This window comes from Gopherus evgoodei, chromosome 2, assembly GCF_007399415.2.
Source record: "Gopherus evgoodei ecotype Sinaloan lineage chromosome 2, rGopEvg1_v1.p, whole genome shotgun sequence".
Lineage (NCBI taxonomy): Eukaryota > Metazoa > Chordata > Testudines > Testudinidae > Gopherus > Gopherus evgoodei.
Genome location: NC_044323.1, coordinates 194,264,863 through 194,390,131, shown reverse-complemented (window position 1 = coordinate 194,390,131; position 125,269 = coordinate 194,264,863). Strand labels below are relative to the sequence as shown.

Here is a 125,269-nt window from a genome sequence, read left to right as displayed (position 1 = left end):
CATCCCCTTCACCTCCTTGGAGGGGTGTGGGGGGTGTTGGAGAGAAGAAGAGAAACAGCTGCTATGCAGTCCCTGTGCTCCATGCAGAACCGCACCCAACATCTAGTCCTAATGCAGAGAGTCCTTACTTCCCTTCACTATGGCAATAGGGCTCAGGACAATCTAATCTTATGCAGTTTACCCAATTGATCAGAATGGTTCCAAAAGAGCTTTTGAGACTATTGAGCTTCATGAGAGCTCTGATATTGTTTTTCTTAGAAATGTTTCACTTTTGTAAAAAATATTAATAAAGAAAACAATTGCATATGAAAAACAACATAAAAATCATTTAAATTTGTTCACATGTAGAAATTTTCAAGATGTTTAGACCTTAATGTGTCTTCTCTTGTTGCAGTAGGAAATTCCAGCTCCTGGAATCAAGGTATTAACTTCAAGAACAATTTTAATTTTATTACAGCTAGACAGAAGTCCAAATATATACATATATATATATACATACACACATACCATATTTTATTACAGATGTTAAAAAATGTGCAGAGTATGTAGAGTAAGTAAAATGCTGTTTTAGTACAGAGTTCACACTGGCCAGCAGCTTTTGGTCATTCCTGGTTGCCAAATTACGTAAGTGCTAATATATGAGGGATAATTTCCATTTTGTAGCCTAGATTCCCATGTCAGAATCCATAGGACATAATGCCATTTTCATTTAAGGGATCAGGCTGCCAAAGCTTAATTGGCTTTAATTGTGCTGCCCTAATTAATAACAGCAAATTCCACTATTTAAATAAATGAACTATTTTAAAAATACTTTAGAAGTCCTGTCTTGCACATTTACTATGCAACTAACATATTAAATCAGAGGGAGTTATGCCAATGTAGTAATTTAACTAAAACATGTTAGCTCCTTTCACTGAAAGATCTGATCCTCTAAGTATTGTGCATGTAAGTATGTTTATTTATCTGAATAGGCCCCTTGAGTTCACTGAGACTATGCATATGAGTCAAGTCAGTCATATGATTAAGTGCTTGCAGGACTGGGCTCTAACACAGTAACTTTCTGTTCAAATGCACTAGTCCAGAAAATCTATTTTTCCCTAATAATTGTGCATGTATATCATAGCATGAGTATTAGCAAGCATAGACCCTGATCAAGAAAAACACACACAATACGAGTGTAACTTTAAATAGTGAGTAGTTCCATTTAAGTCAACTGGCACTGCCCACATGCTACAAGTTACAGATGTGCTTAAGTATTTTGTTGAATCAGAATCATAAAGAACAGGTTAGCCAGTTGTGAAGCTGCTGTCTAAAAAGTTTTCTGTGCTTGCACAGTCCAAAAGGATGCAGATATCTGTTTAAGTTCTTATACGACACCAATTGCCATCGTATCAGAGCAGTAATTTTTTACTGCATCAGGACCCACATATTTATAGAATATTTTAAAGCTGCTGTATTTCCAATTTGAAGAAGTGAGGCAAATTTCCACTCAGGCAAAAAGAACTATTTTAATGTGCTATAGGTGTATCAGAAATCAGAAATATAGAATAGCGTTGCCTTCCTGCAGTGCAGTTTGTAGGTTCCCTGTCTCTCCTTGTAAGTTTGCCACCAGTCGTGTAAAGTCCTGTATGATCTGTACAAATTCAAACGCTTATCAGTTGGTGGTTCTCTATTGTTCTCAGTATTTAAAAAAAAACAACAGAAGACTTGTCCTCTTAATTATGATTCAGGATTTCAAGGCTTGAGTTCCCATGAGGGAAAATGCTTTGTAGGCTAGTAAAAGTATCAAGTTTTACATCAAATCTCGTATCTCCTTCAGATCATGTGTTATCTTATGGCCACACACACATGTTGCTTTGTCCTGCTGGTTTTCAGTTTTATATGACTAACTAGATATTCTGCCACTGAGGTTTGTTTTTTTTAATTTAAAAAAGGAGAGCAGTAGAATCAGAATTCTGCAAATTAAAAAAAAAAAGTACAGTAAATGCACTGCTGTAATGGAAAATCCATGGCTCCAAATCCATGGGCACCAATCCAAGCCAGCTTGAAATCAGCTCTATACATCTTTGTTGTTTCTCTATTTAGAGACATATAGGCTACAACTACACTTTGAGCTAGGGGTATACACATCTCTCACTGAGATAGCATGCTAAAGGTTGAAGTGTAGTTTCAGTAAAATGGATAACAGCAAACGGGAGCACAAGCTGGCTCCCCCGCGTACAAGCATGCTTGGAGCCAATGGGTATGTACTTGGGATGGCTCGTGCCACCACTCACTGCTGCCTGTGCTACCACAGCTACACTACTATTTTTAGTGCACTAGCTCTATGAGAGCTAGCACAAGTCTGTGTACGTGAGCTGGGAATCACACCCCAGCTCGACGTGTAGATTAGAAGGATATTAACCGTAAGTAGAGTAAAGAAATGTTCAGCTAATGAGAGTTTGAAAAATATTAAATCCAGTTTTTAAATTACGAAAGCATTGAAAGGTGTTGTAACAGAAAACTTTTTTTCTGCTTTGTAACTTAAACACATCTCATAGACTCATAGACTCTAGGACTGGAAGGGACCTCGAGAGGTCATCGAGTCCAGTCCCCTGCCCTCATGGCAGGACCAAATACTGTCTAGACCATCCCTAATAGGCATTTATCTAACCTACTCTTAAATATCTCCAGAGATGGAGATTCCACAACCTCCCTAGGCAATTTATTCCAGTGTTTAACTACCCTGATAGTTAGGAACTTTTTCCTAATGTCCAACCTAAATCTCCCTTGCTGCAGTTTAAGCTCATTTTCTAAACTCATTTTCTTTTTAAAAATTTGTCCACCCCCAAAAAATCTTCTTCTGTGGTGAGATCTTATGCACAATGTTTCAACTTCAGATGACTTTTTATAACAGCCTTATGAACTGTTAAAAAGAAGAATACAGGATGGTTATACTGTCAGGTAAGTAACTAGAGCAGTATAAATTCAGTGGGGACTGAGGTGGAGTGGGGTGGGTGATGCTCTTCTGGTGAACCTGGTGATTCCTTTATATATGAAGAATATATTTATCCATGCCTTCTTAGCTAGACTGCTATCCACTATGTTTACTACCATACCAATAATGAGGTGACAATAAAAATATGCATCATCAAGTTTTAAGACAATGTTAAAGAAAACTATCAGACATTCACAGTGTAATAGACCTGTTGGCCGCTTTTTAGCAACTTATCATTTTTATTTTCAAGTGTCTGAACAGTCAGTTTCTGTTCAGGTCTCAACAATACTCACTTTATAATGCAGTTTCACACAGTACCTCAGGGAAATCTGAGGCAAAGCCTAACTTGTTCAAATCAGCTGTAAATGCTTAATGCTGCATAAAGGAGCAGAATTCTTGGAAAAATAACACAGCCTCCTTTTTAATGTGTGTAGTATTAAAAAAATAGTTCACTGCAAAAAAGTGCATGTTATTGTTTCCCTTTGCATAAAAATTGAATAAATATGTAACAATTCACTATTCTATTGCATGCATTATTAATATTCATTATGTTAATTATAAATGGCCACATCAGCTAGAAGGCTCGGTAAAAGCTGGAAAGCCAGGTAATATCAATGAACATATTCATTATGGACTAGCTTGTGATCTGGACAGTATTTGAATGCTTGCTGAGATACTGTGCCATTTTACACTGATTATTGTTTGTATTAAAGAAGCATCTTGAGGTCACAACCTAGATTGGGACTACATTGTGTTAGGCACTCTACAAACACATAGGCTACGTCTACACTACAAATGAGGAGTGTGATTCCCTAGTCATGTGGATATACTTGTGCTAGCTCTCATTAAGTAATGTATCTGCAGCAGGAGAGGCATGGCTTAGCTATGCCTCTGCTAATTATACTCCCACTAGCAGGATGAGAGCTAGTGCAAGTATGTGCACATGAGCAGGGAAATCACACCCGTCCCTCAAAGTGTAGACATAACCATAGTGAGACAGTTCCTTCTCTGAATAGCTTGCAGACTAAATAGGCAAGTTAGACAGCACAGACCGGTGAAGTGATCATCCAAGAACACACAACTGGTCAGTATGAGAACTAGGAACAGAATCCAGGTCTCCTGATTCCCAGTCTAGTGCCCTCCACACTAAACCATGCTGCCTCTCTTGTTTACTATTACCCCACTACTGGAACAATCAGTAGCTTTTAATTCAGTATTATTTCTGTCATTCCTTGGTCCCACAATTTTATGGATGCTCTGCCCTGAACAGTTATGAACATGCATCAAAATGAAGTCCATACCCATCTGTTTTATAAACTTCAGTATGCTTAGAACTCCACTCTGAATGATGCACTTTGGGGAATATGCTATAGAAAGTAATTAATGTGGTTGGCTTTCATTTCAAGGGAGTCAAGTTTGGGTCAGGATCCATTTGCATAGAGTTTGGGAGCCTCATTCTGTTGCCTACATGAACACTGTGCCCATGAGCAATCACTATAGTGCAACAGAGTGTCTCCTAAAAAGAGGTAATAAGATTTATTGAGCATGTAAATTAAATTACTATTCTTTTTCCCAGCAAGATCATGGCTTTTCAGATTAATGTCTTAATTTATAACTGTAGTAGCGGGACTGATTATATCACCTTTATTTATATCCTTTATTTTGAAAAAAATAAATCTTTTTGACCCAGAACAATCACGCTGTGCATGTAACTAATCTGTGTGAATACATGTTCCTGTCACTTTTACCCTCGTGCTCCATTCCCATCACCTCCTTTTCTTTGTTATACCCACATGTAATGTGTTATCTTATTAAAATTAAACTGTAAACTAGTCAGGGCAGAAACACTTATGGTCCCATACTATAGTTCTTTGTTCAGGTAATTAGAATCAATGGGAGTTTTGCTTGTTTAAGGACTTATTGTAATGGGCTCTTTCATTGTGCTTCGGGTTTGTGATTTCACGTGGAGCTAAATTGTCATGCCCCTTAATTTCCCACTTATCAAAATGGCTACATTAACCTAAAATAAATGTCCCTAGAAAGCAGACACTGATGTTCCAAAAATACTCCCACAGCTTGTTTGAAAGGCGTGTGAATATTCCTAACATGCAATCAAAACAAAACCCAGATGACTTGAAAAGGCTGATGTAACATTCTTTACTTTAGTATGCCAAGACTGAATTGATATCTGCTGCAGGCAGTCTAAGAAACGTTTGATTTGGTACCAGCATATGCTGCAGAAAAGATGTAGCACATTACTCTTTTTGTACCCTTTTTGTTATGTGAAAAGGGCATAGCTGTATAATTGCACAAAAGTCTTTAATTATCTTAATTGAGTCATTTACAATAATTCAGTTACAACATAGTGCTATAGCTTTGCATAGTATTCTAAAAGAATGACAGTTAGATAACTGTTTTTAACTATTAGAAGAAATCCCAATGTCTAGATTTTTATCATTCAATTTTAAAAGTTCAGTTTTGGAATTCATGTCACATAAAAAAATACCAATTTCTAGTTTAGTAAAGAAACCCAGCTGCAAAGGTGATTTTGCTGTGTTTAATTATTTAGGGGGTTGTTGCTGCTGCATGCCCTGTGGCTTTCAATCTGTCTTTACATTTTTTCCTGTTTAATTAATCTCAAAGTTCGGTGCTGCTATAAAGTGTTCCTTTACACTGTTTTGTGTTAGTGTATATTTAAGGTGGCATTTTCAGGGTCCAGTTCTGCAGACACTCCATGGATGGAACTACCTCCATTTTGGTAAACCTAATGGGTGACTAATCTTAAAAACGGCAGAATGGGTTGTACTACAGAATTATTTCTGTGATCCCAGTACACTTCCAGTAAAGCCAATATCAGAACTTCCATTGACTTACAAGAGAATCCACAAAAGCCAAGGGAGAAGCCGCCTAAGGTATTCAGTGGGAGATGTTAATGACAGGAGTGTGTTCTAAGTATTGCCCTTCTAACAGAGATAGGCTTCTAAGTCCAGGCTGCAAAGAGGCGCCCATATATGCTTAGTGATCAATGAACAGGAACCCCTCCCCTTACATCAGATGAATTAGACATCCAAGTAATTTCTTGTGGAAATAAGTTAGGTACCTGCCTCACTCACAAAGTGGCCTGAGGAGGAGGAAGCAGTGTCAGTTTATAACTTTTAGTCCAGTGGTTAGAGTACTCACTTGGGAGACTCAGGTTCAATTCCTTCCTTTGCCAGAGAGGGAGAAAGAATTTGAACAGGCTTCTCCCACAAAAGACCTCTAAGCACTGAGCTCTGGGCTAAACTGAAGTGGGACTTTCTCATTCTCATTCAGATCTGAAACTCAAAAAAGAGTCTTAAAAAAAGTGGAAACTAGGTCAAATTACAAAGGATGAATATAAACAAATAACACAAGCATGTAGGGACAAAATAATAAAGGCCAAGGAATAAAACAAGATTAAACTAGCAAGAAACATAAAGGGTAACAAGAAAACATTCTATACATACATTAGAAGCAAGAGGAAGACCAAGGACACTACAGGGAAGGCCCATTACTCAATGAGGGGGGAAAACAATAACAGAAAATGTGGAAATGGCAGAAGTGTTACATAACATTTTTGTTTCAGTTTTCACCATAAGGGTTAGTAGCGAATGGATGAGTAACATAATGAATGCCAGTGAAGATGAGGTAGGATCAGAGGCTAAAATAGGGAAAGAACAAGTTAAAAATTACTTAGATAAGTTAGATGTCTTCAAGTCAAGTGCCTGATGAAATATATCTGAGAATACTTAAGGAGCTGACTGAGGAGGTATCTGAGCCATTACTGATTATCTTCAAAAAGTCAAGGAAGATGGGAGAGATTTCAGAGGACTGGAAAAGGGCAAATATAGTGCCCATCTATAAAAAGGGATATAAGGACAACCCGGGAAATTACAGATCAGTCAGCTTAACTTCATTACCCTGAAAGATAATGGATCAAATAATTAAGCAATCTATTTGCAGATGCCTAGAGAATAATGTGATAAGTAACAGTCAGCATGGATCTGTCAAGAACCCATAGCATTCCTTGGGGTAACAAGCCTTGTGGATAGGGAGGAAGCGGTAGTTGTGATATATCTTGAGTTTATTAAAGATTTTGATATTGTCTGGTGTGACCTTCTCATATACAAACTAGAGAAATACCATTTATATGGAGCTATTATAAGGTGGGTGTATAACTGGTTGTAAAACCATTCCCAGAGAGTAGTTATCAGTGGTTCACAGTCAAGCTGGAAGAGCCTATAGAGTGAGGTCCTGCAGGGATCAGTTATGTATCCAGTTCTGTTTAATTTCTTTATCAATGATTAGATAATGGCTTACAAAGTTTGCGGACAATACCAAGATGGGAGGGGTTGCAAGTGCTTTGGCGGATAGGATTAAAATTCAGAATGATAAGGACAAATGCAAAGTACTCCACTTAAGAAGGAATAATCAGTTGCACAAAATGGGATATGACTGGCTAGGAAGGAGTACTGTGGAAAGGGATCTGGGGGTCAGAGTGGATCACAAGCTAAATATGAGTCAACAGTGTAACACCATTGTAGAAAAAGCAAACATCATTCTGGGATGTATTAGGCTATGTCTACACTGGCACTTTCATTGTTAAAACTTTTGTCACTCAGGGGTGTGAAAAAACCACACCCCTGAATGACAAAAGTTTTAGCGATGAGAAGTGCTGGTGTGGACAGCACTTTGTCAGCAGGAGCCACACTCCCGTCAACGAAGCTACTGCCCTCATTGGGGGTGGTTTTATTTTGTCACCAGGAGAACTCTCCCAGCAATAAAAAGCGGCCACACAGCACACCTTACAATGGGGCAGCAGCAGTGGCAGAGTCGTACCATTGTAAGATGCATTGTATAGACATTGCCTTAGCAAGAGCATTGTAAACAAGACACGAGAAGTAATTTTTCATCTGGAATATTGTGTCCAGTTCTAGGTGCCACATTGCAGGAAAGAGGTGGACAAATTGGAGAAAGTCCAGAGAAGAGAAAAAAAAATTATTAACCGTTTAGAAAACATGACCTATGAGGGAAGATTGAAAAAATTGTTTAATCTGGAAAAGAAATGACTGAATGGGGACACAATAATAGTTTTCAAGTACATAAAAGGTTACAGTATTACAAAGAGGAGGGAGAAAAAATATTCTCCTTAATCTCTGAGGATAGGACAAGAAACAATGGGCTTAAATTGCAGCAAGGGAGATTTAGGTTAGACATTAGGAAAAACTTCCTAACTCTTAAGCACTGGAATAAACTGCCTAGGGAGTTTGTGGAATCTACATCATTGGAGATTTTTCAGAGCAGGTTAGACAAACACCTGTCAGGGATGGTCTAGATCAGGCTTGCACAACTTGTAAAGTGGCGAGGAACATATTACTCCAAAGAAAACAGCTGAGGGCCGAAACCCCTCGGTCCCACCGAAACGTCCCCTTCAGTGCTGCCAAAACACACACCCCAGCGCTGCCCAGCCCCCCTGAAACACACACCCCGCCCCAGCGCCGCTCAGCCCTGTGGAAACAACACCCCCCCAGCACTGCCCGCCCCATGGAAACAAACCCTTCTTCCCCTGTGCCCCCCACCAAAACAGCTGTGGGCCGAAAAGGAAGGTGTGTGTGTGTGGGGGGGGAGAAATGGCACACATAAGGTGACTAGATCACAGCAGTAAAATAGGACACGCCCCCTCCCCGCTCAGCCCCACCATCACACCCTTCTTCAACCCCCCAGGGGTCACTCTATTACTGCACACAGTAGTACCAAAAATTAAAATACTGAAATGGATTCCCCGCTCCAGCCACTGACTCACTGCTCACCTCCTCATCCCCCTCCCCCCACAGTATAAAGCCTCTGCGCCACTGCCCGCCCACCCGCTTGGCTCATCATACCCCCATGAAATAAAGGGAAGGAAAAAGGGGGACAGTTTGAAGGGATTTTCTGGGGCTATGAACTAAGGGAAGGGGAAAGGGGTGGGCAGTATGGATGTAGGGTGTAGGGTTGGATGTAGGGTGACCAGACAGCAAGTGTGAAAAATCGGGACAGGAGGTGGGGGGTAATAGGAGCCTATATAAGAAAGAGACCAAAAAATTGGGACTGTTCCTATAAAATCGGGACATCTTGTCACCCTAATTGGATGTGACTGTCCAACACACAAACACAGGGGCCCCAGGGAGCCTCGGGTGTGGGGGAAGTGTGATAGGGGCTGGGGAGGGGAAGGTCCCTGGGCTAGGGAAGGGGGCAGAAGTTGGGGCAGGGCAGGTGCAACACACACACACACACACACACACACACACACACACACACACACACACACGTCTCCCGGGGATTTCCTGCCCGCCCACCCACCCCCCTCCATCAGTGTGGAGCCTGCCCTGGAACCAACCAGTGCAGTAGCTGCCCTGCCGCCTACCAAAGGGGGGATTTGGGGAGTCTCGTCCACCCCTACACACTGAGCTGCAGCTCAGGCCCAGGAAGGGTGCTCCTCCCTTTGCTCAGCACTTACTGGCTCTGTCTCGTGCCCAGCACTTCCTGTCTCAGCAGGCCCCGGAAGTGACACACCCGCTGTATGCCAGGCGGGTGGAGCAGGAGACGGAGACACGTGCGGTTCTGGCCATTAGGGCGGTTGGAGCGCGGGGGGAACCCAGCAGCCCCACTCTGATGCTTGCCCGCAGGCTGCACAGTGAGCCCACGTGGGCAACATGTTGTGCCTGCCTGGTCAAGATAATACTTAGTCCTGCCATGAGTGCAGGGGACTGGACTTGATAATCTCTCAAGGTCGCTTCCTGTCCTACAATTCTATGGTTCTCTCCTGTTGAGGCTATTCCACTGTGGATAATGAAAGAGTGATTGAAGCAGGGTACTGGACCCTGGGTCTCCTACCTCCTACAGGGTGCTCTAACCCATGGACATTAGAGTCATTCTCATTCTCTCTCACTGATCCAATGACTGTTCCACCGTCATTAAATATTGAAGTCTTTGGGCCAGAGAGAGAGAATGACTCTGTTGCTTGGTGGAAGACCCAGTCAGTCTCCAGCCCCCAGTATTCTTTCATTAGTTCGTCACAGTGGAACAGTGTCAAGTGGAGAGACTGAGGGAACTCCACCTCAGAATATCCCACAGCTCAATGGTAAGAGCACTCTTCTAAGAGGTGTGGGAGAGCCCTTTTTAAATCCTCTCTCCTTCTTTCGTCCCGCACCCCCTGGCAGAGAGGGGAATTGAATCTGTGTCTGCCACATTTCAGGTGAATGTCCTAATCACTGGGCTAAAATTTATAAAGTGGGTGATACTATCACCACCTCCTTTTTCAGTGGTGACCAGATTTTGAATGGGATCTGAACCAGTAGGCATCCTCTGTGCATGCCAGCTAGATTGGACCTCACAGATAAAATAAGTGAGTGGTTTTCCCTCAGTTTGTGGATTGGATTGGATCCCACACAAGAGATAGGTGGCCAAATGCTTATCTTTCCCCAATTCATGGATCACTCTGGGGCTTAGGTGAGAGATAAGTGTCTGGATGGGTAGAGTGAGGCATCAGTTCATGGGCTCAGGGACAGAAATATAGGAGTCAAGAGAACTTTTATACACTGAAAATGTAGGCACCAAGTGAGTTTAGACACCTACACAGTTTGACAGGATTACAGTGGAGCCACAACTTGGATTTAGGTGCATAAATCAGGATTTGGGCACCTAAGCACCTTTGTGGATTGAGGTTTCTGTTCCTTTGCGTTGGCGGGGTAGGGGACAGGTAAAGGTAGCTTTCTCTGAAAAACAGTTAAGATGTTGTAAGATGTTGCTTTTTCATTAATTTTGGAAGGGATGGGGTGAATTTATTGCTGGTGAAAGGTCCTAGCATATTTGACTCATATAGGTTGAATGAAGCCCTATATTCCTGACGAGCAACTAATCTGCCTCAGTTTAAAGGAATTAGAAGGAAACACTGTCTCTGAGTCCATTAGACTTTCTGCTGAGCCTGCTCACAAAAGTAATATCTAATGGGTTTAGAGATATGAGCACTTGTCCATTAGGAATTGGACTGAGACAACCAAAGCACTAAGTCTACTAAAAACCTTCAGATTGTAATGAGTTTGTAGTCAGTACCAACATCATCAAGAGTTGAAACACTAACCTAGATATGAAAAGCTTGGTATCCTTTGTTTCTTTGAACCAATTAGCCCCTCTGATGATCTTCATCTTGAAGTTACAATGCAATTGTGACTTAATCTTTAGCAGGTAGATTTGAAATGATACCAAAATTCATATACAGCATCTTGAAATACCAGCATTGTTATTATTATTTTATTATTATGTCATTAGCCAAAGCAAAATAAAATAAATAAATTGATTTTTAATGTTGCCAAATCTTGTTAATGCCTCATAAACTAGAGGAACTTTCAAATATTTATGTGTAATGGAACCTATCACAGAGTGTTTTTTGCCTTTAACATTTTTTGCAAATAATAATAAACGAATCCTCATAAATATCCCTGTGAAGTGGGAAAATATTATTGTCCCTGGTTTAGATGCAAGGAGGCACAGAGAAGTTAGATGATTTAGCCATGGCCACAAATCAAGTCAATAAGAGATAAGGTCAGAATTCAGAGTGCCTGGATCCCAAGCAAAGTCTGATAGACTACTTTGCCCCTGGAAAATGTACACATTGTATGTTGTGTAGTGCATGCTGCTTTACTTCAATCTATAATATACTTTAATTTAATCCCATGCGAAATACATTTAAAATAGATTTTTTGAGACTTTCTGGAAATTCTCTGGGACCAGAAATTTCTCAACACACAATAATTCAGGGTATATCTTTCCTAGAATAAAGGGTGTTTGGGGTGTTTTAGAATGTACTATACTAGTTTCTGAAACTAGTATAGACAAAGCAAGTTGTAGTTTATTGTGTGCTAGTTGGTCAGATTGAAGCCTCAGTTCTCCCCAGAGTTGTCTGTCATAATAATCATGAGGTCACATGTGTCACAGCTATCATCCACATAGGTATCAAAAAGAACAGGAGTACTTGTGGCACCTTAGAGACTAACAAATTTATTTCAGCATGAGCTTTCGTGAGCTACAGCTCACTTCTTCGGATGCACAGAATGGAACACACAGACAGGAGATATTTATACATACAGAGAACATAAATAGGTGGAAGTATGCATACCAACAGGAAGAGTCTAATCAATTGGCAATAACTTATGAGACTCCACCATTAGGTTTAATAGAAGCTCTGATCATTCTGATGAGAAGTCAAGGGATCCTTTTTTGAAGTGAATAGAGTTATTCCAGATCTATACCTGTGTTAATGAAAGCAGGATTTGTCAATCTGTTTTCTTTCCAACCCTGGACTCACCTATCAAGTGGAGAAAGCACTTAGGCTATGGCTACACTTGCAGGTGTGCAGCGCTGGGAGTTACAGCTGTCTTCGTACAGCTGTGCAGGGACAGCGCTGCAGTGTGGCCACACTGACAGCTACCAGCGCTGCAGTGTGGCCACATTTGCAGCATTTCCAGCGCTGTTGGGAGTGGTGCATTGTGGGCAGCTATCCCACAGAGCACCTCGTCCCATTTTGGCACTGTGGGTTGTGGGAAGGGGACAGAAGGGTGCGGGTCATTCCGCTTCCTGTTGCAATGCCCCGTGGTGCATCGCTTCACATCCCAGCAGTCACAGTTTTTCCATCCACATTTGGCACCATTGTGAGTCTCTGTGCAGCACAATTTCTGTGGGATATGGAGCCCGAGCTGCTGAAGACTTTGCTGATGACTGTCGCCAGCACATCACGTTTGGCAGTTGAGCTATTCCTTCAGCTCCAAAGTGACAGTGAGGAGTCCGACGATGATATCGAGTCGCCTGACGCGTGACACTACATTGCTTGTGGCATTCACGGAAATGGTCAGCACCATGGAACACCGCTTTGGGGCTCGGAATACAAGCACTGAGTGGTGGGATCACATCGTCATGGAAGTCTGGGATGACAAGCAGTGGCTGCAGAACTTTCGGATGAGAAAAGCCACTTTCATGGGACTGTGTGAGGAGCTTGCCCCCACACTGCGGCGCAAGGACACGAGATTGAGAGCTGCCCTGTCAGTGGAGAAGCGGGTGGCTACTGCAATCTGGAAGCTGGCAACTCCAGACAGCTACCGATCGGTCTTGAACCAGTTTGGAATGGGAAAGTTGACCATTGGAATCGTATTGATGCAAGTTTGCAGGGCCATTAATTGCATCCTGCTAAGAAGAACCGTGACTCTGGGGAACGTGCAGGACATTCTGGATGGCTTTGCACAAATGGGTTTCCCTAACAGTGGAGGCACAATAGATGGGACACATATTCCTATTCTGGCACCACCCCACCTGGCATCCGAGTACATTAATCGGAAGGGGTATTTCTCTATGGTTCTCCAGGCGCTTGTGGATCACCGTGGGCATTTCATTGACATTAACACAGGCTGGCCTGGAAAGGTGCATGATGCACACATCTTTCGGAACAGTGGCCTGTTCAGGAAGATGCAGGCCGGGACTTTTTTCCCAGACCGGAAGATCACAGTAGGGGACGTCGAAATGCCCATTGTGATCCTTGGAGACCCTGCTTACCCGTTAATGCCTTGGCTCATGAAACCGTATACAGGGAAACTTGACAGGAGCAAGGACCGGTTCAACTACAGGCTGAGCCAGTGCCGAATGACTGTGAAGTGTGCTTTTGGCCGTTCAAAAGGACGCTGGAGATCTCTTTATGGGAAGCTAGACTTGGGGGAAAGCCGCATCCCTGGGGTTATATCCACGTGCTGTACCCTCCATAATATTTGTGAAGGGAAGGGTGAAACATTCAGTCAGGAATGGACCTCCGAGGTTCAACGCCTGGAGGCTGAATTGGCACAGCCAGAGAGCAGGGCTACTAGAGATGCCCAGCACAGGGCTACAAGGATTAGGGATGCCTTGAGGGAGGAATTTGAGGCTGAAAAACAACAGTAATGTTTGGTGCCTTGCACGAGAGTGAAGTGCAGTGGTTACAATAGTAGGAATCTGTTTTTCCTAAAATGATTTGCAGTGCATGCTTCTTTCCTGGGCTAAGGTATATTTCACTTTCTGCAATAATAAAGACTGTTTTCAAAGCCAAGAATTCATTTATTGAAAAGAAAATAACTTTCTTGACAGACACACAACATTTTGGGAACCTAAAAGGGCAGGGTGGGTAGGGTGGTGAACTGTACAGTCACAGGTTTGAATATGTCCTGTCTGGAGTGCTTTGCAATGACTGCTGCACTTCAGGATGAAAATACTGCATGGTGATGGGGGTTGAGTGCAGAGGGTAAGGGTCGTAGTTCTCAGGGCTGGTTGGTGAACGTACAGGTGTTGGGGGCAGCTGGTGGTGGTAAGAACCTGGATGCTGGGGAAGGGGGTTTGGAGCTGACATTGGGGCACAAGGGAAAGATCTTTGGGACGGGAGGGAGGCGGCACGGTAGTGTTCTGCCTGCATGGCTACGAGCGCCTGGATAGGGTCCGCTTGGCGTGCCAGGATGCTTATTAGCTGCTTTATGCTTTTCTTCTTAGGCACTGCATTTCTCTGGCGGAGGATGCTTTCCCTTTGTCTCCAGTCCTGCAGTTTTTTACTCTCTCTGGCAAAGTGATCCATAACTGCTTTAAGCATGTCTTCTTTGCTTTTTTGTGGCTTTTTCCTGAGGTTCTGTAGCATCCTCCTAGTGGATGATGTGGGCAGTCCAGTAGTTAAGGACACTGTTCGAAAGACAGAAATGGAAACAGTTAAAACAGGACACAGGCTGCATTGGTTATAATCTCACCCAGACAGTTATTCCCACACAGTGAAGGAGTTGACAGTCTTCACTTTAGCATACTTTTACACAGGCTGCATTGTTTATAATCTCAACCAGACAGTTATTCCCACAGAGTGAAGGAGTTTACAGTCTTCACTTTAGCATACTTTTCCTGTACCAAATAGAGAGCACCTAACCCACAGGAGGCAGGAAATGGTGAGTAATGATTGCTTCAGGGCTGTGCAGGGGTTTCTGTGCATTGGGGAGAGCAAACTGCTGCAGGGGGCACCTACACTGAACACTCTCCCCACATTTTTGACAGGAGTTAATCCTGGAAGATATCTCGCTGCTGCGGGTGACCTGGGAAGAGCGGGAGGGTCTTCTACAGCAATGCGGATTCCACCCTGGCCCCTATGCAGCTTGCCTGTGTGCAGCAATGGTCCCTCCCACCCCTCACGGCACAGTGGTGCGGACGCGTTAGCTTGACTGGGACAAGGACCACAGTGGCTCTCCCTATAAACTTGTGCAAGCGCATTGCCCACGCTCTGGCAGAAACTTTTGAAGAGATTACCAAGGCCAATTACCGTGACATGATAGACCACATCAATGGGCTATTCCACATCTAGGCATGCATGCATGCATCCCAAACTCCCCCCCCCCAAACATTTGCATCCTGAAACTAAAAGCTGCTTACCGGGAACCCGCTCCTCTGCTTGTCCTTCACCAACAAGTTCCAGCTGCTGCGACTGACTACCTTCCTCCTGGCTTAAGAAGAGCTCCTGGCTGCATGCCTCCTGGGACTCCGGGGTGTCTCCCCCCACCCCAGTACCTTCACTCTCAGTTTCCTCAACCCCCTCCTCTAACCTGCCCTCCCCCCCACTCTGCAGTGTCTATCGTGGTCATCGGATTGGCAGTGGGGCCACCCCCAATTATCGCGTCCAGCTCCTTGTAAAAATGGCAGGTCTTGGGGGCAGCACCTGAGCGGCGGTTTCCCTCACGGGCTTTGCAATAGGCACTCCGCAGCTCCTTTACTTTAACCCTGCACTGCACCGCATCCCGGTCATGGCCCATTTCCATCATGGCCTTTGATATCTGCCCATAGGTATTGTAATTCCTACGGCTGGAGTGCAGCTGTGACTGCACAGCTTCCTCACCAAAAACACTGATGAGGTCCAGCAACTTGCCATTGCTCCATGCTGGGGCTCGTTTGGCGCGTGGAGGCATGGTCACCTGGAAAGATTCACTGATTGATTGCACTCCACACCTAACTGAGCAAACAGGAAGGGAATTTTTAAAATTCCCAGGGCATTTAAAGGGTGGGTCACCTGAGCCCAGAGCAGTAGAGTGCGAACTGATGAGCAGAGTGGCTGAACAGGCATTCTGGGATACCTCCTAATACCCTGGAGGCCAATTACAGTGCTTTTGGTGGCCACACTTGCGGAGCAGCGCTGCATCACCAGTGCTGCAATCCTTATACCCCAAGCAGAGCAGGAGTACAGCCAGCACTGCAATCAGGGAGATGCAGAGCTGTATGTGCCTTGCAAGTGTGGACGGTGAGTAAGTTGCAGCGCTGGTGGTGGGTTTGCAGCGCTGTAACTCTCCAGTGTAGCCAAGCCCTTAGCAAACTTCCCTTTAATCAACTAGTTCTTCCAAAATGTATCCCCCCCCTACATATTTGCTCCCAAAGGTTGCATTTTAATTTTTTGATAAAACTGAATTGTAAATACAAAATTAAATTATGAGTGTTGTTAGAGCAAAAAAATCATGAAACTTATGTATTGCTCCAGATATTTCTGATATTAGTATTCATTCAGTATTACATTCTGAAAGCCAGCAAGCAAGCTATATTATGAATTGTTCTGAAAGACACTGCAGCAAACAGTATGAGCATAGAGAAAACTACACATTAATCATGATTCTATGATGGTAGTTTTGATAGCAAGCACAAATCCCATAAATATTCTAGATTAAAAATGCATATATGAATGATGTCTCTTTTTCAGTCTTCAATTATTAAAGTAATAAGAATTAAAACAAAGGTTTTTTTAGTTTTTCACTCACAAGAACATTATTTTTAAAATATTGCAAGCCTGCAGGCATTGCAAGACATTTTTATAATGTTTCTCTTGCAAAATAGGTACATGTTGCAATTTAAGAATTGTACTCTAACAATATTAATTATATTATTATTATTATTATTTATTTTATTCCAAATTCAGTTTGTTGGCTTAGTGAATTGCTATGCACTAAATTTAGAATGAGAGGCCAGTTTGTGCGTTGTTATCAGTACACAGCTGCTTGCCTTACATGACTAACCTCTGAAACAGTTTCCTGGCATGCCTGGAATAGAATATTTTATGTGAAAATAAATGGATTTGTGAAAATCTTTAATTATTTTACTTTTATGAAAGGATAAAATCTTCAAGGCTTTTTCTCTATGCCTTTTTGGAGCTTTCAAGTTAAAAGAATACAGAATAGATTCATCCATTTTTTTTTTTTTGCTAACTCAGAACAAAGTGTATTTTCTCTTTTCACCCCTAATTTTAAAGCCATCAAAATCTCAATCCCCACTGTGCATATCTGAAGTGTACAGCACCAAATAAAGATTAAGGGCCTGATCCAGAAAAATCTCCTATATGTATGTTTAGTCTTCTACATAGCTGTGTCAATCAACTTCAGTGGGACTATGAGTCTGTTCACAGCCTAGCTAAAGCTCTTTCAAGTATGTTTAGTCTCATATTTAGCTCCATTGCAACTGATACAACTAAGGGCCTGGCCCAAAGCCTTGTAATGTTATTGGAAAAACCATTGATTTTAATTAGCTTTGGAGCAGGCCCTGGTTGAAGGAGAAAGGCTCCAGGTAAGCAAAATACTTAGGCACAAAACACTTAGGCTTAACTTTAAGCACATGAGTGATTGCATCCATTTAGGCAAAGCACTTATATGCGTGCTGAATTTTGACTTCAGTAGGACTTAAGCACACACATAAGTGCTTTGCACAACAGCCGCAGAACTATGCAGCCTGGAAAAGCCTCTGGTCAAGAAGACAAGAGATGCAGGTCTCTGCCTAAGAGAGGTGACGGCTGAGGAGCCAGGAGCCGAAAAGTGGGTGTCCTTGCTAGACTATGAGTGTATACTAATGTAGTTGCCCTAAACTGTGACACAAGGAATATCTATTTTGAAAAGGAAAGGTGCTTATAGGTGGGTCTTCTACTGTTGGACAGATTTCAATTGACTGCTATTAGAAAAGAACTGAGGGAGGGGTGAGGGATAGCTCAATGGTTTGTGCATGGGCCTGCTGAACCCAGGGTTGTGAGTTCAATCCTTGAGGGAGCCACTTAGGATTCTGGGGCAAAATCAATATTTGGTCCTGCCTAGTAAAGGCAGGGGCTGGACTCAATGACTTTTCAGGGTCCCTTCCAGCTCTATGAGATAGGTATATCTCCATACATTTATTGTACAGGGCTTGCAAACTACACTACCATCACTTTGGAAGGGAGAAGAGTTGAATTTAGCACTTTTTTTTTTACAAATAATAAAAACAAAGTAAACTGTTGCTGTATATTATTAGATGTACCCGAGAGTCTTATTTTAACTCTTCAAAAAACTTTGTCCAAACAGCTCACCTAATGAAAGCCTAATGGCTGTTGTAACTTATGCCAGCTGCTAACTTGCCTAAATAGCTAAAGCTGCAGCCAGGGTTATCCTGGCCATACCCCTGTCCTCTGACCATGCCCCATTTTCCTACCCAGATCAGCCCAAGGAAGGGATTGTAGGGCAGGAGCATCTATGCCGACTCTGCACCATTGGAGGCTCCCTTCTGCACTGGCAGGGCTGGCTCCATGCACCAGCTTAGCAAGCAGGTGCTTGGGGCAGCCACTCCGAAGAGGGATGGCACATTCAGGTATTCGGCGGCAATTTGGCTGACGGTCCCTCACTCCCACTCAGAGCAAAGGACCTCCCACTGAATTGCCGCAGACCACAATTGTGGCTTTTTTTTTTTTGCCTGCTTGGGGCGGCAAAACCCCTGGAGCTAGCCCTGTGCACTGGGGTGTTCCTCCTGGTTCCATATACACCAGGTTAAGGCCAGATTGTCCCAACTACGTAGTGCTAGTTTCCCTCTCTGTGTAAATGGTTACTGTTCTGCTTCCCTTGCAGACATCTTAAAAAGAAGAAATTGAGCAAAGAGATACAAAAGAAAAACAGGCATATAATAGAGTCCTCAGATGGCCAGGGCACCCAGTTTCCAGCCCTGCTTCCCAGTGGGAAGGGCTTTCAGTCCAGTTTTTAACCCTTGTATGTGGCTTAGTTTCATCTCAGGGTTTTCAAAGTCCTTGCCATCCCATTACTGGAAGGGGTGTGGGTGCAAGTGAGACTTATGTCCTCTGTCAATAAGGGCAGTTGGTAGGGGAGCCCAGGCCTTCCCCCTGTACTGGGCTCCAAACCAAGGCCCTCTGAGAGCTAACACCTGGAATGCCCTGCTATTTGCATCCCTGGGTCACTTCCTACCATCCATCTCTGACCACGTCTCCAAGTCCGAAGATAGAAAATAAAAGACAGCTAAATCTTCAGCTCCCGCAGGGCTCAGCAGGCATCTTCAGCACTCTTGTTCAGGAGCCCTCAGTATGGGTCTATCTTCCTCCTCAGCCGCCCCTTCAGCTTTCTCGCCAGATGGAGCATGCTTTGCAGCTCTGGAGGGGTAGGGCAACCTGGGGCCAGTATTGTCCTTTAACCTCTTCAGGGTTTGTACATCACATCACAAGGCACAATAAGTAGCATAAAGCAAAACTAAAACAGGCACACAGTGGCAGAAGATAACAAAAAGAACTAAAGGGAGAGAGGAACAGTACCTAAAAAGGGAAGTTGATAGGTGGGTAGGATGGTCAGAGAACAGGGGCACTGGGCTTCACTGACGTTCAATTTTTGGCTCAGCCACAGACTTCCTGTGTGATCCTGGGGAAGACATTTAATCAACCCTGTGCCTCAGTACCCTATCTGTAACATGGAGATAACTTCCCTTCCTTACAGCATGTTGCAAAGTTAAAATCCATGAATAATGGTGAAGCACTCGCATACTACGGGGACAAGGGTCATACAAGTTCCTAGAGAGAGAAGAGGAAGCAAAAAAGTCAGCAAGAAAAGAGCAACAAAAAAGGATGTAGAGGGGAAATCTTCCTTATTGCTGGGATTTTGGAAAAGCTCATGACTTCATGGGAGGCAGAAGATGATTGAAGTGTTTGCCATGCAGCCCCATTTGGGTAGCAAGTTGGTGAGGGCCTTGAGACTGCCCAGTCCCCTACATACATCTGGGAGGATGCAGGGGGAGGCCCATGCAGAGTCCATTGTAAAATCATGACCTAAGCTCTTAAATTTGTTTTACTGGATTCTGAGTAATTTTGATTATTTACCAGTAGGGTATAGAAATAATGTTACACCGTACTAATTAGTCAATCCTTTTATTGGTGATGGAGTGGCAGGAAATTGCTTACAGCCCAGATTGCTGTAGTTTGTACTTTCACTAATGTATGAATTATCCAGAATAAACAATAATGAATTATGAATGATTCATAATCACTTATCCAAAGCTAGTTGATTTTAATGTGTTTTGATTTGTAAACAAAATGACTGTAATTTCCTGCACATTTTTGAAAAATATTGTATAAAGAACAGAGTAAAAAAAACACTTTTATTTATGTAATGGACTGAATGGTAGAACAAGAAACCTTGAACTGATTTTGACAGAGCTGTTCCCCATAGTGTTTTTAAAGAATCTCTTTTATTACTTTGATCTTTATTATTGGCAAGATGATATTTTGTTTATTACTACAATATTTTAATTACAATTATTATATAAATATTACTTGCTATCCCTACTAACATGAGTCATAATTATAGTACCATAAGGGTGATATTAAAATATAGTGTTAGTTTGTTACGTTGTTACAAATATACTTTCCAGCAATAAAGCACCCTCAACCATTACCTGTGGAATTCTGTGTCCAGCTACTTGCATTGGTATGTGTGGACTTGTAAACATGCATAAAACTCAAGATAATCTTAAATCTAATATTAAAGGAGCACTGAACTTTTTGAAGCAATTAATCCTCAGAATCGTTCTACAATTTCTGGTAGATTACTGTCTGTTTTCACTGGCTCTGTTCCATGCCTGTGAATAATTCAACCTAACAATTTAGTCAAGTTTCAAATTCTTCATGCAGTGTTCCAGGTATTCTCCAATGGTATCAGTGTGAGACTCCTTACTGTGACTCCACAGATGGGAGAGTGTATTTCCATCTCTTTCATCCAAAGCTGGCTCTTTTTCACCATTTATTCTCTTTGATCACATCCAAGATCACGGTGTCTATGAGAAACATTGAGGTGAATGGAGTGATCTAAGCACAATCCAACAGAGTTCACCACCACCTTCCTTTTGTAATGTTGTCTCCAATTTATAAACTCAGATCACAATGCTGTATTTGCTTCCTCGTGAAAGTAAGATGGCCAGTTGTTCTCCACTGTAATTTTTTCATTCTTTAGAGTACTGTGTAGTAGAGGGATCCTGGCCAAACAAGTCACCACTGCCTGTTCCATTCTGCAGACCACAGGAGAGCAACAGACCATAGTTTTAGAACCACTGTGTTGAGCAATAGCTTCTGCGCTAATGTGCTGTGCAGGGTATATGTTGTCACAACAACAAAGTAATGCAAACCAGGCACAGAGGAAGGATGGTTTGGTGGTTAAGGCCTGGAACTCAGGAGGAGAGCTGGGCAGATATTTGATTCTTTCGGGTCAGTCAGCAAATGGAAAAATCAGTAGAAATAGTCAATGCAGTTCAGAAATATTCTGAATTTGACAGCAAATTGGGAAAGTTCATTTCAGGCCAAACAAATGGGTCCCTTTATTACCAGGATTAGGGCACTTGCCTGGGAAACCCAGGTTTGACTCTTCACACTACAGCAAGGACTTGAACTTCCCTCTCCCCTCTCCTACATGAATGCCCTAACTATGAGGGCTTAGGCCATTCAGGTTCTACCTTTGTATAAATACTTATTTTATTTATCAATACACTATTTTAAATATTCATTGGGCCAAAGTGAAAGAGAGTGAGAACATCTCTACAGCTTAGGAGTTCTTAAACTGGGGGCTGTGACATTATTATTTGGGGGGGAGTGTTGTAAGCTGTCAGCCTCCATCCTCAAACAATGTTTCTCCTCCATCATTTATAATAGTGTTAAATCTATTAAAAAAGTGTTTTTTTAATTTATAAGGGTGAGGTGTCTCACTCAGAATCTTGCTGTGTGAAAGTTTGAGAACCACTGCTATAGCTTGGTGATTAAAGTACTCACCTGGGGGAGGAGGGTGAGACTTGAATCCACATCTCCTGCCTCTGAATCAGGCAAAGAGATTTGAATTCAACTTTTCTACCTCACTCCCTGAGGGATACCTTAGTCTCTAGGCTATAAAGTCATTATTTTGCTCTTTGGCACAGTGAATTGTTAAGTATTTCTACAAAGTAGTACAGCTTCACCAGGAGAGATTGAAAGTTCCTCACCTCAGAGTAGCTTATTGCCTGGTGGTCAGATCACCCATCTGAGTTCTAAGCCCCTGTTCTTGTGACCTTGAGCAAGTCACTTAGGGTCAGATATCAAAGATATTTAGACATCTCAAGGTGCAGGTAGGCACTTAGTGACCTGGAATCTCTCTGGGCCTCAGTTCCCCATCAGTGTGTATAAAAAAAAAAAGGAAGGGGGATAATAGACTCTCTTTCCTCACAAGAGTGGTATGATAGTAAATCCATTAATGTTTGTGAGATACTCGGATACTGTAGAGATGGGGTCTTTTAAGTTCCCAGGCAGATAACAAGGCAAGCATTTGGCAGCATGAAATATGAAAAAACTTCACATTTAAATCTCCTAAAAATAAATAGCCAACCAACATGTATTTTATAAAATGTTTGTTTGTTTCAGTCTTTAGAAATCAGCCACTAACCCTGGGATTCCTTATGGCCCCGTTTAACAGATGGCAAAATCAGTAACCTCACAGGGCTCTCTTGTAAAGCTGAGTAAATTTTGCTGACTCATTGTGACAAATGTGACTTCTTGGCTCACCAGGATATAAAAGAGGTGGTGTAAGCCTCTGGTCAGAATCTACGAGGGATGGAAATACAGAAATTCACCATGAAGAGCTAAGAATGGCAAGGTTTGGGGAGAAAGAGCTGAGGTTTGTGTTCTTTTGTTATTATTTAAGGAAGGCCAAAACCTAGTATGTAAGATATTAGATGGATTCTATATTCTGTCTGGAGAAAGGTAGAAATGCCATTTGCTCACATCCTGTTATTCAAAACCAACTTGCCTCTTTACAAGACATCCACAAAAGAATTAACACAGATCAGTGATCCCGTATTCTTTCCATTTCTAACTGCCTTGAGCAGTAGTACGTGTTGTGCCAGAACAAAAATGTGTATACAGGGCCAGAACCTGAGTTGGTGTAAATCAGTGTAACTCCATTGAACTCACTGGAATTATGCCACATCACATCAGGTGACAATCTGCCCCACAATTCCTCTCTAGGTATCCATCTTAGAGTCAATATGTGCAGTGGAACAGGGTTGTTTAAAAAGACTTCCCCGTCTGAAGCCTCCACTAAAATTATTCCCTGAAATTAGAGCTAGATGAAAATTTTCTGTCAGCTTTTTTCTATTTTCAGTTAGCTTGATATTTTCTGTTTGGAAAATTTCTGCAAAAAAAAAGGTGGAAAGTAATGAAGACTCTTCACTTTTTTCAGTTTTTTGCTGAAAATGTACCAGCTCTACCTAAACCCTTTTGTGAGAGGCTGCTATAGGAACACTGTCTTTAAAGCAGTGATTGTCAGCCACCCGATATGGACCGCATAAGGGTGATCAGTTTGTGCATCTGCTTTGACTAAGCATGAAGTCATTGTGCCAGGATTAGGCAATATGCCACACTTCCACCTTCAAACACTTCAGGCCAAATCCTCAGATGGTGTAAATAGCTGCAACGCCATTAAATTCAGTGGGACTATGTCCATTTACATCAGCTGAGGTTCTGGTGAGTGAAACATGACTACTGTACATTTGTGTGTGTGTGTGGGAGAATGAGATGTTTACATGACATAAAACTGACAAGTAAACTATATTCAACAACAGAAGTGGAGCAGAATGAAGCTTACTTTTTTCCTGCTGCTGTTAAATGTATTTCTAATAGCTAACAATACAAATCTACCTCACCCTTTCTATCCTGTAGAAGTACTGCTCAATCTTAACACAGATTACACTTTATAACGTGTTAAAAATCTCCAAGGGATGCCATTCCAGGAAAATTTTTAAGGCAAGTGTCAGATATTTACAGGTTATGGCAAAATTAGACCAAGACTTCAAATATTAATCCCAGATGTTTAAAGTCAACATGCCGTAGTCAATGGTTACAAAATAATTCATAGCCAATTTCCTGTGAAGCTTGAGACGCACTTAGTGAATGGATCACATGAAGAAGTTTGACAGAATTCTTTGCTGTGGCAATAACATATGCTAGTCCAAGATAATAAAGCCTGGAATGTATTATAGATTCAGGGAATAATGCCTGTGATTTCCAGCTGCTTACTCAGTAGCTGACAATATCTATAATTCTTAGCAACAAGCCTTTTATTTTTCTGTGAATTCACTGTTTCAGAGGGACTCCTCTTTAGCAGATGTTGTCAAATTATTTCAAAGTGCTGCAAAGAACATTCCATCCCATCTTCTAATCAATAAAATCCGCATTCCACAAATGCAGAAGGGCAGCTATAGGGAGGGATAATGGTTATCCTTATTGATTACTTGTAATAAACTACAACCTAAGTTTCCTGCAAGCCTTAAGAGTACACCCAGGTAAAATGGAACTAGATAGTAATCCAGAAGCATGTCTGATTATATTCAGCTAGATGGCCACTGCAGCTCAGTGAGAGTAGTCCTGGACTGTCCAACTCCACTCCTAACGGGAGAGTCACAAGCAACATATAGAGCCCTGGGAGAGGACAATGCCACAGACCATGAGCCTGGCCATTCTTGATTAGCTAGGAATAGATTCATAGACCATAAGACCAGAAGAAACCATTATGATCACATAAACTGACCTCCTACATAACACTGGCTATAGATTTAATTCAGTGAGTCCTGCATCTAACTCAGCAATGTAGTGCCATAGTGTAGACGCTTCTTACATTGACAGAAGGGGTTTTTCCATTGATATTGTTAATCCAGCTCTCCGAGAGGTGGTAGACCTCTTCCACTGACTTAGCTGTGCCTACATTGGGGGTTAGGTCAACCTATGTCTCTCAGAGCGCAACATATTTCACAGCCCTGAGTGATATAGCTTGGTCAAATCTAATTTTTAGTTGTAGACCAGGCCTTAGAGTTAATAGCGCTGCTGTTTTTAAAGATGCATGTAGGTCAGCTTCATGAGGGGTTCAGGGATGGATGAGCTGACACCAACTGTCTGCACTGGCTGAGATGTACTTAGAAGCAGAGTTGCTGGAGGAGAAGCAGATGGAAGAAGAACTAGATGCAAAGCCACTATAGTAACCACTACAGCAGTAGCAGCAGCAGCAGGTGGGAAACAACCAAAGGCACTGGAGAAAAGTAAAGGTAGGAGCAAAGGAAAGAGGAGACCATTACCCAGGACACGGGGGGAGCCACTCGTTCCCTCAGATTGTGCTTCTGCTGTGGAAAAGTAGGGCAGACATTTTTTCTGGACTGACATTTGGGAATTAATGCTGACTATAAACAAGTCTGTGAGCTTAATGAGGCTGCAAGGAACATATCAGTCATGGAGAAGGGGTAACCAGACTACTGAATTCAGGACTATGGAAATGGTGCAATACCTAGAAGCACTCGTACGAGGCTGAGCTTTATTTCTTGACCCAACTCATGTGATGTGGGTCAGGTGTACAAAGAGTTAATTGCTCTTGGCACATGTCAGAAATATCTATTGACTCCAGTGGCGATTTCACTTATAAAACGTAAAATCAAATATGAATAAAGCATATTAACTCAAAATAACTACCCTCCTTCCTTTTACTATTCTGCTACTTAGGAGACCGTGCTGATCTCTGAATTAACCTTCAATTTCATTTTAGATCTATCTGGGGAATATGGTTACGTGGAATTATAAACTGATAGGACGCACTGTGTGCTGTAGTGAGCTCTTTCTAGTTTATGGTTTACTGATGAATTTTAAGAAGCGGACATTGCATTTTCAGTGCAATTTATGCTGGAACTAGGCTATCTATAAACTGCAGATGCCTCATTAAATTCCATGGCTGATTACAAGAAGCAGCCATGTGCAGAAATGTTCATCAGGGGCTTGATGATTTGCATTAAGAACCAGTAATCTGGTTACCCCTTCTCCATTGCATTAATGATTTGCATTAAGAACGAGGAATATTTGTGGCACCTTAGAGACTAACAAATTTATTTGGGCATAAGCTTTCGTGGGCTAAAACCCACTTCATTGGATACATGCAGTGGAAAATACATTGTCGTGCTTGGTTCTTTCTAGTAACAACACTGGTTATTTAGCACTGGCTCTGTACCATTGTGAGCAGGACACAATAACAGCAGCAAGATTCCAGTCTTCAGCTAACCATCCAGAAGTCAATGGCATCCAGCCAGTTATTGATTTATATATTGACATTTACCCCTTTTTATAACTGTGAAAGCATGTTTGCGGCACAACTGTTGGCTTCTTTCAGCAGTACATTAAAATGACTATGAATATGATGAAAAAAATTGTGCAGCATAATATTTTAATGACCATTTTGTGGCTTTCTGTTTCCCTATTGGTAGCTGGAAAGGGTTCCTTTATTTTATACAATTATGTTAGAGAGAGAGAGAGACTGAGAAACTTTGTCAGTATTCCCAGTTCTGGTTAAATGGCTTGGCTGGAAGGCAAGATGGATATGTGCCCATTTCTTCTCAGCACAGACGTGTTTAAAAACAACAACTTGGCATAGCTGCTGTAAAAGAATTTCTGTATCAGCTATATTTAGTTCTTCTTTTGGGGAAAAGCAAATGTATTCAAGTGTATTCAAGCCTCTAATAATGGTGATAAACTATTAGAACAATACCATCTCTTGTACAATGGATGGACAGAGAAATGACAGGGTGAAGGTCTCTTAGAAGGGATCTCAATATCATTTTATAATTTACAGATCTTATTCTCATATGTACAAAAGTCCTGAAAAAGTCAGTACCTATGGATTTGGCATTATTCTTCCTCTTTAATGTAAAATGATGCTTTACCCTAATCTTTCCTCGGTAACTTAATTTAAAATTTGATAAAACTGAACACAAACAACTCTTCCTTTATCTTTTTCAGAGAAACTCCAGGATTATGTAGCTATTACTCAATGCAGTCTATTTGTCTCCCCATTAAAAGCAAATAGTATTCAATTCACCTATATGATCTTGTTTTGAACAGACAATATTATGACAATAGTTTCTTCTCAGCAAAGGCTGTCAACAACCCCCAGGCTACAGGAAAATGGAGAAATTAAGGCAGCAAGAATTTTGACTTTACTGCATTTGTTTCTTTTTATTATCCTTCCTGATAGGAATGTAGTGCCTCTCAAAGATGCCAGACCTGCAAAATGAAGTGATCTTTTATTCTCATACAAGGAACAAAATGGAGAGTGGCAGCATGAGCTTTACAGCATGAGCTTACACACACACACACGCGCGTGCGCGAGCACCCCACCCTGACAATGTGTCTCCACTTGGAAGGACCATCTTTAGTAATGAAAAGCTAATTCCATCTCCACATCCTTCTAGTTGCTACCTTTTTTAATTAGACTGAGAAAGGTGCCACTTTGAGACAGTTTTGGTGGTGATTTTTGCAATGCAGACATCTTTCCCACAGGAACTGGGCTAAAATCACCATAGCCCATAAAGCAGCAGTTCTCCACTAGGAGTCTGCAGTCCCCGGCGGGCCTGAAAGAAGGTTTCATGAATCTGTCAAAATAAACCAGGCTTCAGTCCTGGACAGTGGTACCACCTCCACTCCATGACTCACCTCAGCGGGCCACCCAGCCTTTGTGTCAGCACCAGCAATAAGTTTCATGATGAGTAAGGAAAAAAATATAATATTCAGTTTTTTATTTTTGTACCTATATTATCCTTTTATATTTTATATTATATGTGTGTGTTTAACTATATAACTAGCAATTTAATGCAATTTTTAATCTACTGGAGAGGTAGAAAAACAATTGTTGTGGCATAGGTGGGCTCAGGAGCGGCGCCAGAGTTTCTGGCGGCCTAGGCAGAATTCGGGGGCAGCATTTTGTGCGCTCCCCGGATCCTGGCGCCCTAGGCGACCACCTAGGGTCACCTAATGGAAGCACCAGCCCTGGGTGGGGTGTGAAGTTTTTATAGCATATGGGAAGGAGGCTCAGAAAGAAAAATGTTGAGAACCCCTGCCATAGAGTCTACAGAGAAATTCTTAGATAGCTTTTGTTCACTACTGAATTTGAATCAATGAACCACTACTGATTTTGAACCTTTCTTAGAGCAGTATAAAACTACACAGCTCACTGCCAATCTCCTGAGCTATCTAGCCCTGCTGCCGCAATTTCTTCTTAGTTCAGAAGATTTTTTTAAATAAACCCCATTTTATTTCATTGCTTTCAATTACATTTCCCTTAATGGCCTAAATTTTCAAGACTGAATAATGCTCTTGGATGCCCAACCTAAGATACATTAAAGAGGCAGAAATTGCTGAGCACCTGCCCTCTGGAAACCAGGCCTTTTTAAGGTGCTTTGGGTTGGACACCCATATGATTAGTCACTTTTAAAACATTAGACCAACAAGTCTTGACCAGCATCTATGGTCAGGTCTTGGTCTTAATCTGCCTCTACATGCCTGTACAGAGGCATAAAGAGGAGAAAGCTATTCACACCCACCTATCCCAAGGTGATCTTACCACATCTCTGCTTCAGGTGCAGGAAAAGAAAAGTAGCTGCACACCCAGTACTTCCTCCCTTGTCCTTGAATTGGATGAAGAGGGGAAGGGGAATGAGGGTAGCTCTCAAGCAACCAGGTCATGGGTAGTCACACTCAGTGGCTGGAGCACCAATCAGCACCAAAGGTCAGGACCAGGTTACCTGGAATGAGGCAGGGGCAGGACTAGAAACAAGCAGACATAGAGCCATGAGCAAATGCTTTGAGCAGCCACTGGGCTTAAGCACTAGACTGCTGACTCTTCCAATCGATCATGCAATGTAGCCAATCAGGCAGCCTACTACAGGCCAACTGCGCTCATTAGGTAGCCTGGAGACTGGCTCTGCTTCCAGACCGGCTATGCTGCAGGTGCTGATTCCTGATAGTAGCAACATGCTAGTTGTGGCATACTGCCTTACTTGGACTACTTTTGGAGTAGTGCAGCTATGTGCTGCCTCTTGCATAAGACTATGAGCTGAAAGGAAAGGACGATCTGGCCTGTAACATGCCATGTAATTTAAATTAGATGATTATCCATATAACTCCTTCCTTTTTCTCTTAAATATATGGAACTTGATCCTGTTGTCATACTGCTCTCACACTGATGTAAATCAGAAGTAAATAAAGTCAAAGAGTAGTTACACCAGTATAGAGTGAGATCAGTCAAGCCTAAACGCTGGATTTTCTCCCACGCGTCACATGTGACAATACATGAATTTATACAAAACAAAGATCATACGAATAGGATAAAGTGAGGCTGAGGATATGGCCCAGGGTATTTAATGCAATTTCTATTTTATAGGTATTTCTATAGTGCTTATCACTATATGATCCGAACCTTTCTTTAGTTTTAAGGGCAATGGATGTATACAGTTTACTTGCATTATGTGAAGCCTGTTCAGTGATATTATGTTGGCCTAATTTAATACAATTCATCTGATATCTTAAGAGTGTTTTGATAATGACATTCGTTGGATCTAAGTCTACTATTTTACATCTCTGAAAACCGTGATGTAAGTGGGTTTTCACAGGTGTAAAAGAGCTGAATTTGGCTGAGTATATTTCATTATTACTGTTCATTTGTCATTATTTATATTCAATATTTTATGTTCTTGTAGCCATTTTAAATCACATTTTAAATATGTTTATTAACCAAACTAGGGAAAATGAAAGTATTGCAGCTTTATCGATATCCACTATCCTGCTGTGTTTATGGAGATACTGTAAGTGTGTGCTGTGCTTGCTTCATAGGAATTAACTTCCTTTGATTACTTGAATGTTGAAGGTAGAAGATGGAGGCCAGGGTTATATAGCTCTTTAGAGATTTTCTCCTGAGGGTGGTTCTGTTTTCCCTCATATATACAGCATAACATACAAGAACTTGGTGAAGAGTCAGTTGTCGTCTTAATTCTAGGGAAAGAGCTGCTATATACACATCTTCCATAGCACTCATTTGCACATACATAATATTGGGCCAAATGGAAAATATCTGTATTTCTGTTTTGTAACTCCTCTCCTGGGAGGCCTTAAAAGAGGGATTAGAGCAGAAGATAGACTATAGAGGCCAGCTTGGCAGAAGTCAACAAGGTGGGTGAGTGCTCAGCCCTTCTGCTTATCAGGCCCCAGATCCATATAGTGTATATGTAGCCACTGTCAGCTGTCCATGGGTAATTCTAAAAGAGCAGAATAGTGTTTTTAATGCCCATAGACCTGAGAGACAGACTTAATTCTTTGGAAACTGTGTATATGTCCTCTTATGCAGTTATTTTGTCGCTATTGTGGAAAGACAATGTTCTAAGGGTTAACACACACAGCCACTTTTTCTAAGCTTAACAAAATTGGTAGCCAGTGAAGAGATTTCAAAATCAGGTCTTGAAAGAACCTGATTCTATTAGGAAATTGGGATGTATCTGTATCAGATGCATCTTTTAATAGCACAAGCTGGAATGCCCCAAAATAAAGTCCACTTAGAAATGAAAAAACCCACCAAAAAAACCCAATGCTCTTGCATGAACATGCAGATTTGGAGTGGTGAACAACTTTCTCGTGTTTGAGTGGAGAAGCAACCCAGTGCTGTTTTTTTAAATTATATAAAACATAGAAACATAAAATAGACAAGAGTGTGCATGGAGTGGACAGACAAGTAATTTTTTTTCAGGTATTTGCATCCAGCTGAAATCCCCATTTTTTAAAAAGAATCAACCTTTGCTCTTTTCTGTAACTTAGATGCTGCTGATGTGGGTTTGTGATATATGAAGGGGGTGGGGGGAGTAGCTCTCCCAATGGACACCCAGCCAGCCAGTTAGCAGTCAAATCCTTCTTGGTGTCTCTTCTCTGCTTGCTTTATCTGTAAAGGGTTAACAGGCCCACAGGTAAAGCAAGCAGGGAACAGACACCATGACTGTCTGGGTGTCCATCAAAGGGAGCTACTCCACCCCTTCATGTATCACAGGGTTATATAAATAAGGCAGATTCATATTTGTGTGGGATCTAGGAAAGTGAGTTTAATAAATTAAGGCGAAATGAGAGAGGTCTGGCCTGTGTTTTTCCATGTGAGTTAACTACACCAGGCAATCTAACTGAAATGTTCCAGTGATGTTTTGCTTACAAGGTAAATTCCTTAGGGCAGGGACTGTCTTTCTGCGTAGTGTTTGTACAGCACCTAGCATCAGTGGAGTCCTGGTCTATGACTGGGGCTCCTATGTGCTCCTGGTAGAACAAATCATGAATAACAAGGTGTCGAGTTTTCAACCACTGGCTATCAAAACCCTAGTGATTTTGCAATATCATCTGTGATGTGGCAGTTAAATAACAAGGCACATATATGGTAGCTCTAAAAGAACCCATAATGAACTTGAGAAAATTTGGTCCTTACCTGTTATAGAATTAACCATGGAGAAATCATGACCAACTTAAATGAGATGGGAGTTATGTTTCTAACTCGGTTATAGTTCTAACTCATAAAGAAGGAGCAAGTTAAAATGAGAGGTATTCATAATATACTTTTGGATTATATGCATTTTAAAAGCACTAGCAGCAGATACTTTTGAAATGCATTGAATCATATGCACTGGCTCATATGCATATCATCCTGGCGGCCTTCACCATTTATCATACACAATTTGATGTTTAAAAAATAATCACAGAGTTTAAAAGGATCAGATCACTCACTCTTCTCTTCAGGGGTCCAAGCCTGGATAAGATTATAATGCAACAACACTTAAAAAAGTACACAGTTATATAGAATCATATAAATGTAAGATCTTGAGAGGTCATCTAGTCCATGCCCTGACGCACTGCCATCCCTGACAAATGTTCTTTAAAATCTGCAATGATAGAGATTCCACAGCCTCTCGCTGTAACCTATTTCAGCACTTAACTGTCCTTCTAGTTAGAAAGTTTTTCATAATCTATAATCTTAAATTTCCCTTGCTCCATATTAAGCTGTTTACTTTAGTGGCTCTGGAGAACAATTGATCCTCATCCTCTTTGGCACAGCACTTAACATATTTGAAGATTTTCAGGTCCCCCTTCAGTCTTCTTTTCTCAAGACTGAATATGCCCAGTTGGGCTTGATTCGTCATTGCCTTTCAACTTGCACAGTGGGTGTAAAATGCTCCTATTTGATTTGGTTGTATTTTACATTCACTTTGCACAACTGTAAGTGGCTACATAAGGTACAAGCAATGAGAAGGCCTATTTCCCTGCCCTGCCCCATCCTATGGAGCCACAGGGCCTGGTTTTTCCACTGCCTTGCATCTTTAGTCATTTGCTCTGGTGCAAAGCAAGTGTAAAACCCCATGCAATCTGTACTGGCCATTCATGTGACTGGAAGCACTGTTTCTCACTTTAAATGACTTCACAAGGTGCAGGACAATGGAGAAGCAGGCCCATTGTATTCTTACAATCTATTGGGTTCTCCTAGACTTTCCAATTGCCAGTGAAGGTTTACCAAAACCCAGGGAACAGGAGACTGCTGCTTTAGTTTGAGGCAACCTTAAAGCCCTGCCAAGTGCAAATGATCCATTTGCTTTGCTACTCAATATTTTCTGAGGTATTGATCGTTCATGAGGCTTGTTTTCTGTAACCTGAAAAAACTAAGCAAAAGCTAATGAGCTGGGAAGAATGTGATGTGTTAGACTGAGGTCCATGTCAGGTGAAGGTGGCCTGCAGCTCAGCTCTCAGAGGGTCAGAAAATGTTCATAAATGATTTCACTTATTAAACCCCATCAAGGAGAGAGATTCTCCTGGGGAACCAAGTAAGGTTTATTCCAAGATCTTGTTACTGTGTTTTGGTTTAAGATTTAAATACTGTTTCACTCCACTGCACCAAAAGAAAACCTGAGGCTATAAAAGGGAACCCACAATGGTAAACGGTGGAGTGCAATATTGCCACAAAATGTCAAAAATTGATTTTGTTGTTGCTCCTCTATTGTATTTTCTGGATTCAGAAAGAGAGAAGAAAATGATGATAATGGGGAAACCAGTCTGCCATGGGGTCTGTGCTCAGGGTCTTTGCTGCATTTCGATGGGGGGGGGGTTTGCACAATAAGCTGCTATTGATCTTTCTAGGTCCATCATTGCCTCTTGCTGTGACATACTGGCAGTTTTGTTGGTGGGAAGTGTGACAAATCGGTGGCTATTTATGGGGCCTGATCCAGCTCCCATAGGTGGGTCAGGGCAAAGATCTCTAGTGCACCCATGCAGCATGGGTAACAGAGCTCTCTATCCTAGTCCTAAAAGCCCCACAGCCCAGTGCCATTTGAGCTAACAGTTCTCTGCCCCCATCCCCATCTCTTAGAAATAAGGCACCTGACCTTGGCCGATTGCGAGAGGGCAGCATTACACATGGAGCCAACCAGAAGCTGAGCTGTATATTTTTTTTAATCTATTTTTCCCTGACTTTTCCTTCGTCCCTTTGTCCACCTTCTTTCTATTTATGGTACTTGTCTGGCCCCCATTACATAAGATCTGACCACCTCACAATCTTTAATGCATTTGTCTTGCAGTTGTCTCTCTTTGATTCAGTTCAGTGATTTCAGAGTCCATCCTATTTGATTTTGTTTCTTCTCAATCAGTTTCATTACATTTTCTAATGACATCATGGGTGACCTCAGCTTTGTGACAGGGCCTAGGCTCTTTGGTACATTTCCTACTTTAGCTGAGGATTATTTTCTTTTAGATGTCTGTTTCATCTTTTAGAAAAAGTTGTGGATTAAGCAAAGTTTTACCAGCCAAGGATTTCTGAGTTCTAATCCTGGCTCAATTCTCTGGCCTTGCCCTGGGCAAGTTTTTTAACCTCATTCTCTCTGGTGTAAAACCTAACATAATTTGAAAAACTACTTGGGACTTACATGATTTAGCACCTAATATAGAGAGGATTTAACACCCTTATGAACATGTTAGCTGGTCATGAGGAATCCTAGACTTCTCCTAACCACCTAATGCATTTTTTGGTGCTAAGAGGTGTTTAAAATCAGATGAGCTAACACTCTTTAAAAAGAATACCCATTTCCTAGCTAGACAAGGCCTATGGATAAAATAGTTCTCTGGCAAGCTTCAGGCCTGTTGTGAAGACTAATGTTTGTAAAGTAGTTTCAAAGAGGAAAAAATACTGGGGTGTAAATCTATCCTACATTTGCCTGTAGATATCACTGTAGATAAACCACCTCCCCGAGAGGCAGTAACTAGATTGACAAAAGAATTCTTCCTGTCTACACTGGGAATTAGGTCAGTTTAACTACATCTTTCAGAAGTGCCTCTTTAAGTTTTCAGTGTAAACAGCCCTCAAAGGGTTCATATCGACAAACCCCAACAAGTATTATTATATGTCCCCAACTCAGCGCTGCCAGATTCAAAACTGGAGAGTCCCATCTGATGATATTATAGTAAAAAATGTGAAATGTTTGTTTCTGAAGGTTTCTGCCTCATTTATGCAGTCCCATAATCTGCCAGCAATGGCAGACAGGCATAGCACCAGTACAAAACTGAGACAGCTTCTAAACTTGTCTGTTAGACTCTCCACAGCTAGAGAACTTTGGAAATCAGTATTAAGTTCCAAATCCTGCAATCCCTGTTCATGCAACTGGTCCCACTGACTGCAGATCATTACTTCTCATGCAAAATTCCTTTTGTTACTAAAATACCACCATAAAGCCAAAAAAAAAGTGCATGCACTAAATAAAAGCCATCAGTATTCTCTGCTCTTTTCCATGATTTTTCATGATTGTGAAGAGAAGGAAATGATACACTACACTGTGGCCTGCTAAAGTGTCCCATCTACCTCTCCCAAAATGAGATAAACTAAACTAGAAAAGAAATGAGTGTTCACATAAGGAGTTATACCAGTATAACTATAGCAGTATAATTTTACCACTATGATTATGCTGGTAAATGTCTCTGTTTAGACAATCCCTAAGCATCTTGATGTATTTTCTTTCAGCAGTGTTGGCTAGGGCTCTAGTTGCATAAGATAAAGAAAGGCAATGCCTTTGAGAGCAGCAGCAGCAGAAGTCTATACAAAAGCAGCTATGTATCTTCCCTACTGGCAGAAGTTGTCTATGCAGAGTACTCTGTCCTGAACCCTGCCTACCAGACCCTCACTCTGTGGTGAAATAAAATAACACCTCATGCCTCTCTTTTAAATTAATATTAGTTCTGCTAAACATTTACACTTTTCATTTTCAAAGCATCATCCACAGATAAATATCTCATCAGCCTGGGGTCAGCACTCAGCTGGAAGCTATTTCAGCAGGAGACCACAACTCTATGGGCAACCAATGTCAGAATGTCACTGGGGAGAGCCAATGTGATTTCAAAAAGCCAAGCAAGAATAGTGCCCATCTAATGTAAAACAATTTCACCCCTCAAAGGGGATTAATAACATTCATGGCATCTTCAATCATGATTTTATTTTCATAGTAAAAAAAATAAGCTATACACTGTAAAAATTAAGACAATGGCTAGTGGCAGGGAAAGAGAGAGAGAGAGAGAGAGACTGCTGACAGTGATGATTATTATATATCTTCGTTACCAGTGGTTTTCACCAGGCTAACCATCTGCTTTTTGAAGTTCTCTTTGACTGGCTTGCAGCAAATGGTATAACTCAGACAGAGAACGCAGAGACATTTGCTGGTGTTGTGTCAAGTCCTTGGGCCCTGGTTTGGCACATTCATGAACAGCCTTTTGCAACTGCAACTGCAGAGGGAAGGAAATTGTGGCTCCCCTGAGATTTGGAGAAAACCAGTGACGGAATATTTTGTCACAGATGACCTGTGAAAAGGTAAAAGAGCAGTTTGTCTTTCCGGAGCTGCAAATAAGACACTTGTGCCTCTCGGTGACTGTAAACTGTAGAAGCTATTGCTTCAGCTGAGTTCAAAATGTCTCTAACACTGATAAGAGCAAAGCAGAGTGCATGAGGCACTCTACAAGCTTGTCCCTGGCCGTTCTATTCAACCCTCCTTGACTGTACCTATCCATTACCAGCGTGGGCTCCCTGTGTAGCTGAGCTGTATTTGGTAGATTTGTAATGTAAGATATGGGCAAATGTCCACGAAGGATCAGGTGGAGGACACCTAGCTCATTTCACTTGTGACCTAATAGCAAACTGAACAGGGATTGCTAAACTCCACAGGACAGGGGTTGCCTTTATTGGTGCCTTGTATTACCATTTTGCCTCTGTTATTATTAGCTATTGAGCACTGACAGTGTACAAGACCACTACATGCTGTAGCTCCCATCATAGCTCTTCTTATCTTTCAAAACACACTGTGCAGATAAATAATTGTTCTCTGCTCACAATCAGCCCAGTTTCCAGTAGAGGCTGCCTAAAGTGAAGACCAAGGCCCAGATTCTCCAAGGCTGCTTTGTTCTGTTATGTAGAGCAGTGGCCAGAAAGCCAGAGATTCCCACTGGAGAATTCTCCATTACTTCACCCACTCCTGCATCCCAAGCACAGCAAGGGAAAAGCAGGCAGGAAGAATATAGCACAGCTGAGCTCCGCTACCCCTGATCCTCTGCTGGCATTGTCAGCAGAGTAAGTTAGAGCAGAACACCTTGCTCGAGGGCCAGCTGCCCTTGAATCAAGAAGCTGGAGCCCTGGAGCCTCCTCCTCCCTACTAGATCTGTGCACAGCTTAGATTTGTAGAGAACCAGGCCATAAATCCCACATTTCTTACATGCAGGTAGACATTACACATGCAGAAAGGGAATGGTGAATGGTAGGGCCAGCTTGCATGCACAGAGAGGGGTTTATACACATAACTTAGGCAGACCCAGAAAACTGGGTTTGATGAATGTACATCAAACCTACTTGTCTAGACCTCGCCCAGCTCTAGTTCATGCCGTATGTTTTATTCTTTAGCTGCCTCTGACTGGTCTTTTTAAAAGGAAATATGCGCATAATGAATCTGCAGCTACTCACTTGCAGGTTGTTGTTGGCCCGCTCTGCCCCACATTTTCTGAGTCTCAGGTCACACTTTGAAAAGCAATCGAAAAAATTACAATCTTCATCTTCTGTGCAATTCTGTTCAAGGATGTCCCTCATTTTAGGTTCAAAAAAGGCCATATCCACATCAATGGCGACCACCTGAGATCGAATAAACACATCAAAAGTGACACATGCACTGGGATATAACTGTTCAGTGTAGGGTGACCAGATGTCATGTTTTTAAAGGGACAGTCCTGTATTTAAGCCCTCCTGCAAATGCCCTGACTTTTTCTTAAAAATAGGCAAATTGTCCTGTATTTTCTGTCTTCTCCCTTTCCTCCATCAGTACTGGTGGGTCCTGCTGCTGGCCGGATCCTGCTCGCCAGCCACCCGTCCACCAGCGGTGCGTGGGGAGAGTCCAGTGGCCGATGATGGGGATGGGTGTGAAAGGCTGGTGGCAGGGTGAAGATGCAGTGTGCAGGGCCGGCTGCTCCCCCACTGGTCTGTCAGCGCAGCCTCCGCTGCATGCCAGCTCTCGGCCAGCAGGGCCCCATCCCGTTTCCAGCTTGCACTGGCTATGCCCTGCGAGCTGCGGTGGCTGTGTGGGGAGGCACTAGACGGCGGCCGGTTACATTTCATCTCTGCTGCTCACCCATCAGCCCTTTACATGCTCCCCCTCTCGCTGTCCTCTCCTTGCTTTGCCCCCTCATCCCTCCCAACCCCACTGCTCCTTCATTCCCCCTCCCCCCCGGTAGGGCACGTCCCACTCCCAGTACTGTGCAGAGAACCAGTGCCTGGTTGAAGCATATTCATCTCACCAACAGCCTGGCCAGCATGCTCCTTCCTTCCCCTACTGCCTCTGGCTGGGCTGGCACCGTGGGAAAGCCAAAGACTCTCTGACCCAGGGTACTGGTCAGGAGGAGCCAAGCCCTGCCTGTGCCAAAGCCCCACAAGCATTGGCACAGGGAAGCCTCTCGGCCCCTCAGCTAAGCTCTGGAGTAGTGGGGGGTTAAGTGATTTCCAGCCTGTTCACACCCAGAACCTGCAAGCTCCACAGCAGCCCCTGCCGCAGGGGCTTAGTACCCTCTTCACACACACACCCCAACCTGCGTCCTGCCCCCAGGGAGTGCAGGATTGCTCTATCCCCTTGCCACTCTACCTTGCTGAGCCATGTCTCTCTGGCCAGGTTCGCTGAAGCCCTTGCAGTCAGGTTCCCTGGGCCCTGGTGCACAAAGCATCCTTAGGGCTTAACCCCTTCCTGCCTGCGCTGTAGCCAGGGGACAGAAGGACACTGGGTTATGTCAATGGCCAGCAGCAGCCTGGAGGTGTTAGCTGCCTTTTCACACTGTGCAGGCAGGAAGGGACAAGTTGCTTCCAGCCACATGGTGGGAAGGGGAGCGGGTGGAGAAGAGATGAGCTCTGCAAAAACACGGGCCAGGTCATCCTTTTTCCCCACTCTTCCCCTGTGGCTGGAAGCAGCTCTCATCCCTTCCCTCCTGCAAAGTGCCAAAAGGCTGCTGCTGGCCACATTCTGGTGTGAACTGTGGCAGAAATCTGGTGAGGAGGGGCATGTGACCCTTCCTTCTCCCTCTCCCCCACAACATGTTGCCTCAAGGAGATACGGTGCCAGGTACCAGGAAAGGCAGGTCCATCCCAGGGTCCAGCCAGGCATGGAGGGCGGAGAGCACCGGGCAGGGACAGTTAGGTCGTCGATCACCCCCCCATGAGATAGAGGTGTACGGAACTGTGTATGTGTCACCTCTCCCTCTGTGGGGCTGTGTGGTGTAGGGGTGTGTCACCCCTCCCTGTGTGAACTAGGGATGTAAAAGGTTAACTGATAAGCAATATACCAGTTAACCCACCTTAAGCATTAACACTGGCCAGCCGACCCCAGTGTCCCCGCACTGGTTAGAGCGGGCCGAGCCGCGCCACCCGGCTGGAGTGGCCCCAGCCCCAGCCCCAGCAGACACAGCCCCAGCCGTGCCAGCCAGTGAGATTGGCCCTAGCTGCTTAATCAGTTAACCATTTAAAGGACATATTTTTAATTGTTTAAATAATTAACTTTTGAATGGTTCACACATCCCTAGTGTGAACCCTAAAGCCTTAAAGATAAGAAGGTAAATATAAAGAATCCAACTACGTAGTATTTCTTTTTAACAGATGCTCAGTCAACTTGATGCTAATTTCAATGTTCGTACTGCATAATTCTGATTGATTGCCGTTGAACTTGCTTGAGCATGAGTAATTTTACCAGGTGTCCCAAATTCAGCATAGGGAAATATGGTCACCCTAGTTCAGCGTCACGTTGCTGCTATCATTCCCTCAAAAATCAGCAGCAGCTGCTGACCAAGTGATTCTAGTGTCCTCACAATAGGGAATTAGAATCAGAAGGAAATGAGAGGGCTGGGCTGGTTACTGGGGCACTAATTTAAGCCTTGGAATACTTGGGTTCAAGTCCCTGCTCTGCCACAGACTTCTTCTGTGACATTGGGCAAGTTACTTAACCAGTCTGTGCCTCAATCCCCATTTAAAATGCGATGATAGCACTTCCTGACCTCTCATGGGTGTTGTGAGGAGAAAATATATTAAAGGTTATGAGGTGCTCCCAAACTGTCGGGGCCACATGAGTACCTGTGATAAACTAGATTTCTGTTATCAGCTGGGCAGCAAGAGTCCTGTAAATATAATTGTTTTTAACAAGAACAGCCAATATATAAGATATCTGGCCAACAGAAAAACACTTTAAAGTGAATGAGTAAAATTCCTCTCTGGAGTGAGTGGGCCTGACTTCACTTAGCTAACAGTAGTTGCAGTAATGATAACCAGTGACACTCCCTCTTCTATGTGCTATTTGCAGAGGGGAACTCTGTGATATGCAGGGGATACCTGCTCCTTGAATAGGCATTCATGTCATCAAGTGACATTCATGGTTCTCTGCTTATTTAGAAATATATCCATCACTGTTCCACAGCTGGTTGATGGTCAGCAGAGAGACTAGGGACTAAATGGATCTGAAGCCTAAACTATCGTCTGACTTCTAGAGTAGGGGTTCTCAACCTTTTTCTTTCTGAGGTCCCCCCCAACATGCTATAAAAACTCCAAGGCTCACCTGTGCCACAACAACTGTTTTTCTGCATATAAAAGCCAGAGTTGGCCTTGGGGAGTAGCAAGCAGGGCAAGTCCCAGTGCCACACGCCACAGGGGCCCCCACAAAGCTAAGTTGTTCAGGACTCGACTTCAGCCCCAGGTGGTGGGACTAGGGACTTCAGGCTTCAGCCCCTTGCAATGGGGCTTCAGCTTTCTGTCCCGGGCTCTAGCAAGTCTAATGCCAGCCCTGCTTGGTGGCCCCCCTGAAACTTGCTCATGGTCCCCCAGGGGACCCCGGACCCTTGGTTGAGAATCACTGCTCTAGTTCAGGCTTAAGAAATATTGGACGTGCAATGCAAAAAGGACTGCACTGCTTCTGCAGGTGTTTGATTCATAACTGTCATACGGGTAGAATATTTTAGTCTCCAGGATTGTCAGTATAACCCCTTTTATTTAAAAATTACAAAAATAAAGAAGGGGAGAAGGAAAGCCATCTATGTGATAACAGCTGCTTGCTATGGCACGTACAGTGTGGGCAGTGAAGTGAGAATAGTCTCACCTCGGTGCTGTGAATACTGTGAGTTACATTGAACCTTATCATCTAACAATGTAAACCTTCACTCAGAGAAGCCCACCTGTTACAGATGAAGTAAATTGGTATAGATGGAAATGTTTGGAAAATGGACAAAGCACAGCTATTTGCAATTACTCTGCGGAGAGCTTTAATTATAGAACTAAACCTCCCGAATAGCAGCAGAGCTGAAATGTGTGGTTGAATGACAGCTGGAATGACCCCAGGAATTTCAGATGTATGCACCTGGCAAAAGGCCAAATTGACTTTCCAAACCAAAGTCAAGGATAGGGCCTAATTTTTGCAATTTTTTTCCCATGAGGGGAGCTCAGATCTTGGAGAAACTAAACACACCTTTTTAACTCCAAGTATCTTTAAGCTTCTTGGAAAGCTTGATAAGAGTGATGTACCCTGGGGAATTTCACAAGTTCATGCAGGTAAATATCAGAAATATGTCTACTTTCTTAGTCGGTAGTGCCTTGTCCCTGCTGTAGTTTCACTCTTAAATTCTGTTGGAAAAACATTGTTATTTTTGTTCATATGTGAAGTGGGCCAGATCCTCATGTCTGGCCAAACCGTGCTTGATGTAAGACCCAGGGCAATGGCCCTCCTGGTCCTGAGGGAAGTCAGGAGCCAGTTTGTCCCCTGGTACAAATTAAAGCTGCCTCAGAGCTGCTGTAACCTATGCTGGCTTCTAGTGCCCTCCCAGGTGCTGGTATGGTGGCAAGCATCATGGGACTGCAACATGCTCCATTCCCCCTTCCATCCCCCCACAACATGTTCCCTATACCAAGGGGATGGCAAAGAGGTGGCTTCACCATTTCTGTCCCAGCTGATAATTTCCCTAGCTACTCTATTAGGGCAGCTTTCCAGCTGCTATGCATTGGAGGAGCAGCATAAGGAGGCTGGAGTGAGCACTGAGGATCTAGCTGGTTATTTTGGAAATGAATCCAGAGGCAGGACTGTTTGGCCCAGATGTGTTTTTCTGTACACTAGCAGCATCATTTGTTTTAGGTTGGATGGGGATGGAGGGATGCTCTTCTAGTCTTCTTTTTAATGTTATTATTATTCTATCGTAAAATGCAAGAAACAACAAGATAAAAAATGAATCATAGAATCATAGGAATGGAAAGGACCTGGAGAGGTCATCTAGTCTAGTCCCCTGCACTCATGGCAGGTCTAACTATTATCTAGACCATCCCTGACGTGTTTGTCTAACCTATAAGCCAAATGATTTGCTTATAATATCCAGAGAATGATTAGAACATAAAAGGATACCTAAAATTAGCTTATCCAACCCCTTACTCCTGGGAGTTGTCATTACTCTCACAAAGAGAGATTGGTTTTTTTCAGAACACTTGTGTAACAGACAATCTCATTAGTAAAAACTTGTAAGTCCAGACCCAAAATCTTTTTCTGATTTACAATTTCAACTTTGACAAGTCCCTCGACTTAATAGGCTGGATCTTGAATCCTGGGATAGCTCAGAAAGGGAGTGCAAAGGTGGCATCAAGCTACCCTTGCTTTCTCAAAACAATACTTTTTAGAGAACTCCACTAACCAATACTGATTGACATTGCCAGGCTCCAGAAAGAGCCATGTCCAACTCTCCTCTTCCAGGGGGAGAGTCCTGGCATTGTGGATACCTAGAAGAGGAGAAAGGGATAAAGAGAATTTAAACATAGAGATCTTAGGGACTAGGAATAGAGCAGGAGTCGAGCTAACAAAGTCAGGCTGACACTGACTCTAATAATGCGAGACTTGAAGACCTAGATGGGTAGAAAGCAAGAAAATGAATGGGAACAGACACTAAGAGATACTGTTTTGACCTTGAAATCTCTTGTCCCCTTGACCTTGTGTTAGATAAGAATGGAATGTAGACTGTAGCAGAAATTAATGAGAAAAGTGAGATATCAGGAAGAAATATCTATAACAAAATACAGCTGTTGCTCATTATTGTATGCGAGGAAAGGTATAAAAGCTTGCCTTAACTATTTATCTAACAGAGACTTGCCCCTGTGTACTCTCCCATGCATTTGCAACTGCTCGAAAATAAAGCTGCCTATGTTGCTTGTTGCTTCAAAGTCAGAGTGAGGACTTGTTTTTCTCTGACAGAAGGTAGGAAGGAATCAGGGAGAACTGTCTCTCACTAAAAGGTCTTGTAATGAAAAGTCCTCAATATTCTTTCATTTCTCCTCGGTGAAATCTCTTGTCTCCTGAGCAAATACCAAAACTGACCATGTGTGCTCAATCAGGTCCAATGATAGCACAGTGTAGCATTCATGCTGCATCTGACTGAAAAGATGGTAGGCAAAACCTATCCTGAGGAATCTCTATTGTGTCTTCCTCTGCTGAAGTTATGGGATATTTTTAGCTTTTCTCTAAAATTCTCCAACCATTCCCTACTCAGCTCCCATATTGCACCTGAATAAACAATAAAAGCTAATTGAAGGGTGAGGGGAAAGCACTCAAATTGCTTTCAATAGCTATAGGCTTAGGTAATATTTGTACAGTAGCCTGAAGATGTAAGTGTTATATGGATGCTTGGTAATTATTGATATTACCAGTCATATTCTGTAAGTATTCTACATTCATTATGAGTGCAGAAATTCCATTGATCTTACTGGAAACTGCATGCATGGTTTGAACATACTATGTATATACAGAGTCTTGAGTGTATGCACACAGTTTATGCTGAAATCAATTGAATTTCTACAAACAGTATGAATGCAATATATGTCCAGAAATGTGGTTAACAATACCACTACATTCTAAACATATATAATCCTTCAATCTTAAAGAACAGCTCTACACTGAAAAGTTGAAAGGTGACTCTGCAAGAATGGTGTCATGCAGTTCCAGATCTATTGCTTTTCAATTGTTTCCAGATCTAATGTGCTCAGGGTAAAAGCACAAAAGATGTTTTTCTCTGACTCTCAGTCCTGCAAACTCAAGCCTTTCCTTGAAATTCAAACTGAGTTCTTGCCTTCCTGAGCATCACCCCCAGCAATAGTTTCTGTGGGACTGATTCTGCCCCCTGTGACAGCTCTGCAGTCACTGCCTCCAAGTGGTGTCCTCAGTAACCCCTGAGCAATCCTGTTGCCATCAGTGGGGTTGCACAGGTGTAATTAATTACAATTAAGTAAACAGTTCTTTTCATAATGCACAAGAAAGAACAGAACTCAGCTCTTTCTCTTTGCTACTTTGAGGTTTGCAGGAAATAGTAACAAAGAAGGGGCTTTTTAGCACTAAAATAAGTGACTGGATTCTCAATACACTCGGGAAGCAGCTCTGATGACTAGGGGTGGCATTTTTTTCATATGCTCTTGCAGTTCAGAACTTGATCTTAAACTGTGACAACATAACCAAAGTATTAACTTACCGTGAGATCATTTCTGATAGCAAAATTCTCTGGTTTGATATCACACAGGTGAAGCCGGTGAGAGAAATCATTATCAAAATGATTCACCATATCTAGGAAGCTGAGTGCAATGTCAGTTATTGCCTTCATTTTGCTTTTAGTGCCAGTGAAGGAGGGACCAACTGCATCCTCCAAAGGAAAAATAGTTTTGTGCCAGGCATGTCCAGCTGTGAGATACTCCACAGCATAAAAGTGGCCACAGGAGCCGATGACCTGTAGGACATGTTTGCTGAAGTCCTGCAATAGACTGAAGTAGATATATTCTTCCTGTTGGAGTAAGGACCACATGCTGGCCACTTGTGCTTTCCAATGCAGACTTCTCTTCCTAGTCCATAAGGGTGCCATGGTGGTGTTGGATAATTCCAGACCCAGGACATTTTTGACCTCCAAAGCTACCATCAGCAGAAGCTCTGTCTCAGGAACATCCTGTGTTTCCATTTCATCAAGCAATCTGAGGCGCTGGTAGCTAGAGAAGATTTCCTTTTTGGATTTCAAGATGACTGGCTGGCCTTTCCAGTCTGCCTGGATGACCTTCTTACCTCTGTCATAGTAAAGGCACTGTTTGTACACCAGTTTCTGTGCCACACACAAGTCTTCACAAAGGTCACCAGTCAGGGCTCCCTTGCTGTAGTCAAGACACTAGAGCAAAGGAAGAAAACAGTTCACAGCAGAAGAATAGTCTAGGAGCATTTCAGGGGGAAAGGGATCAAGGGGCATCTCAGTTACAGTGTGACAAACACCATATTTAGACTCTCAGGTAAGGCTGTGATTTTTCAACTGTGCTTGGAGATCCCTTTAAAAGAGTGATTCTTATGGTAGTAGAGGGACTAGTTTTTCTCTGGCCAGGTAAAGGCCTAGTATAGATGACCTTCAACACTCTAATGTCTATTGGTCAGATGTTGATACTTTTGTCGACACCCCAGGATAATTTACACAGCCCTGCCTGAGTTATGGCAGTCTGTCCTCTTCTCCTTATGGGTGGCAGCACTGCCCAGAATCTCCAAAGCACTATGTGCCTCTGCCCCACCCCCAATCTACCCCTCCCAGCCCAGCTATGCTCCCAAATAACCTCTACTTCAGGGCTCATGAGGGACTGGGGTACTCAGAAGATGGCCTGTGGCTACCATCCTCAGCTCTTGCACTGGGGGAATTCTCTGGATCTGGGGCTTTTACAAGCTCTTATACTGCTCTGTCTCTTTTACTGTAAATTTCATGTGAAGACCTTATTCCATGTGAAATCCCATCAAAGTCAATGGGACTATTTGTAGACTGAGTTACTACCCAATATGAAAAAGGGTTTCTTCTCCCTAATAATATAAGATAGGTGACAGTAGCAAATACAATCTATGGAGCCCAGAATATGCAGGCTTTTAAAAATATATAAATATAAATATATTTATTCATTCTGTAAGCCAGAAAGGCTTCTTCAGTTAAGGTCTGTCAGGCAAATTAACGTGTTTTAAAATAGTATGGACGTACATATCAGATATCCTTAGGTAATTTTGATGCACTTTGGGTAATCTTGATTTAAAAAATCCAAGGAATATCCTTTTGATCATTGTGTGGTCATTACAAATGCATGAAAGAAGTAAAAGGATACCTCCCCCCACCCATAATTGTTTCCATTCCTCCACTTCTAGACATATAGGCAGCTAACATACTTCTGCATCCATTCAGAACTTCCAGAAGTGCAGCTGCAGAGACTGTTGGGGTGGATCAGTGGACAAGATGATCGCAGATGTGGGGTGGAGGGAAAATAGTTTGTATTGATGAAGGAAGCCAAACAGCTGGAAAGTGGCTTGATAACATCGGTCGCCCTCATTGCTTTCTGGCATTTGAACTTTTGTTTAAAAAGTAAGTTGACACTTCCAACTGTTTAATAGTTGTAAAGACTGTCTGACCCCAACCTATTTGTTCTGTGTACAGGAAACATGATCATTTGAGTGCTGTTATTTTCTTAAAATAGTATCTGAGGTGTGCACCAGGGGAATATGCTCTGATGCTAGACAAGGCTGAAAGTTAAATATGAAAATATCTTTTTTAAACACTCACCAAAATTGATATTTTATTTTTCTTGTGTAAACATTCCCCAATTAACGCAGGGAATAACAGTGAACTGGTAACATTGTCATCTGGGGACTTTGGGTATTAGTGACAGGATGGAATGTTAAGTCCAGTAATGGTGCAAGGGGTGAATGAAGAGGTGATGAACTGGTTATCATACTACATAGTAGCCAGGGATTCTTATGACATTAGAAGGACAAGTATGACAGGTACCACTTGTGCTCTCACAACCTGATAGAGAATGTTGCATTGATAGATGCCAGAAAGAAGAACCAGGTACACAAACTCTGATGTGTATGTTTATGCCTAGGTTTAGTGTCCTCCCATACATATACTGAATGTGCATGCAAATCAGGATGAACACACACATTGTAGTCCACATGCACATAATTTTGGTGACTCCAGAAGTGCATATGTAATTTTGAAATTCTGGCCTCATTTTTGAGGTATCTAATAACAAGTCATCATTGTCTCTTACAAGTAAGAAACATATTTTTCCTCTGCTGAAGTAGTTTAATAATTCCTACAATCTGTGACCTTATCTTTAAACAACTCCTAGAAGGAGGGTAACACATCAAAGTCCTTTTTTTAAAGGAGTTTTAGTATCAGCTGATCAAAGAACCTTGCTTCCTCAATGTGAAGATCACAGCCTAACACGTGCACTACTACTATTAGGAAACTATAGGTCCCAGTCCTGCAATGAGATCCATGCATCCTGCCTGGAGCCCCATTGACTTCAACAGGGCTCCGTGCATCCGCAAGAGTCTCATACACAGATCCAATTGAGGTCTAGAAGAGCTCACACCTAGAAAACCAGCCGTGAGACATGGTATGCTTTCCAGTATCTGCTGTAGTTGCTGTATCCTTCTTACTGGTATTTCATAAGGACGTGACTGTGCAAAATATACAGCTACATCTACAACCCCCAAACATGGGAGATGAATCCATTCTGTAATGGGGAAGGAATATGTCTAAGTCTATACTTTCTATCCAACTGAATTGTTGATCTGTGCCTATTAACCTAACATCTGCCAGTCATGCATTCTCCAATTTGATTCTTCTTTACTGAGCTTTCACGGTGTTTCTTAAACCGTGGGCCTCAAGTCACTAGTGGACTGGGGAGCTGCTAATGTCACAGTGGTGAAATACGTGACAGATTTCGAGCAGTGACATTTCTTGCAAATTGTAGATCAGCTCCAAGGTTTCCAGAGGCTTTTTGCCCAATTAAACTAAAACCATATCAAACAAAGCAAAAAATGCCAGGTACCTCTCTGAAATTTTAGAGTGGTTGTCCACATACAGAAGTTGCAGCACTTTAACTTAAATCACTAACTAAAACAATTTTATTTTAAAAAAGTTCAACCCCTCCTATGAACTGGGTTTATTTATATCTATTTAAAACTGGTTATATCAGTTTAACTAGCACCTGCAAAGTTACCCATGCAAGCTAACCCAATAAGCCAGGTTTAAATTAGTGTAAAAGAGTCCACACAGAGTTTTGCACCAATTTAACTAAACTGGTTTAAAATCATACTTTCTGTTACGTGAGTGCAACTTTGTGTGTAGATCAGATCTGAAGCCTCCTGTCTTTCCTGATGTAAATTCTATTGTGAGCAGGTTTATGGAAGACTCCAAAATCAGAGAAGTCCTACAAGGAGCATAGAAACCAACTGGAAAGTGATGTAGAGTGATCAGGGTAATGGTGGGAGTCAGGCTGCAGGTAGTGAATGGGAAATTAGTAGTAATAAATAAAAAGCCCTACAATCCGGGGTGATGTTTAAAGGTTATGCACCACCTACACCCTACTGAAGTGGTGTGCATTTCTTCTGCTGGCCCTTTACACAGGTATCAATTTCACCGAGAGAGAAACTAAAAAGCACCACTACAAAATAGAAGGGAACGTAACCAAGTATCCTCACCCATTGGATTACAACAGGTCACTTTCATCTTGTTGTCCACTGAAAACACTGTCCTAATATTATATTTTCCATATTACCAAACATGTCCCATGCTTCAGGAAAAGGATGGGATGGAAGGCTGGGAAAGTGAGTTTTCATGAAAGGGGTATCTCTGCTCACAAAGGGGTTATTCTGTAGCTGGATTGCATTGCCTAAAACAGTGAAACCAAGTGTGGTGCTTAGAACATTTACACAGAGCAACTCCCAGCTAAAATAAGGTGAGCTCAGTTCCTACTGGCTCCACCAGGAAGCTGTTCCTTTTTGGTTCAATTAGAGCCATTGCTTATGGACAGTGATGATCCTTTTTCATGTCTTAGCAGGGGAAATGCTCCCATCAAGTTCAGCCAATGGACTGGAGACACCTCTTTGCTACATGGTTCCTTAAGTCCATACTGGTGTCTGGTGAAACACTGGCAGAGACAAGTGTCCAAATGACTCATCCCTGAAATCTCAGGGCTCAGGCCCTGGGAGGGAAATGTGAATATAGCTATTGCTGCTTAAAATAAGTTGGCAAGCTGCTGTGTATGATTAGTCTTCCTTAATTATCTAGAAGGTAGGAAAATTTATGATCCTCAGTTGCTCACTACTATAATAGATTATTTAATTTCCATTTGGATTTTTTTCCACTTAACCCAAGCCTTTACAAAGAAGACCCAGGCTTTTCATTTTAACCCAGACTGCCCCACTTTTCTTCTCTACAGAATTTCAAACCATCACATTTGACTGAATAGTCTCACATGCTTTCTTGGTTTTTTTTTATATAAATATTCTTAAATATCCCCTATCAGGGGGAAAAAAAGTGGTGTACCATAGCCTGAAGATGATTTCTGAACCGAATGTGATCTCTGCCTAAAAAGCTTGTCGAGAAATCACCTTATATTTGAATGCATGTGGAATGTTGAAGACCCCTTCTAAAATATTTCAGAAGTATAGCTGCACATATCTCAAACAGCAGCATCTTGGATCAGCTAACCTAAAGGATTAGTCTACCTTGTTTTACAGTACCAAGGAAGAGCTGAATATGGTCTGCAGATGTTTTAACTCCCAGAACCTTTACTCCCCTATCTTTTAAAATCCATTAGAAGATGCTTTAGAAATATTTTAGTCCAACCTATTAAGTGCTCTGTCTTGTTGAATTGGCATTACCCTGCTGGGTAGAAGGAGTAAAATGCAGTCAGCATTGTAAAGCCTTTGCAAGTGGTAGCTCCTCAGCCCAGTTCCCTTTGCTCTCTCCCTTATACACAGTGAAGCTTCGCTGTAAGATTACTCCATCAGCCAAAGGCACTCGCCTTTCTCATTAACACATTCACGGACCTAGTATCGTCGCACCAAATATTCATTGATTCCCAATACTCTGTATTGCAAAAGAACGATACTTGCACCTTATTTTGCATCAAGGCAAATGAAGACATTCAACTATAACAATGGCAAGGAAATACTATGAGTTTAAAAACTAGTCATTACAAACTCGGGACGTTTTACGCGCTGCCTTCTTAAACCTCTGAGTGCAAGAACCGAGGCATCGTCCGTGGGCACCATTCTCCCCCCGCTTCTCCTATTTCAAGTGACACTTATTGTTCACCAGTGGGTGGAAGGAATGAGGCTACGGTTAGTTCGCTTGGTTAGCATGGTCCGTTCTGTGCAGGAGAGAGCGACTGTACCATAATGAGAGAAATGGAAACAGACTCAGGGATCTTAACGGGGATGGGGCGGCGGGGTGGGTCACACCCACTGTGCAGGGGGATCAAAGAGCAAAGTGGCTCGTGGGGCCCTGGCGCTGCCCTCGGCGTGTCACTCGCTGTGCTGCGGCCCTGGTACTTGCCATGCGAGCCGCACTCTGCAAGCGCGCGGGGACATACCAGCCTCGCCAGGATCCTGTGGCTTTTCTCGTCCGTGCAGCGCTCGGAGAAAACGCTCCTGTGGACAAGGAAGAGGAACGTGCTGCCCAGCAGCCAGCAGGCAGCCCAGCAGAGGAAGAGCAGGAGCGTGCATCTCCTCCACATCTTCAGCCTCAGCCTCTTGAAGCCAAAGACGCCCCTCATGGTCCGTCCTGGCAGGGGCGGCTTCACACGGTGCAGCAGCCAGAGGCAGGAGGGGGCTCCATGGAGATCAGCGTCGCTCCCACTTGTTCGGATCTGTCACTGGAGCCATTGCAAGAAAGCAAATAAACCCCCCGGTCCATGGGCAGTGGCTGGCAAATGACACTGTGCTCGCCGAGCAGCAGCATGCGTGTGTCATCCCCACGGTGCGAGCTCCTGACTGGGCTCTCTGTGACGGGAGCCCTGCACTGCATGGAAGTTACTCCCACTCTGTCCCTTACGCGGACTGATGCTTTTGCAAGAAGCCCGAGCTCTACTTTTGAATTGAAGCCACGTAGTTCCGCCTCTTTTGTCTGCTGGGTCCTGTGTCAACCAACCCTGCTACTGGAGTTACTAGGCAGCTCCCCCCCAACCTTCTCCCGAAGTTTCACACACAAGAATAAAAGGGGGGTTGAAGCCTGGATTAGAGCGGCTCTGTGAATCTTTTTAATGCTGGTTGCGGCTTGACACTTTTAAGAGACAGCCCGAAGATGGATGGCCCGTCTGCATGAAGCGTCTCTAGTGAAAGGGGGACCAAAGTTGATTCTTGAAGAATAATTTATGCTGTTTGAGTCCCTCTGAGGTTTACTACCCACAGAGGGAAACAGCAAAAGCAACCCAAGAGCCCACTTACAAATGCAAGAGCACGTGTGCCGCTGAAAGTGGTCTGAACCGAGTGTGGGGGAGCCTGTTACAAGCTGGGAATAGCAACTTTGGTCAGACAGTGCTTAAAGTGCACCTCTCAGCGACCTTGGCTGGGTTTATTTTATTTCATGTGATGTTTTGCTGGGTCTGTGATCCCTTGTGACCCCCCCCACACACACACTTTAAGCACTGAATGTTACCCCTCTCCCCCAAACACACACACACTTTAAGCACTGAATGTTACCCTTCACCAGTAACACCATCTCAAACCCTGGGGACCTGTAGTATTTGCACTGCACCCGCTAATGCAGTCTCACAACAAAACAAACAGGTCCCTGCCCCCAAAGAGCCAGCATTCTAGGAGCTCAGCTGTGGTTTTAAGCACACAGGGGTACTGGGATAGTGACTTTGTTGGAGCCCTGTGTAGCCTCCCCAGCTCAGTGGGATGTCTGGGGCATAGGCACTGCTGCACTTTTCTAGACAGGGCAGGGCGTGGTTATCCTCACTCTCACCACAGAAGTGACAGCTTCGTTAGTGGCTGGGGTGGTGAGGTGTGGGTCTCTCTCTGCCTTGTGTGAGAGGCTGGTGTTACTGTGGGGGCTACCTTCATTCACTGAGAGTATGGACTGCAGTTATGTTTGGTCCCTGTGCTGGGTAGGATGGGAAGGAGGATCCTTGCATCCTGTCCCCACTCCTGGGCAGGCACTCAGGGCTAGGCACAGTCTGGCCCACACTCAGAACACTGGGCTCAATTCTTCCCCCTCCCCCACATCCAGTTAAGTAATAATTTACTCTTTGGGTAAGCCCATCACTTTCATAGGATAAGGTGCAACTCAGCATAGCAAGAGCATCTGAATCTGGCCCACTATGAGATATGGCACTGAAGAGAGGACCAGATTCTTCTGCCCTCACTCTTATGGAATTGTACCTCATTTCATGAGCAGTCCCCTTGCAGTAAAATGCATTGAATTCAATGCAAAATAAGATGCTACTTAACACCAATAAGGATGGCAGAGTATGGCGCATAGGTGGAGCAAGAGTAAAGGACAAGGGCAAACCGTGAAAGATAATACAATAGTATAATATATATATATATACACTGTGTAAGTCACTGCTTGGGTGTTTTGTCAGGAAGCTAATTTAATTTCACCAAGTGGTGGTCAGTATTGGATAACTGGGCACAATGAACCCAAAAGATGTCTGTGCTGCAGCATCATGTCCAAATTCATCATGAGAAATCTGGCCCAAGACACGTCTATTGACACAAAGGAATGTTACCTCTCAAAGCAGCAAGGAATTCCTGTTCTGCAGATTTAAAATCATTGTGTAGCAAGCATGCTTAGCACAGATCCCCCAGCAGGATGGAGCAGGGCTTGAAGAAATCTTCTAAAAAGTGTGTGACAGACATAAAAAATATGGAGAGAGGAAAAGGTTACAGATGACGCCTGAGCCCTGAAGCTTTCTTGAGGCTGGCAGGGGGAGGGAGGAAATAAGAAAAAGAAAACAAAAGTACTGTATTTCATCCTGAAAGAGCCCTTGGGGCTGAAACACTAGCACTAGCCACAATTTCTATTTTGACTGTGTTTTATTGACCTTTTCCCTCTACTTTCCTCCCCATCTTTCCACATCTACATGCTGACACAGCACCACACCCAGGCACCATAATATGTTTTTTCCCATCATACCGAAAGATAGACTTGATTTTAAATGCTTGAGGCACATTGTGATTTTAGGGGAATAAGTGATGTGAGCAGTGTGAGCAATGGGCTGGGAGCCAGTAGTTCTGGATTTTTAGTCCTAGTTGTCACTCTGAGACACAATTTTTCAGAAGCTGTCTCTAAATGTGTGCCCAGTGTTTGCGTGGTTGATGTGGTTAGCTTATGACTCCTATCTGTCTCAAGATAGGCATCCAGTAGCTGAGGCACCACAAAAAATTGGAGACTGCTTTTGAAAATGTGACTCTCAAGCTGTGTGTGTGTCAGTATCTCCATGTGTAGCCCTTATGGACCTATGGTACTTCCAAGGAGTATAATTAGTTAATGTTTGTAAAGTATTATGTACGTATCATTCCTTTTCAACCTGGTTCTGAAACACACTTGAGTGATTCCTGATGTAGATTTTGTGACTTGGAAAGGGGAAACAGACTTTTGGGGGCTTAAACCTGCATTCCTTTTGCACTCAAAACACCATCTGAAATCAGTGGGAGTTTGGAATGTGCAAGGAACCCAGGATGGCTCACTTCATGCTTGCTAAAGGTCTGATCCTTCAACCTCAAACCCATCTGACTAAAGTTACTGCTCTGCCGGTTTGGGACCACAAGATTTATGACAACATTGGAGACATTAATGCAGGATGAAAAGGTTAAAACAAGATTGGAAAAAAACTAATACAGTTAGAAATCTGTTACAAATAGCTGGCGATTTTCTCTTTATCTTTTTAGGTGCTCCTCCCAAAAATATCTCTGCTGACAGCAAATGAAAGCTACATCTGGTACCACAACACCCTCTCCTTCATAATGTGGTGAAACTCACAGGAACAAAGCTTTGTAAGGATACACATCACAAAACCACGATGCATTTTGGCACAGTTAAGGTTGGAATAGCCCCAGAGTTTGAGGGCCAGAAGTGAGATGCCTTGGCAGAACTGTGTGGAGAAGCCTGGCATGGGGCCTGCCTACTGGCTCAAGCCAGAACCATTAGGACCCAATTGGTAGGTGCTGAGCACGCACCTCTCCCATTGACTGCAATAGGAATTGACTTTGCTCAGCCCATAGCAGGACTGGGCCCTTAGTCTTCATTTTCATGAGCACGCAATTCATTCTCTAATTTTAAAAAGAATAAATAAATGAGACCCACCACTCACACCCAAATTAACGAACTGTGCAGTTGGTTCATTCTGGCTGAAAAATCCACTTCATTGATCTCATCACCTACTATATTTTTTAATGTCATTAGCATCTTTGAAAATGTGATATGGTTTCAGTTATCTTCCACTCAGCACAAACACATCTACTATTTATGCTCGAAGCTCTGAAAACTTGCAAACCTCATGGCCTGCAGTTCAAAAATACATTGAAGCATATAAATATTTCTTTCTGATTTCCTGTGGTGAAGTTGAGTAATCTGGAAACATCACAAGGTTTGGCGTACATTTGAACATATCCTTCAGACACATAATTTTCCTGCTGAGTGCTAGGTCTAGCAGTGAAACCAAAATGTATTTTCCTCATTCATGCCAGTAATCAAAAATAAAATGTTGCGGACTGTTAACTAAATTTTCACAGCATTCTGTGCTGTTTGTTTATATTGCAGACCACAGTGAGACAGATAGTATAATATAAAGAATTCATTTCAGAAGGCATGTAGCTTCTGGGGCTGCAGGGGAAACTGGAAATCATTCATTCTTTTGAACAAGAAAAGTGTGTAAAGGGAAAAACTTTGTCATATTTGTATGTCGGAAGGATGATGGGATTTATACTAGATCATGGCCTACTCTGGTTGTATTTCACTTGCTTGCAGATGTTCCGTAGGTATAGTTGCCCATGTGTTACCAAACCCATTTTGTTTTCCTTATTCCCCTTTGCTCTTTTATGGATTCCACCTGTGACAGAGTGCGGGGAACCAACACCTGAGCCTGCACTCTGATCACGTAAACACCAATTGATTCCCCCCACACACACCTGGCTGTGCCTAATTAGCAGATTAGAATGGGCTGGGGAGGATTAAAGCGCTAATTAGCCTATTAACACAGAGGCTAGAAGAAAGCACAGGAAGACAGTGCTGGAGGAGAGGGTCAGAGTCGGAGAGCCAGAACCAAGAAGGATCTCTGGGTGGAAAGACCTCTTCCCTCTCTTTGGCAGATGGCTGAGGAGAAACTGAGGCTGTAAATGACGTTGTGTATGCATCAGTAAGGTGGTGGGAAGAGCAATGTAAATAAACTACACAGTGATGTTTAACAACTGAAGATCTCTGAATACTATGTGTAGACAGAGCAGAAGACAGGAGCAGGACGTTGCCCTCTCACACCAGCCTACATGTTTTACATGTACAACTTGCCTTGCTCTTCTCTTCAGATATCAATGTCGTATCTTGCACCAGCTTTGTCCATCTCAACTGGAAACAGTGTCATTTTAGGAAGAGAATCTGGTATCGTGGCAATGACTGTGATATAAATGCCTAGATAGATAAGACTGGATTAGACAAAATGACCAGGATCCAAAACCTCCCCCAAACCAGGAATATTATTCCATGTAGCAAAAATGTTTTAAATTCCAATAGTTCCAGAGATCATGTAATTTCTGTGGTTCTCTCCTCTGTCAATTCATTTTGCCTCTCATCAAGAGATTACGTTCCCTGAGAGCTGTATGTTTTAACATGTTGTATGCATGTCAGTGGAGTGAAAGGCACATCTCAGAGTGAAATGCTGCAACTGCTTCCAACATTTTGTATCAAAAAATTCTGTTCTTTGGGTCAAATTCAGCTGTGGTGTTACAGCCATTTTACACTAGTACTTGTAGCCAAGGCCACAAGATATCAGGTATATTTAGGATATAGTGGGGAAATACAAGTATTAATTAATGCTGTAACACAGGACCTACAGGACTCAGACTTGTAAAATATTTAGCTTTGCCAAAATAGGCTTTAGGATTTAGGCTAAATTAGCAATAGTATAAAGATATTTAAGTTAATAATAAACGTGCTGAGCTTCTGTCTATGTTTGCGATATGCTGATGTTTTGAAAAGAACTATTGAGTTTGGATAATAATGTGTAGGAAAGATCAGTGGACACCACAAGATGACTGTTGGTAGCCAGGGTGAAATGTGAGAGACTTCCTTAAGGCTAGTGCCTTTTACGATGGTGATAAGGTGATGTTAATACTAATAAGCATAAGGGGAACTAACATGTTAGCCAATGGAAAACAGGGCACCCCAGACGTAGTGGGGTGTGGAAGTTCAAATAAGGAAAAGGGGTAAAAATCTTCATAAATATGTATGAACACTAGTGGGCAGCAGCATAATACATCATAAAAGGTGTATCCCTGCCTGTGTGATGCAGGATGATGACACTGGTGAGGATGATGAGTAATGTTATGGGTTTTTCCACAAGGCATGGTGTGAATCATGCAAATACTTTGTGTTCTGTGTTGGTCTCTCTCGCTCTCTCTCCTTTACCAGATTACAGTGTGTGTTTTGTTGTGTGGTTGACTGACTAAAGTAACTATTATAAAAAGAGCACTGTGTTGTCCTGTTGTACACCATGGGGTCCCCCTTCCATTGCTAACCTCTCTGCTGTAGTCAGTCTTGGGGCTGGACTGTCACAGATTAAGGGAGGTGTAAACCCTCGCTCTGGAATGGGTGATTGGTTAAAAGTACATGCTGAACCTGGCCCTTCGTGTTCTCCCTCATCTGGGCTTCTGAAACAATTGAATAAACATTTTTAACTGCCTAACCTGCATTAGTAGCTTGTTTAAAAGTGTGCTAGGATTATTTGACACACAAAGATCATCACTCATACTACATCATTACAGAGAAAAAAATACAGGTCTAATTCTCCACTGCCTTTCATCTTGTGTATTTATTTACAGATGCCATGAATCCAAAGTCCCTCAAACACACAGGTTCTTCCATGTTTTCATGATAGTCCTGTGGGTATTTTACGGCAGGATCAAGCATTTAGATACATAGTATAGCAAAAGGGAAGGAGAGGTAATCTTCCTTTTTTTCTATATTAGTGTATAACGTATGTGTCCCAGATAAGGGGAAGATTCTAAAGGCTTGGACTATTATAGAAAAGTTGCAATGTTGAACTCAATTTTAAACTAGTCTAGTTACATAAGCGCTGACCAGTTTAACTGCATTTACATTACAGGTTTGCACCTATGCAACTAGACTGATTTGAAACCCATTTCATTACACCAATGCAACTTTTGAAGCTAGCTTTTTGTTATGTTATTGTGTTTAAAATTTAAGGAATCTGGCCCAGGTGTTTTCAGAGTTTTGAATGTTTTCTGTTACTGGGAGAGAAAAGAAAAACAAATATTAAGTTTTGCATATGGAAAAAGGAATCATCACTGCAGGTACATGATACCGCCATGTGGATATTTTTGATACTACATGCCTGAGGTTTTGTAAACTGGAAATACACCTTTGGAAACAAGCTGCTCTGCCCCTTTGCATTCATATGAATGAATCTGAACTTAGATCATGAATCTTTTATTTGGCTCATGTGTTGCATAGGCTGGTATTGTATACTTTCAAAGTATATGATGTGCAGCTAAGTAATTCCACAAATGTACATGCCCATCCCAAACAGGTCTTGATTCTACGTCCTATAAACCCAGTTCAGATGCATAGGGGGCTTAGAACATTCTCACAGTATTAGGGTTGAGCAGGATCTGAACCACTTTCAATTAGGCCTGTCAAGCGATTAAAAAAAATTGTTGTGATTAATCATGCTGTTAAACAATAATAGAATACCATTTATTTAAATATTTTGGATGTTTTCTACATTTTCAAAAATATTGATTTAAATTACAAACAGACTACACTCACTGTACATTTATTTTTATTACAAATATTTGCACTGTAAAAAACAAAAGAAATAGTATTTTTCAATTCACCTCATACAAGTACTGTAGTGCAATCTCTTTGTCATGAAAGTTGAACTTACAAATGTAGACTTATATACAAAAAATAACTGCACTCAAAAATAAAACCATGTAAAACTTTAGAGTCTACGAGTCCACTTAGTTCTACTTCTTGTTCAGCCAATCACTCAGACAAGTTTGTTTACATTTACAGGGGATAATGCTGCCCACTTCTTGTTTACAATGTCACCTGAAAGTGAGATCAGGCGTTCACATGGCATTGTTGTAGCTGGTGTCACAAGATATTTACATGCCAGATGTGCTAAAGATTCATATGTCCCTTCATGCTTCAACCACCATTCCAGAGAACATGCGTCCATGCTGATGACAGGTTTTGCTTGACAACAATCCAAAGCAGTGTGGACCAAAACATGTTCTTTTTCATCATATGAGTCAGATGCCACCAGCAGAAAGTTGACAATTTTTTTTTTGGTGACGGTCGGGTTCTTTTCCACATCGGAGTGTTGCTCTTTTAAGACTTCTGAAACCATGTTCTATACCTCATCCAGCTCAGATTTTGGCAGGCACTTCAGATTCTTAAACCCTGGGTTGAGTGCTGTAGCTATTTTTAGAAATCTCACACTGATATCTTCTTTGTGTTTCATCAAATCTACAATGAAAGTATTCTTAAAATGAACATGTGCTTGGTCATCATTTGAGCTGAGTCATCATCTGAGACTGCTATAACAGGAAATATATGGCAGAATGTGGGTAACACAGAGCAGGAGGCATACAATTCTCCCCCAACGAGTTTAGTCACAAATATAACAACACATTTTTTTTTAATGAGGGTCATCAGCATGGAAGCATGTCCTCTCTGGAATGGTGGTGAAGCATGAAGGGGCATACGAATGTTTAGCATATCTGGCATGTAAAATACCTTGCAATGCCTGCTACAAAAGTGCCATCTGAATGCCTGTTATCACTTTCGGGTGATATTGTAAATAAGCGGGCAGCATTATCTCCTGTAAATGTAAACAAGCTTGTTTGTCTTAGCGATTGGCTGAACAAGAAGTGGGACTGAGTGGACTTATAGGCGCTAAAGTTTTACATTGTTTTGTTTTTGAGTGCAGTTACGTAACAAAAAAAATCTTTTACGTTTGTAAGTTGCACTTTCACGATAAAGAGATCACACTACAGTAATTGTATGAGGTGATGTGAAAAATACTATTTCTTTTGTTTATCACTTTTACAGTGTAAATATTTGGAATAAAAAATAATAATATAAAGTAAGCATTGCACACTTTGTATTCTGTGTTGTAATTGAAATCAATATATTTGAAAATACAGAAAAACATCCAAAGATATTTAATAAATTTAAATTGGTATTCTACTGTTTAGCACTGCGATTAAAACTGTGATTAATTTTTTTGAGTTAATCGCATGAGTTAACTGTGATTAATCGACAGCCCTGCTTTCAATATTCGGTCCTCATGACTAAATTACTTTGTTACTTCCTTGGAGCTGTGCTAGCAGGTTCCTTGTGTGTTATGAATGATTGCACACGGAGAAAAATGCACAGTGCTCCATTATTGACTTTCAATTTTCTATTAAGCTTTGCAATTAATTGGTTTTATTTAGGATAATGTACTACAGTTTTTCATATATCCAATATCATATTACATTTGTTTAGGGATTGGTGGCCAACACAGCAATTATATTTCTTACCGTTTTAGTAATAACGTTAAATATCCATTAGTGTTAATGGCCCGACATGCTCCACTTGTTGCTCCTATGGAGGAGAGGGTGCACACGCGAATACTATTTAGGTAGTGCCACCTCCACAGCATGCTCCTTCCACTTCTTCCCATACCCCACAGAAGCATCAAGTAGCACAGAAGCATCCTTCAAGTAGTACAGGCTCCCTAGATTATAAAGTGGTAGCATCGTGGGGCAGAACATTGAGTCATTGCAGACAGAGCATGGAGAAACTTATACTGCTTTCCTCTTTGTGTATGGAAACTAGGGCTGTCAAGTATCAGAGGGGTAGCCGTGTTAGTCTGGATCTGTAAAAGCAGCAAAGAATCCTGTAGCACCTTATAGACTAACAGACATTTTGGAGCATGAGCTTTCGTGGGTGAATACATGCATCTGACGAAGTGGGTATTCACCCATGAAAGCTCATGCTCCAAAACGTCTATTAGTCTATAAGGTGCCGCAGGATTCTTTGCTGCTAGGGCTGTCAAGCGATTAAAAAAATTAATCATGATTAATCGAGTTGTTGAATAACAATGGAATACCATTTATTTAAATATTTTTGGATGTTTTCTACATTTTCAAATATATTGGTTTAAATTACAACACAGAATACATAGTGTAAAGTGCTCACTTTATATTTATTACAAATATTTGCACTGTAATAAAATAAATAGTATTTTTCAATTCACCTCATACAAGTACTGTAGTGCAATCTCTTTATCATGAAATTTGAACTTACAAATGTAGAATTATGTACAAAAAATAACTGCATTGTTTTATTTTTCAAAGTAAAACTTTAGAGCCTACAAGTCCACTCAGTCCTACTTCAGCCAATCGCTCAGACAAAACAAGTATGGTTACAATTTGCAGGATAAAATTCTGCCTGCTTTTTGTTTTCGTCTCCTGAAAGTGAGAACAGGTGTTTGCATGGCACTGTTGTAGCCAACGTTGCAAGATATTTATGTACCAGATGCACTAAAGGTACATATGTCCTTTCATTTTCAACCACCATTCCAGAGGACATGTGTCCATGCTGATGATGGGTTCTGCTCGATAACGATCCAAAGCAGAGTGGACCAATGCCTGTTCATTTTCATCATCTGGGTCAGACGTCACCAGCAGAAGGTTTATTTTCTTTTTCAGTGGTTCGGGTTCTGTAGTTTCCACACCTGAATGCTGCTCTTTTAAGACTTCTGAAAGCATTCTCCACACCTGTCAGATTTTGGAAGGCACTTCTGATTCTTAAACCTTGGGTCAAGTGCTGTAGCTATTTTTAGAAATCTCATGCTGGTATCTTCTTTGTGTTTCATCAAATCTACAATGAAAGTGTTCGTAAAATGAACATGTGCTGGGTCATTCGAGACTGCTATAATATGAAATATATGGCAGAATGCAGGTAAAACAGAGCCAAAGACATACAGTTCTCCCAAAAGGAGCTCAGCCACAAATTTAATTAACACATTATTTTATATCGAGCATCATCAGCATAGAAGCATATCCTCTGGAATGGTGGCTGAAGCATGAAGGGGCATATGAATGTTTAGCATATCTGGCACATAAATACCTTGCAACGCTGACTACAAAACTGCCATGCGAATGACTGTTCTCACTTTCAGGTGACAGTGTAAATAAGAAGCAGGCAGGAGCATCTCCTGTAAATGTAAACAAACTTGTTTGTATTAGCGATTGGCTGAACAAGTAGTAGGACTGAGTGGACTTGTAGGCTCTGAAGTTTTACATTTTTTTGTTTTTGAGAGCAGTTATGTAACAAAAAATCTACATTTGTAAGTTGCACTTTCATGATAAAGAGATTTGCATTACACTACTTGTATGAGATTAATTGAAAAATACTATTTCTTTTCTTTATCATTTTTACAGTGCAAATATTTGTAATAAAAATAATATAAAGTGAGCACTGTACATTTTGTATTCTTGTTGTAAAAGAAATCAATATATTTGAAAATGCAGAAAAACATCCAAAATATCTAATATCTTTCAATTGGTATTCTATTGTTTCACAGTGCGATTAATCATGATTAATTTTTTAATCGCAATTAATTTTTTTGAGTTAACTGTGATTAATTGACAGCCCTAATGGAAACGCCATTATGGCTGCCCTGAAAAAGGCACCAGGAGCACCTAAGGTTGAGAGAGGGAACCTTCTGCTTCCTGGGCCATATGGATGAAGGACAAGTGCACAGATGTTTCTTGTTTCAAGCAGAATCCCTGGCCACTTCTATAGGGGGCAAACTTTGATCCCCAAGAAATAATGGCAAAGAAACTCCACAAACTGCTATTCATTGATTTTCCCCTCCCCTATGTGAGAATAATGTGCACAGGGGAGATTTTGACCATCAGTCACAAAGACAAAACACTTTGTTAGGCTTACTTTGCAAATGTGTTTTCCAGGCAATTTCACACATCTTCACATCTTTTTCTATGCTGATATGAGGAGCTGGCATTGAGTGCCTCACATTTCTACATGAGCTGTGTTTCTCTGTCTTTTCAGGTTGGCAACCCCTTATTTGAATTGTCATGACCTCCTTACATTTACGTTAAGAAGAAGAGTAAAAAAAAAGTGTCAGTGATAACAATGATAAGACTATATAGTTGGTTTGTATGTGTTTCAAGATGATGACAGCTAATACTTGACCTTGAAGGGTAAATGTGTGTAGGGAGTGGGAAAGTGAGATTTTCTTTGCTTTAAACTCTAACAACATTTTTCAATGCCTGGTGACACCTATGATTGCCTTTTGGGACCTGGTTGAAAAAACACTATACAAGAGAATTATGCATAAGCTTCACTTGCTGTGGGTCTGATCCAATGGCCACTAACGTCAATGGAAGTTGTTCGCTGATTTCAATGGGCTTTTTTTGGCTTTCTGATTGCATCTCTGTTATGAAGAATGTGTGTGACATGATGAGAAATGTGCTCAGGACATTCAGCCCTACAGGAATGGGCTATCTGGTTGTCATCTGTCTCAGTTTGTGTGAGATGCTCCAGATTGTGTCCCTCTCCCCGCAAGCAGCACTTCATACAAACCTTAAAACTTCCTTTGTTTGTGTGATGAAGCCCTGGTCTCTTGTTCCTGCACGTCTGAGAACTTAATTGGCTTTTCTTGGGAGACAGCCCCCCTTGCCAGAGGCTCCCAAGAAACTGTCTGATGAGATGGATTTTTATTATCTTCCTTTCTTCTCCTCTGCTTTCTGCCTCTTCACTTTTAATCCATTTTCTTGCTATTTCTATATTTTTGTCTTTTTCACTTTTCTCTGTATTTCTCTGTTTTGTCCTTTTCTTCCATTGTTTCCCTCTGTTGTCCAGATGTTTCACTTATCTTGTTCCTGCTCCCATTGTATTTCTCAATTCTCTCTCCCCAGCAGGCTATGTGCATTGTAGGAGAGTTTGATTTTCCTTTGAATCATTAAGTGTAGGCCTCTTCTGGAGATGGAAGCCTGATTCTGACCTTACTTGTTTTGATATAACTCCATTGACTTCAGTGAAGTTACTTTTGTTTTATAAATGCAACTGACAGAAGAAGCGGACACAAAAGGCATGATTTAGTGAACCATTAATTTGGTCCAATATGTCATGTCTTATGTTTCCATATATAAATACATTGCTCTTCTGATCTCAGCCCATTTTAAAATCAGACAGTATTTCCTTGCAATGAAGAAAAGCTTGATAAGCTAGCTATGGGAAGATGACATTACCCCAAAGTGAATATCACAGGGGAGTTTTGTTTGTAGCCTAGCTTATTCTGGATGTGATCCTCAAAGTGGGTAGAGGGCAGCTTCACAAAATGATGGAGTAAGGAACCACACTGGGCCTGGAACAGGCATAGTACAACACCACAGCAGAGCTGGAACATGGAAGGAAAGTTGAACATTTTATTTCTGAAAGCACTTAAACTTTGACAGCATGTGGTGTGGTTCAATGCTCTTTAGCATTTCTCTAGTACTTTGGCAAATCAACAATTTATAGAAGACTGAAATCAAGTCTCTAAAACATACACTGTGAGAAATTGAAAATGACATCTCCTGAGACTCACAGCAGCATCTAGGCACTTTGTTTGAAGACAGACTGGGCAGAGTGTCTGACTTGGTGAAAAAAGATGCATAGTTCAGATCAAGGGGCAAGAGGGTAAACGTTCTGACCCGTGGGCTACATAGTCATTCCAAAGTGAAGATCTGTGCTACAACTGTGTCCCAAATTTGTGGGACTAATTTGCAGCCACATCCCGTTTTCTTAGGCCATTGACTCTTGGCTTGCCTGCCCACTGCAGTTCTCATCCAGCATTCTGTCACGTTACAAATACTCCACTATCTTTGTCTGTGCTGGACCCGTTTCCTGGATTTATGAACCCAGAGGAACAAGAGGAGCAGACAGAAGCAGGAACTAGACTTGTGGCTGTTGAGCAGTGGGACAACTGCTGAACAGATGGACACAGGTGCAAATCTTCACTCCACTGTAGAGTACTACTGAGACTGGCCTTAAGCTTGAGTACAGCAACCAACCACTTTGGGCCCCATGTTGTGTTAGGTAATAAAGCAAGTCCTCACTCACCTCTCCAGCACCCGAGTTCGTGTGGAGTTGGTATGGGGCACACAATTCTGTCAGAGACCAGAGACCAATGCGTTGATCAACGGGCTCACACTATCCTTAGCTCTCAAAGCTTTAGATTAAGTGTGGCCCCTTTATTAGGGGTGAGCATCAATATTTATACACAGAAGTAAACAAAGTGATTAACAAAAGATAATGGTCATGCATAATCAATCAAGATTTTACAGGAAAAGCAAGTTTAACAAGTAAATGCATAGAGATAAAGGCTAATGGCTACTTGAGAAAGGGGGTGTCATGAGTAGTTTGCAGGTCAGTGCTTTGTTCGATAAAGGGTTCAGAAAGGATTATGCAGAGACGGCCAGTCTGGGTGTGTTTTGGCTCCCCAAAGTTCACCAAAAGTTTAAACCCAACATTCCTCCATTTGTAGCTTTGAGATAACTATTAATCAAAAAGCTACACCCTATTTCAAGATCTCAAGGGCCGCTTGGCAATTTCAGCCTGGGCCAATTCGAAGAGAGTAAGGCTTTTAGCTGAAGTGGGAAAAGAATAAACTGACTTACATGAGTTTATGAGGGAGGGGACACACTGAATACAGCAACACAGTATTATAAGGACTACTATGGCCCCAACAACACCCACCAAGAGGTTTTTAACCCACCCAAGTCCGGGCAGCCAATTCCATAAGGCTCCCCACCAATCATAAGGTGGCTGGCCAGAGGAGTAGTTTTTAGCCATTTCCCTTAGGTGTTTGGTACGTTGAAAAGTGTCAGAGTAGGTGTCATTTACAAAAACACAGCATTCTTCATTTATGAGGGCGCAAGTTCCTCCCTGGGCTGCTAACATCATATCTAAAGCCATTCTGTTTTGCAAAGCTAACTGCGCAGCTGGGACATTTCCCCGGCCTGATTTTCAAATAGGGTTGCAGTTTCATTGGTCAAAGATTCTAATAGTCCCTGTAGACGGATGATAGCACCCTTCAAGCTAGTGTGACCGGCCCACCGCTGCCAGGACAAACCATCACGGAGATTAATATCTCTGTCAGTTTCACGGATGTTACGAACGTGGGGAAAATGAGGGGGAGTGAGGGAGATGCGAGAAGGCGGTGCTAGCCATGCCAAATAACATGACCCTGCCCAATCAGGGGAGAGAAAATAATAAGCCTTGGGCCCGCACACCCAGTATGTTCCATATAATGCGTTTTGGGTATTCCATTTCTCAAAGTAGGAGGTAACCCACCACCCGTTGTACCACTGTTCCCCTGGTAACGCAGAGGGGTCGTTGTGTGAACTGCAGAGGCACAATTTGGTAGTGTTGTCCTCAAAGGGCACTGTAGTACTGCTTGAGCAGTTGTAGAAGGCAATTGTGTATCCTTTAACAATTAGTTGGACACCCTCGAGATCTGAGCAGGGCTTTTTAAAAACTGACTCTGAAAACCTGCCCCTCCATGAAAAAGTTGAAAAGGTTGGATCGGGGTGAGGGATCCACATATGGGATAAGTGGGATGCGCAAGGCTTGAAGCCAAGATTTTTACTAAAGGCGGTGCCATTAAAATATATGTTGCATTTACTTGTTCCCACAAAAGTTGACCCTTTTTCTTTAACAAAACACAGTGATCCTGTTTGATTGGTTACCCTGAGATATTTGTTAATTGGCACTCCTGTTTTGTCCCATGTAAGATTGGGTTGGACTGGATTTTTTATTCTAGTCGGTGGCATCCAAGTCATATTAGCAGTGGTTAGGGGAATGGGTGTGAAGGGGAGTCCCTGTGCTGCATTTACTGGAAATTGAGTACATACCCAGCAATCACTTCTATTTCCTAAAATACGAGTTTTAACCTCGTGGGAATATCTAATAAAAGCATTATCTTCATAAGCAGAAAATAAACTAAAAAAGCATAAAAAAAACCATACAGTTGCCAGAATAAAGGGTCCTCTCATTTTTTTCGAGTCAATTTAAGTCTAATGTCTGAGAGAGGTAAGCTGGTCCACTGGTCGAAGGCAGTGTCCTCAGTGGTGACAAGAGCTGCTGGTCCGTCACTGTGGTCCACTACGGCTGGCTTGACGTGGGAGTGGTGGATCCAAGATTTGCGTCCTTCCAGGAACACTGCAGTCTGGGTTGTCAAAAGAACCTGGTGGGGTCCAGTAAACCTTGGCTGGAGGGTGTCGTCACGAACGAACTTTTTGGCCCAGACGAAGTCCCCTGGTTGGAACGGGTGGATTGTTCCTCCAGCGGCACGGTCTGGGAAAACTGCGAGGCTTTCCAAAGGGTACGGAGGCGAGCCTGCAGGGAGAGAAACTGACACGCGGTCATATGATCCCCTCCCAATAGTGAAACATCAGCACGTGGTAGCGCCCTGCCTTTGAAAGGGGGGTGTCCATAGAGCAGTTCAAAGGGGGATAATCCCAATGCGCGGGTTGGGCGAGTACGAAGGTGAAACAGGACCAAGGGAAGTACCTGAGGCCACTTTAATTCTGTTTCCTGACAGTATTTAGCCAATGTAAACTTAAGTTCCCTATTCATACGCTCAACTTTCCGCTAGACTGGGGGTGGTAGGGTGTATGAAAGGAGTGTGAAATGCCCAGTCCTTGTTCTAAACGGCCAAGGACATGACCAGTAAAGTGAGGTCCGCGATCTGAGTCGAGCACAAGAGGGATGCCAAAACGGGGTACAATGTCTCTAAGGAGAATCTTCGCCACTGTGGCAGCAGTACAATTAGCAGTAGGAAAAGCTTCGACCCAGGAAGTCAGAGGGCAAACCAAAACAAGGAGGTGCTTTTTCCCAAAAGCCTTTGGCATATCTGCAAAGTCAATTTGAAGATGTTGAAATGGAGCAGCAGGCGGAGGTCTTCCACCCTTAATTTTGTTAAGAGGCGGAGCAGGTCCATTACGCTGACATGTGCTGCATGCTTTCACTATTGATAGGCAATAGGGTTGAATGCCTGGAGCATACCAAAAGCGAGCGATAGTGTCCACGAGGGCGTGCGTGCCGTAGTGACCCCCTTTATCATGGTGCCAGCGAACTGCCACGGGGTATGTGGAGCGAGGGAGGCAGGCTCGGCCATCTGGCATAAGCCAGGTCCCTTGACCAGAGTGGCCCCGAGGCTTTCCCACGATTGTAGTTCAGCAGCGGGTACTGGTACGGGGTTGCGGTGGGAGTAAAGGAGGAGGTTGCAATAGCCAATGTGGGCATGGCTAAAGGTAAGGTGGCAGCCTTCTTGGCGGAGGCGTCAGCCAGGGCATTCCCACGGGTAACGGGGCTACTATCTTTAGTATGGGCCCGGCAGTGAACTACAGCCAGGACAGAGGGTTTTTGGAGGGCGTCCAAAAGCTTGTGGATGAGGGGGAGGTGCTGAATGGGTTTACCGGCAGCTGTCTGGAAACCTCGAAACTTCCAGAGGTGGATATGACAATGCACAACTCCAAAGCATATTTGCTATCAGTAAAAATGGTAACGGTCTTACCAGCGGCCAACTGGCAAGCTCGAGCCAGGGCATAGAGTTCAGCGGCTTGGGCTCCCCAGTTGCCTGGCAGTGAGGCGGCCTCTTGAATGTCCCATTCAGAGGTGACAGCATAACCTGTGAAACGCTTGCCATCAACATAGAAGGAGCTTCCGTCCGAGAAGAGGATGCAATCGGGATTGTCCAGTGGCACGTCAAACAGGTTGTCCCTTATCTGTAAGATGCTGGAAACTACTTCCACACAGTCGTGCTGATCCTGGAGGACCGGCAGGTCAGGAAGCAAGGTAGCTGGATTAAGGGGTCCACACCTTTCAAAAATTAGGTTAGTGTCCTCTAAGAGTTCGGCCTCTAGCTGTTGCTGACGATGGGCCGAAAAGACTTGGGTTGTGCCCCTACGCAGAAGGGCTGACAAGGCATGAGAGGTCCAAACCGTGGTAAAATGACCCAGGGTTAGGCTCTTTGCCTTTGTGATCAGCAGGGCAGCTGCTGCCAGAGTCCGGGTGCAGGATGGGGTTCCCTGAGCAACAGGGTCGATTTGCTGAGAGTAAAAAGCAAGCGGGAAATGGTGGGGCCCGCTCAGCTGGGTAAGGACACCACTAGCAATTCCGCCCCTCTCGTGGACAAAAAGGTGAAAGGGTTTGCTGTAATTGGGGGGGCAGAGAGACATGGAGGAGGCCACACTGTCCTTGAGTAACTGAAAGGCTTGAATAGTGTCCGGGGACCACTGCAAAGGGTCAGGAGCAAGGTTAGCAGTGAGTCGGTGGAGCGGTTTGCTTAACTCCCCGCAGGATGGCAACCAGGGGCGACAGAAGCCAATTAATCCTAAGAAACCTCGAAGTTGTTTCTTGGTGTTCGGTAGAGGGCAGTTTTGAATAGTCTTTATGCGGGCTGGGTCCATCTGTCTTCCCTCTGGGGTTAACAGGAAGCCCAGATATCGGACCTTCTGTGAGACCCACTGAATCTTTTTAGGGTCTACCTTGTGGCCTCTGGTGTGTAGGTATAATAAAAGTGCCTTACCATCGATGCGGAGGGCAGCTTCTTTGCGATTACCTAATAGGATGTCATCTACGTATAGGACCAATGTGGATCCCTGCGGACTGGTGAAACCTTCCAAGTCGTGGCGGAGGCACTGGCTGAAAATCGTGGGGCTGTCTCTGTAGCCTTGAGGAAGTCGTTGCCAGACATAACTTTGTCCCTCCCAGGTGAAACCAAAGAGATACTGAGAGTCTGGGTGCACAGGAATGCTGAAAAAAGCTGATTTTAAGTCAATAACAGTGAACCACTCAGCATCCCAGGGGATTTGGCTGATGATAGTAGCTGGGTCAGGAACTACTGCATGAAGAGGGATCACATACTGATTAACAACTCGTAGATCCTGTACAAAGCGCCAACGAACAGGGTCTCCGTCCTTTTTAGGAGGCTTTTTGACAGGCAGTATAGGGGTGTTACAGGGAGTGCGCTGAGGGCGGACTAGCTTCTGTGCAATGAATCCCTCGATAATGGGGCGGATGCCCTCCCGGGCTTCCAGCGACAGGGGGTATTGAGGGACTGACGGGGGGGTTAAGGAAGGCTTCACCTGAATCCTTACGGGCTCTGCCGAAAGGAGCAGGCCAACATCAGTGTCAGAAATTCCCCAGAGGGTTGAAGGCAAGTCAGTGAGGTCAGGGAGAGAGAGGGGGGGTTTTCCCAATTACCCTGAGTAGGGGCTCGAATCTCCTAACACTGTCATCAATAATCCTACCCCTTCAGGAGTGCAGGTTAAAGTAGCCTCAAGCTTACAGAGTAAATCCTGGCCCATCAAAGGGATCGGACAAGCTGGGGAAAAAAGAAAACGGTGAGGAAAACATTTATCAGCATAAACAACATTCAAAGGCAAAGTGAGTTCCAGAGACTGTGGGTTGCCCTCCACCCCAGTCGCAGTTTTAACCTCAGAGGATAGCCAGGGAGAGGGGGCATGATTTAAAAGAGAGAAAGTAGCCCCAGTATCAATGAGGAAAGAGACAGGCAGTCCCTGGACTGAAAGGGTTAAACGAGGCTCTTTGCTGGGAGGGGAGAAAGTGAGAAAGGAGCCGGCTAAAGACATTAAGGAAATAAGACCGTCACATTGTTTGCCTTCGCCCCCGGGGTACCGTCATTGAGGAGGCTGAGTTTGCTGCGGCTGCTGCTGTTTCCCGTAGTTGATCCAGGCCTGGGGATGGGCTGAGCTGGTGGTGCAGGGGTGTATTCCTCACTTGTGTAAGCATCTGCGGATGCAACCAGACCCTCTGGGCGTCCCCAGGGGCATTCACGTTAAAGTGACCAGGCTGTCCGCACTGAAAACAATTTCCTGATGGCTGGGGTCGCCAGGACCCTCTTCCCCGAGCACCCTGGAATCCCCTGCCACGGCCACGGCCTTTGCCTCGAACACCGCCGTGAAAAGCTAAAGCCATCAGCTTATATTCTTCCTTTTTCTCTACTTTTTACTACTTTCCCTTCTCTTTCTCCCAGGCAAAATCAGCTACGTCCAACACTGAAGTGACTGACTCACCTCCCCAACCAGGGCGAAACTTTAAGAAGTAATCCCTTACAGGGGGCACCGACTGATTCACATAAAAATAGAATAAGAGTAGGGTGGTCTGCTTCTCTCTCAGGATCCATCTGAGTGAACATTCGGGCCCCCTCCAATAACCTCGACCAGACTTTCTGGGCGGCTCATCAGATTCCTGCCGAATCTGCATGAACTTAGCTGATTAGGCGAGGCGGCGAGCACCATTTCCTTGAGTCTCTCTAACAATCGCTCTCGATCTGTTCGCAGCTGGGTCAGCCTTGGCTGAGTCCAGTCTAGGGGATTCCAGCCAGCGGCCAGATCCCGCCTATCCATCCAAGTACGATTAACTGCATTGCTATCTCCCCATGTCCTTTCTGCATCCACAATCTAACTACGTTCCTCTCCGGTCAAGACTCTACTTAACAACTGATCCACATCCGTATAAGTAGGATTATAACTTAAAAACAATCTTTCTAGAAGTTCTATGATCTTTCGGGGATTTTCCCCAAAAGACCCTGACAACTGTCCCCACTCTTTCAAGTCCCATTCTAGCCATCCTTTATATTCCACAATATTAGCATGTTGTAACCGTCCATCATTGCCCATATAAGGTTGATCGTGCACCTGTAAAGGCATCTCTCTAACTATACTTTTATTACTCGCAAGAGATTTGACGGGGACATCCTCTGGGCTATCCTCGGGGGGGGGCATGCACCCTGCCGTACCTGCTTGGACATTAGCCTAGTAACTACTCCTCCCGAGGTTTGCCCCTCCATTTCCTCCTCATCCTTCTGCAGAAATTCCAATCTGGTATCCTGCAGATTCCCCTCTGCTACAAGGAGAGAGTCCCCCTGCGGAGGAATAGGGGCAGGTGCAGAGGGGACCAGCTGACGAGTCAAAACACGCCGTGGTCTACACCCTTCATCGAAATAACCTGGAGGGGGTTCACTCTCGGGAGAGTACCTGACTGCCATATTTTTAAAGATTTCCACAGCTCTGCTGCTGTGTCCCAACAAAACCAGTAACATAACTGTCCCGGATGGTCTTTTTCGATCTGGCTCTTTACTCCTCTTAAGGTAGCCTGTTCGAAAGAGCCATACGAAGGCCACCTCATCTCCGGGTCGGCCAATACCGCGGTATACCCAGTCCAATTCCTTACACATAGTGTGTACAACTTCTTCCTAGACATTCCTGTCTGTACTGGGAGTTTCCCTTCGTTCCATAACTTATTTACAATCCCCAACGGACTCTCAAGAGGCACGCTAGTCCCTTGACCCATGGTGTCTGACAGGAGCCCTCCACTGGCATTACCCTGCTGTCCAATACACGACCCCTCAATATTGAATTGGCTGGGAGAAATCTCCTGTGGCGCCTTGCCAATTCAATATTGAGTGGTCTGACCACTGGACAGAGGTACCGCACCAGAAGGAATCCCGGACAAGCCCCCAAATTGTTAGGTAATAAAGCAAGTCCTCACTCACCTCTCCAGCGCCCGAGTTCGTGCGGAGTTGGTATGGGGCACACAATTCTGTCAGAGACCAGACACCAATGCGTTGATCAATGGGCTCACACTATCCTTAGCTCTCAAAGCTTTAGATTAAGTGTGGCCCCTTTATTAGGGGTGAGCATCAATATTTATACACAGAAGTAAACAAAGTGATTAACAAAATATAATGGTCATGCATAATCAATCAAGATTTTTACAGGAAAGCAAGTTTAACAAGTAACTGCATAGAGATAAGGCTAATGGCTACTTGAGAAAGGGGTGTCATGAGTAGTTTGCAGGTCAGTGCTTTGTTCGATAAAGGGTCAGAAAGGATATGCAGAGACGGCCAGTCTGGGTGTGTTTTGGCTCCCCAAAGTTCACCAAAGTTTAGACCCAACCAGTTGGACACTTTACAAAACATTCTGGCTCTGCAACCATGGACCATTCCTTCAAGTTCTGGGGAAGAAACAACTTACTGACAGACCACGCACTTGTGTCAGTCAAATCAGAAGGGGGAAGGCAGTTCATAGCCTGAGATCCCAGAAAGGCTGTCTGTACATACCATGCCAGGGCCACATTAGGGTACTGCAATGTAGAATAACAGGCCAAAACGACATTAACACTTTGGCAATCCACATATTAATTCTAGAGCTGTCACCTTGTCTCTAGCCTTCAGACAGCCCTGGAGAGAGAGGCATTCAGATATCCAGGTTTATTTTATGCTCCCACAGGTTAGCTGAAGCCTCACTGTGGTGCTGCGGCATCCTGTCAGCAGGATGCAGAAAGTGTGGATTTGTAACAGCATGCAGTCTAGGTGGAACAGAGTTTATAGGGGAGGACAAAGGGAGATCTGCCAGTGGGGCGAAGAAAAGGATGAGGAGCCAGCGAGCAGTGTATAGTAGAGCCTGTGTGTTCTGTCTTATGCTTGCATGCTGTCAGTGCTATGAAGAGAAACCTCTAATCCACTATCTCTAGAGCGGTGGCTCCTAGAGGCCACTGATCATTGGAGCCTGGCCTTGAGGGAGGCAAGGTCACCTGGACTCTCGAGCAGGAGGACTTGAGGGAGCAGCAGGTTGACTGAGTGCATTTTTAAATGTGGAAGCTGTAACCCAGTGGTCCCCAACGTGGTGCCTGCAGGCGCCATGGCGCCCGCCGGGGCATTTATGTGCGCCCGCCTAGTGCCCAGCAGTGGACCTGCCGGGGACAGAGAACTCAGGCTGTGGGAACGGTGTTCTCTGTTCCCGGCAGGTGCGGGGCCTGTCTAGTTCCCAGCAGGGTAGAGAAGCTACGGCCCCACGCCTGCCAGGGACAGAGAACTCCGGGGCTGCAGGCTGCGGGCACTGGTGTTCTTGGTTCATGGCAGGTGCGGGGCCGCGGCTTAAGCTGGAAAGAAGCCGCAGCCCTGCACCTGCCGGGGACACAGAACTCTGGGGCTGCAGGCACTGGTGTTCTCGGTCCCCGACAGGTGCGGGGCCCACCTAATGCCCAATAGAGAAGAGAATCTGGGGCCCCACGCCTGCTGGGGACAGAGTACTCCAGGGCTGTGGGCACCAGTGTTGTCTGTCCTCACGGCTTTTTTCCGGCTTCTCTCTTCTCTCTGGATTCGTATATTATGTAATATTAAATTTTTTTGTATTATTTAATGTACAAATACAAAATAAGCCTTGAAAAATTGTTGGCGCCCGCCATGCTCTTCTGAAAACATGAATGTGTTACTGGTCACAAAAAGGTTGGAGACCACTGCTGTAACCTAATCACCTGCAGGGGGTGGGAGGGAGGAAACTGAGGTAAGGGGCTGCAATAGCTACAGAAAAACCTGGCCCAGTAGCTGCTGAGACAGGGCATCTGGGAACAGAAGCAGCATTTGTAGGAAGGCTGAGAATGGATTTTAAGCCAGTCTAATGATTTTGGGAGGCCTAACTCATACTTTTTAAACACTTGGGGTTGGCCATATTCAAAATGCCACTATTTTTCTTTAAAATAATTTACCTGAGAGATGCCTGGGACATTATGGTATTCTTTGCCTTCAGTGGAGCTATACTAGCTTAGGCGCTGGTCCTATGTTTCTACTGTGTACTGATGCCAAAAGGATGGGTGCGGTGGAAGTGTCTTAATTATATTAGATTGATACAATCATGTTTGGTTGTTTCAGTTCAAGTGGGTGTCTCCAACCCCTGCTGCGTTTCCCTTTGAGTTTCAGTTCAACCAAACCCAAAAACAAAAGTAAATTTTGCATTCTATCAAACACACCCAGCAGTCTCTCCTCAGAGCTTTGGGAAGGAAGGGGATGTCATAACCTGACATGGTCCATGTTTGCACAAAAGGTTTGAAATTCCAAGAGCCTATCTACCAGCCTGACCTGCGTGCCAAGTTTGGAACAAACGCTGGCAAGTCTCACAGGTTTTGAGAGTTCATAACTCAGAATCCATCCACATGGTTCCCACGTGCCTATTTGCAGAAAGGGATAGAAATAGAGGTCAGTGAATGGACTGAAATGGCATAAATCTGATAGATAGCTAAAAAGCCCATAAAATCAGTTATGTGTATTAATCGAGCACACCAGCATTTTAAGTAGATTTCAGGCTGCCGTAGGGCACAAGAGGGGCACAGAATTTTAACAAGGCTTGTACTGTGGTATTCCCAATGGTAATAGACCCACAGGAGGGGAATAAGCCTATGAGTCTTTTAAAGTGCCCTTTAGCCTTACAATAGTCAGATATAACTGTAAATGTGCTCTGAGCTCTTAATTGCTTTCAGGAAATGTGTGATGCAGTTGCATGTATGTGTGAAGCAGACAGCTTGAGAGCACTCCCTGCTATCTTGGGAAGTGGCTGAGAGAGACAGAGCTGTGAGGACAGAGAGGCAGAAGCACATACTGTGTAACCTGGATCATGTGCTCAGGGCCCTCCTTAGCCATAGGCAGAACAGGCAGCTGCCTAGGGCACCACTAGGTCTGGGGGCACCACTCTGCCGAGCCCAGACAGAGGGGAAGCAGTGGAACATGTAAGAGCTGGGCTGCTGGGTCCTAAAGAGATGAATGCAGCACAGTCTGAAGGAGGCAATTGGCTGTTGGGGTCTTTGGGAAGGGGTGGGGGAAGGAACTAACTTGTAAGTGTGACTCTTTCCCCCTGCGTGAGGTGAGGCAAACTTGGCAGCTCTGGAACCAGTATCCTTTGTTGTCCCCCTTAACATCCATTCTTCTCTCCCCTGTCCCACAAAGCACGCCCCCTTTTCTCCCTCCCCCCCCTCACAAAGCACCCTTCTCTCCCCCTTCCCCTCTGTCAGGGCTGGGTTGGGTGAGGTGCTAGGGAGGAGGGGAGGCTGGTTGGTTGCCTGCTGAGGAATGAAAGTGAAAGTAACTCAATTCCTTCCAGGCAGCCAGGATTGGAATGGTCACACAGGGCTGGGCTGGGGATAGCCAGATAGCATGTGTGAAAAATCAGGAGAGGGGGTTGGGGTAGGGTGAGCAGATGTCCCACTTTTATAGGGACAGTCCCAATTTTGGGGTCTTTTTCTTATATATGTTCCTATTCCCCCCCACCTCTCGTCCTGATTTTTCACACTTGCTGGCTGGTCACCCTAGGTGGGGGTAATTGGTGCCTATATAAGACAAAGCCCCAAATATCGGGACTGGCCCTATAAAATCAGGACATCTGATCTGGTCACCCTAGCTGGGGAGCGTGTCTCTCCCCTGGGCTGGCAGTGATCCATCTCATCCAGGGGGAGCTGCACAGGGCAGGATGAGCTGCTGTGGCTCCATGGGTACCCCGTCCCTGAGATCAGATGCTGTGCTAACTTCACCATGGTCCGTTGGGCTGGCAGTGGTGCCCATGGGTGTGTGAGCAGACCTGAGGGTTTGCTGCTGCTGTTGCCACTCTGCATGCAAGAGGTGGATTTTGGGGTTCTGCAGTTTTCCACCTCTCTCCTCCTCTACTGCAGCTGTTGGACCAGCAGGCTAGAGGGTGAGCCAAGCATGAAAGCAATACTGTGCTGCCATTTAGATTGTCATTTAACAAATTTGTTCACCAAAAATGCTTGCTAACAATCCTGAATTCAATTTCAACATTTAAAAAAAAAATCAATATCTTAGCCAAAAACAGAAAATTAAGTTGTTGACAATTATTTGTGACAAGTTTGGTATGGGGAAGAGAGTGGGCCAGTTTTCATCAGAGAAACAAAAAATGTTGACTGACTTTCCTATAGCCCTGTTACTGCTACATAGAGCCCTCCAACAACTGTAATATGCTCAGGGGTCAGCAACCTACGGCACACGTGCCAAAGGTGGCACACTAGCTGATTTTTGATGGCACACAGTGGCGGGCTGAGTGGCTCAGCCTGCTGCTGCTCTGGGGTTCCGTCTGCTGCCCCATTGCCACCCAGGGTCCGGCTGCCAGCCCCACTCAGCACCCACTGCTGGCCTGGGGACCCCCCAAGGAACCCCAGGCTGGCAGCGGGCTGAGCAGGCCGGTAGCTGATCCCTGACTGAGCCACTCAACCCACTGTCAGCCTGGGGTTCCATTCACTCAGCTGGTAGCAGGCTGAGCAGGACTAAATTCAACAAAATAGGAAAACAAGAGCAACTAATGACAAAGTGCAAGAACCTAGAGCAGTGGTCCCCAACCTTTTTTGTCTGGTGGTCACCAGACGAAGGACCGTGGCGGTGGACGAGCATCCGCTGAAATGCTGCTGAAATTCGGCGGCGATGTCTCTGGATGACACTGCTTGTCGGCGGCAAGCAGTGTCATCCAGAGGCGTCGCTGCCGAAATGCCACCGAATTTCAGCAGCATTTTGGCGGATGCTTGTCCGCCGGCCAGTACACAGGTGCACTGAGAGACCCCATGTGCGCCATGGCACCCTCGGGCACCGCGTTGGGGACCCCTGACCTAGAGAGCCCACTGAAGCATGGCGATTATTTTGATTTAAATTGACTTGAATTGAATGAAGAATTGAGTACACTGTCATCAATGTTGCCACATGCAAAATCGATGATGGACATTGTACAGTTTATTCATACCAGGAAAACTTGTTGACATATATCCTAATGTGTACATTGCCACTCGTATTCTACTGACAATTCCTGTAACAGTAGCATCAGGAGAACGGAGTTGCTCAAAACTAAAGCTCATTTAAGAACAATCTCCGCTCTACAAGGAGTCAGGAACACTTGACTGGTCTTGCTATTCTTGCAATCAAACAAGACATCACTTTGTCTTTGTCATACGATAACATTATTCCTGATTTTGCAGCCAAAAAAGCCAGAAAGATTGCTTTTAATTAAAAACAAATCCTTGTTTCAATATCTCTTCATATAAATTTCCAATAAAATGTTGACAAATTAAAAAAATTATATTATTTGCATCATTCTGTCAAATCAGAATTTTTTCTATAATGTTACTTCTTTAGTGCTAGTCCATCAGCATTACAGTGTGCTTAATTAAGTTAAATTGGTTTTAATAACATGCATGTGGCAAGTTTTCCAATAGTGTAAGCTTATGTTTGTGTTGCTAAGAGTAAGACACAGGGGCACCAGTTTAATAATCCCGGCTAGGGCACCATAAATCCTAAGGACGGCCCTGCATGTGCTGGCTTGAGCAACTAACATACTGATATATTCATTGATTCAAGTACAAACTCCAGACTTTAACTTCAGCAGCCTTCCTAGTCACCAGAAGATATGAAAGGAAAGAGGACTCTGCTGAAACCAGTACCTTAAACCTTCCAAGTCATTATCTTGTGATTATTATATTTAAGGTAAGCAATGTCATTGTAATCAAACTATCAGCAGGTATACTATGTATGTAGGTGCACAAGAATCTCTTTGATAGGCAGACGTGGCATGAACTATGTAAAAGGTTAAAGATAGCATTCTTTGGATAAGGATTTCACCCTAAACATGATAGTCTTTTAAACTAAAAGTCATCAGTTCACTTAAGCCATTGTATGCAGAAAACAAAATAAACCCAACACAATCAATTTTCTATCACTTTATATATGACAAAAATATTCCTTTCACTCTAACAATCAATCTCAGTCAATGGGAGACAGGGCTCATTAATCAGAGAGCTGGGCTTTGTTGGGATTCCCTCCAAGACCTCTTTCCACTCGGCTTTCCATTCAGTTTGACTTCAAACTTTTTTGTTACTCTTTGTTATCTTTATCTGGCATACAGCAATGCTTCACTGATTAGACTTAAACACGGGGAGGCGGGCAGTAAATGCAGTGTACGTGACAGCACCAGAGTTACACAAAAACTCTCTCTCTTTAACAGGGGTGGCAGATTTGTAGAAATTTTAGTGGTGCCCAGAACCTGCCAGGAGCTAGCGGAGCAGAGTCAGCGTGGAGCTGCAGGCTCCGGGGCCTGGGGGAAGTGAGCGGGGGCAGCAACTGGAGGTCAGGGGACACTCGGGGGAGATGCGTGGGTGCGGCAGGCGAGGCCAGGGGAGAGACCAGGCCCCAAACATTGGTGGAGCTGGGCCCCCAGGCCCTGAATATTGCTGGAGCCCGGGCACCACAGGCCCATACAACACGCCGTCCCTGCTCCTTATTACATGTACACATCTTATTGCATTTACTATACATTACATCACATGCTCCAAGTTTCTAATGTGCCAGGGGTGATTCCCAGCTATGTCCCAGGCCCCACCCACACTTCATCCTTACCTCCAAGGCCCTGCCCCCTCCCTGCCTCATCCTGCCCCCATTCTGCCCTGCCTCTTCCTGCCCTGTTCTGCCCCCTCCCCAAGCGTGCCCAGCCCTCGCTCGTCGCTCCTACCCCTCCAGTGCTTCCTGCAAGCCATGGAACAGCTGATTGCAGCAGGGGGAAGGTGCTGATGGGGGCTGCCAGTGCATGCTGAGCACCCACGGAGTTGGCACCTATGCATTGCATTATACAATTTTAAATTGGCTTGATTACTTTACAGGAATCAATCACTGTGCGGCATGCTCTGTCGATGCTCCACTTACTCTTTAACTTATTTCTACATTCCTGACATATCTTGTCCATTCTTATCTTGTTCCTAGTAATGGTTCCCTCATTGTCCTCCCTCTGATCTTAGAGTTTGTCTACGCTTAAAAGGCTACAGGGACACAGTGACACTGCTGCAGCTGTGCCACTGTAGCTCTTCAGTGTGCTCTAGACACTACTTATGCCAACAGAGGGGTTCTCCCGTCCTTGTAGGTAATCCACCTCCCTGACAGGCAGTAGCTAGACTGGCAGGAGAATACTTCTGTCCACCTAGCGTTGTCTACATGAGAACTTAACACCCCTGATGGCTGTAGTTAAACCAACCTAATATTTTAGTGTAGACCGGGCCTGTCTGTTTAGTCTACTGACCTATTTACTTATCTTACTTAGCATAAACATCCTGTTTTCAATTTTATAATTTACCTCCCTAATCCTATCTTCCAAAAAATTAAGGCCTTCCCCCATGTATTTAATTATTCATGTCAGGCCATACCTACCTATAGACTTGAAATACAAAGAGCCCCCGACACCAGAACAGAATGAAACTGAGGCCTGGTCTCCGTTAGGACCTTATATCAGTATCTCTACATCCCCAGGGCTGTGAAAAATCCACACCTCCGAGAGACATAGCTATACTGACCTAGCCCTCTATGAAACAGGATCTTAAGTTCTTGATTCATTTTAATTTTGCTCAGTTGGTATCACTTCATTATTATTTGTACTCTGGCAGCGCCAAGATATCCCAGTAAGGGATCTGGGCCCCATTTTGCTAGGCACTCCGCACACACATAATGAAATGCTAACCTCAGGTCCCCAGTGCTTGAAATCTAAGTGGTACAAATTTTCACCTTGGATTTTGAGTTTGGGGGACTGGAGGCCTCAGAGGATTCATAGAGCTCTCAAGTGAACTTGTCACCTTTCAACTGAGGTCACCAGTTTAAATCCATCTCCCATCTGTAGTGATCAAACATCTGATGCAGGGCTGGATTAACCTGTGGGCCCCAGCACCTGGACTGTGGCCCCACTCCGCTCCTTGCTCTGCCCTGAGGCCCTGCCCCACTCAGCATCTTTCCCTGAGGCCCTGCCCACCACTCGCAGGACCTGCCCACCGCTCGCAGAAGCCAGTGGCCTGCATGCGGGCAAGGAGGAGGGGGCAGAGAGGAGCGAGCAGCCAGTGGGGGAGGGGGCAGAGAGGAGCGAGCAGTGTGGGGAGGAGAGGAGCAAGCAGTGAGCAGAGCCTCAGGGAGAAGAGGCCAAGTGGGGGTGGGGCCTCAGAGCAGGGGGGCAAGGTCTGGGCACCAGAGCCCCTCTGAGTGTGGTCACGGGACCATTGGTGCCATTGTAAACTCAGTGCTGATCTGATGGCTTTTAGGTGTCTTAAGTGAAGTATCAGAAGGGTAGCCGTGTTAGTCTGGATCTGTAAAAGCAGCAGAGTACTGTGGTACCTTATAGACTAACAGACGTATTGGAGCATAAACTTTCGTGGGTCAATACCCACTTTGTCACATGCGTCCGACGAAGTGGATATTCACCCACAAAAGCTCATGCTCCAATACGTCTGTTAGTCTATAAGGTGCCACAGAAATTTTTGCTGCTTAATAAGTGAAGTAAGTCTATTTCGCTGAGAGGAGGTGTTCTCAGCTACAGAAATCACTCTCACTATTGTCACTAATGTGTACGTTTGCCCTTGAATCCTGCAAGTGGTTCTACACAGAGTCCTGCGCCTGTGCAGAGCCCTATGGACTTCAGTGGATCTCTGCATGAATACAGAGGTCCACCTGCATGGGACAATTTGCAGGATTGAGGCATTCGTTGATAATTTCAGCAGAGGCCAAAGACTGAATGGTTATGAAGACCCCTAGAAACAGGTTGAGGTTGAGATACAGTTGAAGGCACCCTGGGGAATTTTTCAGCACTGCCACCCATGCTGTACCTATTTACTGATAAAATGAGAACTCCATGGCTACTGAGCCAGCACTTTCCACTAGGCTCTATTTCACAAACATACAGGCTGTCATGGGATCTTTCACTTCCTTTCTCAGACTGACATGCACAAACCTCAGTGTAATATCTTTCTTTCTCACTTACACACACTCAACAGTATGTATATAACACTGGGCTAAGAGCCATAAGACTCGAGTTCTCTGCCTGTGCCACTGATTTGCTGTGTGACCTTGAACAAGTCACCTAACCCTTTTCTAGGTCAGTTAACCTATCTGTAAATTAGGGATGATTACGCCTCGTCATATTTATATAAATCAACAGAAAATCCTGTGGCACCTTTAAGACTAACAGATGTATTGGAGCATAAGCTTTCATGTTGCTTTTTACAGGTCCAGACTAACATGGCTACCCCTCTGATACTTGACATCTTTATATAGTGCCCTGAGATCTGTGGATGAAACACTATATAAAGGCAAAATATTTATTGTTCTTAATAAAGGAGGTGGTGGATTGGAACCCCATGCTAGTTCATACTCAATGCAGAAACTGCAGTGCTGACAGAGCTGCCCAGTAATAGGCATCATCTTTAGAACAGACTGTTTAGCTATCCAGGGTAACCAACATTACAACTTTATTGCAAATCTCACAATATTTGATGTTTTTTGTAAAGACCCAACTGCTGGAATAATGCAATTACATAAGAATTTCACCTTTATTAAAAACAAATTCTAATTTTCTTGCCCTCATGGTTGTGAAGAAAAGCTTAAAACATGAACTGAGTGCATCCGAAAGACTAAACAACCAAAAGGCAAATAAAAAGAGCCCCAAAGGTACCATTTAAAAAAATCCCTATGATTTCTAAATTAATCTCATGGGGTTTGGTTGGTTGGTTTTTAACTGATTTGTGATTTTTAAACACTTGGGGTTGACAATTCTGGGGCCCTGTCCAATAGCAGTGGAAGACTCCATGGAAGATTGTGCACAGCAGGGGACAAGCTGAACCCTTTCCTCATTAATTTACATACTCTTCCCTCCCGTTCTCCAGGATCCCAGTATCCGCTCCCATCCCCTTGTCCCTGGCTGTGGCTTCCGCTGCATGAGGGACCGCGACTCCACCAGAGGAGTCACTGGGGAGCCGCAGCCTCAGGCCAGCTCCTTCCTTTCCCCTGAGCTTGGCGCTCCCTGTGAATCCCGTTGCCCCGCCCCACCCCGGAGATAACCACGCCCCTTTCCTTTCTGACGCGTTCCTGGTCCTTCTTGCTTCTCCCTTGTGCTGCAAAGCAAAACGCTGATTGGGGCTCGCGGCATTCCAAAGGGGCGGGCTCACCAGGGATTTAAACTCCAGCTGACCGCAAGGTTCTGAAAGACTTCTGTTCCGCTGACATAGTCTGGTGCCACGAGGTGAGGTCGGTCCGGGTAAGTGGCAGCCCCCCCCCCCCGTCGGGGTGGAATGAGTCTCCCCATCTCTGCCTATTAGCTGCGGGGGCCGCCCTAGCTCGGGGCTTTGGTGGTCACTTTGCACCCGGTCTGGCAAAGTTTGGTCAGGCTCTGTCTCCCCATGATTCTCCGGGCGGCCAGATGGCGGGGAGGGGGCATTCAAATCCCCCCTAGTGCTGCTGGGAGTAAGCTGAAGCAGCTGACAGGGAAGCAGTGTAATTCATGGCCGCGGCGCTAATTCTGTCTCGCGGCTGCAGGTCGCTGCTGCGTGGCGGCCTGCGGCCTCGCAAATGGAGACCTGCTCCGCTACGCTTGGTGGTGAGTAGGGTGGGGATGTGTGTTCTTGGTGGGGATTCCCCCTGCCAGGCTGCGCTTGACTGTGTGGCAGCATACTTCTCTGAGATGCATGGGCCGCAAGCAGGTGCTTTGCCCCCCCTTCCGGCCCCCACTCAGCGTCCCTTGTTGTGAGAGCAGGGCCCGGACCTCTTAACCCGCCCTCCCGGCTCCTCTCTGCGTCCGCAGCCGGGGGCTCTCGATGTGGGTGGGGATACTGGCCACAGTGGGACATGACGTGCCTGCTACTTCGCACTAGGGAATATGCTGTCTCCTCCGACCTCTGCGTTTTAAATACTCAGATCCTGCCAATGGTTAAATGGTCTAGTGAAGGAAAACTGAGGAACTCAATATCTGATCCACTATCTAGCCTTGGCCCTCAGGCCTAGTTCTCTAGCCTGTGGCTGGCACTGACTGACCGTGGAAACTGGTAACCATATGATGCACCGTGTCTGGGTCTGTAGCTTCAAGAAACTTGTGCTATCCTGCCTTTCATTTTAGGAAACTGGTCAATAGGGTGTCATCTCTGATTATTTGTGAATCAAAGGACAGTTTCCCCATCTAAACCAAAAGAGAGTGTGGCATAAAATAGCAGAATATCTAATGACTTTGGCTGAGAATATGTCTAATGCTTCCAGCTAGGCAACAGCAGATGCTATTAAATAGACCCCCAGAAACAGTGCTGTCATCTGGGGCTCCATCCTGTGGACTGAGAACACATTTTCTACTTTAGTCAAGCCACACTTCCTCTTATGAAAAGCATAATTTTATGCAATGGTGTGATCTCAGTGGTCATGCAAAAAGAAATCTGAGAAACTAGTGACAGTACTTCATAGTATTTAGCTGGTTCCTTTGTAACACTTATCAATAACTCTGTCTAATATTCTAGCCTTGTCTTCTTTAGTATGACTAGCCAATCACTTTTGGAAGTCTGGGGGGGGGGGCAAGGAATCTTGAGGTCCTTCCAGAATATAGAAATGGGGCTTTGAGTACTGATCCACAAGGCTAGCATGATCTAGTATTACTTTTAAGTGTGACTTAAAACCAATTCTAAGGTAGGGGGGTAGAGACCTACATTTTTACCAGCTGACTCAAACATGGTTCCCATGTAGACCATAATTCTGCTTAACTGAACACAGAGTATCTCTACATCCTAGACATTACCATTTATCCACTGGTGTTGCTGTGGGAACCACAGCTCAGCATTTTTATTATTGTTTGGTCTCTTTGAATTTTTGAAGTTCAACCATGAAGCACTGATATCACTTTCTGCATTTAATTCCCTTTTAAAAGGGAAAAATCAAGTGAATAATCACAGGACCTTGAGCAGTCATCTAGTTCAGTCCCCTGCACTCATGGCAGGATTAAGTATTATCCAGACTGTTCCTGACAGGTGTTTGTCCAACCTGATCTTAAAAATCTCCAATGATAGAGATTCCACAACCTGCCTGGATTATAATAGTGGATTACACATAATAGGCTGACTGACTACACCTGGATATGATGACTGTTGCTATCACAGCCTTGGCTTGATGGCTTCTCTGGGATCTGTGATGGGTTAAGTTGATTTGAACAAGAGATATATGTAGATGGCATTCCTTCCTCTGAGTCCAGGCTGAATCAGTTCTTGACTATTTGGGCTAGATTGCTGAATGAGATTGAAAATATGTGGTTACTAGAAAACTTGTGGCACTTTTTTCAGAAGAGTCAGGGCTCTGACCAAATTCAATCATAGGTACTCAAAATCCAAGATTTCCCTTCAATACTCAGTGACTTTAGTAAGTTTCACATCTTGTCATAGTGTCTTAAGTGTTAACTACTTAAATACATAAATGAGTGCTCAGATGAAAGGCATTAGGATTTGAATATGTAAATGTCTTTCTGCAGTTCCATGCCTCAGTGTGTTCCCATTCTAGTGCGGGAAGAATGTTCCACAATATGCAGTTATGAATCAATTCTCTCTTCCCCTCCCGCCCCCAACTTAAATGGCTTCTCTGTAGAGCCCTGTGCAGATTGAAATTTGTATCCACATCTAACCCACAAACATGGTCCGTAGATATAAAGCAGATATCTGCAGATTTGCAGGGCTCTAATTAAATAAATTATCCTCCTTGAGGATGAAAGCACTGGCACCCTTAAACTGAAGTTCTTATTTTCTGGAATACACCTCTTTAGTAAAGTGTCATGCTGTCACCCTCTCATTGCTGAACAGAATGCTATCAACATTTCCATAAATGTTCAGCTTTGTGTGTGGAGAGAGAAGGCTGAAGAGACCCCACAAAACTTCTGCTGAAGGGGGCCTGCCATAAAGTTTTTTGCAGGGGTAACTAGCATAGTGACTGACATTCCAGTACAAATTTTTCTTGCTGAATAGGCTAGTTACTTTTTTTCCCCCCACAAGCAGAAAATGCCAGTTTTTACCATGTAGATGTTCACTGTGTACTCAGGTTTTTTTTTGTCCTAGAGACCGCATCTGATGCTGGCACACTTTGGCATCTAAATATTTGAAAATAAATGCAATCCCATGAAGTATTTGTAAAACTTATTTTTATTGTAGGTGAAAAAAACTTAATCAGGGATTTCTAGCTATCTGAAGTGCTTTTCATTTTTAGGTCAGATCCTCTTAATATTGCACCAGACTTCACTCTTTGTACAGAAGAGATATTTATTGGGTGGGTTGAATGAGATCATTTGTTTTTGAATATAATATTTTGAAATCTAACTACAGAGAAAGCAATGATTATCGCCATGGTAGGACAGAGGTTTATAAAATTCCTTTAAAAGACTAAAGATTCACTCCTCTTCTTCCCCCCCACCCCGTGCTCCCCAAACACCACAAAACTTGGTCAAGCATAGAACTCAAGACTGATGCCATATGGCATCATCTGGCTATGCACTGACTTCTTGCTAAGTAGCATGATATCAGTTAGTCTGCAGACTGCTTTTGAGTGACTCTACAAATTGTAGCAAATAACTATTTTAGTCATTCTTGACCTAATCTGGAAGGCTGAGTGGCACTCTAGAATTTCAAAACGTAATAAAACTAACTTGTCCCTGAAAGTTTCTAAATTCCACTGCTCGCAAGAGTTATCAGCTCCTACATATAGGTGTCCTAGTAGTTTGCAAGAAGGGGCAAGAGTTGGCATAGTGTAAATGGTAACACAGTATTTAGAAATACTAGCACTTGCTATCTAGGTGCTGTCTTGCATTTAAACTTGCAATATGTTAAGTTCCTTTCATTTCATAGCTTGCCTAATTCTCTAAAATACAACTTTGGAAAGAGTACCCAATGCAGAATAAGCAGAACACTATAAAAATACTTGAGATTAAAATGACAACTCAAACTATACATAAGGTACAGTATATTTATATATTGCAATGGAATTGCTGTTTCTCTTTACCAAAAGATATATATTTAAAGTTTAAAAAACAAGCAGGATACATGATCTTTAAGTTGGCTTTAAATTGATAACTGTTCAAATTCAATTGCATAAATTCATTCTACTGAAATTTTAAATTACATATTCTTAGTATTGGTCTCCAACTTTTGTCATGCTTTATTGTATGTTAAGAGTTCAGTTTATGCTGCTTCCATTCAGCTGCACTCTCCTATCATGTGATCTCAGTCCAGACACAGCAAGTTGCGTTATACATTCTCAGTCTACCATGGCTTGACTAGATTTGCAGTGTTGCAGTTTCAAAGGAGGGTGGAGCTCTGGTGTTAAAGTTTAAAGAGGAAGTTGGTTTCTCTGAACTGCTTTACCAGCTTGGCTGTATCACACTTAAGGCTGTAGACTCTGAACTACTTCTTTCCTCTTAGAGTTTTCAACAACTTCATTCCGATCAGAAAATGTCTGTCCTTGAAGGGCTTTTTCAGTACATTGATGAACACCAGGATCTCTATATTCAGGTAAGAATTCTTCCACACAGCTGTTAAATGACTTAGTTCTACTGTAATATGGGACAAATAGACTTGTATGAAATTGAAAAGCATGTCAACAGATGAGACTAGTTCAAGGTCAGCTTTGTAACTTGTATCCTTTGGTTCTACTGGTTTCCCAGTGATTAAGTGAGATGTAACTTGTGGTTGGAGAGACTGTAAACAGTGTAACTTTAAATATAATCAGATACTACCCTATTATAGTAAAATGTCTAAACTTCTAGTAAACAAGTAGAATTTTATACTAAAACAATTTTCAAACTGTGTCATAAATTGTGACTGAATTTCAGAACAGACCTACAAGGTAAATGCTCTTACAGTGGGGGAAAATGGACAACTCACTGTGAACAAGGCATAGAGGGAGTTGGGTGTTAGAACCAGGATTAGGATTTGGTAGGTCCTAGATTCCAGTCCTGTGCTGATGACACACTTCTCTTACTTCAGTAAATGTGGAGAAACTGGAAATATTGCTGCATTGCCAAATGTTCCATTGGCTTATGCCTTCAACATGTCTGATCACTCTGGGAATATCTGGACAGTAGAAAATGGCTGCTGTATGCTAGATCTTCACACATTACTAAATGAGGATCATATTGCAATTCTCTTTCCAAAAATTTTGGAGGGACTTAACTGCAACATAGTACTCAAATTTTGTATCGCTCCTGTCAATAAGCACATAGGTATAATCTGCACAGGTGCCCAAGATTGTTTCACCATCTAGTGCCAGCTATAGTTTTTTGAAAGATATATTAGTCCTTCACCTTAACACCAGAGGGCCCAGGAATACAAAGCACCACTAGTAGAAAGATCTTGTATAAACTTGAGGTATGGCATGTTCTTCCTGTAGTGCATTTACATCCTAGTACTCAGTCGGGAAAGAGTGAATACTTTTTCCTCCTCTTGCTATTGTATGTGATTGGGGGGGTGGGGTGTCCTTCAAAACCCAGCTCTATGGGAAGCGCTTTCCAATTGTAGCAGCCATAGTATATTACTGACTCTGGCCTTTTGTTTTAAGAGAGGGTCAATCACTTCAAGCCTTGTAAAACATGAAATTGTACAACAAAAGGGTTAATATTGGGGGCAGAAGCAGGTTGTAGTGTGTATTAATTTTTTTCACATTAAGTAATGTATTTCTAAAGTATCTTTGTTCAGAGTAGCTGATGAATCTGGATTGCACACACATGCTGTAAAACCACTCAAACGCCCCCTCTTCTCCCCTCGCCCCCAAATAGCGGCTGGCCCAATGGGTGGCAATCCAGAGTGTGTCGGCATGGCCAGAGAAGAGGGATGAAATCAAACGAATGATGGAAGTTGCTGCCAAGGACATTGAGCGGCTGGGTGGCACAACTCAGCTTATGAATATTGGCACCCAAAAGGTATGAAGAGATGCTCACCTAGTTGCTACCACATTACTAGAAAATAATCCTCAAGCAGAATACTAACATCTGCGTGCCAGTTAGATCCCTGACAAAGCAACAAACTATGGGCTGCAACTTATATGTGGGTGACCAGCAGTTGCCCAAATGGGAGCAGGCTCATATTTCTCCTACTCCCCAGTCTGAAGCCTCTTGTTGACACGAACTTGCTCAGCTGCTGAGAACTAGTCTACTTCAGATTCCAGACCTGAGCCCTGAATTAGGTACGGTGGGAATCTGTGCTACAACTTTAAATGTTCCGGGAGCTGGGATTTTCTCTGAAGCCCTGTAGTAACAAGACTCTGGGATGTACTGAAGGAACAACTGAATGTAAAGAGTCACAGTACAAGCAATAGGTTACAACACATGTAACCACACAACTTCAATCAAGCCAGCAGATCTTAAATGTTGGCTTTTACACACTACTGCTCCCATAGGTGACTAGAAGATGCTAGTCTAACAGGTTCTCTCACTAACTGGATATTCTGGGTTTAAAATCTTGTTCCTCTTCCCTCAGAACCTGTAACTTATAATATGCCACATCTATTCCAAGTAGGGCTGAATGTTGCTAAATCAACACTGACCACATTACTCAGTTTAAACTAGTAAACTGCAGTTACCAGAAAAACAGCACAGCTGAATGTGTGCATATTTTCCCTTATGCTTACAATGCATGTGACTTCCTTGGTAAGAGTTAAAAGTACTTTGCCCTGTAACTAAATTATGCCTAGGTTTTTGGAACTGCACAGACCATTCCAACAGAACAGTGGCTGCTTTGGTCATGCATAGTCTTATCAATTGCTCTTCCTCATACATAGTGTAAAGAATGATCCTTGCCCTATTTTTTTCATCTAGACTAAAATCTAGTTCTTTAGTCTTGAAAGGATTTTAAAGCTTGTTCCAGGTAATGAGGTAACTAATCAAAAGTTAAATACTTGTTAATGGAGGCTTTCCAAACTGAAAGATCCTTGAAAGAACATGATGCTATAAATTTGTTTCTCTAAATAGCACCAGACCTAGCCTCATTATGCTTATCACACATAAGCAGTACCAAAAACTGAAGGAACAAGATTTGCCTTCAGAGGTCTACTGTTGGCTGTGACTATGTACTGAAAGTGAAGCATCTGTCATGAATTTCTTGATGTGATGTAAAGTGATTATTTTAAACTACTCTTTTTTTTCCCCCCCCCACCCAAAAAAAACCACACCTGCTCACCTGAGGAGTTTTACTGAGTGTTAAATTGACTATTGGAATTTCATCCAGTGAATTTAAACTTCAGGCTGCTGTATTCAGTTCTCTACTGAAGTGCATTTAAACACGTACCTGTATTTTTAACACTGCCTCAAAAGTGTTGGTTTCATATAAATCTCTGTACTTGGTGTGGTACAGTAAATACATGGCATGTTGCCAAACTCTTCAACAAATAACTTAATGTGTTTTTAGGCTCAGCCTCTGCTATGTGTACAGCTGCAGTTTTTGTAACTGGTTTGTGATGCAGTTTACCTAACTAAACCAGTCCTATTTTGAGTTGTAGCCACATGATAGTTTCTGATCTTTTTGTTTCTCTTGCCCACTAGACAAGATTAATCTGCCCTGACCTTTGGCATGGGAGAAATATAGCTAATAAACATTTATAAGTGTAAACCACATGTATGGATACACTCCAGATTTAGAGCCAAGCATGCTACTAACTGGTAATAAACTTGGTGTAAAAAGCTGTCATGTGGAGAGGCCATAGTACAACTTAAGAGTTTTTTTAGATTCTAGTATTAAACTTGAGTTCAGCTCTTCATATGCTGAGTTAAATGTTAAGTGTTAAACTCTGCACACTTTGTTTAAACAACTTACCTTGTGTGGCTAAGGCTTTCCTCTTAAAATCATAAGCAAGAATGTTAATATAAAGTATTAACTTCACCATCCAAAGTAGCTTAGACCACTTCAGTGTTTTGCTACTTGCACATGGCTTGTAAAATCACCAATTTTTCTTACCCGCTCAGTGCTTAGTTTATCGAACTTGCAAGGGGGGAGAGAGTCAAAACTACTCGAAACATACATTGTTTCTAACAAAACAAAGTGTGCATGCTTTGATATTTAATCATGCTACAAAGCCAAATCCTGGATCTAAAAATTGTGCTTCTAAGTACTTTACCCTCTTCTATATTAAAATGCATCCTATGCTAAAATTCCTCTTATTTCCAGCTCCCTGATGGGTCAGAGATCCCACTACCTCCAATTATTCTTGGCAACCTTGGCTCAGATCCACAAAAGAAAACAGTGTGCATCTATGGGCATCTGGATGTCCAACCTGCAGCCCTGGACGATGGCTGGGACAGCGAACCCTTCACCTTGGTAGAAAAAGATGGTAAGCACTACAGTCTTTCTGGAAAGAGTCTTAAACTCCTAACTGGGACAATCTCTCCTGTGGGGAGTATGGAGAATGGAAGAGCTTGCAGCACTAACTTTCAAACTTTCCTTTAAGTGTGTTAAAAACAAAATGGTAAACGAGCCCTGCCCTTGGAGGGTTCACGTTTTTCCCCCCTTACTTCAAGTTAGAAGTGTTTCCTTCCTTCTCAGTCCAAGCAGTGCTTTCACATTTCCCTCATATCCGCAGTGAAATGTCAGTGTCGAATTTGCCATTGGTTTCCGTGGTAACTCACTGGTCATAACCAGTTGTTCACTAGGACTGAATTCTTGTGCTGTCAACTAGCAGGCCAGATGAAGGGAAGTAGCTCTGCATCACCTTTGATTCTGGGCTGCAGCAGGCACCAAAATTACTCCTGGCATAACTTACAGTCCCCTGGGCCATGGTTACAGCACCTTCCCTGGGCTGCCCGTGCCTTGCAGCACAAGCGAGAATGGACATTATGGTGTCTGCTTCAGCTTAGCTAGGTGGGGTTTGGCCACTGCACGAGAAGGCGTCACAGAACAGTGCAAGCTGCTTTGTACAAAACTTGTGCATGGGAGAATTTTTCCCCCTGAACAGACTGGCATTGAAGGGCTATGGGGGGGGGCAACATCTCTTTGGTGAGATGTTACAACTATTCTTGCTCTCACACAGCCCCCAATGGGGGGAGGGATAGCTCAGTGATTTGAGCATTGGCCTGCTAAACCCAGAGTTGTGAGTTCAATCCTTGAGGTGGCCACTTAGGCATCTGGGGCAAAATCAGTACTTGGTGCTGCTAGTGAAGGCAGGGGGCTGTACTCAATGACCTTTTTAGGGTCCCTTCCAGCTCTGAGAGGGGTGTGTGTGTGTGTGTGTGTGTGTGTATATATATATATATACACACACACGTAAATCATGCTGAAAATACTTTCTTCCTCCTCCCTGATTCTTCAACGCCTGCCCTGCTATGATGGTCCCTCTCCATGTTTCAGCAGATCACAAGTTATCTTTATGGTCTTGAGATTCAAAGGTTGTATGACTAAAAATCTATTGGCAAGATAGGCCACGCTAGCTCAAATTGATTGTTAGCTTAGATGCATATGATCTATCAGTGCCTCACACACAGGCTACATAAGCCTGTTGCTTTTTGATTAATCACTTGGTGTTATTCAGCCTCATGTGTTTGGAGTGACTTGGACTTGATCATTGCTGGTAGTTAGAGCAAAGGGCTGCACTGTGTCCTTGGCTTTGGTTCCACTGTGCCACTGGAGCAGCACAGAGGGGTAGTAGAGTTGCATAACAAGGGCTGATGGTTCCTCTAGTGTAATGAAACCTGAGGCTTGATGGAACTGGTTCTGCCCTGCCCTGCCTTGCTAGTGCTGGTACATAGAGGGCATAGCCAGAGTTCTGCTGGAATTGGGCAATCTTCCCATGGTGTAAGGGTTCCCCTAGGGATCACTATATAACATGTCTAGGAGTCCTGAGACTGCTCTGTTCTGGTTCCTAAACCAGCTGGCCTTAAGTTTGTAGGGATGGAAGATGTATATAGACACCTTTACTCTTTTTTTTTTTTTTTTTTTTTTTTTTTTTTTTTCTCCTTGGGTCTCATGCTGAGAACAACTTGGTTAGACTCCAGGACTGAGCACATAGTACTTAGAGGTATCTATTCATTAACATTTCTTGGCTTGAGTGAACTGTATTAACAACCTTCAAGTTATCTTAATATTTCAGTGTAGCAAAACAGAGTGTAAAATGTTGTCCTTACTTTCTCTCACACAGGGAATAGTAGAATGTATTTTGTCTCTTCAGAAATGTGCTGGGCTAAAGGATCATTTTAATAAAATAGCACCAAATGCTTGATTAGACTTCTAAATGCACAGGGCTGAGACTTCACATGCAAATCATCAGTTTAGCTGTAGTTGCTCTTGAACACTGAGACTGATAGCAATTTATACAGTCACATCAGAGGTTGGAAGCTGAACTATACAGGAAAGCACTAATTTATAAAAAGTGTATTTCTGGACTACACCACTAAAGTTGCTGACAAAATATATGTGTACACCTGGTATATTATACCTTCTTGGTATGAAGGTGAACCTAATCTACAAACACTAAATGATTTTAAAGCAGTACCCTGCAGAATACTGTTATTGACTATGTTTGGGGAGGAGGGGAGTGTTACAGATTTTTAAGGCCAGAAGGGATCATTAGATTATCTATTTTGACCTCCTGTATATCACAGGCCATAGGATTTCTCTCTTACTGCGACCCCCCCCCCCCCGTTTAACTCAATAACTTGTTAGACTAAAGCATATCTTTCTAGAAAGGCATCCATTCATTGATTTAATGACTTCAAGGGACAGAGAATCCACCCCTTCTCTTGGTAGCTTGTTCCAGTTGTTACCCTCACTATTTATTTAAAAACATGCCTTAATTTTCATTTGAATTTGTCTGGCATCAGCTTCCAGCCACCAGTTCTTTAGTACCTGGGATTTAGAATACTTTCCTGCTACTACTAGTTTCACTGTCTGACAGTCTGTACTTGGCTGTGGGGGAAATAGCAAGGACTTGGCTCTGAAGTCAACTTAGAGCTCTTGTGACTTGATCACTTGTTCTCCAACCATGCTTTTTCTGCTGGGTTTTTTTTTTTAATGAAAATGAGTTTTCAATCTTGTAAAGATTTTTTTCAATGGAAAACTTCAGTTTCTGTCAAACCTGATGCTAGGCCACAACTCTGAGCCTAAAGTGTCAAGTAATGCTGGCAAGGCTAGCTTGGAAGAATCTGAGGCAAAGCTGAAGACACTAGTGCTAAGAATTGCTGATGTGAGCAGCATATTGCTAGCATATTAAGGTTTGCCTGTGTGGGTTAAAGTATATCTTGGACAATCTATATGCACAAGATTCTGTACAGACTTTCTCCTCCACCATATCTAACTCTTCTCCCTGTATCTGGCTGCTGTAGGAAAACTGTACGGGCGAGGGTCAACAGATGACAAAGGGCCAGTGCTTGCCTGGCTGAATGCCCTAGAAGCTTATCAACAAATTAAACAGGTATTGTACCTAGAGTATATTCTGCTAAACTCTGCTTGTTAGTATAAGGCAGTACAAAGGTTGTCCTAGCCACAGGTTAGTCAAAAGTCTAGTGAATGATACAGTAATGGTGAGCTATCAGTCTGAGATAAAATCAGTACTGTCATTTTGTGTAGTTAGACAACACTATATTCTAATTGCTCAACTTAGTTATAGCATAACTAGTTTGTTGGCTGGTCAGCTTTGTGTCTTTCTGAGCAGCGATTAGGACACTTATTACAGTTTTATTCCATGTTTGGCTAATAAGAAAGAGAGTGAGACCACAGCAGAAAATTGTTGGAACCTCTTTGAGGAGAATCAGTCAAGCCTAGCCAGGTCCACCAAGGGCTTTTTATCAAAAGCAGCTCTGCTTTGGTTTTTTTTTTTTTTTTTTTAACAGTTTGACTGAGGAGTAAAACTGGTGTGTAGTTTGAGGCTGGGAGAGGCAACAAGTTGAGACTGCCACTGAATTTGCAACTCTGCCAAGTTTAGGAAGATGTCTAACTTGGAATAGGAATATGATCAGAAATGTAGTTCAGTTTGCCTCTTGAAAATCACTACTATGCCTCAATCTCTATATTATAGTAGAACAGTAAAGCTGACATTCTGAGAAGTGGCATGTCTGTTTTTTCTTTTTAGTAAAGCTCACTGCATGTTCCTTACATGCAATCATGATCCTTCTTTAAAAAACATTTGGTACCAGCTGCCTATGATTCCATAGGAATATGAATAGATGGAACTGTCTATCTCTCGGTAGTAGGCAGTGTTTATGGGCTTCTCTTCTGATGATAGTGTGTGTGTGTGTGTGTGTGTGTGTGTGTGTGTGTGTGTGTGTGTGTGTGTGTGTGTGTGTGTGTGTGTGTGAGTCAACCGATATAACACCGTCTTTGGGAGCCAAAGAAGCATGCCATGTTATAGGTGAAACTGCATTATATTGAACTTGCTTTGATCTGCCACAGTGCGCGGCCCTGGGCTCCTTCCCCGAGCACTGCTTTCCCATGTTATATTCAAATTCATGTTGTAATGGAACCCGATATATCAGGGTAGGGGAGTGTATATTTAAATATCGTCTTAAGGGCTGCCTCTGATGGTACATGCACCTCTAGTTGTATGTACAACTACTCTTGTTGAAAGCTAATTTTAATGCCAAAATCCCCTTAGTAGTTCTAACACAACAAGTTATACAAAATATAACTGAGATCATGGATGGGAAAGATCTCTAAGTACTGCCAAGATTGGATATGTTTCTGTGGAAAAGAATGGTGAGCTTAACTGCTGAAAAAGCAACTAGCTCTTCAAACAAGCACTAAATAGAACACAGAATTCACAAGGGGAACTGAGGTGCCTGCATGCAACAGTTAGGGACCACTGTTAGTTACCTACAGAGTCAAGCAGCAGCTAAAGTCCCAAGGCATGTAAAGTTTCTACCAACAAATTCCTGAAGGCACCTGCATTTCAGCAGCTGGGCTGGCTCAGTGCTGCCCAAGACCTGACACTGCCCAGCAGCTCATCTGTCTGATACCCAGGCTCTGATAGGATTCACAGATTAGGCTATCTACCTTGCCTTTTGGACTTGATCCAGTGGGTGCTTTCTGAGCACACCACACCCAGACAAAAGGAGCAGGGGGTGCCCTCATACCCCTCAGCCCAGTGTTCAGAGCACTCCTCTGGGCTGTGTGAGACCTGGGGCTGAGAGTCTGCCTGAGGTAAAGCAGGGACTTGAATCTCCCACATCCCAGAAGATGTGCTATCAGCTGGGCTATGGGAGAGTTGGAGTTTGTTCCACTGTGTGTAAAATAAACATGAATTGGACCAGAGAGTGACTCTGTAATGGTGAGGACGCTCACCTGGGCAGTGGGAGACCTGAGTTCAAATCCCTGCTCTACGTCAGGCAAAGTTAGGATTCAAATCCAGGTCTCCCATATCCTGGATGAGTACTCAACCACTGGGCTAAAGGTTCTGCAAGGGGTTGCTGGCATCCCACCACTATCCCTTTGAAAAAGGACTGACCTGGTTTAGGCATCTCCTTCCAGGAGTGAATCCTGAAGTAGAGGGAAGTACATTCCCTTTGACCTAGTGTCATGGGCCTAACTCCCTTTGAGGAGCAGGGATTAGGCCACATCTCTCTCCTCAGCAGTTCCTACTGGCTAGCTCAGTTGGCTTTCTGCTCAGCATTTTTGAATCCAGTTTGACACATAACTCTCCTATGCATTGTGTGGGCAGCCTGGGTTTCTATTTCAGGGGTGTAAATTCCACTAAGCAGGAGGGTGCCTAAAAGTTAAGTCTTGCAATGCTTAAGTTCCCCTTGTGAATCTCACCCTCACAGTGAAATTATTCTTCAAAAAGAACATCGCAAGTCTGGCCTGTCTTCTTGGGAACTGTGTGCTCTGAGCTTTTGCTGACAATAAGGACTTTGCATCAGTAGAACTGCAATACTTATATTTATCTCAGAGCTTGAAGGGACCTTGAAAGGTCATTGAGTCCAGTCCGCTGCCTTCACTAGCAGGACCAAGTACTGTCCCTGACTGTGTGGTTTTTTTGTTCCTCACCCACCTCCCTAACTGGCTACCTCAAGGATTGAGCTCACAACCCTGGGTTTAGCAGGCTAATGAGTTATTTCTCCCCCTCTTCATAAAGCTATACTAGTGTTTGTTCTGGAACTAGAATGCCTGTATTCTACACTTACTTTAATTGCAAGAACACACAACAAATCTGCATGAACTAGTATCTGAGCAATGTTGAATGTTTCCATGCTGCTTTCACTCCAAAGGAAATCCCAGTAAATGTCAAGTTCTGTCTGGAAGGCATGGAGGAGTCTGGCTCTGAAGGCCTAGATGAGCTGATTGTTGCTCAAAAAGACACTTTCTTCAAAGATGTGGACTATGTTTGCATCTCCGACAACTACTGGCTAGGCAAGAAGAAGCCGTGTATTACATATGGCCTCAGGGGAATCTGCTACTTTTTCATAGAGGTAAAGTTCTGAAGAGTAAACCATTCATTTCTGTATTTTAAAGTCACGTTGCGCACAAACTGAATCTCTCTTCTTTTTGTTTAAAGAACTATCGTTTTAATTCTTGGCATTAATATCTTTGTACATCCATTGCTGATCTACATGTGGTGTGGTCTGTTTGGTTTTTTTAAGATGAGCCATTATATCTTCCCGTCTGATATAACTAGCTCTATTCCTGTATGCCCCATGCATAGCACCCTTCACCCCTCTGCCCCCAACACCCCATGAACAATGCTATCATGCTTTGGGAGGAGGGCTTACCTCTAAAACTGTTGTACAGGATATTTTGCTGACATTAGCAATGATTCAAACATCCCTAGTGCCAAGTTGTAGCTCAGATCTTTTAATCCAGGCAACTGACCTCCTGTAAGTGAGGCAAGATACCCATAGGTTGAACAACATGGCAGATGGTTTTTGTAAGTACTGTCGACTTATGGCCTTGAATCAGCTTGCAAGGCCTTTGGAGTAGGAAATGTGCTAGAAAGTGTACAAGTGTAGCAGGGGACAACAGGGCCCCAATCCTGGTGGAGGCCTCTTGCTGCTATCGCACTCAAATAATAAACTGTCTGCTCCAGATGCTTTCAGTATAGCACTCTGCTATCTCAACGTGTTTGCTGATCTTTACTGGGGTATAGGCCATTGAAGGGTTATTAAAAACACGGAGGAAACTGTCTGATTACAGGCTTGTTTGCTTCACACCAGGTGGAATGCAGTGACAAAGACCTTCACTCTGGAGTTTATGGTGGCTCAGTACATGAGGCCATGACTGATCTCATTGCTCTGATGGGTAAGAGAAACATATTTGCCTTTTATGCTACAGCCTCTGTTGCCCAGTCCATGCTTGACTAACTGTCCTATATATAATGCGTAGTAATTAAGCTCTTCAATTCAAGTTAAAACGGTTAATTTACGCTGTAAAGGGCTCCAGTGTCAAATTTACTGGACACTGTTTGACTGACTTTAAAATTAGCCAACCCCGCTGAAATGGTGACATTCCAGGAGAGACATGCAGGAGAAACTGCAGGCAAAATGCCCTAGACACTGAGGCCTTGTCTACACCACAAAGTTGCAGCGCTATAACTCCCTCACCAGCGCTGCAACTTAGGAGGTGTACACATCTGCAGGGCATCACCAGCGCTGCAACTCCCTGTTTGCAGCGCTGGCCGTACACCCGTTGAAACTCGGGTGTAGAGGATCCAGCGCTGTTGATCCAGCGCTGGTCATCAGGTGTAAACACTCACCAGCGTTTTTCTTGACCTCCGTGGAATAAACAGGTATCCCAGCAAACCAGCGGAAGCCTCTCTGGTAATCAAGCAGGTCTCCTTCCCAGCGGTTTGCTCCGGTGTTCCCCGAACCCCCCTGCAAGCAGGTCTCCTTCCCAGCGGTGTGCTGTCGCGTTCCCCGAACCCCCCTGCAAACCGCGGGGAAGGAGACCTGCTTGCAGGGGGGTTCGGGGAACACCGGAGCAAACCGCTGGGAAGAAGACCTGCTTGCACGGGGGTTCGGGGAACGCGAGAACAAACCGCGGGGAAGGAGACCTGCCTCCCCGCGGTTTGCTCTCGCGTTCCCCGAACCCCCCCTTGAAGCCGCCCAACAGCGCTGCAGTGTGGCCACATCTAACACCACTTGCAGCGCTGATTGCTGTAAGTGTGACCACTCTGCAGCGCTGGCCCTATACAGCTGTACTAACACAGCTGTAACAACCAGCGCTGCAAAATTGTAGATATAGACATACCCTGAAATACCCACCTGAGGAAGGAGTCATTGTTTTGATGATTTTCATCAAGGTTTTAGGGAAAGCTGAGGAAGACCTTGACTTATGGTTTTGGAGCTCAGACTTGTCAGTAAATGGCTGCTTCCCTGACAGTCATCTTGTAAAATGTAATTTACAACTCTCCATAGAAGAATCTGATTTCCAATCTAGTCTGACAAAGAGGTTTATAATTAGAGTTCAGGGAAATGCCCGTCTCGAATATACCTATTGCATGAGTCACTTCACAACTAGAGCTGACCTGAAGAATTGCCAAGTGTCTCAACTGGACTGTACACAGTTGTAGCCACCCTATTTATAGTATATAGAGAGAGCTTTCAGTGGGTTAACTAATCCTCAAGAGTAGCCTCTAACCTGTGTCTCTAGAACTGCATTTCTTCTTCCTGTTTGTCTCCTGACAAAGGAAGTGTTTAAAGAAACCAAGGTTTCAAATGACAACAGGTTTTGATTTTTAATGGTAACATGGAAGCAACACTCTTCAGAGTGGTGCTTAAGTCTGGTATCAGATACTGATCTTGCAGCCTTTTCTTTTGTAGGCTCCCTTCTGGATAAGAGAGGGAAAATCCTCATTCCTGGCCTTAATGAAGCAGTGGCGCCACTTACTGATGAGGAGCTGGAGTTGTATGAGAAGATTGACTTTGACCTGAAGGAATATGCAAAAGATGTGGGAGCAACAAAACTACTCCATGACACACAGGTGCAGAGCTTTCTTTCCTTTTCTGTCTCCACCGCTAAAATTCCTTTCTGCTGTACAGATTCAAGGTATTCTAGGCTGAAGACTTCACTGCATCTGTGAGGGATACTTCAGTGCCAAATTCATCTATTGAGTCAGCTGTAATTTAGTTTTTTTTTTTCCATAGGCAGAATATCATGACTTCATGACACAACTCCTGCTGCTATATGCTAGTGTGCACTGCATTTTAGTGAACTGGGAAACTGGCTTCTGGTTTTGCTATAAAACCTATCCCAAAGGGTAGGTAGCATGTATCTCCCACAAGTGTCCCTTCCTGTTTAAAATAGCTCATCCCACTGCAGAATTGTTACCTACAGTAATGGACACTGTCACCATAGTACATACACATTATCAGACTTTTTTTAGTGTGTGGCTTACACTAGTTTTAAAGATGTACCTTATGTCAAGGTAATATTCAAAGTCTCTAGGAAGAGAACTGGTCTTGGCTAACTCATTTAGCCTAGACTCCTATGTCTTTTTTTTTTTTTTTCTTTACATGTTCTTAGATCTAACTTCTCATGCAGCAGTTTCACATCCCCCCCCCCCCCAATGTCCTGTTTACCTTCTCATTGGATCTTTCAATCTGCATCCTTACTCCATTGTGCTTGCCTAGAGATGGAAGGGTATTGTAGATATAATAATTACTCTTAAAAGGCCAATAGCTATCATATTTCTCTACATTTAATATGTAGAAGAAACACTAGTATCTCAGATGCAACTGACAAATGTTGGTGCTCTTCTAATGGTGATTGTCTGTCTGATTATGCAGTCATGCTAACAGTAAAGGCCCTTAGCTAGTTATTAACATGTCACCAGATTCTTAAACTTTTGACACAAGATTGCGAAGTCTGAACTTCTCATACATAACATCTTAACAAGAATCGCAGGACTATCAACATGGAATTCCTGTACATGCTGTTCATGTGTAGTAAGATGCAAGTGTATTACACCCTTAACATAAATAAGCATAGGAAACTTTGTATCTCTGATTCTAAAAGGCAGAACATTGCTTTCTCAGCCTTGTATAATCCTCTCCCACAAATTTTGCACTCTGCACCCCTGCCCCCTCCATCCTCAAAACAATGCTGGTCTGTCAAATACTGACAACACAACTGACTTCCCAAGCTGATCCTATGCTTCTCTGGCAGCTCTGCACAGCCAGAGACTTTCTCAAATGGCAGCCCTACTGATTGTAACAATGGGTAAATGGTATGCACAAATAGAACAAGTTGTCTTGTAACTTTGGCTGCCAGAACTAATATGGAACACTATATAAATGTTACTCTACCAACTGTTTCCAGATTAGATATGAAGGAAGAATCAAACCGGTTGGCAAAGCTTTTCCTACGATCTGAGCACCTTAGCCAGTCAGAAATCCTAGGGAAATGAGATTTCAAGATGAATTCTTGATTAAATGGCAGTCCCAATGTTGCACATCAGATGGAACCTATTGAGAAGAGCTGTTACCCACCACTGGGCAAAAGCCTCCTTTTTAAGACTGCTTTTATCAGACCTAAACTAAATTTTCAGGGTAGGAATTGACTGTCTTTCAGAGAGAACTAATTCAGATACTGTAGGTGGGCACCTTGTTCAAATTGCTGCTTCAGTCGCTATCTATGCTTGAACCAGACAGACGTGGTTTAATGCAGGTTGTCTTGCCTGCCTTCAATAACTACTTTTTTGTCTCGAAATTATGGCTATAAATAACTTCGAGATGGCTAAAGAGCTCTTGGCAGTTCCCCTGTAATCTTAACTCTTAAGTTTTCCATCTTTCTGCAGACAGATATCCTAATGCACAGGTGGCGATACCCATCCTTATCTCTCCATGGAATTGAAGGAGCCTTCTCTGCCTCAGGAGCCAAGACTGTGATTCCACGGAAAGTAACTGGCAAATTCTCAATCAGGCTAGTGCCCGACATGACTCCAGAAGATGTTGCCAAACAGGTAGGTATAAGTTGAGAATGGCTGAATCTTTGCTTTTAAAAAAATCCCACTTCCACCCTTGTATGAGTCTGAACAATGTTAGAACTGCTGCTGTGGTTGCAGGGTTTTATCTTCTCTGCCGTCCTCTACCTCTTCAGATCTTTATTTGGTTCCAGCAGATATAGGCTGCATCTTAGTTATGACATGACCATAAACTGAAGTTTTTGATATGGTGTTGGTGTCTTAGTCCAGCTGTGATAAGTATTTGATAGTTATAAACTATTTAACTCCAGGGTGCATTATAGACTGCTCCAATAACACTTGAATGCCTCACTTGCATAAATCTGATACCTAGTGGATTGACATCCACTGAAGGTCAATAACTTCTGGCTTAGTGAGCTTTCACCTTAAGGCTGATAGGCTGGATCTTACAGGGTGTGGCAACTTTCAGGGTCAGACTTCCAAATGCTCAGCACCCTGAAACACCCACTGAGAACCACCAAGCAGCTGGGTGCTGAGTTTTTTTTTTGTTTGTTTTGTTTTTTTCTGAAGATTTAGCCATTGTATAAGGAGATTCTTGAGGCAGGGGTTGTCTCTGTGTGCAATACCTATCACAGTGTAAGGTTCCAAGCTGATGGGGCTTCTGTGTGTTACTATAATTCTAACAGCAATCTAGCCAAGGTCTTAAAATAGAAGATATCTTAGCTAGTTTGGCAGTTGGCCTCTTGTTAATCTAGATTGATGGTGTGTTTAACTGACTCTCTCCTTCTTCTTCTTTTTTTTTTTTTAATATAATTCTAGCACTGCCCACAAGGTGCTTTCAGTATACAGGAGGACACTGTCCCTGCTCTGAGTTTGTGTTACAATAACAGCCTCCAGGCAGACATTTCCTGCTACATTAGCTTCACTTACAATCTGTCTATCTAGTAAGATGACACAACAGGAACTAATATAACACTTCTGAATGTGTTAATCCTAGACTTCTAATTGTTCAATCCTTTGGTAAAAAGGTTCAGGACTACCTCACCACAAAGTTTGCTGAGCTGGAAAGTCCCAATAAGTTCAGAGTATACATGGGCCATGGTGGAAAACCTTGGGTGTCAGATTTCAATCATCCCCACTACATGGCTGGCAGAAGAGCAATGAGGACAGGTCAGTGGACTTAAATTCTCAAGTTTTAGGTCTAGCCTGTTCTGACACATCACATGTTGATATCACTAGTGCCAGCATTAAATGGTGGTATCAATGTAGCAGCAAGATGTGTCAGGATTGTACAGTATGGCTGGTAAGCAAGGAGCTATGCCAGTATAATATCAAGATGTACACAGTCCTACTTGGGTTCTCATGCTAGTATTGACCAAGGAGCTGCAGCAAGTAGTGGGTCAATAGGAAGTGTTTTACCTTAGCATCATACTAGAACCAGTCCATTGACTTTGGCTTAAGAGTTTGTGTTCATTAAACTCTAGAAGGTGGGGATCAGGAAGCCAGTTCTGCTTTTTTGGTTGCACCCTCCTCATAGCAGAAAATATTAGCCACCAATGGGTCACATCTGTCCTTTGGAGTTCTTTGGGATCTGTAAAGATGGCAGGTGATCTAGTAAGGAAACATGCTGGGGAAGATGCAACAACTCAGGAAAATTGACACAAATGATACTGTTTTTTTAGTCTTTGAAGTTGAGCCAGACTTGACAAGAGAGGGAGGAAGCATTCCTGTCACTCTGACCTTCCAAGAGGCAACAGGCAAAAATGTAATGCTGCTTCCTGTTGGAGCTGCAGATGATGGTGCCCATTCTCAAAATGAGAAACTGAACAGGTAAGGGACACCATGGTGTCTTGATGAACTGGATGAAGTTTTTGTCCAAAAATGCAGATTTAACAACAGCCAAAGCATTTCAATGTTTCACTTTGCGTTTTCCTTCATTTTTATTAGAATACAAACATATTAAATGCCCCCAAATCAAAATGTTTTGGGTTGAACAAAACAGGTCATTGGTTTGATCAAGTGTAGTTTTGGAATTGCAGCCATACCAAAAAGCAGTTATTTGCACAGCTCTACTTATTACTGTACCAGCTGGGGGCCATAGTACAAGGCTTGAAATGCACCAATACCCACCTGTGGTGCTGGTTGCTCTCTCCTTTCTCTCTGAAAGGATTTATTGTGCTCTTTCTGTAGAGGAGCTATGACTGGGTGTACTAAAGACTCACTGCATACAGTCGCTTGCAATTCTAGTGTCTTGCTAGCTTCCTCTTTGCTTAACTTCTCCCAGACAGTTGGTCTGGCAGCTCTTGATGCAGGCAGAATGCACTGGTGTTGCAGATACTGATGTCAGGTGAGTGCTCACAAGAGACCAGATCAGACTAATTCACAAAACTCTTCTCCTTCTCCCCAGGTATAACTACATCCAGGGAGTGAAGCTGCTTGGTGCATACCTATATGAGGTATCACAACTAAAGGACTGAACTAAGGTGGTGAAAATCCCAAACATGAAATCCATTTTGTGGTTCAGAGTTCTGGAAATCCTGCTGACAAGCAAGCTCAGACTACCAAATACCTGCAGCTTTACTTCTCCTCTCGACCTCCCAGTGATTCTCCCCCTCCTACTTTTCACCAACCAACACTCAAACTCCTGCAAGGGAAAAGCATCAGCCCCCCCACTCTAGAAATCCTGGAACACCCAGTACCAAAATACTGCTTCCAGTGCACACTCCATTCCAACTCTCCAGCTACAGAAGGAGTGAAGAGACCCTTTCCAAGGACTGTCACCAAAATCTGACAAGTGGTTCTGAATCACATCACACCTGCCCTTTCTGCTTCTCTGAATCCAGCCTATAGCTTGCCATAGGCACTCTTCCCCTGGCTTGTTTAAGACCGAAGTGAGAACAAACACTCTTCCAGCTTCATTAAACTAGCTAATCTGCTAAAGAACTCTACATCTTGACCACGTGCAGTAACTCTAGAAGGCTAATCTAGACTCCATGGTAAGTCCTGGAAGCACTCAAAGTAACCAACTACAAAGAGTATACCATTACAGTTTGCAGGAATTCTAGGGCTATCTCTGCCTCGCTGACGAGGCTAGGGGTGGAATTGTTAACTTGTCTGTAGCTCTTGCTGTTCATGCTTGTTGCATCAAGGTCTGCAGACAATTCTGGATATAAAGCATGCAATGAAGTTGGCTTTGTACTTACGTAAATTCTGCTAAATTAAAAAAAGACTCTCACTTGGCTACTGGGTTTCTTTTCAAATACCTTATCTGAGATGGTAAAGATCAATTCTGGCCCATGGACACCAGCCCACCACCATAAGGGCCATAAAAGAACTAAGTGGCTCTTTGGTGCAAGAATATCATGGCTAGAAGAAAAACAGGGAGGAGGGAGTGCAGCACTGATTGGGCAATTTGTATCTGTATCTGGGCAGACCTGGGGAAGCTCCTGTAGATGTGAGCACAATTCCAAATCATCCAAGAGTAAAATGAAGCATTAAGTCTTACCTGCTTGCTGTGGAAATACGTGGGGTGTGACACTAATGTGGTCAACCAGAAGCCCTCTTTTCCCCCATCTTCCCTCCATAGAGCCCAGGACTTAAAACCCTCCTGAGAGCTGAAGCAACTCACAGAGCAACCGCAGACCTGGACAGCCTGAGCCCAGGACAGCACTCCTGTCCACCTTCCTCACCCCTCCCCCAATCCCTTCTGACATTACACCCAGACTTGGCCAGTTATGCATGTGTGAGTATGGAAGTGGGCTTAGGGCATTAACACTTTCTTTCTTCCCCTGAGTGATGTAGGAGTGTTCCCAGCACTCTCTGCTGTTTTATTATTTTTATCAATAAAGCTTGAAAGTTTAGATACTTGTCGTCATCTTCCCCAAAAAGATCCTGTGGCCCCAGCCTGATCAACTGTGGCCCCAGGCATACTAGTAACAAAAAAATCTGTCACAATAAAATTAATTAATAGGTGGAAGGCTTTCCTTTATAGCTTGTGTGTGTGTGTGTTGACTTGCCATTAGAATTCCTTCTTTTTTGCATGCAATGGTTCAATGTCTAGGTGTGCTTATTCCTGAACCATGCAAAAACATTCCAGAAAAAAGTCTTCCCCCCCCCCCCTTTGACACTACTCCAGAAGATTAACTACCTATGCAATACAATCAATATGACTAAACCCCTCTGGGGCAGGGAGATGATGTAAGGCATGGGACAACGTCCATGACTAGCATGTCATGCACGAGCCCTAACCCTGTAAAGAAGGTGAATTTAGAGTGGGGTTAAATGGCCTATTCAGCTAAATAAATGTACCTCTCAATGATGGCTGTTGAGAGGGTTGGGATGTGTACAATTGTGTGCATGCCTTTGCTCAGAAAGGCTGTCTTGCAGTCTTCTACACACTACTCCCAGGCATGAGACCACAGCAGGAGAAACAGAGAAATGATGGGTCAGTGCTGGCCTTGCTGGGGTGAGGACAAAGGATTAGGGCTAGAATTTTATATTTGGTGACTGGTTGTGTTTGTTTGATATTTTAAAAAAAAAAAAAAAAAGGACTTGGAGAGGAGGCTCATCTGGCTGAACAGCCGGGCAATGTGTGATCCTGTACATGAGTGGGTGGTAAATAAACATACAAAACTAGGTATGGATAAGGTTTTTGCTTTTTAAAGAAAATGAAAGAGGTCTGCTCTCAGATGTTGAGGGAGGAGGAAGCAGCAGCAGGCTTTGGTTTGCCTACAAGGAACACCAGACAAGATAATTGACCTAAAATTAAACCTAATTCTCCCCCACCAAAAACATTGCTTTCATAAGATGGTCTTTGCTGACTGATCACATTTGTTCTACAAACACAGCCATGGTTTGAATAAAGTGGTGGGGTTTTTTGTTGTTTTTTTTTTTTGTGTGTATGTGTGTTTTTGTTTGGGGGCTTTTTGACATTGAAGCCTCCATAGCATAGCCAAGAGTAAACTGGATTTACTTGCTTCTCACTTGACAATTTGAAGTTAAAGTAGATTACACTGCTGAGGGCATGCACTAAATCTTGCACTTGTTCTGGATACAAACATCTTTCTTTTGTCTGAGTCGTAGCAATGCTCTAGAATATTTAGTGGCTTGTATACTTGAAATGAGAATTACTTCAATGGCAGAAACCAGAAGTCCATTAGTGAAATGTAGAATGTCCTAGCACCATCTGCTGGCTGAATAGATGGCAAGTAATCATCCATACACAGCACTCAACAGGCTATTTTTGCTGCTTTCCAGTGTGAGAGGGTATGGAACAAACCTTTGCTGAGCAACTCCTCAACTAAATATACATTCCATCTTCAGGTTCTGGTGATCTGAGTGCTTATCTAAACAAAATGATTTGAGAGTTGAATTTAGTTGTATTAACGTACCTTAACAGCAACTCATAGTACAATACCATTTGTGTCTTAGCATAGGATATAACAGACTAGAAAATTGGCCAGGATAGCTTTTCAAGTTTTTGCAATCAAATCACACAACCAGAATAGAAAATAATACTTAGTTAACTGCTGTCCTGGGAAGATAATTTTGTTTAAATTTTTGACCGAGATGCCTCCGAATAAGGCCTCTTTTGTTCCAATTGACTCCACTCTAGTGTTAACCCTCTACCTACAAGGTGATTCCTTCTAAACACTAGCGAAAATAGTTATTGATCACATCACTTTTCTCCCTTCACCTAACAGTTAGTTCTGGTTTGTTTAGTGTGTGCAGATTCTCTTCCATTTACATAGATCATACAGTTGTTTCCAGCTTTTGCTCTGTTTAGAGGCTCAGTTCACATATGTAAAAATATCTGAAGCTTCCTGTAATACAGGGAACAATATATCCAATCTCAGTCTTCATAATTCTTATTAAAGCAGCTATGCAAACCTTTATGCTTTTTGCTGCAGCTGAATGGCAGCTTCTGTATCTACTCCCTGTTTCTTGTCTCTGGCAAATCTGTGGCAATAACAATGTTAACATGATAAGAGTGCTTGAGGAGGAAGGGTGGCAGTATTCAGGGCCGGCTCTAGCAATTTTTGCTGCCCCAAGCACGGTGGCACACCGCAGGGGGCACTCTGCCGCTCGCCAGTCCTGCTTCTCCAGTGGATCTCCCGCAGGCGTTTCTGCGGATGGTCAGTTGGTCCTGTGGCTCTGGTGGAGCTGCCACAGGCGTGTCTATGGGAGGTCCACTGGAGCGGCCTGCCGTCCTCCCAGCAACTGGTAGAGCACCCCCCGCGGCATGCTGCCCCAAGCACGTGCTTGGAGCGCTGTGGCCTGGAGCCAGCCCTGGCAGTACTGGATCCATAAATACACAAACTGAGCACAACCATTTTAAATGGGATGTCCATATATCACCCTATTATAACACTGGGGAGGTATACACTATCACTTCGGTTGATTTAACTTATGTCACTCGGGTGTGAAAGACACCCCCTCCACTTGAGCAACACTAGTGACCTGAGCACTGTCTCCTGCCAACATAATTTCCACCTCTCAGCATAAGTTACTTCACCTCAGAGGGGAGCGCTCACCTGTTGGCATAGAGCATCTTTATCAGATGTGCTACAGCATTGCAGCTGCATTGATGTAGTTGTGCTGCTTATCACTTCTAATATAGATCTTGGCTCAGATCTCCAGTTTTACTCTGATTTGAAATGCAGAGTAGTGGGCTGAGTACTGACTGACCACCAGGAAACCCTGAATGTCATCTGCTTGTTGTGTAGACTTGGGCAAGTCAACTTCTGTGTCCAAGTTTAAAAAAAAAAAAAGAGGGATCATAATGCATGACTCTTTCCTACCTGACTGTGGTGTCTTGACTAATTAGTCAACACTATACAGCTTTTCAGAATGTTAGTCATCCTTTCCATTTGTACAATAACGAGAAACATTGGCTTTGAGGGCAGGAAATACAATGATGAACTTCTCCTAAAGGTTCAGTACAGCCTTCCAGATAGCACCCCTGCCAAAGTCAGTCAAGCATGTTAGGCCAAAATTAACTCATTAAACTGTGCTGCTCTTTAAACTGCAGATATATTTAATTTGTAAAAATTATAGCTCTGCCCTCTTTAGAAGTCTTTGCTTTAGCATAATGAATTTGATAATGGCATATCTAGTTAGTTGTAACTTTTCCTAAAGAACTCCTGCTATATCATCCTAACTTAATGTCAGTTTTGTGATCTCTTTGTGGGAGAGAAAAACAATTGTTTATCTAGAACATTTAGTTTGTTTGCTCCACTTGTTCCGGCCAAATATTAGCTTTAAAAAAAATTTTCCCTGTCAGCTGAACACATTAAATTAAAATGCGCTAAATATGCTTTTGCAGTGAGTCACTGTTTAACCTGAATAAATCATCTTCCTGATCATTAATACAATTATGCAGAGGTTTTAAATCACTCTTAGTAGAATCTGCTTAGACCATATAGGCAAGCTTAGTAGTGGATAATTTTGATTACTATCCCTTGCTAGCTCGATTATACCATTCTACATCATGTTGGCTTATGACAAACTCTGAACGCTAATGTATGTTTTCTAGTAGTTTCAGATATTCATGTAGGTATTAATTTTGCATATCCCTAGAGGTTCTGAGACTTCTTGCAGACTAATTAAAATGCATGCCAATGAAATGTACCAACAGATGCTGATATATTGGTACACAGTGTCCTCATTCTGTCTGAGCAGGCTTATGTTCATCTCAATCAGACAGCAGCATGGACTGCTTAAATTTCTGCCCTCAAGACTGAAAAATGAGAATGCATGTATTAGAACAGCTTCCTTTGTCATCATTACTGCACTGTCCTCTCCTTTGGGGAATGTGGCTCTCCCATAGGTATCACATCTGAATCATGGAAACCTGTTGTTGTGTTTGATGTCTTGCCCATAAGTGAAAAACCGTGCCGGCAATGCACCAGCTCCTGTATGACTAAACCAATGGCTAGTGAATTGTTGATAGAAACAAACTTCAGTGTTTTGGGTCAAGTGCTTAAAATATAGTGTTTATACTTTACAACTTCCAGCTCTTAAAATGAGGAGAATTAAAAGTGTGTGGTTAGGTGAAGAGGAGGGTTGGCCTCTCTCCCAAACTGGTGCTCCCTTTTGGAGGTACAATTGTGTTTAGCAATGGCTATCCACCATTCCTTGATTTCTAGTGAATTAGAAGAAGCAGAGGTAATAAGGACAGAGGATGTATAAGCAATGTATGTGTGGTACTTTAGCAAAGACGGTTTGGGCAGTGCTGTTCTCTTAATGTTTCTACATTATAATACAAAATCTCTAAAGCTTGATACCTAAGTGCTCAAACACAAGCAAACTTTGAGTACTTTTTCCTATACAAGGAAGCTAATTCTAGTTGATCGAACATAAATTCAATTTAAGAGGCAAGCCAAAAAAAGGTGGTGGGAGTTATGAAATGGAATTGCTTCTTTTGTTGGTGACTTTGTTCTGAAGCCTGACAGAAGAACTATCGCCTGCTGGAGTATCTATTTCTGAACTTCAATCAAATGGGCATACAACAAATTTTACAACTACTTTGTTCCTAACAGTTTCAGTCACTTGGAAAGCAGCAGCCTAATGTCTAAAGCATCTAAATTTGATAAATTTGTTAAAATCTTTCTTTATTAATCAGTACAGTAAAGTAACTGCAAACGACCTTTGCCCCTTGGAGTTCTGTGCAGTCCCTGTTTATGTCCAGAAACACTAATGATATCAGTATCTTCCTTGGATTGAGGATTAAGGGATTAAAATCTCTTGTTATCTTGCCAACATGAAAAATCTGTTTAAATGTTCATGTACCATAATTCAGGGAAAAACTAAGTAGCAATTACAGAATTGACAATGAATTCATTGTCTTACTGAAACATCTGTCCTTGGAAATTGAGCTTTATCTTTAGTTTGTTTCCACCACACTGTTGTTGGTTGTTGTGAAAATCTAGGCTACAGAGAGCAATTAAACAATTTGATGGCCACTTGCCTTAATTTTTAACTCTTCCTAAAACAAACTCATTGGGTATGAGACTCTTAGTCTACAATCTTCAAACTAGGGTAGCAAGATCACTTCATTATATGTAGCCTAACCTCCATTGCCATCGGGTTAGTAAAAAGCATTTTCTTCTTCTGCAGGGTCCTAGCATTTGTTCCCTGGGTACAGGGCCAGCTCCAGGCACCAGTTTATCAATCAGGTGCTTGGGGCGGCCACTCCGGAGCGGGGCGGCACTTTCAGGTATTCGGCGGCAATTCGGTGGAGGGTCCCTCACTCCTGCTTGGAGCGAAGGACCTCCCGCTGAATTGCCGCAAATCGCGAGCCTGGCTTCTTTTTTTTTTTTTTTTTTTTTTTTGGCTGCTTGGGGCAGCAAAACCCATGGAGCCGGCCCTGTCTGGGTAGCAATCTCTTCTAAATCGCATGACTCCATTGCAGTCTGTAAGCAGGGGCCAAACATCCATTTTTTGTCTCTGTTTAACACATCTTTGACTTAAGCAATTGCTCTTGAATTCTCTCTTCAAGCTGCCATTGATCAGTCAACATCACTGTCTTCTATTTTAATTTCCGCTACTAGTTTCATTTCTAGCTTCATACTTGTTGACTTAAAGTTTAATCTTCTCCAGTGAAAAACTAGTAGCATTCTGATACTGGAGCCATCATTGGTATAGGAGCTACATATCCTCTGGATTCCTTCTTTCCCCTCTGATATTTACCCTTTTGATTTCAAAGCTTGGATTGGGCCCATCCAACATCTAGTACAACTATCTTACAGAAATGTTTAATAGCAACTTGAGTGAAATATCAAAAGGAGGAAATTGGAAAATGACTTCTGTTTCTTGTGACTAGTAGGCTTTTAATGTCTCTTTTCCCGATAGTCAGGGCCAGCTCCAGGCCCCAGCGCGCCAAGCACGTGCTTGGGGTGGCATGCCGCGGGGGGCGCTCTGCCGGTTGCCGGGAGGGCGGCAGGCGGCTGTGGTGGACCTCCCACAGGCGTGCCTGGGGAGGGTCCAGTAGTCCCACAGCTCCGGTGGAGCAACCACAGGCATGCCTGCGGGAGGTCCACTGGAGCCGCGGGACCAGTGGACCCTCCGCAGGGACGCCTGTGGGAGGTCCACCGGAGCCGTGGGACCGGCGAGTAGCAGAGCCCCCCCCGTGGCGTGCCGCCTTGCTTGGGGCGGCGAAATGGCTAGAACCGGCCCTGCCTATAGTTATCCAGATTTGCAAAACTTTTGGCATATCCCTAGGCTCTCTCATATTCATGGTCATGATCCTCCTCCTCATAAAAGATGCATTCTTGTGCATGTTCCCTTAGAGGAACTAGTAGAGGATTTGCTGGGATGGTCAGACATGCTTTAACTTCATAATAGGTATGTTTCATGTATTGACTGAGTTCATTCTAAACACTTTTTTTGTGACTTTTTTTTCCCCACTCTTGCTTGGTAGGTAATACTTTTTTAAATGTAATTCATTTTAACCTTTTTGTTATCCAAACTGCCGCCCTTACGATGGCTAATTTTGAGGATCGCTAAACAGTCAGTATAACAACTAAGAAGACAACAGGTCTAACTAGATTAGCTTTATCTTTTATTGGTCATCAAGTTTCTTGTCTATTCCTTTCCTTCTCCTCTTGGGTATTTTGTGTGGATAGCAACAGTAGGCATGCTGGCAGTTGTCTCTGCAGATCCATTGGCACCTATTATTTCATCAGCAGAAATGGCAGACAGTTGAAAAATTGCATTAAATTCTTTCTGTTGTAAAAAGTTCCAGGTGTATTTTTCTTGAGGACCATATTTCTATTAATTCTTTTAGATACCAGAAGAGGCAAGTCCTAGGCAAGAAGAGACTATTGTAAAGACTCCAGCCTTCATGCCTCTTTGCTTTGTAAAAAAATTAAAAAAAAAGGGTGGGGGGAGAAATGTCCTTCAGAGTATGGAAGAAGAAGGAGGAAAAAAACCACTGTGCATAGTTCTATGAAGCTTTGAAATCTGTGTTTCAGATATGTCCTATTACAGATTGTCACACCTCAGACTTGGCTTTTGTGCAACTAGGTATAGTACCATTCATGTTAAGACACCATTAACTATTTGAAATTAAAAACCTTAAATCAGTGGACAGAAAAGTCCTTTAACAAATTGTTACCTTTGCTGCTTAATATAAGTAAGTTTTTAAGGCTGGCACATCTCCTCCTTTCATAACAACACAGTTCACCTCACTTGGTCGGTGGTCAGGCAATAGGACTTCCTTATTTAGGGATAAGTCAAACAGACCTTGAATTGCTTCATTTCTTTTGTTTTGGAGGGATGGCAAACCAGCTCCAAGAGTATGTTTTGGATATAGGGATACATGGGAAAAGATACAAATCTATATACGTAACTAGAATCTTGGGACTGACTGCTTATAGAAGCTATTATAATTCAATCTACTAACACTTTGAACTGACACAAAAAAGCATTGAATGGAAATTTTGGCTCGATCTCTTGCTAAGCCTTGAGTCTGGTTCTGGAAGTTTTAACCACATAGAGTGGTGTTTTTAATATACTTAGAGTACATCTACACTACCCACTGATCCGGCGGGTAGCAATTGATCTCTCAGAGATCGGTTTATCACGTGTAGTGTAGATGCGGTAAATCGATCCCGGATTGCTCTTCCACTAACTGCTGAACTCCAGCTCAGCGAGAGGCAGATGCAAAGTCAACGGGGGAGTGGTGGCCATCGATCCCGTGCTGCGAGGACACGAAGTAAGTGATTCTAAGTCGATCTAAGATATGTCATCTTCAGCTATGCTATTTTTGTAGCTGAAGGTGTGTATCTTAGATCGATTTCCCTTCCCCCCCCCCCGGCTCCCAGTGTAGACCAGGCCTAAGAGACCAACCCTGAAGCCCTTACTCAAGTAAAATTCCCACTAAAATTACTGGTAACTTCTTCAGAAAAGAGGTTGAATAAGCATTACACAAAGACAAGTGTTTCTTCAACTACGGTCTGGGGGAAAGAGTGGAAGGGAATTGGCTATTTAATTAAAAAAAAAAAAAACCCCATAACTCAAGGCAATAATTTCCTTGACTGGAATCATGGGAAGTGGTAGCCCCAGGTCCTAGAGAATGTGCTGTGTTTAATGGTCTCTGAAAGCTCATCCCTAAATGGGAAGGTAAGCAGTAAAGTCATTAACATAAAGTATTAATATTGAAAATATATTCTACTTTTCTAACACAGGCTATCGTTCCACATCTTTCTATGCACAAATATGACATAGATTTAGTGGGACACAGTCACCCTGAAGCTGTACTCAGTAACAGTTGATTAGTATTATCCATTCCAAATGTAAAACAGGTTCAGCCTCTGATTTCATTAGAGGGAGAGGAGAGGCTCAGTAATACATCTGCTCCTCTAGCTCCTTCTAGTAATTGGATTAATAAAGGGAAAGTTTTTATGGACAGAATCGCTGCCACAAACAAAGCCAAATTTTCTAAGGAAGTAGAAGCAGCATTCTGAAAATATAGCCCAAAACACTGAAAAAGAAAGAAGGGATCTGCAATCGGATGGATAACCATCAAGGGCAAGCTTTAAAAACTGGGCTCTTTTACATAGTAAAGTTAGTGGGGCTGCTGTGACCCAGATTGCAGCTTGCAAGGGAAAAGCATAGTCTACTGAGTTGAGCAGACCTGAGTTATAGAAAAGCCAGAGTCCTAGACCTGGTTTAGATACTGGCTCACTCTCACTGGGCTGAGGCAAATTATTTACCCTCTGCCTCCAGCTGTCTGTGTGTCAGGGTGACTGATGTCAGTAATCAAATGGTTAAAATAAAATTCATGTTCAAGGTCAAGCTCTTTTGCTTCAATGCAAAGAATAGTATCCAGTGTCCCCAGCTACCTGTGGGCATTACTCAGTGCTAAATAGCAGTATTCTATTTTTAGAGAGTAAGGCAGACTGTGCTGGGAAACTGGAACCAGCAAGGTGAAACCAGAAGAAATAGGAAAGATGATGGACACGTACACTCTTTGGTATCTGGGGTAATGGTCAGCATGAGTGATGGAGTGAGGTGAGGTTTGTTAGAGGAAATTAATAAAGTTCTGGTAAGGTACATGTCACAGTTTAGGGCAACTGTTCCTTTATACCCTTTCCAGCAAGGGAACCCATTCTAAGCTTCTGGGGGCTTGACTGTCCCCTCTTCTGGGTAGAGACCTCCATATGTCTCTCCTTCCTGACCCCGGGGTATTTCCAGACTGCACAGGTTCCTGACTACACTGTGCTGTTCTCAGCAAGCCAGACTACATAAATAGGCCAGTATCTGAGCTTTTGCTTTCTCTTCAGAGGCTGTGAATAGCTGTAGTTGTCCAGTTACACAGTCCACACAGCTCTTAAAAAGCAAGCATGCTTATAGTTAAGGTGAGAGCATTCCAGAGAAAGCATATTAAAAACAATAAATGAAGTGACAGGCATGCTAGTAAGCTTACTGGCAGTCACCCCAACTCCGATCCTAGGCTTGGGCAGGTGTCAGTCTTGCCAGTCTTTCCTGAGCTGTCTGTGGGACTCACCTGTCCTGTTTGCTGGATCAGAAAAATGGCCCTGAGTCAGGCTAATTATCCAAAATTCCTACTTTAAGGTATTGGTCTCTGGAGAATCCCAGTTCGACCCAGTACATACAAGCCTTTCCATGTGGTAGAACCTCTCTGAAACTGTTACAACCGGAGTGAATGTGCCTAATCACTCCCCTCCCTTGTTCTTAATTCCTGGAGGGGCTATAGCCACCCACCCTCATGGAGTTACACACAATCCTCGTCCTGTAATAATATGTAAACTTAATACAGTAAAATCGCCCAAAGATATTGCAGGAAATTGGCATTTCTCTCACAGCACATATTATATGTTGCTGTTTACAGATTCTTAGAATAGGAATTTTTACAGATTCTTAGAATAGGAATTTTTTTACCCTTTTCTCTAGCCTGTCAGTCAGCTAATTTACACCTTATCTGTCCCATTGCCACACGGCCACCCCACCCTTTACTAAGATGGAAGTTGAAGCTAGACTAATTCAGACTAGAGACGAGACACAAATTGTGAACAGTGAGGGTAATTAACCATTGGAGCAACTTACCAAGGCTTGGGTTGGTTCTCCATCACTGGAAATCTTCAAATTCATATTGGATGTCTTTCTAAAGGATATGTTCCAATTTAGCCACAGCTACTGGACTTGAAGCATGAATTAATTCAGGGAAGACCTACAGACTGGTATGTAGGAGGTCAGACTAGAGTATCAGTGGTTTTTTTTTCTGGCCCTAACATCTATGAATCTCCTAATCATTTGATTCTTTTCCTCCTTTGAGTGATTCAGGGCACTTGGAGACCAGTGTCAGCAAGTGAACTCTGGATGGAACAAAGAGCTACTTCTAGATTCATGTTGCAAACAGGAGAAAATGGTAAGGTGGTTTTGACTAGAAAGGCTTCTTTTCCCTTTCTTCTTCTTGAAGGGCTCAAGATGAAGGTACTGGTTAACTTAAATCTGTTTTTTCAGTGTGAATTTTAGAGGACCCTTAGGGTCAATCTATGTTAAGTGATGTAGAATAACAAAACAAAACCTTACTTGGTTTTATTATTGTGAAGAACGGTGAGGATGCAGAGGCTGACAACTATTGAACAGAAATGAGTTTCTGGGCCAAAGAGATAAAGAGTTCCCAAGTCATGTTCTTTTTAGGGAGATTTAAAGGAAGAGAAGGGGAAGGCGAAGTTGTAATCTATTTTGTAGTTGAAATCCTGGTCCCATTAGAATCATCTGTGAACTCTCATTGACTTCAATAGAGCCAGGATTTTGCCCCATACTTATGAAAACTTCAACAGCTCCAAAAACAAAATGACTTTGTTTAGGATTGGGAAATGGAAAATCAATGGATCTTAGGGTGTTGGTTTATTCTATTTTTATTTATTGAGGGAGATACGTTCTTGATCAATTTCTAGAGTTTCACATTAATAGCTGAATTTAGAAAATGGCTTGGAAATTCCAAAGGAATTAACTATATATAATTCAACACTGAGGAAATAAAAATCTAACCTGAGCTCTTATCAGTAGTTTATGTTCTCTTGCCACTGTACAAACAGACCACACAGAAGATGGAGCCTTAGACAGTGAAACTCCTAAGGGTGTAATAGATTCTATGTATCAAGGACTATGAGCTCGTTAAGATTGTGTACTTAATGTAACATCTGAGAGTTAATATCTGTCACATACAATGGATCAAATTTTTCCATGATTTATATAATCACAACTATGTAATTGACTTCAGTAGGCTTGTATATGCTGTAACTCAGTCATGATACAGTAAAATTTCTCAAGCTCAAACACACACACCAAAAAATATAAGTAAACAGGTCAGCGCTGCGAATAGAACCTGGTGCTGCTAAGTTCCAGTCCAGTTTCTTCCTCACAAGTCCACTTTCCTCATTCATAATACTTTAAGTGCCTGCATTTATTTGAATACTTAGTCATATCAATAACTAAAGCTGTGAATATTTGGAGCATTGCATGGTCAAATGAATCCACAAGTTTGTTTAAATAGGAATATACATGTATATCACATTCAGAAATTTATACCTGAATTTATTTCAACTGAATGGTCAAAATCAATTCACATAAATGAAGGTGCATTTATTAAGGGATATTGGGCGGTCAAGTCCTTTTTCCAGGTTTAAAAGTTCTAAGGTGGACTGGGATTACTAGATTGCTATTTAATCATAGCTGATGTGGTGTTTTTGAAGATAAAATGTAATTCCTTACTAGCAAAAGGATAAATTGTATTTTATTTTTGGTCCAGTACCATGACTGAATTTATAGAGTCAAGATAGCATAGTAACATTTACACGCCTGGGGTCTTTCTGCCAATTTGGTCCTCGCTGGAGGTTTCCAATAGGAAGCTCAATTTTCCAGCTCTGGGCACCCTTTTTTATAATGCGATTCTCTATACCTACATTCTGCACTTGTACATGAAAGTGACAACCCTCTTTTATCTTATTGTTCTGTGTCCATAAGGGACCCTAAATTCTATAGGCTGTATAGGTTCTCTTTATGCTCACTTAACAGTGACTGGGAGAAGGAGACTACAGCGGAGCCTTGCGTGTGCAGCTGTGAGTGAGAGCCCATGGCTGCCCAGGCACTTGTACAGGCTCTCGGGGATGGGCGCTGCCTGAGTGCCGCCCCCACCATCTTCTGCAGGGTGCTGGCTAATGGCTATGCCAAGAAAGCAGCGGTGATGGCCAAAGGGAAATGGTTCAGTAAGGAAGAGATGAAAGGCCTGGAGATGTACAAGGACCCCATCCTGCTCACCACACACACCATGGGAGTGAACTTCCACAGATAGGGCCCGGAGGTGGCTCTGAAGGACGGTTCTGAGTATCTTGACTGGCTTTTCCAGATGCACCTCAGCCCCCCTCAAGGAACTGGAGAAGCTGGACCCTGAGATACCCCAGTACTGGAGGCTCCTGTGGAAGCACAACACCTGGTGCCACAGCAAACTGAGCAAGAGCAAGAAGTTTTAGGGTGGGGCCTGTATGGCAACACCCCTGCAGCCTCCTGTGCCCCTGGGCTGGGGGAGGATGCTGCACAGGGGCTCGAGGTGGGATTTGGATATGTCCTGTGAGGTGGGAAACAGATGCAGCTGGGCAGGTCCCCTGAGCTGGGGCCAGCTGGCATCTCTGCCCAGCCAGGGTCTCTTATTTTTACTTTGAATACTGACACCAAAATCACTGGCCGTAACTGGGAGGAAAAACAAATTGACGTACCACCTTTATCCTGTGGTTAAGACACATATTGGAGACAAGATGTGATTTTACAGCATTTTTTATAATTTAAAATTAATCTTCTGGCTAGATTTTTGCAATATTATCACTTGATATCTCTCTTTCCATAATCTTAGGGCATCGGGTTATTCCTTGGTCATTTATTTGTGTCAGCATTTCTTGTGTCCAAGGCCTAAAATAGTTAAGCTAAAATCTTGCGTTGTCTTACTAATATATGATTCCTCTAACTACTGATCAATATTATACTTCTATAATCTTACAAATTAATTCTACTTAGCATACAATTAATATATACAATATAACATTGATTAATTATAGCTTCACACCATAAATGGATAATAAAGTAGAATCATTGGCTACACACTTAAAAAAATCATGGCAGTAAGTGATATATGAGTGATCTAATACTTTTCATAATATTTAAATTGGGTATTTTATGGTTTGGAAAACAGCCATTTACCTTTCTATTTAAAAAACCCTGTTCATTTCACATCACTCTAAAATTGAGGATCTATCCTCACTAAATCCAGTTGTCCAGTTTAAGGCTGAATTACCAACCCCAGGGATGAATGAAATCTCTAGGTAGAATTATAACCTACAGAGAAATTTTGCATACACTGAACTCAAAGGGGTATCAGTCATGCCTTACAGCTAATGTTACACCATTTACCAAAACTGTGATTGTACTGTAAAAAGTGGCTATGTATATAAGAAAAAGTACTTTCTTTCTTAATAGACGTGTTCTCAGTTGGATTCAATCAAATCTACTGATTTTCGTGAAAAAAATAAGTTTACTGCTTTTTATCCAGTTAGCCTTGTAGAACCAACATACATAGCCTAGAGCAGGGGTGGCCAACCTGTGGCTCCAGAGCTGCATGCAGCTCTTCAAAGGTTAATCATAGAGTCACAGCTAGACCCAGATTCTGGAGCTGGAGCTATAGATGCTCACTTTTCAATGTGCTGGGGGGTGCTCACTGCTCAATCCCCTGCTCTGCCCAAGCCCTGCATCCACTCCTCTCCTTCCCCCAAGGTCCCTGCCCCTTCCCCTGAGCCTGCCATGCCGATGCTCCTCTTCCTCATAGCCTCCTGTGCATGTGAAACTGCTGATTGTGGTGAGTGGGAGGCAGAGGGAGTAGGCGCTGACTGTTGGGAGCTGCCAGGAGGCAATGGGGGCTAGGGAGTAGATGTGGGGCTGCTGACATATTACTGTAGCTCTTTGGCAATGTACATTGGTAAATTCTGGCTCCTTCTCAGGCTCAGGGTTAGAGATGATTTCTGAGTTCAGTTATGTTATTTATCTAATCTTTCTTGTGCACATAAGCTTTTGTTGACATGTTCTAAGTCCTTTTCTGTAACCCTGGATATTAACCTGTGGTATGAGAAACATTAACACTGATGAGCAAAACGTATTTTTTTAATAAAAAGAGATAACAAAGAAAAAGACTAACCAGGTGTGGCTTTCCATGTAGGAAGAGAAGTGGGAAAGAATTGCTAAATCTTTTAGCTTCAATACTACATCATGGTAAGTCCTTTTAATTATCTAAATCCAAGGCACACAGTTAAAGAACTCCAACTGCAAAATTTGAATGTCCATTTTCAAATGTGAGAGAACCAAAACAAACAAACAAACAAACCACCAACAAGATGTGGGCATACAAATAAATGAAATCTGAAGCAGGCAGCCTGGATCTGCAGTCAGGTCCATGTTATGAATGTTAAAAAAAAACCCTGGATGGCATAACTGAAGGGGTTGTGTTTAGCCACAATATTAAATAGCATTCCATGCACAGCCCTATTAAAGAGGGGGCATGTGAAAGTAATTCTCGTACCCTCTCCTTTTCCCTTAATTGGGGATATCTAATTTTTTCTTCAATTTTTTTTTTAAATCACGTTAATGACTTTTATCACATTAGCAACTATGGTCTGTCTCCTGGAGCCGTGTTTTGGTTGAATTTACCTTTTATATAAATAGTCATGACCTTAGTTAACCAAGATGTAAGTGTTCCAGTTTACCCCTAAAAAGGTATGCACATCATAAATCCCTCTTATTCCCTTTTTGTTTTGCCGGTGGGAATAGCTATGGTTTTCCTTATCTCTTTTCTGAATGTCTCCTGCCTTCTCTTTTCTAATAAAAACACCCACATGGACATACTTTGATATATAATTTTTTTGTTCTGTTTCTCATCATTTCTAAAATCTGGAGTGCATTTGTTGCTCTTGGAAGAAAGAGACTAAAGCCTGGGTACAGCAATGCAGTCCTTAACTTTAAGCATGTGAGCAGTTCCATAAACTTCAATAAAACTACTCAGGTACTTAAATTAAGTGTGTTCTTAAGTAATTTGGTGGATTGGGACCTAATGCTACTGGTCAGAGCCAAACAGGGTGTTCTAGTCATCGTGCTGGCATCTCAAAAACACCCCTGCCACAGCGCTTTAGGCCTAACCCACACAATCTCTACTTCTCTAATGATGGGCTTTTCTTGCTAGAAGTTGCTATTTATATGATAGCACAGTGAGATGGATATCTAATAGAAATTAGGATTAGACCAGTGATCTCCTTTTAGGTGATCTTGGGGTTTCCCCTGGAACACTTTCCCTTCAGCGTGGTCTTGAATCCATAACTCTAGATGAAAGGCTAGCATTTTAACTTGCCCTGAATTCTAATCCCTTTTGAAATACAGTAAGTAAAAGGATAGGAACTTTGCTCACCTCCCAGGATTCTCCTGAACAGTCTGGCTGAAATTCCAAACTTTTGTGCCTAAAGTTAGGCTCTTAAATCCATATTTAAAGGCCTGGTCCAGAACCATTGAAGTCAATGGGACTTTTTACCATTCACTTCAGTGGCAGCAGAATCTGAGCCTAAATACTGGCAACCTTTTGAGGTGTCTAAATATAGATTAAACATTTAGATTTGGGTGGCTAATGTTTGCCTCTTTGCTTTTGGTGTGGCAGTATCATGTTTCATGTGCTGTCAACGGTCAGTTTTGTTAGAGACTGGACAACACTTTCATTAACTATGAAGGGGCTCTGCTTAGGGCTCGCCTATATGAACACTCAGTTTGTGACAGGCTGGAGTGTAAATCCACCTCACACTTGTCTGCTATGCACTAACTGTCCATATTTGACCCTGCTGCCATGTGCTAAAAGTTCACAGTGTACTTTAATCTACTCTGGTTTCAAAGGAGGGCAGATCAAAGTGCACTAGGGAACTTCTAGTATACAGCAGCAGGGTCCACATGCAGAGCTACTGCATGGCAAGCTAGAGGGAGGTAGATTTACACCTTAGCCTGCTGCAAGCTAAGTGTTCATATAGACAAAGCCATAAGTCTGAGCCTGCTCAAGCTTCTGGCAAGATGCAGGAGTGGCCTGAGGTGTGAGCTTTGTCTGTTTTCAAGCTGTAGAAGCAATAATTGTATGTATTTACTAAGAATAGCCTCTCTCCTGGCTTGGACTGCCTGCCTCCCCTTCAATCCATAACAGCACAGCTCCAATGGAGATGTGCTTCCGGACCTTTCCCTAGGTGTGGCTGCTGTTGGAACCTCCCCTCTAAATGGAGGTTTCCAGCAGAAAGAGGGCATTATGCAGCAGTCAGAGGCAGGGCAGCGACAAGTTGTATCAACTTCTCAGCCAATTAAACGTGATGCCCGTATCATACGGCTCTAATAAACATCATCCCAGATCCAAGCCATTTACTTGCTGCTGTATGAGTGTTCATCTCAATTGTACATACAGCATTAATCACCCTGAATCTAACATTGATGTTGCATTGCTCTGCTCAGCAAAGCAGCCTGAAGGGTCTCAAGATTAGAACAACTTCTCATCATCACTTACATGAGACTAATATCTGAAAATTACTCTTTGAATTTAAAAACTATGAATTTCCAAGCTTGCTGTTAAGATGCCCTTCTTTTGTTTTTCTATCTTTGGACACAACAGAGCTCAGAGGAGAAGGACATTAGAAAAATAAGTCTTTTCTGTTCTCTGGGGCCTGATCATTTAAGCTCTGTGCATGGAAGTCCTATTGGCTTCAGGGGGAGTTCTGTGTATGGAGGACTTGCAAGGTAAGCCACGAGGTAGGAAGCAGAGATGTGGTAATAAGGGTGTACTCCTTGTGACAGCTGATGTGGAGTCTTGTAAGTGTTTGTGGGCCTGATCCTAAAAGGTGCTGAGTGCCCTCAGTTCCCATTGAAGATCATCTGTAGCTGCCAAGCTCCATGCATCATTGAGTGACTTTCTTTTGACAATGTGACAAATGTGATTTGCCCTTTGCCCAAGAATGATACACTAATATTAATCAGCATCTATATAACACCTGCCAACTCGGGACCTCAAAGGGTTTCTCCTTACCTGTGCAGATATAATTGTATTGTCTGTCAAATTTTTGCAGCATAATATTAGGTCACTGAACAAAATCTTGTTCCTAGAATCCAGCACAGGTAATGGGGCTAGTTCTGAGTGAACTCCAAAGGGGGCTGGATGAGAAGTTCTCTCTAGAATGTAGAGCAATAAGGATCCAGTCAGCTGCTGCAACTCTCTCAGCAAGGGAATGGGGCCATTCCCCTAGGAGGTGAGGGGAGTATTGGGAATTTTGGAAAGGGGCCTTCCAATCAGCATTTGCAGCTCTGAGAGAATTTTTTAAACTACTTTTTTCTAAAGGTTGCATTTAGATTTAGAGCCATGAAGACAAGCATGGCTGGTAACTTGGGATCACTTGTGGCTATATAAATACTGTGTAAACACATTGCCCTCTCAGCTGAAATATAGTGCACAGTATTGGCAAGTGGCTGTTATGAGGTGGAGGGTAACTAATCACAAAATGATAGGTAGAGATGAAAATCTTTATTCCACTATCCAGACAGTTTGCTTGCCAGTGAAAGATTGCTCCCTGCAGTGTATTTTCCAGTCTTTTACTCAGTCAAATATGAATTGGCTCAAGAAACGTGGCTTCCCCAATACTTTCCATAGTCTCACTATAGTAAGGTTTTTTTTTCTTATTTGTCTTTTTATTACATTAGCACCTAGTGACCTCAACTGAGTTCAAGGCCCTAAGGCACTAGGCACTGTACAAATACATAATTGGAGACAATCTCTGCCCGGAAAAGCTCAAATTTAAAACAGACAAAGATATTAAGACAGCTTCCTTTTCTTTATCTTATCCCTTTATTACTAATTCCACTTTATTCTACTCCTGTAAATAATTCTTCTCACTCCTGAGTGTTTAAACACTCAGCTGTTCTCCTGAATATTGTCAGCATTTAACCAAGCTATTCATTTTGAGTTCTTTAGTCTTTCCTCATAAGCCAACCGTTCCAGTAGTTAATAAGCTACCATCAGAGAGACTTTTATTTAAGGAGATAAAGCTGCTTGCTTTTAACTAGGCCTTCAGACAATGTTTGTAATGTTTATGATGGCCAATAAATGGAATAATAACCACAAAATCATAAACCTGATACATCATGAACTCTAAACTTTGTTCCAAGTTACAGATTATTAGATGAGGATTTATTTACAGGGAAATATTAAGCAATAAAATAATCCCTTTTTTCTTAGCACAATATTGCATTTTCCAGTACTATACTATGACTCATTAGCAAGCTATTGAGCTACAATAATATAATAGACCTACTTCTGATCTCACTGACACTGTTGTACTTCAGGATTACCTCCGTTGAAGACAGTGGAGTTTGATTTAAAATCAAGGCATCTGAGATCAGAATTAGGTAATTTTAGAATTGTGCCTCAGGGTTAGGATAGGCACATTTAAATATAAATATACAAATTTCACCTTCCTCACCCACCCCTTTGTGTTTCATCTGTATAAATTCCAGATAGTTTTTATGTGAATTTAACCCAATGTGAATGCTTAGAAGAAGGGGAAGTCTTTATAAGACTCAGAAAGAAACAGAGGGGGACATTTCACATGTATTGGTGTGTATGTGACTTGGCTTTTGTAGACAGCATTATTAGTTGACAGGTTAACTAAAAAGCTGTCATAAAATTCTGAACTAAAAGTTAATTTTTAGCCAATCAGTAATCTTTCTTAGTTAGTTACAAACCTTTTAATCAACTTGGATAAATTCTTTGTCCAAAATAAAAAGCACAGCTAGTAGTTCAGTGTCCCTAGTTCCTCACCTACTATCAAGAAAGCAGCAAAAAGAACAACAAACATAAATAGGTAAGGGTTTTCTTTTAATATGCAGTATTGAAAATAGTGCTAATAAATATCCTGACTTTTCCTGAATAGAAGACTTTCATGAGTTAGGAATGTACGCCCAAGCCTTCAGTAGTAGAGCTGGGTGGGAATTTTAACCTGGTTATTCTGCATCCCAGAGGAGTGCTCTAAGCACCAGGTACTTTGATTCTTGTGTAGATGTCTCTCCATCTCTCCTGTTGGAGCTGTTCTGTTTTGTATAAATTAAATATTCATTGGGCCAGAGAGAGAATCAGGCAGAGCAAAGACATGAATCTGGGTTTCCCACACCCCAACTGGACTATAGAATCAGTCTCACTATATAAATAATAAAATATTTACTAGGTCAGAGTGGAACAGCTCCAAAAGGTGAGATTGAAAGGGCAGTCGCAAGTAAACACCCTCACCACTGGACTATCGGCTATTCTGGGCTGGATGTTTCTCACTCTTGGGGTTTTTTTTGCAAAACTTTTTTGAGAGGTTTTCACTTTATTCTAATGGAACACACACAAATATCACAACCTCATTTTTTTTCATAAAACAGAATTCTTGGTTTTCCTCCAGTTGTAGTCATAGCACTATAATCTGTCTTGGAAAAAGGCTTTGCAAAGTTTTACAAAAACAGCATTTCAAACAGTTGCTACCAGAGTGTGAAAGTGCTTTCTATCTACTAACCAAATGTCAGATCCTGCCAGCACTTCACATGGAGACCTTCCATTGTATTTATAAGGCTTGCAGGATGAAACTCCGTTTCTTTGCCCAACTTAAATTACTGCCAGATTTGGTGAGAGGCTGAGATCTTCCTGCAGCTTGCTGAATGCCTTCTGCTCCTGTGGAGTACGATGGAAGCTGCTTTGCATGGCTGAGTCTTTTTTCTGGAGAATTTGCTGAATGAGAAATGTGTGAATACTAGAACGAACCATGTGGCCACAAGGGGTCCCACCGCTTCAGTCAGAATTGTATTCAAACAAATGGTTGCCCTTTTGTGCACTAGGTAGGTAGTAGCTCTTTGGAGAACAGCTCAACACTAAGCTTTTGTGTTTTGTTATTTTTAAACTACCTTCCTGGATAGTAGTTCCATTAGGAAGATCTTACTTTCAAGTAGGGTGACCAGATGTCCTGATTTTACAGGGACAGTCCTGATTTTTGGGTCTTTTTCTTATATAGGCTCCTATTATCCCCTACTCCCTGTCCCAGTTTTTCATACCTGCTGTCTGGTCACCCTACCTTCAAGAAGAAACCCACCATTGGTCTGCCAGACTGACCCTTGCTGTTACTGAAGACTCATCTCATTTCAAATGTTCAGTTTACTATTAACATGATGCAAACCTAGGTGTTCTCCTTTTATAAAGAAATTCTTTCATAGGCTCCACCTCCCATCAACAAACCCCACCTCCACCCCAGATTCTGTTTGGTCCTCAAAATATTTCATTCTATAGATGACTTGCTTGTTGACTTCAAACCATCATACCTAGATCCACAGCACCTGACTGTGATGGCATAAACCAGAGAGGCACTTCAAGCAACAACTAAGGCAGGAGTGGGCAAACTTTTTGGGCCGGGGGCCCCATCCAGGTGGAGAAATTGTATGCAGGGCTCGGGCAGGGGGTTGGGATGCGGGAGGAGGAGCGGTGTGCAGGAAGGAGCTCAGGGAAGGAGATTGGGCTGCAGGAGGGGTGCACGGTGTACGAGGGGCTCAGGGCAGGGAATTGGGGGGCGGGGTACAGGAGGGGTTCAAGCTCTTGCCCGGTACCACTTATCTAAAGTGGCAGCAGCGTGCACCAGGGCTAGGGCAGACTCCCTGGCTGCTTGCCCTGTCCCTGGCCCCACACCGCTCCAGGAAGTGCTGCGGCCCCCCAGGCAGGACCGGCAATAGGGTTTTGAGCGCCCTTGGCGAATGGCAATTTCGCCGCCCCGCACGCTGGTCCCGTTGCTCCGCTGGAGCTGCCACAGTGGTGCCTGTGGAGGGTCCGGTGCTCCATGGCTCCGGTGGAGCTGCCGTAGTCATGCCTGCGGGAGGTCCACTGGAGCTGCGTGAG

General features: G+C 43.1%; 2 protein-coding genes across 5 annotated transcripts; one reads left to right on the top strand and one right to left on the bottom strand.

The window, feature by feature from the left end:
* Window positions 1–22,902: 22,902 nt before the first annotated feature.
* LOC115646611 (cytosolic non-specific dipeptidase) lies at window positions 22,903–103,518 on the top strand. 4 transcript variants are annotated; one of them, XM_030552634.1, is made up of 13 exons: window positions 22,903–22,975; window positions 76,999–77,124; window positions 85,872–85,961; window positions 87,224–87,367; window positions 89,607–89,769; window positions 92,753–92,841; window positions 95,630–95,830; window positions 96,572–96,656; window positions 98,177–98,337; window positions 100,153–100,317; window positions 101,307–101,448; window positions 101,961–102,108; window positions 102,686–103,518. In XM_030552634.1, exons 1-13 carry the CDS (start codon window positions 22,946–22,948, stop codon window positions 102,753–102,755), a joined length of 1,614 nt encoding a protein of 537 aa, XP_030408494.1. In that variant the 5' UTR covers window positions 22,903–22,945; the 3' UTR covers window positions 102,756–103,518. The 4 variants fall into 4 exon arrangements, with proteins under 4 accessions (XP_030408494.1, XP_030408497.1, XP_030408496.1 ...); XM_030552637.1 differs by lacking the exon at window positions 76,999–77,124 and having other exon boundaries at window positions 22,932–22,974; XM_030552636.1 differs by lacking the exons at window positions 22,903–22,975; window positions 76,999–77,124 and adding an exon at window positions 81,534–81,697.
* On the bottom strand, window positions 35,665–50,753 carry DIPK1C (divergent protein kinase domain 1C). The gene is made up of 4 exons (XM_030552638.1): window positions 50,134–50,753; window positions 44,214–44,891; window positions 37,168–37,332; window positions 35,665–36,017 (listed from the first exon to the last, which is right to left on the bottom strand). Exons 1-4 carry the CDS (start codon window positions 50,314–50,316, stop codon window positions 35,796–35,798), a joined length of 1,248 nt encoding a protein of 415 aa, XP_030408498.1. The 5' UTR covers window positions 50,317–50,753; the 3' UTR covers window positions 35,665–35,795.
* Window positions 103,519–125,269: the final 21,751 nt, after the last annotated feature.

Coding starts and splice junctions, on each gene's coding strand:
- LOC115646611 (XM_030552634.1), top strand. CDS start 22,946: ATGGCAAGGTTTGGGGAGAAAGAGCTGAGG. Junction 87,368..89,606: donor TGAATATTGGCACCCAAAAG/GTATGAAGAGAT, acceptor TCTTATTTCCAG/CTCCCTGATGGGTCAGAGAT. Junction 100,318..101,306: donor CAGAAGATGTTGCCAAACAG/GTAGGTATAAGT, acceptor TTTGGTAAAAAG/GTTCAGGACTACCTCACCAC.
- DIPK1C (XM_030552638.1), bottom strand. CDS start 50,316: ATGAGGGGCGTCTTTGGCTTCAAGAGGCTGAGGCTGAAGATGTGGAGG. Junction 44,892..50,133: donor ACAGGATCCTGGCGAGGCTG/GTATGTCCCCGC, acceptor CCTTTGCTCTAG/TGTCTTGACTACAGCAAGGG. Junction 36,018..37,167: donor GGGCCAACAACAACCTGCAA/GTGAGTAGCTGC, acceptor ACCTTTTCACAG/GTCATCTGTGACAAAATATT.